Source organism: Chenopodium quinoa, unplaced genomic scaffold, assembly GCF_001683475.1.
Source record: "Chenopodium quinoa cultivar QQ74 unplaced genomic scaffold, ASM168347v1, whole genome shotgun sequence".
NCBI lineage: Eukaryota > Viridiplantae > Streptophyta > Magnoliopsida > Caryophyllales > Amaranthaceae > Chenopodium > Chenopodium quinoa.
The window spans coordinates 7,049,921-7,194,099 of record NW_018742418.1 but is presented as its reverse complement, the minus strand read 5'-3'; the positions used below and the strand labels follow the sequence as shown (position 1 = coordinate 7,194,099).

Sequence of the window (144,179 nt, the reverse complement as noted above, 5' to 3'; positions counted from 1 at the left end):
ACTAGGAATCGGACTACCATGTGTCGTCCTTCCCCTTTTTCGCCCAGGCGGACGGGTAGATCAACTCGTCCCAGTGGGTGGACGACTCCTCCTCCAAACCCTATTAAAGGGTGGGAGGCCGGATGTATGCAGTCCGTCTGATATTTCAGTTTTGACAGACATTTGCTGCTGATGAGATCCGAAGAGCTCCCAGTATCTATGAGGATTCGACCAACTCTCTGGTTGGCCACTTTACATTCAATAACGAGAGGGTCGTCATGCGGCCCCCTTATTCCTCCTAGATCCTCTTCAGTGATGACAATCTCAGGAAATGTATATTTGGACGGTCGTTCTTGGTGAACGGAATTTACATCTAACCGCCTTATATTATCTTTGTTGCCCCTAATAGTGGGGCCGCCTCCTGAGAAGCCGCCTGCAATGGTGTAGACGACTGCATCATCTGTATCGGAACTGTCGGCCTGTTGATTCTTTTTGGCCGACTGCTTTTTTGAGGAAGTATTCCCCGTAGATTTCTTGACATAAGTGTCAAGATCACCTTGATCAGCCAAGCGGTCTAGGTACCGCATGAGACTAATGCAGTCGTTGGTGTGATGACCAATGTCATCATGATAAGCACAGATTTTGTCTTGGTTCCGGTTGCTCGCAGAACCCTTCATGGGGAGCGGTTTCTCAATTGAGAGCCGTCCCTTTATTTCTTTTAGGATAAACTGGTTATCCTTGTTAAACACATACTTTGGGGAGTATGGTTTGAATTCCTTTTTCTTCTTGGCCGGCTGTTTAGAGGAATCAGCCGCCCAGACCCCTTTTCTTTTTTCATCTTTGTTGGACGACTGTTTCTGTCGTCCTTCTCTATTGTCGAACCTCTTCCCGTCCGACTGTTTCATTGTACACAGATCAGTCGCCTGTATATAGGCTTCTGCTTCAATCAAGGCCTCTTGAAGAGTCGCCACCCTTTTTCGAACTAAATCAAATTTGAAGGTAGACCCGTCTTTGAGACCTCTAAAAAAGTCAGTATAAGCTACCTCATCCGGTAACCCTTGAATCTGTATTCTCATCAGGTTGAACCGCCTGATGTAGGAACGAAGCCCCTCCTTTTCACCCTGCTGAATTGTTCCCAAATCAAGGGTCGTTTTCTTCGCAGGGATGTTCATTGCAAAGTTGGAGGCAAATAAGTAAGCAAGCGTCCTGAAACTGTTTACACAACCAGTCGGCAGGTTGCCGAACCATTGCTGTGCAATTCCCTTGAGAGTTGCTGGGAAACACTTGCACCAAGTGGGATCATCCAACCCTTGAAGGTACATCAGGTTGGTGAATGCCATCAGATGGTCTTCCGGGTTAGTAGTGCCATCATAGGCGCCTACTAAAACATTTTTTACTTTGGCCGGCTGAGCGGCTTCAGTAATTTCCTTGGAGAAGGCCGACGGCTGTTCACCAAGTCTAAGCAGCCGTAGCTGCCAGTCCATAGGTTGGACGTTTTTTGCTGCAGGTCCACCAAATGGAGGTGGCTGCATAAAATATTGTTGTTGCGGCACAAATGGTAAATTTGGTACCGCCTGCGCACTATGAAAGCCAGACTGACGGGAGATGTCGCCTGGCTGACTCTCATGGTACGACTGAGTTGGCCTCATCGAGGCATTTCGCAAACTGTCCTGAAAATTTGAAGTAGAAGCCGACTCTGATAATCGGTCACTCTTCTTCTGCTCTAGCAGGTGCCGAGCATCTGTGAACGTTTGCCTTGACCCGTCCGCCTGAATATGACGAACCGGTTTCCTATTTCCCGTAGGATAACGGAGTTTTGTGAAATCAAGAGCAGACGGCTCCCGCTTCTTAGATTTAGGATGGGGAGTCGCCTCTCGCCCTTGAACTGGCTTCCTCTTCAGTGAAGTGGAAGGTTTTTTGGCCGCCTGCTCTTTGACTGAAGCAGGCGGTTTTTTGTTGATCAACTCTTGGATCTCCCCCTTGAATCCCCTCATGAAGGTCATGAGTTCGTTCCTTGTGATGGGAGCAGACCCATCAGTCGGCTGTTGCCGAGCAAGCGGTGCGCCTGCTGGCTCGCTTCCTGTTTGAAGATACTCCCGTTCCCTTATTTCAGTATGACGGGTACGGCGGGCCCTTAGGGTCCCGTCTGGAGCTGTATGAGTTTCAACTTCAAATTCACTTTCGGTATCATGGTCCGACTGAACTTGAGGGTCGTCTAGGGGACGCCTCTCTTCTGGGGTCGGTACAGACTTGGATGCCATCTCTGAAGTACTCTCCCCACAGACGGCGCCAAATGTTTCGGGGTTTTCTGATGTCCTGCGGGAGAGTTACAATTCCGAGACTGGAACCGGACGCCTGTACCTGCAAAATAACGGAGACTCCTGAGAGCTCCGCCTCCAACGGTCAAGTTAGTACCTGATTAAGGAGTAATTAATACAGAAATTAAAGTAATAAGGTCTCTCTAGGTGAGAGTATTTAATGTAGGTAATCTGCTTTGCTAGCGAGATCAGCCGGTTATTAGTGTGTTCTGTAAATTATTCGGTCCCCTGATTAATGAGGATTAATCGAGTATTTATAGCCTTGGGAAGCGTGCAACTCTCTAGGTTTAAGGTAAACCTAGGGCCGATCGGGCTTCTAGACTGAAATGGGCCTTGATGGCCGGTTGTCCCATTTGGCATGGGTGGACACGTGGCGTGTCTTAAGTGGTCCGTGGAGGACGCGTGGCGGAACCTGGTTGGTCCACTTGTCAAACGGCGCTTGGTGGATAAAAATCCCCTAATCAAGTACTATATCTCTAGATCTCTGTAATGCCATGAATACCTACTATTATTAGCAACAGATCAAGTGGAACGTGTGAACATGTTTAAAAATCCATGGACAAAAGTGGTATACTACGTATATAAATTTAGTTATAGGTTATTAGTTAAATTTACTTGTAATTGTCGTAGTCCACTTACGAGTTACGAGGGTACACATTAGAGAAGTAGGAGAGATAACACCACAGTCCACAGTAAAAGTCTATAAGATAGAGCTACTAGTAGTCTTAATTCTATTGCATTATTGTTTTTTCTCTTAAATCATTATTGTTCCTATTAACTAAGTTGAAATTTTTTTTTTAATTTTTTTCTTAAGATTGGGAAACTAATACTTCCTCCGTTCATTTTTTATTGCATCATAAGGGTTTTGAAGGAAAAATTTGGTAATGGAAAAAAGTAAGAGAAAGAAACGTAAAAATACAAAATTGTCCATGTAATGTAAAGATAAAATAAAAAGTAAGTGTGAAAAAGTAAGGGTATGTTGGATATTTGCAGTATGTACATAAATATTTTTTATCCTAAAATGAAAGTGATGCAATATTTATGAAATTTTCTTAAAAAGCAAGTGATGCGATATTAAAAAAATAAAGGAAATAATAAGGTTGAGTTGAAATGAAAATAAGTCTAAAAAAACAGGGCCTAATTATGATTTTGATCTTTATCTTTTGATCAGAAGACCATTAGCATTTAATTTACTTGTAAAGAAGACTAAGGCAGGAAAAATAGTTTTCTTCTTGGAAAGAGTTGATTGTTTTTCCTTGTCTTTTACTCTCTTTCCCACTTGTTCGTTAATATTTACTAAAGTCGTTGATATATACAGTTGTACGACTTTGTAATTAATCTTGATTTAGTCATCTTTCTCTCTTCTAATGCTATTTTGTTTTGGTTCAATCTAATCTCAAGAAAATTTGAGATGAGCAAATTGTTGGGGCTCTTCTTCATTAGTGGACTCTTTTAGCTTTTGTCCCACTTCCCGACTTCCGGAATTTCTTATTCTCTCTTGTTTATAGCACTAAAACAATTTTCCCTAAAAAAAAAAAAGCACTTATAACTTTTGGTTTTTTGTATTTTTTATTTTGGTGATCACATGGTTTGGGCGTGTAAGACGGAGACCTGAGGGTACACCGATTCGAAGAGTGAAAGAGTGGGACTATGGAGGGGTTAAACGAGGGAGAAGGAGACCGTAAATGTCTTGGTTGGAAGGAGTTAAGAAGGATATGAAGTATATGGATGTGCATAAGGATGAAGCATTGGATCGTAAGGGATGGATGAGGAAGATTTATGTGGATGACTACACGGAATAATCAAATTTGGTTCATTTAGCCGACCCCACTTATGGGATTAAGACTTTGATTGATTGATTGATTGATTATATTTGTTTTGTATAGGGGTGAAAGTTCGGTTTGCGGTGTGGTTTATAGCTCAAACTGAAACTAAACCACATAAATTCAGTTTTGAGATTTTTCAAACCACACCGCACCATATTACTATTGAAACCGAACCAAACCACACCATTTTAAATTCAGTTTTTCAAAAGAAAACCGAACCACATCGAAAATTTTCATCCTCTTCCTTTTTGCTCCATCTAACTGGTCATTCACTCCAACATTGCCCACATTAGTTGACATTCTAGGACATAAAAAAACATAAGTTTTATTATTTTTTGGCTTTATATATGTAGGGTAGAATTTGATTGGGCTAGGCTATAATTTGGATATGGGCCATAATTCGTTTTGGATTTCGGTTTTTGGTTTTTCAAATCTTAAAACCGAAACCAAACCATATTAATTCGGTTTTGAGATTCCTCAAACCACACCGAACCATATTAGAAAAAAAAAACCGCACCACATTTCTAATTCGGTTCGGTTCGATTTTAAACCGCATTAGTTTTACCCCTACTTTTGTATACCAATCATGTTTGAGCATATTGTTATCTACTGTATAAATATATTACTTACATGAAAAGTCTATATTTTAAAAGTATACTCTATAGATACGAATATATGTATACACAGTATACGCATATTTTTTTTTCCTTACATGTCAATGAAAACTCAATCGGTATTTCGTTCTACTTACTAGTACATACATACCAAAATAAACCTTCAAATTTATATTCAAGAATTAAGAGAATTAAAGAAAATTGATTATAGAGTGCTTTATTTTTAGTTTAATTAACCACATACTTTCTCCGATGATTTTTGTTTTTCTTGTTTATAATCTTTTTATGAGACAGACAGGATGGGAAGAACAAAAAGTTCGGAGGGAGTTTTGAATAGAAATGCAACCTAAATGTACGTAATAATATGAATCATTAGTAAGCATGCATTAAATGTGCAAAATAATCCTTACTCCATATTCCATAAGCTACTGCTTGGCTCGTGGTACGTATGCATCAAGATTGTTTATCTAATTCACTCTTTTCACAGGACTAATAAATGATTACTCCTGGTTTGAAGGCGTTCTCCTTGTTTTGGTATTGGTAGTGTTTACAAGGGTTGGATTGACGAGCAAGATCCCGCGGCCTCTCCATTATTGAAACCTCAAACTAGCCGAATGGTTGTTGCTATTATTAATTAAGGAGATTTCAATTCAATGTTTGATGGTTTATCGTCTCTGTAGAAGATTCCCTTCAACTTGTGTCATCACCTGCCTTACTTAATACGATTATACGAATTAAGTTTATTTTCTTGATTTAGCTAGAGTAATGAAGTGTTACATTTTATATTCTACTCTTAATTTTTGTATCTATAAAATGTACCAATTATTAAGGAGCTTAAGAGTTACAATGTTTTCTTACAGTATATTCTTAATTTTACTTCAGATACAAAATAAATAATCTGTTAGTTTTACGTGTTAACTCATGTATTCCTCAGGTCAGAGGCTCATATGATGAATGCGCTAACTCTATAGATTCTCTAGTTGGCATAACTAAGAAACTAGTTAAGCAACATCTTTTCGCGTCTCTTTGCTTCTAGGCCTAGTTAAGATACTACTTACTCTCTCTGTTCCTATTTATTTGCCCCATAGGCAAAATGTGTTTTTATTAATGATTGAACCAAAGTTTGTAAGTGGGTTGGGGGTATCCTTGTCTTTTACAGTTTTATGAGTGTGTGCAAGTGGGGTTGATGGTGGGGACATATTACCAAATAAGGAAATGGAACAATCTTCAAGGGTCATCCTAATATGGAATATGCGGCAAACAAATAGGAAAAGAGGGTGTATTACTTAATACTCCTCATATGACTAAGCTTAGCATCAACAATTAACTGTATGTATGTAGGTACTTATTATGTTGAATTCTAATTACACATTATGTTAATGAGACTTTTCATTCTATGTATGTGTACTTATTAGGTCTAATTATGCATATATAGGACACTTTGATCATCATTTGGACCAAAAATATAGGTGATTTTCACAAAATAGTCGAGTGACTCGAGTCTGACACTTAGACACGCGTTTGTCCAAAAAATTGTTGTTACACATGTTTGTCCATAAAGTTGTTGTTACATCCAATTCTAATTATGAAATTATGAGCATCTTTGAGTTGGAATAATGGGGAGTATAACTTTAATGATGGCTTTCAAGCTTGGACTTTTGGTAATGTTTTTCAAATAAAGTGTTTAACAAGTCCAACACCACAAAGTCCATAATGTTTGCAAGGACTCGTAACCGTAATTGCAGTAGTATGAAAGCAAAATTGAACAAGAACGTTGATCATATTTACAACATTTGTATTGATTTGCAACATGTTTAGCGGCAATGCTACATGGGTGACATGTGTCAGTTTGTGGTAGGAACTTAGGGATCATTTCAAACCCCCATAAAAAAGAATTTTTTTAATTTTTATTTTCTAACACATATCGAGTTTTTGCATGTTTATATATTTTTATTTTCTCTCTCTCTCTTTTAACTATATATACATATATATATTTTGGTTGGTAAGGAGAAGGGTCTTAGTGCCTCTAGTAGAGTGTGGAGTTTGATCCCACAAACTCTTGATTGTAATACACAAGTGTTCCGCATTACGATAGCTTATAATATTAAATGATGAAAATCGATCCCAAAATCCCCTAAAATCGGGAGGAAAGCTCTAACCACTTGAGCTACTTCTCACTTTTCACGTTAGCTAATAATATGAAATTTTGATCATTAATATTTAAAATAACTTGACCATTACATGAAAGGATACTTAAATACTAACTCCATTTTTATTACGCTTGTCAACGCACTATTTTAACGATTAATATATCTAATTATCGACATTTTAAAATTATAAAAAGTGGATATTAATGAAATATACATTGAGACGATTCAAATAAAATCTCACTTTTTTTTTTATATATTTTAAAATAAGATCCCACTTAACTACGTATTATTATAGATATAAATCACAAAAGTTAGTCAAAGTGTAATTTGTTAATAGTGTAAAAGTCAAATGGTATAACTAAAAAATCGAAGGAAGTAGTAAAGAGTGTTATTACTTCTTATTAGTAGACAAAGACTTGTAAAAATACCTTTTATTTGGACCAATTCTCTCACACTTTTTCACAAGTCAAAACTCGTGCATTATTTGACACATAAATAAAGTGCACGTACAACAAACGAGTCGAATAATTAAGAATTAGGAGACATTTTCTCCTTTATTTTTTCCAGTTAAACTATGCCAAAAATAAAGAACAAGTGCACGTACAAGTCAAAACTCGTGCATTATTTGACATATAAATAAAGTGCACGTACAACAAACGAGTCGAATAATTAAGAATTAGGAGACATTTTCTCCTTTTATTTTTCTAGTTAAACTATGCCAAAAATAAAGAGCAAGTCAAGTTAATATACCAGTAAAAGATTAAAAGGACTGTGAAATGGACGAATGTATGGTACATAGTTACTCGGTAAAGTCTCCGATTAAAAAAAGTATAGTGTTTCGATTGTCATAGTTTGACTTGTTAGATGTAAACCCAGGTCAAAATTTCAAATTATGTAGTAACTTATTATGTTTTGAGGCTTAATTACAAATTACTTTGCTAGTATCAACAAAAAATTAGCGTTTATTGTAGGTGCAAGTTAATGATATGCATTAATATAACTCGTTTGGTAATCGATTATAATCCATAGTAATGAAAATTGGAGTCTCGTTTGAGCAAAAGAACAAGATTTTGGATTGTATTTAAATTTAGAAATAATTTTTTTTTTCTTTTCAATGATTATATACAAGATCGATAACTCCCAGTTTGTTTATTTTTCTTCATAAATTTTCATTCCTACGTAATACCACCTCCCAATTGATAATGGATGGTAATGGAAAACTCAAAGAAAAACACAAGCTTGTTGGAGGATGAGATTATTTTCTCATGAAGGATATATATTTATAGGTTGTTTTCCACACTAAATTACACTGAAAATTCATTTAAGCTAGCCATCACACAATTTATAATCAACTACCAAATAGGTGTAATAATAACATGTTCTATTCACTTGATTTTAATGTATCAAAACTATTTTAAAGCTATATGGATTTATTAGTGTTTATATTATTAATAAATTTAGTCGTTATCAACTAAATAAATTTTCTTGATCATTTTGAATTTGATCTAACATATTAGCTCCAATTTGAGCTTATTATTGTTGAAATAGATGGAATGTGTAATCTCTTTCTAATTCTAATCATCCCATTTGAAATACGTAGTATATCACTTAAAAAGTCAAAATTTTAACTATGATTATTCAATGATTTTTGATAAACATAGGTGTTATCTTAAACTTAAAAGTATGAGATTTAGAAACCAAGAAGGATTATGTAGGACTCACATCAAACATCATATATTAAATAAAAGATATAGATACAACTAGAATCAAATACATATTATAAAAAATTAGTTCCCAAAATCATACTTATTACTTTGATTTTATTCATAAGTTCAACTCATACTATTCTGCAAACCAAATGCCTCGTAAGTGACATCAAGGTAATGGAAAATTTTTAGAAGTAGAATGATTTGAAAACTAATATACCTTTATGGAAATAAAGGTAATCAAAATAACCCTATTGAATTAACAAATCTCAAAGTTGAATTCAATTTAGCATTTTAGGTCAAATTCGTAAAGAGTTTTTTTGGGGTGGGGGATAAGAAAATTTCAACTACCAAAAAGCCCTAGCTTATTGAGACTAAATTTCTATAACTTTCAAATCATGATGTCAAATCTTTACCTCAAGGATAAGCCTAATTTGCCAGCTTGGTAATGAATACTACTTCTTATGATAGATGGTAAAATACCAAAAAGGTAATAAAGGGAAACTCTTAGAGGAATAACCTGTTACGGAGTACTCCGTACTAACTACTCGAAAAGTTGTAACTCATGACTAGTACTTAAAAATATCTTTTTGAACATACACGAGCTATTTTTAGCTACTCTGTTTTAAACTATACTTAAAATTACGTATACTGAAGATAGAAATTTTAGTGTCTCAAATACCTTTAAACATTATGGCATGACGTAAAAGTGGAACATATGTATCATTTATGTATACTAAATCTTCGCACTCACTAAATTTAATCCCACCTACATTTCCTCTCATGGACTGTAGGGAAAACAAAAGAAAATATCCCTAGATCTAGGTAGATAAAAGATGCAAACAAAACCATTGTTTCAAATTGACTGCAATCTAGGAAGACATAATATCTAAGACTAGTAAAACAAAGCATCTTTTCAACACATAGGAGGGCCAGAGGGTGCGGTACACACGGAAGTACCTAATCCAATTCGATGAAATGTTTCTCGTGTGAATGACTACGTGACTATCTCTATGTGTGATGGTGTGAACAGACACTAGAAAACACAAACATTAACTAATTATTAATTAAATAACCTAAAATCCGAACAACTCATTGGGTGATTTAAGTGATTTGGATCGTGTGGTATGAGAATTGTTTCACCTTAACTAATTTGTTTTGTGTTCAAGCATGCAAACTACACCAACTTTTATCGAAGGATGAGAGTTGTTTCACCTTAAACAAATGGTTTCGTGCTCAAGCATCTAGAATACAACAATGTTTATGAGACGATGAAAATTGTTTTGGTTTAATCAAATGTTTCGTGCTCAAGCATCTAGTACGTGTACAACAAAATTTATCAGTAAATACTACTTTCGTTAAATATGAGTTGTAACTTTGGAGGGTAATATAAAAACTTTCACTCAAAATAAAGCTTAATTTCGCCTTAGATTAGAATTAATCAGAGTGTAACAGTCTAACAAACTTTTGATTATCTGGTAACATACCCCATAAAGTGACTTTTTGATAGAAGAGAGTTGCAGGGCGACTTCCAGGCACCCTCTAAAGACCTTCCTCTTTCTTTGTAATCGTTTGAATTTGTTTTTAAAATTCCTCTCGTTATTTTTTTGCTTTCTCTTTCTTCTTCCTCTTTCTTCACTTTCTAGGAAACTTGTCAATTTCCCATGTGTTAATACTATAATTTTTTTATCAATTCCTTTCATACTTAATTGGGTTTTATTGTTTAATTTTGTTCTTGCTATAACTAGTAGCTCTGTGATCTTGGTTCAATTTCCTCTGCTTTTTTTTTTTTTTTTTTTTTTTGTTGCTGATTTGGTGCAAAACTCAGATGGGTAATTGCTTTGGTTCTTCTGCACAAGTGGATAATTTCAACTCTAATCCTACTTCTGGTATGCTTTAATTTTGTGCTGTTAATTGCATTTCTATTTATGGGTTTTTGATTAAATTTAGAATCTTGTTCACTTACTATGTATGGTAAATTAGTTTCTGATATTAATTAATTGCTGATTATAATCTTGCTTTTTTCTTTATTGCTCTATTAAATGTTTGAAGATTTTTATTTAGGGTGTGGAATTTTCATGTTTGATGTTGATGGTGTATTTTGCTTTGAAAATTGGTGCCTTTAAATTTTAGGGATAGAATTCAATAACCCAGATTTTGTCATTAAATTGGTACCTTCCTGATATTTTTTCCAGAAAAATTGTTAAGTCTTTTGCTGTTGATGTCCTCCTAGTTGGAGCAGGCATTTAATCCGAACCAAAGACGGGTTTTTGGGGTTAGCTCACCCTTGCGGGATCGTGACGCTTAGTTACCAACTTGATATTATTCCACCCTTATTTACCATTATTATTGTTCACTTTGTGATGAATCATGATTGATTGTTGAGAGGGTGGTTAATTGTTTCGGGACTCGTTGACTATATGTTATGGTGTTGTTCTTGAACTTTAAGCAATCTATATCTTAATAGTTGTTGAAATTTGGAGCATTGTTTTTCATATCAAATCATTTAGTCAAAAGTTAGTAAGAGTAGCGGCAAATAAGTAATGATTGTGCAATAAGTATGATTTTACTATCGAGTGTAGAATAATGGCTAAGGGTTAAATCTCATTACTTAGTTAGGGTATGTTCGTCGTTTTCCTCAAAGGCAATGGCCTGGCTTTGCATCCAAGTATTGGTTGGTTTATTTTGCTTCTTTGACCTTTTTATTGGCCATATAAAGTAGCTGATGTCATCAGATTTTTTTTAAGATGTTTGGTAAATTCAGGCATTGTTTGGGTAGTTTAATGATGCTTTGATGCTAAAAGATCAATTGCAGAACTATTTTCCTATTATATACTTGCTGCTTGACCTTGTTAATGGATTTAAAACTAAGAAAAAAAGCTGGAAATAATTAATGTACCAATTAAGGTCAATGATGATCAACTGTATAGCTTGATGTTTAGATGTTGTCACTGCAATGCTCATTCCCGCTGATAAGGTGTTAACTGGTTTAAATTCTGGTTTGTTGCCTAACTTTCATCCAGGAATATGTAGTTTTCAGAAATTTGTTCGTCGTAAATCTCATGCTTTGTATCCAAGCTTCTGAGTTCTGACCAAGGCTTTTTATGTTTTCTTCTATTGTTGTTCTGAGTTCTGACCAAGCCTAAATGCCTAATGCAAACCGTTATCTGAGTTTAGGGACTGTGATACAAACATATACATAAATCTTCAGGCATCATTATGAAATTATCTCTCTGTTTAGATATAGTTGTCATGTTGTCCAATCCTATCATGATTAAGGATCTAACATAATTTCATTCAGATACCTAACTTATATTAGTTCCTTTATTTCAAAAGGGGTGTACGGGTGTCATAGAATATTCAGTGTTTGTTCATTGCTATTAGAAACACACGAAAAGTTTAGGCAAAATCTTGTGTTAAATTTCATTCATCTATATATGGTACAAAGAGACTCTCGATGCCCTAATGTAAAGCAGAAGCTACTTTTTTTAACGAATTGTGCTTTGCCTAGAGCCTTCTTAAAAATTTCTGCTCACTGGAATCCATTGAACATAACAATGAGAGACTACAAAGCCCTAATCTGAAGCAGAATCTACTTGTTAACAAATTAGGAAACACAATCAATTTTATATCGTGACAAAACATGACAACGTCTCATTCATCCCATGATAACATATTTGACTATTTAATTATATGGAAGGAGTAAATGTCTTTAGAAAGGATGGATTTTGATACCAACAACCATTACTTTGATGAGTAATGAAGCTTATTTTGAAAGTTTGCATCAAATGTGTATAAATTATCCTAGAGCTTTTAATTTTGCTTCTCTCTCTTTTTCCCCATCTTTCTACTTTAAAATTTTGATGCAAGTCTGTTTTCAGCCTCAGGAGCCTCAAAAGTTGGTAGTGGTGGAGGGATAAGCCACTCCTCGAACTTGTCTAGTTCGGTTGTCTCAGCACCAAGTGTCAAAAGTATCAATCAAAGTCTTCCGACTCCAAGATCCGAAGATGAAATATTGTCGTCTCCTGGTTTGAAGGCCTTCTCCTTCAATGACCTTAAAACCGCCACCAAAAATTTCCGTCCTGATAGCCTAATTGGAGAAGGTGGTTTTGGTTATGTTTTCAAGGGGTGGATTGATGAGCATACTCTCTGTCCTTCAAGACCTGGATCTGGAATGGTTGTTGCAGTCAAGAAGCTTAAACCTGAAGGTTTCCAGGGTCACAAAGAGTGGTTGGTAAGTTTCTGCATCTTTTAACATTTGTTCACTTCTCACTGGAACTCCTTAGCCTGTTTCCTTATAGCTGATTTTATGCAGACAGAAGTAAATTATCTTGGCCAACTACATCATGCTAATCTGGTGAAACTTATTGGGTATTGCGTTGAAGGTGAAAATCGACTCTTGGTATACGAATTTTTGCCCAAGGGAAGCCTAGAAAATCATCTGTTCAGACGTAAGTAACTCTAGTCGGGTGTTAGTTTTTTTTTTTTTTTTTTATTAAAGATACGCATACAAATTTTCAAGAATTATTTCTGTAAATGTCCTTGGTAATTTACCGAATTTACTAAATAAACAACTCCAGAATGCATATTTTGTAATCCCTTGAGATCAACGAGGAATTGAGGTTTTTTCTTTGGTGTGTTTGGATTACTCTTTTACATTTATCTGACATGCATGTGCAGATTTTAATACCAATATGGCTATATTCAATGTTCTTAGCCTATCATAGTTCCCATTGGATTTATGATCAACTTTGCAACTGCTATTTTTGCTCTGCATTTCATTTAGCATTGTCTTTTGAGCCAATTCTTTTGGTTGGTTGTTGGTTCAGTAATATTTTGCATTAGGTTACTTCATGTTTCAGTTGCTCCACTTGCATGTTGGTTCTAGATGTGTTGTCATATAATTATTCTTATCAAAGTAAATCCCTATAAAATTGTAGTGTTATACGGAGTATTTGCTATATTGAAGTCTTGGTAATCTGACAGAAAATAATTTTCTGCAGGGGGGCCTCAGCCAGTCTCCTGGGGAACAAGGATTAAAGTGGCAATCGGTGCTGCTGAAGGACTCTCTTTCCTTCATGATGCTGAATCACAAGTCATTTATCGTGATTTCAAGGCATCAAATATCTTGCTAGATGCTGTATGTTCAGACTTTGGCATTTATATTGTGTTATCTGACTCATCTCCTTGCATATAATGAGCAGTTTTCTGATATCACTTTTCACGTTTGCAGGAGTTTAATGCGAAGCTATCAGATTTTGGGTTGGCAAAAGCTGGGCCCACAGGAGATCGTACTCATGTGTCAACTCAGGTCATGGGAACTCAGGGTTATGCAGCGCCAGAATATGTAGCTACAGGTTCGGCAGTTACCTATTTGATCTCAAGATTGTCTTTCCTTATTGTCTGAAAATCATTAAAAGTAACTTATACAGACCATTCCTTGTTTATGCCACTTTGCATTAAACCACCCCTTATTTTGGCTTTTCATTTGAGAGTTTTGACCGGCCACATTATTTTTATTATTATTATTTTTTTTATTACAACTTGCCAATCATCAGCCCTTAGGTGTTTAAAAACTGGCTGGATAACCAAGTGTGTCCAAGTCTCCTTTTACCCCCAATAAGAATTACAGAAAAAACTGAGGTCTGTGTGGAAAAGAACTTAGATCGATGCTGGAGTATGTTTGGATATCCTACTGTTGCCAAAATAGTGTAAATACTCATCTGGTTAAAGGGGATGTCATAAGATACCTCTTTGACTAATTGGCTGTTAAATAACTCTTAATAGACGAAAGGCCCTGTATCATCAAGTGAAAGTTGGGAAAGAGGGATGTATATGTCATTTTCAGCAAAAGGAGTTGGTGTGAGCTACATAGTCAAACTCAAATTTCTTATTTTATTTTATTATTTGAATAATTTTAAAAATTAATTAGCTGTTGGCTAATCCTTGCCATGTAACTGTTTATATTGACAGTTTTGCATAACTTAATACTAATCATCTGGCGTCTTTCACCAGGTCGCCTTTCAGCAAAGAGCGATGTCTATAGTTATGGGGTTGTGTTGCTTGAACTATTAACTGGACGACGTGCACTTGACAAATCAAGAGTTGGTGCAGAGCAGAGTCTGGTAGATTGGGCAAAGCCATATTTAGGGGACCGAAGAAAGTTATTTCGAGTCATGGATACCAAACTGGAAGGCCAATATCCCCAAAAAGCCGCTTACACTGTTGCTTCACTTGCTTTACGATGTCTAAATCCTGAACCAAGATCAAGGCCTAAAATGTCAGAGGTCTTAGAGGAACTCAAGAAGCTGCAGGACTTAAAAAATGCAAGTAAAAGCTCCCTTGGTGGCAAAAACATTTCCAGCCCCATGAGGTCTCCAATGAAAAACCATCATTCTCCCATGCATTATACCCCCTCGGCATCCCCACTGTCATCTCATCGACAATCTCCCCGTGTTCGCTGATTATGGAGAGATAGCACTTCAGTGTTTGTTGGTATATCTTTACCTTAAAATGTATGTAAATATTGGTGGTACATCCTTGTAGAAGGCGGCCTAAAGCTTAGGTAATGTTTTACTGTCACCTGCCCTTTTTTCTGACTTGGTCTAGAAAGAAAAGTTTTGTATTTTTTTTAAAATATCTTAATATTTTTGGGGTGTGGTGCCAGTTCTCTGTTGTATGTATTTATGAAATTCGCTATGTAGTTAGGAGCTTAAAATGCTTCTAGAATGCATCTATTGTATTGATAATTTAATATCTATATTGAGTGAAATGCTAGATTTCCAATTTTATCCATGTATCTTTGTACTCATTTATGTGCAGCAAAAGATAGAAATCTTACAAACTTTGTTGGTGAGGTCTGAGGTGAATAAATGTAAACGATCATTATATAAGTACACATATTAAATAACTTTCTCTTAAGCAATAATTGATTATCGTTGAAACGATTTAGTTCACAAGGTATCATCAGTAAAACCCGGGAGAACCATGGGCATGTATAGTTGCATGCAGAGAAATAATCACTATATGACTGTGCTACAGCGAGTGGTGATTATGACAGTCTATTTGTTCCTCTGCTGCTCTTGTGCTTTTCTTCTTTTATCCCATCGTTTATTTTCTGCTGCTCAGTGAAAACTCAGATTTACTTTGCTAGCTGTGCTACTGACAATGTATGGATACTTCTGCTTCTGTTTATGCAAATGTTAGTTTTCTGTAAATTACTCACGCCTTGAACATTGAAGATTGATCTTTTGCTAGGTTTCTAATGTTGTACTTAGATTGATCTGTTACCTTAATCTCTTGATACTAGTACTTTTACCCAAAAGATGCAAGTTGTAAATTCAATTGTTACTGATATCAGTGACATGTTAGCTTTTCCAAATTTTACCTGATAACAAGCTGATTTATTCTAATTTTGCTTATAGTGATGTATAGACTGATAGACAATATATCTTTGTGCTTGTGATGAAACAGGGAGCTCAGTGTTTATTCTCGTTCCCCACGTGTTTATAGAGTGATAGTTCTTACTTTGCCTGTAGCTGCTTCTGATTATATGCAGTATAGCTTGAAGCTAATGTCTATCCGACCTCATTTGTCATTGCAGGGGTTAAGATTGTACGTATCTGACCCCCTCCCCCGCTCCCTGCTCTCTGTGATTGCAAATAACACAAATTGTGTTCTTACTGTCCCTATCAGCCTAATTATAAGCATTTAAAATTGCATCCATAACGCATCGCGGAGTATTGTATTATGTAAGTCAATTCATGCTATGTAGTATCCAGTTTCATTTCCTTGCAAATTGGATAAGATTATAAGGTAAATGATCCAACATCACATTTTAATTGTCGCTAACTGACATGAAGAGGTTTTTTCCGGTTTTCCCTCCCCCCTTTCTCTGTAGGATGTTTTTGCAGTCACTACCCTCGGAACAGGACAGGGTAAATATCTTACTGTTGAAGGTTGATGCCAAACCGTACCCTCACATTATCAAGTAGGTTTTATAGCAATAAATAGTGGTTAACCAAAAGAAAAAGGTTATTCTATGGAGTCTTTCACACCATTATAGCGGTATTTCCTTAGGCTAGATTAGAGAATCCTGAACCTAGCCGCAACTGTAGGCTAGATTAGAGAGGCATTTCAGGAAAGGGTACTGTTAAGCTGCAGAGTGCAGATCAGACGTGAGTGTTGAATATCCCATTCTGTCACTTCAGTTTTCCTGCTTTCTGTCTGTCATTTTCTCTTCAGAGTGAGCAAGATATTTGCTGTAAAGGTCCGTTTTCTGAAGTACTGCAGCTAAGATTTGCGATTTGGCAGTACTAAATTTCTGTATCAGTAGTATGCCAAAGTAACCTTCACTGAGGAAGCAATTTTGGAAGATACTCTACCAAATTCCAGTACCTTTTATGTACATTATCACGTCAATAACGGCTGCAAAGTTTCTGTTGCACTCAACGATGAACAAAGAAACTATTCTGAAGTATTTGATGGTCACAAAACCTTACTATGCACTCCTATAGCTGACATGATCTCTGATAGATCAACTGCTGGCGACGCTTGCCCTGGCTGTGAACTGATATTAAGGCCTAAACTGTCGGATTTCTTAGAGGAACCCGAGAAGCTTAAAGTGAACTCAGTTATGTTAAGTCTAGTTACAAGTTTTTCTCAGGCAATGTTGAGGTTGGAAGGAAACAAGACCAATCCACCTTAAAATCTTAATCAGCAGTATGACATTGGCAAGTACCATCATCTTAAAACCTTGAACACGAACGGTTAGGATTTAGACTGGAAGTCGTGGACCGGGCTAGAAAATAAGCATAGGCTATGCTAAAATTTGCTGTAAAGTCCTTCGGGACCAGGACACACGCACCCTATAATTTGGCATCGATCACTTTGTGCCATCCGCAGTCCAAACTACTTGGCTTAAACCAGCCCAAATCAGAACAAGCAGCACATATCTGATTTCTTGCAGTGCATTTCACTAATAATGTATCAAATCTACAACTAATTAACACTTCTTGAAGTAAATTCAACAAATAGTATGTCATTTCTACAACTAATTAGAGGTAAGATTTGGTAAAACGCATTAAAATTGCATCCAATTCAGTTTCTTTTTTGGGCTTGTCTACTCATTTTTGGAATATCCCCATCAACAATTTTATCTCTAAAAACAAAATCTTGAATTGTTTTGAACCTGGTCATGTCCTTGTGCCAGGTTAGACTCGTTTAGAGGGCCTAGAGGCAGATTCTGCATTTAGTGCCTGACTTAACCATTCTTTTTTTATCTTCTAACTTTCTGCCTTTTCTTATTCAAACTTCATAAAATTTTGCCTTTTTTTTTTTCCCTTGGATTGTTAGCTTATATTACATGGTCACATAAAAAAAAATGTTTTTTTGCTTTTCATTATTGCTGTTATTTTAAAGAGTTGCATGATTTCCTTTCATTTATATGACATTTTGAAGATAACTTTTAAAATGTTATTATCATATATCCGAAAATTGAGGAGTTGTTTTTAAACCTTATAACTACCACAACTCTTTAAATTAATACATAAAAGAAACTTTCCAATTTCCATACATCTTATTAAGGATGCATTTAATCATAATATAGTTTATAAAGATAACTTCTACTAGTATTTTTGTTGATAAGATATATCCAGTGCATTAGCATATCACGTAAGACTCTAGAAAAATAGCAGATCGTAACTTCTCTCAGACAGTAGCATCATTGTTTAAGCACTTTAAGAGTATCTGGTTAGCCAATAAACTTGCCTGGTTAAAAGCTTTGATGATTTTATTCATTATTAATATGTATATATATATATATATATATATATATATATATATATATATATATATATATATATATATATATATATATATATATATATATATTTATTTATTTATTTAACAATGGATTACAATGATGCTAGGAATAAATGCATGATTAGTTAATAGTCTAGTAGAAGTGCTTTACTACTTTCTTTAATGCAAAATATAAGGGAAAATGAGATGCCCATGCATGCAAAATATAGTGTTTTTGATATGTATTCTCAAGGTTTTAGGATGATGGCCTTGCTGGTTAGCAATTGCTCTGTTTTGACTCTGCCTTTGGACTTTGGTTGTTACTGATTTTACATTTATTTTTCGAAACTTTTTCGGGTTTGTGCTCGGTTTAAAGTGTTGTATAGAATTACATTCATCCATTACGATCTTGTGTAGTTGTGTTCCTAACATGTTTTACTTGTATACTATGGCCGTTAAGATTATGACAATTATTTCATAACAAAGGGAAGACTGAAATATAGCTTAAGATTTTTCTAGTTAGTTTCTTAGGAGTCTTGCATGCTAACCAATAACTAAATATGTTGTTGCCTGACAAAGAAAATAATTACTGTTGTAATCTGAAATTTGTAAGTAATTCATTATATGATGTTACCTAACAAAATTTTCTTAAGATGTTACCTTCTGTTTTGTAGGCCCTATTTGCAAGTGGTATACAAAAATTAAGTAGGAACCCGAAGAACGCGATAGCAGAAGAAACGGATCCAGAAGGATATGAGTAAACCTGCATTGGCTTATGGATGCAGAATGCAGGTACCCATGTAGTTAATATTGTGACATGCAACAAAAAAAGAACAAAACTTAGCTGCCGAAATTTGTTTCATCTCTGTAGTTAAACTACAATGCACATTATTTCACCTCACGTCGATTTTAACCTGAATGTTTATGAAATGAAAAATAAATAATCGGAAATCAAATGAACCCGGGAGTTCCCCCAAACGCTTCAGTAGGGATTCGAAAAATCGTTTCCCTAATGAAGTGTTCAGAGGAACTCTAGGGAACATCTAATGTGTTAGTTGAATTTAACAATATGATACTTAACATAGTCATGCTATTTATAGCAAGTTGGTAAGAAATATATTCTGATTGTCACATTATAAGGCTTTTTAGAGAAGTAATAGAACCTAGTCGTGTTCTTGGGCTAAGTTAGACGTATCATCATAAAGAACAACTAACAGATCTATCTATACTTCTCTTGATCATGTAAGGGGTCAATATTCCATCTTTAACTTTTTTTTTTTTTTTTTTTTTTTTTTTTTTTGGATTATTTATGCTTCTGATTTTTTTTTTTAATACTTCTTTCTATATCTTTTGCATTTTCTAACACATGCTTATGTCTCCCACATGTCTATATCTAATACTGAGTATGAGTAATGATCTTACTTTTTGTTTGTTAATCATATATAGATTCATAGGTGTATCAAAATATTTTACTCCCGTTTATGAAAATTTGACTTGGTTTTTGGACGGTATTTTATGTGCATATTAATATACATGGATAAAATCTTGAAAAAATTTCGTGAAAAACAAAAAAATTTAAAAAATATAACTAGTTAATGTTCGAGCCATGCTCACATTTATATATTAATATATAGGTGAATAAATTGAAATTAGGTCAATATATATTGGTCATCTATTGACCTATTTTTCTTAACAATCCAGCTTCCAAAATTACTTTAATTTATATTTCATCTACTAAAACCTTTCCGTTCACTTTCAGCTACTACAATATTTGCAATTTAGCACTATTAAAATGCTTACATTATTTGATCGCCTTTGGTGATTTACATATATGGAGATATATAATACATTTGTCTTGACTCTTGATTTATATTTTCATAATATCACATTTTAATAATTTATACTCCTTCCGTTCCTTTTTGTTTGTTATGTTTTGATTTTTGGTATTGTTCATAAGATGAGAGAATCTTCTAATTTATTCCCAATATATAAAAGACATAATATATAGTCTCTTGTTTAATTAGTCTCAATGAGTATTTTATTAATATTCAATTGTTATAATTTTTTTTATCAGTATGCAATAAAAAAAATAAATGGTTAAACAAGTGCATTGACAAATGTGTAAAGTCAAAACGTAACAAATGAAAAGGAATAGAGGGAGTATTAATCTATGATCAAAGATATGAAAAGGTTTAAATTTTACATTGATAAGCGTGAAAGTCAAAGTGTTGCAACTAAAAGTAAACAGAGGTAATTTTTTTGTTTTTTAATTTAAAAAAAAAAAATACAATAATAAGGAGAGATATTATTGTACTTGGAAACAAAAATACTTTGCTATTTAATGTATTCAATTATTTTTTTTTTACAAGAATGTATACATTATTGAGGTGTAATAGATATATATAGAAAAATAATAATAAAATATTAACATTTTAGTTCATACAAGTAGGATACAGTGTTGTCGTAAATGATTTTAAGAGTTACTCCATATTATTTAATTTGTAATTTAAATTATTCCCTCAAAAAATTTGAATTACTAATTAAAACTTAGTAAAAAAAAAAAAAAGTGAAATTAGGAGGGAAATATTCCTCACTTTAGTATTAGGTTATAAATTGTTAACACGCGTTATCAATGACACTTGTAACGTTAAACCATCATGAAATTTTACTTCTCCCGTTTCAAAATAATTTCAACATTTAACTTATTAAAGTTATAATATCTATTTTTCGACCTTATGTTTGATAAATTAAGTACAATATAAACATCGTCAAATGCGCTTTTTCATGGATTTTCTTTGATGTAAAGCATATTAATAAATAATGTTTTAAAATTTATATTTATACAGAATTAAAGATATTAATAGTCACATGTATGTCTTGTAAATGTAAACTGCGCAAATTAAAATGTTAAAATAATCACGATTGCCTATTATGTTTGCTCCACTTACTTTTAGCTGGAGTACTCTATAATAGATCAGAATTACTACTCCCTTTGCTTCTTTTCTAAAGTTAAGTTGGTTTTATTTTTGCTAGTATTAAAAAAAGTGCTTTGAAAGTAAGTAAAATGAGAAGGTTTGATTTGGGAAAATTTTTGGTAAAACAGAAATATATGATTTGGGAGTAGGTAAATATTTTGGTAAATAAGAATAGTTTCTTAATTTGTAATTATTTAGATATTATGGTAAATGGGGTAATATAGTTGCATTGTAAATTTGTAAGGGTAGAGAGTAAGTGTGTAAAAGTATTATTGAATGTAGATTCTTAGCCAAATATAGGATACGATATACATAAATTCATGATTAAGCCGGACTTTCATTAAGTTATTGTTAGATGTGTTAATGTTACCCTAAAAATATTTAAAACTAGATTGAAGCCGTGCGATGCACGGTTTTTTCATCTAGTAGTATTGAATTAATAAATTTATCTTTTCCTATATTTTAACTTTATTTTTTTATTAAAATAATTTAATTCGTGGATTATAATCTACGTGGCATTAAAATTTTAAATATATCAAATCTAATTTGTTACTTTTATCTAGGTGGCGACATAATTTTTTAATTCAAAAATACAATCTTTCTTCTTATTGGTCGAAATAAGTATATTTCTTACGTGGCGCTCCGAATAAGTATCCTAAATAAATACAATGTAACTAATAATTACAAATATAAATTTAAACATAAGATTTTAAAAATCACCCGGACATTCTAAAACTAACACAAAATTACTAACACAAAATTCGCTTGATGGGGTTTTGTATTGATACGAAATTTTATTTATGTTTAGTATATTTTTTTTGGATTTCTTATACTCGTAGTATTGAATTAATAAATTTATTTTTTCCTATATTTTTACTTTATTTTTTTATAAAATAATTTAATTCGTGGATTATAAACTACGTGGCATTAAAATTTATATGAAATTTTATTTGTGTTTAGTATATTTTATTTGGATTTCTTATACTCGTAGTATTGAATTAATAAATTTATTTTTTTCTATATTTTTACTTTGTTTTTTTCATTAAAAAAATTTAATTCGTAGATTATAATCTACATGTCAAATCTAATGCACGGTTTTTTCATCTAAGATTTTTAATTATTTGATTTATTGTATTTAATAATTTCAGAAAAAATTACAAAATTTTAATATTTATTTTTACTATAATTTATAATGAATTTATTAAATATAAATAAATTGTAAATATGATATTTTTTCCGTTATATAAAATCTTTAATGTGAAATGATAAATTTTTAATAATTTAAATCCTAAATCATTATTCATTATTTTACCATCAAACTGAAATAGATATAAATTAAATCTTTAGATTTATATAAAATAAATCAATATATTTACCAATAAATGAAAATTTGTTGCAATATAAAATCAAATCTATGCATTGGAATTTTTTCATCATCTCCCAAAATAACCAAAGCCATCCATATATTAAGTATACAACATCTAATCGTATGTCATTACATAAACAAATAATCGTTAAGTATCCTAAATAAATACAATGTAACTAATAATTACAAATATAAATTATAACATAAGATTTTAAAAATTACCCGGACATTGATGACCTAAAACTAACACAAAAACAATCCCTGGAGAGATAGTTCACGAATACCGAGGGATAAGTAATTCGACTCATTCACATCCAAATCATGAATGTTTGGAATCCATATTATGCAAGGAGACATTGCTTTTGCTAATTCGAATTGAAGGGTGATAGAAAATTGGTACTTACACAAAATTCGCTTGATGGGGTTTTGTATTAATACGAAATTTTATTTATGTCATATGACGTGTTAGATCTGCATGTAAAAAAACATTTAGTAAATAAAACATAAACATATAATCGTTGAGTATCCCAAATTAATATAATGTAAATAATAATTAGAAATACTAATTTAAACATAGGACTTTAAAAATTAAGCTAAAAATTACCCGGCCATTGATGACAAAAAATTAACACAAAATTACTAACAAAAAATTCGCTTGATCCGGTTTTTTATTGATACAAAATTTCGTTTGTGTCGTATGATGTATCAATTTATAATGGTAGGTATCAAAAATTTTAATTTAATTATAATTAACGAACAATTTGTATTTCTTATCATAAATACTATCAAAATTTATTTTATAATGATAGGTATTAAACTTTATTATAAGTGTTTATCATTTAAATATTTCTTAGTATATTTTTTTTTTGGATTTCTTATACTTGTAGTATTGAATTAATAAATTTATCTTTTCCTATATTTTTACTTTATTTTTTTTCATTACAATAATTTAATTCGTGGATTATAATCTGTGTGGCATTAAAATTTTAGATACATCAAATCTAATTCGTTACTTTTATCTAGGTGGCGACATAATTTTTTAATTCAAAAATAAAATACAATCTTTCTTCTTGTTAGTCGAAATAAGTATATTTCTTACGTGGCGCTCCGAATGCTCTCCAAAAATGCCTATTTTATTTATATATATAAGATTAGATTACCCTTTTATACTACAAAAATTTTACCCTTAAAATATATTTATAATGTATTAGATTAATCATATTAGCCTTCATAGCATGTATTTATTATTAGAAATTACACATTAAAATACAATCAAACTTATAAAAATTTAAAAGTTACCCTTAACGGGGTTTAAGTTAACATAAAAATTGTTAAAGTAACCCTTAAATTGACCGTCTTACAATAAAATTAACGTAAACCCGCCTTACACAAGACTTATTACACGCTAAAAATAGAAACACCATACTGCCAAACCAGCCGAAGTTTGATCAAGCATTAATACATTGCGTTACACAAAACCAATCTTTTGCGTGCTCAAAGTATAATGATAATGAATTAATGATAGATAATGTATGTAATCTTACATGGATCAAATGAACCTGGGAGTTCTCCCAAACACTTCAGTAAGAGTTGATTAATTGCCAGCAAAATCCGACCCCTTAATGAAGTGTTCGGAGGAATTCTAAGGAACACTTGATAAGTTACCAACTTAAGGCTTGTTCATTCACATATTATGTTGATTTTTCTTAGCTCAATAGCTCATCGTATCATGTCTAGCTATTTATAATAAGCTAAGCAATTTTCTCCTACGCCTTTAGAAGAGATGAAAGATTATTTTCGACATCAATATGGTATCCGGCTAATCGGCTATGCATCAAGCCAAGAGGCTCTCAGTAGTATAGTTGAACCTAGCCGCAACTGTTGGCAAGGTTATGTATTTATTTGGTGCAATTTGTCCTAGTTCAATCTCTTTTTGTTGTGTCATTTTCGCTTCTATTTCAAGATTTGCTTCTTTATGTCTTCAATTCTTCATGCATGTTGAACTTCACTTTGGGTTTAGAGACATGCATGGGACGCTTTCTCCTAATATAAATAAAACTTTTGCCTTTTCTAGTATTTCGATATATTATTCAATTTGTCTCCATGAGTAATTTTAGATTTGTCTCGATAAGTAATTAATCTACCAAGAGGAATGAGAATGAAAGGGGATCAGAGTGTTGATGCAAGCTAGGGAGATGATTTCATGACCTATTCGATGTACACAAATTGGCTAATTAAAGGGAAACTTATATCACATGGCCTATTTACATTAAAATCATATCAAGATTAGAGTTACCTCAAAAGAAGGTTAAACATTATCACAAATTAGTTAAAATTTTCCCTTAAAATATCCGATGTACACTAATATTATTGTAACCTGAGTGTACATAAAAATTTTAGTTTAATAAGTTCAATTAAGTTGAGATAATTTCTAATAAGATTAGAAATTGATAGTTAAATGGTGAATGGATATGATGAAACACACCCCAAGTTTACATTAGTTCAAAAAAGTGTTAATAATTAATAAGTACAGTGTGGATAAATTCAGAAAAAATAAGCACAAAAAATAAATTAAGTCAAGATATATGGAGTATTAATTAGGAATAGTGCCACTAACCATAATATCATCCTAGTTAAGATACAAAAGTAGGCTCTAATAAATTCATTTAGTTTCAAATGAGTTGAAATTAATAAAATCAAGTGAAAAAAATACAACTTAGCGTTATGCATATGGTATCACCTTAAGGGTATGGTATCAAAGAAAGTACATATAAGATCACAGTTTCAGTAGATAAAGAAGTGAAATTACTTTTGATTCTTGTTAAACTTTCCTCTTTATAAAAAAACTAACACATATCAATGTGTAGAATGAACCTGGTCAGATCCAAGGCAAGGTTAATTGAAAGCGCACCAGGCTGAAGACCATCTAGCTCGCTGCATTGTCAGTTTTAATTTGTCAATTGTCACAAACATTAACATTGTAAACTAAGGTACAAATAATAAACTTTACTCGATATATCTTGTAAGAATTAGAATTGGTTTAGAGGCAAATTGCAACAAATTGATTTGTGACATAATGTACTAATTTTAATATGTACATCAATAACAATATACTAAAAGACACACCAGTAATGACACGTGTCATCTTCTGGTGTGTCCTTAGTTTGTTTTGTTTTTTTTTTTTTTTTTTTTTTTTTTTTTGCTGAATGAAATTCAATTAAAGAAACAAATCTTATACAAAAATAATTCCCTAATCTTGCACAATATAATTAAAATAAAAAAAATTGACATATGTTTAACACAAATATTTATATAGCTATAAAAAAATTATTAACATAATTTTAATCGTTCTACATCATTTTATATCTAACATATCTTTTGTAGTCCTTTATTATCATCAAAATTTGTCAACTATATATTTAGAATGTTTATAAAAAAAGCTAATTATAATCGTAGTTTAATAATGGTTATTGAAAATTACCGTGCATGGCACGGGATATTTGTAAGTCAATATGTCATGTTAAAATTTGTTTAATATTACGTACAAGTCATTCTACACGTGAATGGAATTTGACTCCGAAAAACTTCACTTAAGTAGGCTTTATTAGTTAGTTAGCTTGTACATACCAAGTTTGATTTCATTTAATATTTTTTTGTTTTTAAAAGCTTTTCATTAATAAATTATGTGGCAATATGTGTGGAAATAAAATTAAATCAATTTAAACTCGACTCAATAAAACCAACACAACAATGATATACAAGTATATTACAACCATAATGTGTAAAGTCATACTGTAATGAGTTTTGGTTTATAAATTTCAACAAAAACTTCGAATTGTCACCAAACTTTGAAGGTTCATAGCATTTCACCAAGTTAAATTTTCTTCAATTCTCTGGATAGAATCGAGAACCCTTTGAAGAAGGTACCGAGTCACATTTAGTGACTTTTTTTTTTTTTTTTGACTGAAGTTGCATTGTTTGTGATCAAATTACAAGGCCATTACAACCAACTCGTGATGTTACTACCATTTCGTATCTTTGCCTCTCAAGTTCCGCAGCTTTTCGGGGGATCATCCCTGTGTCTGTTGCCTAAGCAAAAGCCCAATTGGTAGGAATTATGGAATGCATATGTTTTGCATACTTTGGCACACTAAATTTATTCCATTATTGTTGCGTTAAAAGTTGTTTCCAATGATCAAGGGTCATTAAGGAGAGAGTTGGCTTTTAATGTTACGCGTTTACATTTTGTAAGACCTAGCTAGTAAAGTTTGTGTTGGTATGTAGTATCAGTGTGCAAGGGTTTTGATATGATTTTTCCTACTATGTTGTGCTAACTTGTAGAACTTCTGTGAACAGTTTTAATTAATGTAATATTGCATTAAGCTTAGGTAAAAAAAAAAAAAAAAATATATGTATTTGCTATTCATCACTACAAGTCTACAAGTACTCAAACATGTACAAGAACAACAATACTAGATCAATACACGCTAGTTAGTCCATAATCGATAGACCTCGACTAGTTAAGTATAACTTAGTCATGACTCATAAGATGAACCGAGCATGCTTAAACTCTACCTTAACTCATCATATTGTCACCCTTTAATGTCATTGACCAATAATTGTCGCCTTCTAACAAAAGAGATATAATGTACGAAGTACTATCTAATTATTAAGCTTTCGACGAATTAGGGTAAATGCAAGCTAAGGTCTTTTTCATTCTACATTGAACAAAGTAAAGTTTGAAAAAGGCAATATGAAGAGGATTTTATACGTGCATAAAGCTAAGATTATAAAATGTGGCATGTATATTAGCCACTCATTAGCAAGTGAACCCTGATTCCGAATTACTGTCATGTTATTCTTTGTTGCATTGTATCCCAAATTAACCTACCCTATTATGATGGCTAGGTTCATATATCTGACCTTTTTACTTAGCTTTCGTGTAAATGATTTTCTCTTTAACAACAAATTGGAATTTACCATGATAAAATGTTGCTATAAATAATTGAATTGGTGGCTCTTGCTTCTATAGCAAAATTATGAATTTAGGGTTCAGTAAATGGAGTTCGTAAACGTCTATCATCACTTGTTTCCTAGAGTTCCCTCCAAACACTTCTTAAGGGTAACGGATCGAGCTATAGGCAGTAGAAATTTTGCCCTAATTGAAGTGTTTGGGGGAACTCTTGGATTCACTTGATTTATTGATGGAAACCTTCTAAAATCTTTTGAAATAGGTACTTTAATTTGTGTTTTATTTCCATTATTATTGTCTTTGTCTCTTATATTAATTTTACTTGGATCAATGGCTAGCTTTTTTTTTTTTTTTTTTTTTGAAGAAAGATCAATGGCTAGCTTAGTATAATATATGTAATAATAGTGATATACTAGCTTAAGTCCCGTGTTATGCAAGTCATAATTAAATTTAATTTTACAACAAATAAATTATAAATAATGGTGTTAATTCAACAATAACTTATCCAAAAAAATTATTTGTAACAAAATAACTTGAATTTTAGTTTATACCAATACCAAATATGTAAAGGTTATTGAATTGGGTTGTATAAAAAATAAAAAATAAATATAGTAATAGAAATTTAGAAGCTATAAGGCAGTTTTATATAAGAAAATTAAAATATTAGCTTAGGTTAGTACCCATACGAACTCATATACATTTATCCTTATATTGTTGACACACTTTGACCGGCATAATATGAAAATTTAATTGATTTTATTTTAATTTAGGATAATTAGTATTCCGTAATCAACTTTTTTAAATATATTTTAATGAGTAGTAGAGATTTTTATTTTTTTAAAAAATTACATAAATATTTAGAGTAATTAGATTTAATTTTCCAATATATATTATGTATACTATAATAAAATGATTTTCTTCTTATAAACGTTATGTAATTTTAAGATTTATACAAAGTATGCCACCAAAATAATTTTTCTTTTTTAATTAAAATTAATTTTATTGTCAAATGATAAAAGTTGGAGGTAAAAAAAAATTGATATTGATAATATTATATTCGGTTTTTCTAACGTGTGCCAAGGACATGTGTTAACACAACATATTCCTTAATATTATTATTTATCTTCAAATAAACAAATCTTTTCTAATTATTTTCATTGTTACCATCTTTTTCAAATTTGAGATTTTGAGCCCAATAATTTTGTTAACAAAATAAATCATAAGTGATATAGTTATATTAAAAAAGGCAAGCAATTATATTCACCTTTAAAATTCATCATAATCAAATTTTCAATGAGGAATTTGTTGTGTTAAAATGTGCCCTTGGCCACACGTTAGAAAAACCGAATTACAATACCTTATTTTTAATATATGTTAGTATTTTTGTAACTAAAAGTTTCCTAGTATATAAAATATATGTACAAAAATAATTGAGTATAATTGGATTATATATGTTGTCATAATGGAAATAACTATTATTGTAGGTTATAAAATGAATGTCATAAAAAAATGACAAATAAAAAAAAAAAAGGAAAGTAAAAAAAGGCGAGAAAAATACCGGGATTTGTTAAACATCGCCCGCGTTTTTCTACATAAAGCCCACATTTTTTAAAAATGTTGACATTATTGCCCTTGTTTTAATTTTTACCGAAAATAAAATTTTTCACTCATAAAAAATGTGGAGCAGGACTGGATCGCCGAGTGAAACCGAAGAGCCCTCAACGTCGGGTAGATGCACCGGAGAGACGCCGTTGACGCCGGAAAAGGAGGTACGAAGCCATCTAAAACCACGAATTGGCGGCTGGCGTCCTGCCGGGACGCCGTGACCGTAGTGGTGGCGCCTAGCCAGGACGCCGCCACCGTGGCTCTGGCGCCTGGCCAGGACGCCGCCACCGTGGCCGTGGCGTCTGGCCAAGACGCCGCCGCCACGGTGGCGGCGTCCTGGCCAGGCGCCACCGCCACGGTGGCGGCGTCCTGGCTAGACGCCACCGCCACGGTGGCGGCGTCCTGGCTAGGCGCCACCACTATTTTTTTTTTTTTTTTTTTAATTTAATTTAAAATTTGTTTATTTTTTTTTTTTTGTGTTACAATTTTTTTCTTTTTTTTTTGGTTTTTTTTTTGTTTTGTTTTTAATTGTTTTAATTTGTTTTTGTTTTTAATTTATTTATTTTTTATTTTTTTTTTTACAATTTTTTTCGTTTTATGTTTTTTTTTTGTTTTTATTTTTTTGGTTTATTTTTATTTATTTAATCTAAAGTTTTGTTTATGTTTTTTATTTTTGTGTTTTGTTTTTTTTTTTTTTTTTGAATACTTTTTGTTTATTTCTTTGTTTGTTGTTTATAATTTATTATTGTTTTTGCTTTTGTGCTAATGTTGTGTCAAATGTATTAATTTAATCTACTCTTATGTGATTATATTTATATGTTATTGTTGCAGGATTATGGTGGAGACGGAAATGATTATAGTGGGATTTTTGTACACGATGGTCTGTTCGAAGATGCTCAACAAGCGGTTGATTGGGCGAAACAGGTTGCAATTAGATCAGGTTTTTGTTTAGTAGTAGCAACTCATAAATCTCAACGGGATGGTAGAATGGATCGCATTTTGAGATGCGACCGTTATCGCAAAAGGGAGGAACGAGATTTCAGTCAAGCGATTCGGTTTGATACAAAGCGGAAAGGTTGTGGGTGTCAGTTCAGAGTAAAGGTTCGACAACAGCAAAGGGGTGACGGTTGGGAAGTGAAGAGTTACGGTAAATGGGGGTATCACAACCATGAGATGATCGCATATGAAGTGGGTCATCGACAGTTAAGTGGCCTAAGTCCTGCTGCGAAACTAATTGTAAAAGAAATGAGTGATGCTCAAGTGAAGCCTGCTAAAATATTAGCATCTGCGTTGGAGAAATTTCCTGAAGACCAGCCAAACCGAAGACACATCTACAACGTCAGACATAAATTGAGGTTTGAACGGTCAGAGGGAAGGAACCCTATACAGCAGCAGTGGAACAATCTAGTGGCCTTTTCTATGTGACCTAATATTGCTATTGCTATGTTTTTCCCATTTATTTAATTTTCGGATTCTAATTTTCGTATTTAGTTTTCCCATTTAAATGTGAACCTGTATTTAGTTTTCGTATGCCCACTAATTACAACTTAAAATAAAAGTTATAAAAACTAAAAATATAATGTCAAATTCTAAGAACTTAAAATAATAATTATAAGAACAGATAATGTTAACTTTTACAAACAACTAGGAAAATGTTTTATAAATGCACTGCCGACATATCAATAATCTCTCTGTGACGCCCACTGCCACTGCTCAAGGGCCCGTTCCAGTTCATCAATAACAGCTCTGCCTGTTGCAGTCGTCATGTTGTCCCTCTCCTCAAAAAGTCTGTGTCCCAACTGCGTCATCTTTCCCATCCACTACACATAACAAAACACATAAAATTCAATAACGACGTATTATGAGACGTATTATATGAAAAAAAACACAACTACAAATGTTTTATGAGACGTACCGCATCCACGGCAGTGGGCGGTGGCACATCATCATCATCGGCGTCGTCGCCGTGGTGGACGTCTCTGATCAACCTCGGGTGCGAGTGCCGGTTGTACCACTCCATGTAGTGCTGGTCACACATGGCAGCCACCCCAGTTGGCGGCCGCTGCAACTGCTCAATCCATATGCGGGCAACCATCGGAAACTGCTCCCACGTGCCAATCATGCTTGCCGGCCATTGGACGACGTACTCCTTCAACGACGCAGATCGGACGGCCTTACTGGGCCATGCTGGTGGAGGAGGAACAACTTGGACATATCCAAGCTGGCGAAGACAGCGCTGCGGCATGTACGCCTCTACGATCTCACGATACTGAATCAGTCCCGTGTAGAGGGTCCTGGGTACCCTATTACTAGGGTTCTGGCCGAAAGGCATCCAGTTCACCTGCACATTTTTTAAAATTAGTAAGATTCATACAATAAACACATCAAACTATAAAAGTAGAAATAATTTAAACACTTTACCTCTAATGGGGACATCCTGTCAAGCAATAACCGTATCGATCGCAGGCGGTCAATGGACTTCTTCTCGACACGCGGACTCCACGCACAGGCACGTGGCTGGCCATCCCCAATAGGAACCGGGTCGCGGTGTGGTCGAAACGCCGGGAAATACTCGTATATCCACGTCTGTAACAACGTCATACATCCAGTGATACCTGCCGCATCAGCCCGGCTCGAGAATCCTAACTGGCGATACATGTACGCTAATGTAGCCGACCCCCAAGAAAACTGGCCTACTCTGTCGGGCTCACACGCGTCAACTATGTCGCGTGGCCTGAGCTTGTTTCCGCTCTTATCCGGAAACAAGGTACACCCGAGAAGAAGAAAAACATATGCAGCCAGCTGTGTGTCCTGCGTCCTACGTGAAGTGGGGTGCAAACATCGCTGCAAAACTGCTGCGATCTTAACACCGCCGTGATCCCACACACCAAGTGCCGCTGTGTACAGCGCAGCCCTATCCACCGCCAACAGCTCCGCCAATAAATCTGCCTGATCCGCATCTGTGACAACAGATGCTCGGTTTCCCTCTACGGGAATCCCAAGGATGGCCTCGACGTCATGCAACATGATCGTCATCTCACCGAACGGAAGGTGGAAAGAGTTCGTGTCCGGCTGCCATCGCTCAACGAAAGCCGTGATCAGCGTCGAGTCAATCCTCTCATGCATGGTGGCAGGAAGGTGGCTCACTCTAGTGGCCCTCAATCGGCCGACCATCTCGCTCTCCTCCGGCCAAGCCTCAGCCCAACTACACAAGAAGTTACAAGTCCTCTCCCGGGTTTGGCATTTCAAAATGCCGCTATCCAAAGCCCGCTCTTGGTCCTCCCAAATACGGGTAGCGATGTGTCCTAGAAAGCTAGGAATCACACTCCCGTCTATAGGTCCCCCAGCCACCTCGCCCCTCACCACCCAAGAATCATTAACGGCCCTCGACCGTTTTCTGCTAACCGCAGACACAGTGGACGCAGATGATGTGCCAGATCTACTAACAAATCTACCATCTCTACCCTTACGCACGTCTACCCTACGTGTCTCATACACATCATCAAGCCTCTGACTGAATGGACCGTAATCATCATATGGTCCACTCTGATCGTCCACATCCTCATCTGCATCCTCCTCCTCCTCCTCCTCATCACCATCATCATCTTCATCATCCTCAGAATAGTGCACCCGTTCTCTACGAGCCGAGGCCGAAATACCACGGGATCTAACGTGTCTGGGCCCCGAGCTCTCCATTGAGTTCATCGTACTTCTCATAATGTCCATACTCTTCCCAGCCCCAGAACGAAAATACGATGCCTAACACAAAATAACAAAACATGTAATATGCAATATAAACATGTAATATAAACATAAAAAAAGTAATTAAAATAAATAAATAAAACAATATACATATGATGGAAAATAAATTAAAAACATTACAAAATATTAACAACCTAAAAATAAAAAAATTAATAACCTAATAAATAAATAAATAAAAAATTGGAAAAAACAAAGCAAAAAAAAAAATTACCCAAAAAAAACAAATTGGAAAAAACAAAGTGAAAAATATAAAATTATAAAAACTTAAAAAAAGAAGAACATCAAAATTTTAAAAAAAATTTATAACAAAAAAAAGGGAACATAAAATTTTTTTTAAGTAAAAAAACTAATTCAAAAAAAAAAAAAACAAGAACAATAAACAAGAACATAAAATTAAAAATTAAAAAAAAAAAAAAGAGGAACATAAAATTTTTTTAAAAAAAACCAACAAAATTTAAAACAAAATAAAAAAAAAATCAGAAACATAAAATTTAAAATTAAAAAAAAGAAAAACAAATTTAAAAAAAAATCAAAAAAAAAATAATTATTTTCGAAAATTAAATTTCAAATTTAAAACCAAAAAAAAATTAAAAAAAAAAATAAAAAGGCGGCGGCGCCTAGGCCAGACGCCGTGACGGTGGCGGCGGCGTCTAGCCCAGACGCCACTACCACGGCGGCGGCGCCTAGGCCAGACGCCGGTGCCGTGGTTCTGGCGCCTGGGCCAGACGCCACCGCCACCGTCACGGCGTCTGGCCTAGGCGCCGCCGCCGTGGTAGTGGCGTCTGGGCTAGACGCCGCCGCCGTGGTGGTGGCGTCTGGCCTAGGCGCCGCCACCGCCTCCGACCTTTTTTTTTTTAATTTTTAAACACAAAATTAATAAAAAATACCTTCTCGCCGGAAAACCGCTGTCCACCCGCCGCCTGTGCCGCCACTTCCTTGCCGGGCCGCCTCGACATCGCTCGGAAAGTTTTTTAGAGAGAGAAAGTGGAAGTAGAGAATTGAGAGAAGAAATTGTGTTTTTTACTTTGAGGGCAAAAGTGACAATTCACTCTAATTTTGTGGGCTTTATGTGGAGATTCGCGGGCGATGTTTAGCAATTGAGAAAATTTTTAACCATGAAATGACAAGTGTCATTCCAAGTTTCGCCTTTAGTATATAACTAGATGGAACCCCGTGCGATGCACGGTTTTTTCATCTGAGATTTTTAATTATTTGATTTATTGTATTTAATGATTTCAGACAAAATTACAAAAGTTTAATATTTTTTTTTAATATAAGTTATAATGAATTTATTAAATATAAATAAATTGTAAATATGATATTTTTTTCGTTATATAAAATCTTTAATGTGAAATGATAAATTTTTAATAATTTAAATCCTAAATCATTATTCATTGTTTTACCATATATTTTATTTCGATAGAATCACCAACCTCGTCCACAACTAACCTACTACATCAATGGATAAATTGAACCGTGAAATGTTAGCCAAACTGAAATTGATATAAATTAAATCTTTACATTTATATAAAATAAATCAATATATTTACCAATAAATAAAAAATTGTTGCGATATAAAATCAAATCTATGCATTGGAATTTTTTCATCATCTCCAAAAATAACCAAAGTCATCCATATATTAAGTATACAACATCTAATCGTATGCCATTACATAAACAAATAATCGTTAAGTATCCTAAATAAATACAATATAACTTATAATTACAAATATAAATTTAAACATAAGATTTTAAAAATTACCCGGACATTGATGACCTAAAACTAACACAAAATTCGCTGGATGGGGCTTTGTATTGATACGGAATTTTATTTGTGTCGTATGATGTGTTAGATTTGCATGTAAAAAAATATTTAGTAAATAAAACATAAACATATAATCGTTGAGTATCCCAATTTAATACAATGTAAGGAATAATTAAAAATATTAATTTAAACATAGGATTTTAAAAATTAAGCTAAAAATTACCCGGCCATTGATGACCAAAAATTAACACAAAATTCGCTTGATGGGGTTTTTTATTGATACGAAATTTTATTTGTGTCATATGATGTGTCAATTTATAATAGTAGGTATCACAAATTTTAATTTAATTATAATTAACGAACATTTGTATTTCTTATCATAAATACTATCAAAATTTATCTTATAATGATAGGTATCAAACTTTATTATAATAGTTTATTATTTAAATATTTCTTAGTATATTTTTTTTTTGGATTTCTTATACTCGTAGTATTGATCTTTTCCTTTATTTTTACTTTTTTTTCATTAAAAAAAATTAATTTGTGGATTATAATCTACGTGGCATTAAAAATTTAGATATATCAAATCTAATTCGTTACTTTTATCTAGGTGGCGACATAATTTTTTAATTCAAAAATAAAATATAACAAATGATTTTCAAAATTTTTTTGGCATCGTTTTTTTTAACAAAAAACCAAAAACAAGAAACAAGAAAAAGGTGTTTCCACTTTTCTGTTGTCAGTTTAGTTTTCAAAATTATCATGATTTTAATTAGTTTGACTAATTTTTTATTCATTATATGATATATATCATATGATTTTGAAAACAAAAAACCAAAATACAGAAAACCACAGCAATGCCAAACAATAAAGCTGATAAATCATGATCGACGAGCCAACCAACAATCAAAATTTGGGGATTGGACTGCATTGTTTACATTAATCTTTAAAGATATATAAATATAAATCCAAGTCCATTTAAACGATGGCTAAAATTAGATATCTAAAATAAACGGTTTATATTAAAATATTATAGGAGCTATATTTTTATTATAGCCATTGCAGAACTATCCTAATATCCATAATTTAAATGTAACATTTTCTTACAAAGTCAGTTTTTTTAATGCAACACCCAGCACCTGATTTTTTTTACAACTTATAACTATAAGTAGTTTAACAAATTAAATCGCATTAATATGTTTTTTTAAAAAATCTTAATAAGTTATGGTAGTAAGGAGGAGAGAAAGAAAACAGTACTTTTTATTTGAGGCTAATAAGTAATTATCAATAATCACACTAGCTTCTCATTAATTAGTAAGAACATGACATCATAGCTGATAGCTAAACACGCCAAATTTTTTTAATTATGAGAAAATACAAGTTTATAAATTTGTTTATCAAATGCAAAAATGTAAATAAATCAACAACTTTTTGTTAGATATGATCCCACAATTGTTAATTTATTTACAAAAATTAAATGTCATGGTGATTGAACAAAATTGTTGATTTATTTACAATTTTGCCAATTGATCAACAAATTAGACATATATTGGGGCTTAGAATATCACTATATGTAAAAATGGAATATCATTCATTATTTTTCCTATATTATACTCCTTCCGTATCATATTGTTAGTCCCATTTAGAATCTTTTGACTATAAAAAATTAGAGGAAATCTTCTATATTTTTCTCTATATATAACAACAAATATAATCATATGAGATCTAGTTTTATTTGTCTCGATGAGTACATTATTAATATCTAATTTTTATAATTTTTACTAGTGTGAGATTAAAAATATTTGTGATCAAAGATTTATATCGATATACGTAAATGAGACTAACATTAAAAAAAACTAAGGGAGTACCATAAGATGTATATGGAAACATATTGTAATGATATTTTAGTGTCTGACTTGGACATTACTTCGGGTGTTTGCTTTGGACGATACAACTTTTAGTGTTATGCGTGGTGATTTTTATTTAGCATAAGGGATAATTATATGATTTAGGCTCAAAAGAGGTTTCATATCACATTAAGATTAATTTAATAATATTTGTTGTTTATATATGTCAATATAAATGAGATCAAAGTAAACACATGATGGAATGACATTGAAAGTAAAAAGGAAAATAAGAAAAAAATTGAATTCCCAAGAAGAAAGAAACAACACTCTGACTTTTTCAAGTAACATATACTTGTCAAAAAAAAAAAAAAAAAAAAAAAAAAGTAACATATATATAACTGTAAGATTTCCGCAATTCACTCACAAGAGCACCACATTTTCACCTATTTCAGTGTTCTTAATAATTCCTAAGTTTACTCTTAAGCCCCAAAATTTCACCTACATTGTAATAATTTTAGAGAAAAATTACAAATTTACACTCCATAACACTTAATAAAGCATATATATAAATACCATCCACTATTAGTCACAATTATGTTACTTAAGCTAACAAAAAACTTCGACAAAAAAACCAAGATTAAAGATTACAATAAGGCATGGAAAAGAGTTTGTTGAAACCAGCATTTTGGGCTCTAGTATTGGCGTTACTATTGCTAGTGTTTGGGTCCAATTTAGTCCAATTGGGCCTGGTCACTGAATGATCCAATTAAAAGCCCAAGGCAAAGGTTCAACTCTCCAAATATGCTAAAGTCAAAAATCAACATCCTCAAAGCCATGTCAAGGTCAGTCAACGGCCCAATCAGCTTGGCCCAGCCCAACTGATTTCCGGGCCCAATCCGCCTCCTTCATTAGCCAAGGTATAAAAGCCAACAATTTGGTCAATTCTTGGGGAGGGTAAGACAAAGAAAAAAGACAAAGACAAAGACAATAAGCCTCAAGCAACTAAACTCTTGCACAGCTTTCTCTCTCTAATATACTGACTTAAGCATCGGAGGGGCCTTCCTCGGCGTCCCCCCCGAGGCTAGTTTACGTGTATTTGTTGTGCAGGAAACCCTCGGCTCCGGCGTCGTTCGGACCGAGACCAAGTTCCCTCAAGATAAAAGGATCTTCCGAGATTCGATTGTTTTCATCCGAAACAATTTGGCGCCGTCTGTGGGGAACGCTACTAAATTTCGCGTCAGTCATCAAACACTCCGGCAGTCGCCATGACTAAGAGTGGAAAGAGTTCCAAGAAGGCTAAGAAGGGAGGAGGCCGGATTACGGTGAGGGAACGCCAGCCGGTTTATCCCTCCCCGGAGCAAGCCTCTTCCGAATCGGAGGCCCCCATTTCTCCGGAAAGGGAAGCCTCAAGAGGTCCTAGCCTCCAGGAGGAGAACACCTCGCACCACACTCGGCAGCCGGGGCCATCCCCGAGACCGAGTGGCTCAGGTGCGAGGAACTCCCCGCCGCGCCATAGCGTGCAATCCAGGTCACATCCGCAGGAGACTCCTCCCTCCGGACCCTCCACCGAGGAAGTGGCCAGAGCAGTGGCCATCTGCATGGAGTTCCTTAAAGCTCAAGGGGCTCCAATCCAGATGCCTGATGATCACCAGCCGAGAAACCTGAAAAGGAGGATCGGTCAGGATGATGGTGGACAAGTTCCACCACATAGACAGCTCGGCCAGAGGTGGCGAGGGGACACCCGAAACTCCAGTAAGGAGAGGAGGAGGAACCCTCAACCCTCTGACCACTCTGAGGCTCAGAATTCTATGGGGCCCTCCAAGGACCCGGAATTCGCCCGCCGAAGCATTCACGAACGCTTGGGTTCGAGGGAGGTGAGTGTGCATAGCCGCCTCACCTTCCCAGAGGATACCGGACCCCACCCAACCTTGTCTCAGCCGGGGACGAAAACCACTTCCACCTCTGAGAGAGGAGGGAGCGAGGTCCCTGAGGCTGGGTACAAGGAGAAGGCGGTCATGGTTCCATCGAACTCGCCCTTCCAGAAGTGGATTCTGGAAGAGCATGTGCCAACGGTCAAAATCCCGGCACATATTACTTACGATGGTACCTCAGATCCTAAGGATCACATTGCCTCTTACGAGGGGCACATGTATCTGAACCCGAGGTCTGAGGCTACCTGGTGTAAATACTTTCCTACGACCCTCAAAGGTGTTGCCCAATCCTGGATCACCAAAGGGCTCAAGGAAGGCTCCATAACCGGTTGGAACGACCTCTCCAACAAGTTCAAGAGCAAATTCTCTACGGCCAACCGCCGAGAGAAGACCACTGCAGAGCTAATGAGTCTGCAGCAGGCGGAGGACGAGAGCCTCCGCGACTATCTGACTCGCTTCAGCAACGAGTCATCCGGAATCACAAGCCTGGATCAAGGCCTGGCCGTGTTCGCGCTACGGAACGGCCTCCAAGCTGGAAAGTTCCTGGACTTCATGGTCATGCATCCCCCGCAGACCCTGGAGGAAGCCTTGGAAGCATCGGATAGGTTCATCCGAGCCGAGGAGTGGAACAGATCCAGGTCTCAGTCTCGTCCGAGAATTGAGAAGCCGAAAGGGCAGCAGCCCGAAGTCTCGGCGCAGAGGAAAGGGAAGGCTAAGGCCTCAGAACCGTCCTCTGCTGCCGAGCCGAAGAAGGAAAGACACTTTCCCTACACGGGAAGGTACGATTCATACACTCCACTCTCCCTTCCCCGTGCTAAGATTTTCAGCACGACGAAGGACGAGGGGAGATTCAAAAAACCTCGTCCATTGCCTCCCTGGCATCAGACGAGGGGAAAGGACCAGTGGTGCGAGTTCCATGACTCACCCGGACATCGCACCGAGGACTGCGTCCAGCTGAAGGACCAGATTGAGGATCTGGTCCGCAAGGGGTACCTGAGCCGATACCTCGCGGACAGGCGCGAGGAGAAAAAAGCTGAAAAAGATTCTCGGCAGGACCTCGACTTCGCTCGGAAGAAGGATAAGGGACCTCAGGGCAAGGAGTCCCTCGACATCCTGGTTATTTCCGGGGGAATCTCGCGAGGCACAGCCAAACGCCAACTGAGGGGTCTAACCCATCAGATTCATCAGGCTGAGCTTCGGCAGTCCCAGTCACCGGCGCCGAACATCCTGTTCACAGCCGAAGACTGTGAGGGGGTGGTATACCCCCACGATGACCCACTAGTAATCATTCTGGGCATCGCCAACCGCAACGTCTGGCGGACCCTCGTCGACGGCGGTAGCGGGGCGAACATCCTCTTCCGAGGAGCGTTCGACCAGCTGAGGATGGGAGCCGAGCACCTGGACCCCGCACCCTACCCGGTGTCTGGATTCAACGGCTCTTCATCGTATCCTGACGGGAAGATTACACTTCCTGTCACCATCGGCGAAGGCCGAGCAGCTAGGAATATCATGGCCGAATTTTTGGTCGTAGATGCTCCATCTGCATACAACGTGATCATGGGGAGACCCCTCATTCACGGCATTCAAGGAGTCGTCTCCACGTATCATCAAATCATGATATACGTTTCAGACGAGGGACGCTCCGAGAAAATAAAGGGCAGTCAAAAAGAAGCCCGCCGATGCAATCACCTCAAGCCATCCACGTCTCGCCGAGGCGACCGTGGCGATGGGGAGGAAAAGCACCGGGACCGAAACGCCAAAAAGCCGAGAGGCTCAGACGTTTCGGCTAATGAAGCCCCAGACAACGAGAAATCTGATGGGGGCCAAAAGGCTGACTCCGCCTCAGAGCCGAACGACTCTGATGGCCAGCCGCGGTCAGGAAAGTCTGCTAATATTGATAGCAGGCCGGAATTTGAGGAATCCAACTCTAAGAGCATGGAGACGGATGACCTGACCGAGTCAATAGAACTGACCGTAGGAGATCCGAACAGATGTGTTAGCATCGGGTCGTCACTGGAGCCAAACACCCGTGCGGCACTCGTCCAACTCCTACGGGCCAGTGGAGACGTGTTCGCCTTCTCAGCCGCAGAAATGCCCGGGATTGATCCGGACTTCGTCTCCCATAGGCTTAATGTCGACCCCTCCAGTCGACCCATTAAGCAGAAAAAGCGGAACTACTCCGCCGAAAAGAACCAGAACATCGCAGCTGAGGTCGATAAGCTCCTAGATGCTGGGTTCATTGAACCCTGTCAGTATCCGGAGTGGCTGGCCAATGTTGTAATGGTTCAGAAGGCAAATGGTAACTGGAGGATGTGCGTTGACTTCACGGACCTGAATAGGGCATGTCCCAAGGACTCCTATCCGCTGCCGAGGATCGACCAACTGGTCGACTCGACAAGCGGGCATGCTCTGCTCAGTTTCATGGACGCATTCTCGGGATACCATCAGATCTTCATGCACCCCGAGGACCGAGCTAAAACAGCGTTCATAACAAGTTCCGGGTTGTACAATTACAGAATGATGCCCTTCGGATTGAAAAATGCGGGGGCAACATATCAGAGGTTGGTTGATCAGGTTTTCGCCGAGCAAAAAGGCCGAAACATGGAGGTTTATGTTGACGACTCAATCGTCAAAAGCATAAAAGAAAAAGATCATGTCACGGACCTAGCCGAAACCTTCGCCACCCTCAGAAAATACAAAATGAAGCTGAATCCGAAGAAATGTGTCTTCGGCGTGAAGTCAGGCAAGTTCCTCGGCTTCATGGTCAGCAAGAGGGGGATTGATGCAAACCCCGCCAAAGTACAAGCTGCTTTAGACCTCCCCGAGCCGAAGACAAAAAGGGATATTCAGCGTCTAGCCGGGAGAATGGCTGCCTTGTCCAGGTTCATCTCACGAGCCTCAGACAAAGGGCTCCCTTTCTTCAAGGCGCTGAAGCTCCAAAATTCAAAAGGCATTGAATGGGGAGACGAACAAAAGTCAGCCTTTCAGCAGCTCCGTGAACACCTGGCTCAACTCCCAACACTGGCAAGGCCAGTCGTAGGAGACATCCTATACTTATACGTGGCGGTCAGTCCAGCCACGGTAAGCGCGGTGCTGCTAAGGGAAGAAGAAAAAGTTCAACAGCCGATCTATTTCGTCAGCCACACCCTGACGGATGCCGAGACGCGCTACCCATTGTTAGAAAAAGTGGCTTATGCAGTGGTGGTGGCTGCTCGGAAGTTGCGACCCTATTTTGATTCTCATCAAATAGCGGTTCTAACTGATCAGCCGTTAGAGAAAGTCCTCGGCAAGGTTGAAAAATCCGGTAGACTAGCAAAGTGGGCTTTCGAGCTCACCGAGTTCAGTATCGGATATCAGCCGAGAACAGCCATCAAGGCGCAAGCCTTGGCAGACTTCTTGGCCGAGTGCTCCTATCAGGAGACTCTGGATGCAAGGAGGAAAATCTGGACCGTCTTCACGGATGGGTCCTCCACCGTGAACGGTTCGGGGGCAGGGGTCGTCATTACCTCTCCCGAAGGCAAAACCTTCGAGTATGCACTAAAATTTTCATTCAAAGCCTCTAACAACGAGGCCGAATATGAAGCAGCCATTGCTGGCTTAGACCTGTGCATATCGTTGGAAGCCGAGCATGTCTACCTCAAGACAGATTCTCAGCTGGTCGCCAATCAGATCCGGGGGGAGTATGAGGCTAAAGAGCCTTCAATGGCAGCTTACCTCACAAGGATCAAATCGACAATTGCGAAGCTGAGATCTTTCGAAGTAGAGCTGATCCCAAGGGGTCAAAATGCTCAAGCAGACGCACTCTCCAAACTTGCAAGCTCAACTCTGACTGAGTTAAGCCGTTCTGTCTATGTGGAGGTGCGCCGAGAAAAGAGTGTAGCCGAAGCAATATCAATCTGCTGCGCTGCACTCGAGCCGAGCTGGATGGATGACATCCTGGCTTATAAACTCAGGGACGAGCTCCCCGAGGATAGGAATTCGGCCTCCAAGATAAAGCGGATCAGTTCACGATTCCTCGTCTTCGGCGGCCAACTCCTCAGAAAATCCTTCTCCGCTCCATTATTGAAATGCGTGGGTCCAACGGATGCCGACTATATTCTCCGAGAGATTCACCTCGGCATCTGCGGAAACCACATAGGAGGGAGAACCTTAGCCCACAAAGCTCTCAGGGCAGGGTATTTTTGGCCTACAATGATCTCGGATGCAAAGAACATGGTCAGAAAATGCGAGAAATGCCAAAAATTTGCACCGGTAATCCATCGGCCATGCCTAGATCTCCAGCCAATTCTTAATCCTCTTCCATTTGCACAATGGGGGTTGGATATTCTGGGACCCTTTCCCGAGGCCCCATACAGAAGAAAGTGGCTGATAGTCGGAATCGACTATTTCAGCAAATGGATTGAAGCGGAAGCTGCTTCAAGCATATCTGAGCAAACTGTCAGACAGTTCATCTGGCAGAACATAATAACTCGGTTCGGCATCCCAAAAGTTTTTGTGTTCGACCACGGCAGACAGTTTGACAACCTGCCCTTGCGCCGATACACTGATCAATTCGGGATAAAATTGGCTTACTCCGCGGTTTGCCACCCTCAGAGTAATGGCCAAGCCGAAGCCGCAAATAAACAGATCCTTAACGCTCTCAGAAAAAGAGTAGAGGATCAAAAGTCCAAGTGGGTAGAGGAACTTCCGGGAACCCTCTGGTCACTCCGGACAACCGAGAAGGAGGCAACGGGGCATTCACCTTTTCAGCTGGTGTATGGATCCGAAGCAGTGCTTCCAGTGGAAGTGGGCTCAGAAAGCCTACGAGTGAATCTCTTCTCAGCCGAGGAAAATGAGCAGCTCATGAAAGAGTCCCTCGACTTCCTTGACGAGATTAGAGATCTAGCCCGAGAAAGGATGGCTGCACACAAGCTCAGAATGAGTAAGTCCTACAACCGAAGAGTCTATCAACGACCTCTCAGAGTTGGGGATTTAGTTCTGAGGAATGCTGCAGCTGTTCAAAAAAGTCGCATTCATGGCAAACTCTCAGCATCTTGGGAGGGACCTTATGAAATTTATCAAGAGCTTCAGCCCGGTACCTTCAGACTCAAACAAATGGATGGCACCGAGCTGAAAAACCATTGGAATGCCGATGTGCTCAAAAAATACTATGTGTAAATCCTTCGGATAGTACAATCCATGTAAGTACACTGATTTTGTTTGTAAAAAGGCCATCGAGCCAGTATTCATTCAGATTGCGTGTATTCTTTAAGTCTTTATGCTTTCTACGGTTTTTCAAAAATTCAAGGTTTCATTCGGCGCTGTCCGGGGTATTGCATAATGATGCCTTGTACCTCGGCAAGCCGTAAAACCTGCCAAAAAAGGATACAAGCCCGAAGTATTGCATAGTGATGCCTTGTACTTCGGAGAATCTGTTCCTTTGGGCAAAAAGGCCATAGACTTATCCGAAACATAGCCTAAAAAATAGGAACTGATAAAGCCCCGAAGTATTGCATAGTGATGCCTTGTACTTCGGATGAATCAGTTCCGGGTGGTAGTTGCAACTCTGAAGTATTGCATGATGATGCCTCGTACTTCAGATAAACTGCTGCCCCGGCATGGTGTTTCGGATAGTTGTTCCCTTGGATGAATTGAAGAAAGTGTCACAAGAGTACCATCTCTAGAGTGAAAACTCTCAGGTGGGAAATCAGTACTTTAAAAACAGATGTAGAAAATAAAGCAAAGTGTTCAAAGATCCTCGGCTTAGCCGAGAAAAATTATCAGCCATTCCAGAATTCAGAAGACCTCATCTTCAGATTTCTGGGGGGGCAGAGGGAAATAGAGAAATGGCACAACTGATCTAATACCCTTCAGCTCAGCCGAAGTTTGATACTTATGTCAGTTTTTTCACAAGTTGAAAACATCCGAGTACAAACGGCAAAAAGAAGTCTCAGCAGAAATGATTCTCGCTAGCCGAAGTTCTGCACTTAGCAAATATTTGAAAGATCATTCAAAGAAAGCAATAAAGTGCGAAGACTGGTAAAGCGAAGAAAAAAAAAATACACAAGAAAGCTGAGAAAGTGAACTTCTTTGAAATAAAAGTGTTGAATTACAAAAATAGTCGGCAGCCGCCCACAAGCGGAAAATAACAGCTGCCGAAATACGTACATAAGCAAAAAGTAAAACTGCTGTACGAGAAGGCAAGCTGAAGCAAAAAACAAGGCAAAAAACTCAGAAAGCGGCGAGTCTAAAGTTGAGCACATGATGAACCGCAAGATTCTGAAGACGACTGCCCGAGTTCCTATGCTTCAGCCTGAGGATCAGACTGATCAGCTTCATTGGGCCCAATGGTGGTCTCAGCTCCAGCAGCAGAAGAAGCAGGCTTTGCACTCTGCCGAGCCTCCCTTTCCCTCTGCTCAGCCTCCAACTCCATCCTCTCAGCTTCTTCCTCGGCTTCCTCAGCCTTAAGGATTTCAGCTTCGATTGGAGTGGCATACTTCATGTGAGGGTCTTCGGGATCTTGGACCCATTCAGCACATTTGGACCAGTCCAGCTTCGGCTCAGCATGAAGGCAGACCCTTCGGCACACTCTGAACCCGTTTCTAAAACCCATTTCATACTCTTCTTGGGTATAGATACGGACTTTGAGTAGAGCCTCAGCATCGGCCAACTTCTTCTTCGTCTCCTCCAAGTCTTCCTCGGATCTCTTCAGCTCATCGACGAGCTTGGAGGAGGAGCCTTTCAGCTCGGTAAACTCTTGCTGAACCTGGGAAGCCTCGGCCTGAACTTGGACCATTTCTTCCTTCTTGGCAGTGAGCTGATCCTCAGCCTCTTGTAGCTTAGCTCTTTGAGCTTCAGCAGCAGCAGCAGCCCTTGAGAGTTGGACATCCCTAGCTTGGAGCATCTCTTCAGCAGCCATTCTGCTGGCTTCAAGAGATTCTAGCTGATGCTGCACCTCAGCCTGTGCAGCAGCTCCTTGGATTCGGCTCTCGATAGCAGCCTTGAACTTGGAGATGTCCACCCCCAGGTGCTCTTGGAGGAATTTTTCCCCTTCCATCAGTGGGGGAAAAACCTCCATCTCCATAGCATCACAGAAGGTTTTCAGAGCTTCGGCAGCTTTTTTACCGTACTCCTCAACCTCCTGCTGCTTCTCTTCAGCTGCTGCCTGCTTCAGCTTAGCAAGCTTTAGCTCTTCCTCGGCTACCCTTTGATCGTGCTCGGCAGCGTCCACCCTATCTTGTAGGGAATCTATCAGCTCTACAGTGAGAGTCTGATTGTGCACGAACTGAAAACAGGGGCACAAGTTAAAAAAGTAAAAAATAATAGCTGAAAGGTTGAGTTCAGAAAGAAATCAAGGCAAGGAAAATTACCTGCATCATCAGCAGTTGGTTAGACCTGGCTGGGTCAGGAACTGATCTACTGGATTCGCCCATCCCAGCAGTGGCCTTCAGCGACCAGATCCTTGCCCTGTCTACTTCGGACATGCCAGCAAAATTGCCGAAGTAAGCTGCAGCTCCTTCTCGGTTTTGACCCCATATGAGGTCCCAGATGTGATCTGGGATTGGAATTCGGGGGGCCGAGAAACCCATTTCTCCAGAATGCAGAGTCTGGAAAGAAGGGAAGGACGACGATGGAGCTTGATTAGCTTTGGTTGTCTCAGCATCGTCCTTCTCAGAGGAGTCAAGTACTATGACCTCCTCTTCTTCAGGGGTGAGGACGAAAGCCTCAACCTCTCTTGCGATATCTGCCGTGAAGCCTTCAGCACTTGACATCACGGCATCTTTATTTTCGTGCTCAGCAGCACTCTCCTTGATTTCTTCTTGGACCCCTCCCTTAGGTCCGGGAGTTCTCTGATCCACCTCCATCTCAGGAGGTGGCGGAGGGGTCTTTTGAGGAGATTGGGGTGTTGGCCGGGGAACCCTCGGCGATCCATTGCCTTCCTCAGGTTCCCTTATTGCGACGCCGATGGTCATCGGCCTCTGCTGAAAATCATGAGGGCCGATGATGGCCATCCTTCGGCGCCTTTTCAGAAGGGGCTGCTCGTCCATATCTGAGTCTGAAGACTCTTGTATTTGATCTTCGGGACGAACAGGAGCTTTGCCTTCTCTGTGTCTGTTACTCTCTTCAGACTGTAACAGACAGGGGGGAAGAAGAGTGTGAGTAAAAATAAAAAAAAAGAAAAGAAAAGAAAAAAGTTGTCTAAAAACTCACCGAGGTCTTCAGCAAAGCCTCGTCTTCTTCAGCTGCTCTAGCTGCAGCTTCGGCTTCAGCAGCTCTGGAGGACCCTTCTCCTCCTTCACAAGCCTCAAGTACCCGTGCAACCTCTTCGGCTGTGCGGGCAGCTTCAGCTTCTTCTTCCAGCAGCTGAAACAAGGGATCCCTCTTCTTCCACCAAGGCTTCTGCCTCTGATACAGAGCAACAGCCTCAATTTGGAAGTGGGAAGAGTCTAGGTGAACCTCTCGGCGCCTTGGTTCAGTGATAGGGGGAGCCCGATCAGTTACGACTCGTTCTCGGCTGACGCCAAGGCGAGCGTAATCAATGCCGACGTTGGTCTCGTCCCGTTCTGAAAAAGAAAAGGGGAGAAGTCAATTCAGTTAGTTCGGCACATCACAAGAAAGCAAAATGAAAGAAGAAAAGAGATAATTAAAAGGCCTCGGCCCCAGCCGAAGAAGATTACCATCCCTAAACTTTCGGCTGAGGCCGACAGCTGCCAGCATATTCTCTTGGAAAACATAGTGCGTATCGGGGAGCCAAGTCTCCGGGATATGCTGCATTCGGCCGCTGCCTCCCCGGTTCGGCAGCTTGCCGAAGATGTTCTGCTGATTAAGGTTCGGGTCTGGCCCGCTATCTTCGGGAGGACCTAAACTTCCCATATCAGGATCCGGCTCGGCAAGATACCGGGGAGCGCTGAAAACATAAGGATGGCTCGGCTCCGTGGGCGCCCTAACCCAAATCCATTGACCTCTCCAGTCCTTGTCTGAAGAGTCGTTCGGCCACATGGTTAGGAACGGGGGCCGAGACTCAATCCGATACCACCCAGAACCATGGCTTCCGTGCCCACTCTGAATATTTGGCACTAGCCGATGGAGCTTTCTGAAGCAGTGCAGGTTCGGCACGTATCTGAAGAATTTGCAGACCCATAAGTACGTCATTACCCTTCGGATGCTGGTGGGGGTCAGCTGGCACAGGGAGATGTTGTAATGGATCAGCAAGTCTCGGACGAATACGTCCAAAGGGAACCTCAGCCCATACTGAAGCTGTCTCGTGTACACCCCCACATACCCCGGGGGTGGACGATGGATTCTATCGGATGCTGAGGGCATTCGGCACCAATATCCATCAGCTTCAAAAATGCCGTAGTGCAACTCAATTTGCTCAGCAAATCGATATTGATCGGCGTTCTCTACCCACCATGAGTAGGGACGGTTCTTTATCATGGCCGAAGCTACTTCGGCATCCTCCCACTCTGAAAACCCTGGGAGGATATCCCAAAGGACAGCGGGAACTTCATCATCCCGTCCTGAAGCTCTCACCCCCTCAGCCCTCTGAGGAGGAGCCGAAGAAATGGGAGTCGCCCTAACCCCTTCAGCAGGGTCAGACTCTGTCCTTCGTCCATTCCAGGTCCCAATCCTGTCCCTGGGATCGGGGATTAGCCTTGCTCTTCTTGGAGCACGGGCTCCACCTCTAACTCCCCTCACCATCGACGAATTTCGAAGGAAAAAGTCGAAAAAGGGGAAAGAGTGCAAAGTCGAGGAAAAATGAAATAAAATCAAAGGAATTTACCTTGATCTGAAGCAAAAGCCGCCGATTTACGAATTGGTAGTGACAAGTCTCAGCTTCTAAGCTTAATGCTCGGGGAATTTGCGAAGTTTTGATGCGGGCTCTTGAGCGTTCTTGAGAATTCTGGGTTTGTGTTGATGAGTGAGTGGGGAGAGAAGACGCACCTCTATTTATATCTCCAGAAATGGGAATTCAAGGAGTCTGCGTTTCAACTTCTCTCAAGCACCCCGCTAAGTAACCGTTAAACACACAACCTTGCAGTTAAATCGCCCACTACCCGTCCAACTTCCGCAATCATCCACATTAACTGTTGTTATCTCATTAATCATGGGTTAATTACGGTTTAAATTCACATTTTTGGATCAGCAAATCATTCACTTCCCTCCTTTTCTGGTTAAATCAAACCCGACCCGTCATCCTTCCAAATCGGGTCTGGGGGGCAAGTTGTTTGGGTCCAATTTAGTCCAATTGGGCCTGGTCACTGAATGATCCAATTAAAAGCCCAAGGCAAAGGTTCAACTCTCCAAATATGCTAAAGTCAAAAATCAACATCCTCAAAGCCATGTCAAGGTCAGTCAACGGCCCAATCAGCTTGGCCCAGCCCAACTGATTTCCGGGCCCAATCCGCCTCCTTCATTAGCCAAGGTATAAAAGCCAACAATTTGGTCAATTCTTGGGGAGGGTAAGACAAAGAAAAAAGACAAAGACAAAGACAATAAGCCTCAAGCAACTAAACTCTTGCACAGCTTTCTCTCTCTAATATACTGACTTAAGCATCGGAGGGGCCTTCCTCGGCGTCCCCCCCGAGGCTAGTTTACGTGTATTTGTTGTGCAGGAAACCCTCGGCTCCGGCGTCGTTCGGACCGAGACCAAGTTCCCTCAAGATAAAAGGATCTTCCGAGATTCGATTGTTTTCATCCGAAACAGCTAGTATATTCACCTCTCTTAGTTTTTGCAAGAGGCTTGGCGAATGAATTCAATCATGAATGGCGTCGAGGCGGTTGGCGTGAGCCTGTATTGCCTTGTAAATCAGAACATGACTGCAGATTTGCTGGTTGTCTTGCGCCTAATTGTGTTTATCATGTCTGCAAATGCCCCCCTCATAATCCTGGAAACAATTGATATTAGTTGATCATAGATGATTAACCTTAACCGGCTTGATTTGTTTGAGTTTGTTGTTTGAATCAAGGTGTAACGACTTATTATTCAGGAGATCAAACAATTATGTTAATATTGTTAATGGAGTGTTAATACTATGTATTGCTATTACTGCAATATGTACGAGAGATGTACTAAAAAGCAATATCTACTCAACAATTTTAGTTTTTTTATGGAAATATTTGCTTTATTCATTTTTCAATTTGTTTATATGACTTTTAATAAATATGATTTATTAAAAAAAATCTTGAAATAAATATCTAATCTCATATGATAACTATATAGTCTGTCATTGTATATTTCAATATGCATTATGTTCGTATGATGTGATTGTTAGGAGTCTTAGGACGAATTTATTAAAAATAAATTGCGGAATTGGAGTATGTGACTACTTTTGTATTCCAAAGGGTGACAATATTTCCTAGAGAATTTCAATTATCTTTTGATAAATTTTCGATTTTTTTTTTTCCTTGTAAAAAAAAACATGCATTATCAATGACCTATTCAGTTGCTTACAAACACCACAAATTCATACTCATGCAAACAATACATTTTGACAAATTAAAGTTACTGATCCCCATAAAAAAACAAATACATCTCTTTGTTGAATTTAAACCAACAAAATATACCCTATATATAACGTAACATCCCTCTAATCTATACCTTGCATCAAGAAATCAAACAAAAACACAAAGATAAATTAGCACGCAGTCTAGCTAGCAGAAATGGGGAAGCAGGCTTCGTCGAAACAAGCAGTCTTGGTGCTGTTATTTGCAACACTGATCATATCAAGCACAGCAACGACATCAGAAGTTCTGAAGTCCGATAATAATCCAAACAAAGATGTGCAAAGGGTACCTTGCTTCAACGAATATGACTGTAGACTTACAGGGTGCAAAGCACCATTGTGTTTACATGGTTATTGCACATGTCCCTCACAACCTCCACCTTCTCCCGGAATTTGAACTGTGTAATTTCACTGTCTACGTACGCCGATATATTATATGTCTGAAAATATAATAAGTCTGTTGCAGCTGACAGTCTGACAATATTATGATTCAATAGCTTGCCTTTATCATTCATAGATCAATCATATTTATACAAGAGGACCTTGAGCCCCAAGGAACAATCTATATCAAACTAGGAAACTAAATAATATCCTTTCCTAAGATAAGATTATATAATATCTAGCAAATATATCAAATATATCTTGCCTAATGATAACATATTGAAGATTCTATCATATCTTCCTAACACCCCCCCTCAAGTTGGAGCACTTGGATCAAAGATGCCCAACTTGCTAAGAAGATAATCAAATTGAGGCTTTCCTAAGGCCTTTGTAAAAATATCCGCTAGCTGCTCATTTGTGCGCACATGATGAGGAATAATGAGGCCATCTTGTATTGCATCACGGAAAAAGTGACAATCGACTTCGATATGTTTTGTACGCTCGTGGAAAACCGGGTTTTGAGCAATATGTATGGCCGCTTGACTATCACAAAAAATTGGTATGGCTCGAGGATGTTGCACGCCCAAGCTTAAGAGTAGCCCTTTTAGCCACTTCATTTCCATAGTGATGGCACACATGGACCTATATTCGGACTCTCCAGAAGAAGTGGCGACCGTTAGTTGTTTCTTGCATTTCCACGCTATAGGAGAGTGACCCAAGAAGACCAGCCATCCCGAGACAGATCGGCGTGTGATGGGGCACGCTGCTCAATCCGCATCACACCACCCCTCAAGGGTGAGATCACCATCAGCCCGTAGCAAGATTCCTTGCCCTGGAGTACTTTTCAAGTACCTTACAACACGAATTGCAGCGTCCCAGTGGACTTGTTGCGGTGCCTGCATAAACTGAGAGAGCACATGAACCGCATATGTCAAGTCGGGCCGTGTAACAGCCAAGTAAACTAACCGACCAACCAACCTTCGATATGGCTCTGGGTCAGCAAGAGTAGGGCCGGAAGCACGCCCCAAATTGTGATTTTGTTCGATGGGTGTCATGACCGGTTTTGACCCCAATAGGCCGGTTTCTGAGATGATATCAAGAGCATATTTGCGTTGACATAAAAATAAACCGGTTCTACTCCTTGCCACCTCAATCCCAAGGAAGTACTTGAGAACACCTAAGTCCTTCATATGAAAACAATTGCTCAAATAATTTTTAAACAATTGCAACGCCATAGAATTGTTCCCTGCAACAATTAGATCATCCACATAAACAAGAACATTAAGTTGCACAGACCCCTTTGTATAAGTGAATAGGGAGTAATCTGAGTATGATTGTGTAAAACCATACTTTTTCAAGGCCGAAGTTAATTTAGCAAACCAACATCTAGGAGCTTGCTTAAGACCATATAAAGATTTCCGAAGACGACAAATAAGACCCGGCTCATCAGTTGTGAAACCCGGGGGAAGTTTCATGTAGACTGCCTCATTTAAATCACCATGAAGGAATGCATTGTGAACATCCATTTGATGCAATTCTCAATTCTTAGAGGCGGCAATAGCAAGGAATGCACGAACCGTGGTCATCTTGACCACCGGAGCAAAAGTTTCATCATAATCTATGCCTTCGGTTTGATGATTTCCAAAGACAACTAATCTTGCTTTTAATCTTTCAATACTACCATCAAAGTTGTACTTAATTTTGTACAACCATTGACTCCCGAGTGCCTTCTTCCCGGGAGGTAATTTTTCCAAGGTCCACGTGCCATTGGACTCTAATGCACGCATTTCTTCTTTCATGGCCATCTTCCAACCATGGTCTTGCATTGCTTCTTTAAAGGATCGTGGCTCCTTCCCACCTGTTAAAGCTGCAACAAAATTTCGGTGTTTTGCAGAAAACTTATCACAACTAACATAATGTGCTATAGGATACGACATACCTGAGGGAGGAGTAGTAATTGGGTTGAGTGATGCTTCGTATGGACTATTTCGAGCTACATGAGTATGAGTGACAAAATCTTTATATTTGGAGTTTGCATACTTCGGACGGTGACCACGCCCCATTGGCTCGGGTGCCGTGGAGTCCTCACCACCTGCTGTCCGTACAGCTGACGTGTCAGGGGTAGCCGTGGCTGGGCTATGTGGCTGGGTGGTGGGCGGCGGCAGTGAGTGAGGGGTGTGGGCAGTCGGTGGCTGCTGCATAGAGTCCCCCTCATCACTGTCGAAAATAGGGGTAAAAAAATCCAAATTCTCCTCCATATTTATTGTAGCATTCATACCATCCGTAGCTACATCAATATTGGTGCTTTCGGCATCCAAATAAGGGTACACATCCTCAAAAAAACGCACATCACGAGAAATAAAAAATTCCTTTTTATCCAAGTCAAATAAATACCATCCTTTCTTCCCAAAAGGGTACCCCACAAATATACATTTACGACTACGACTTGCAAATTTATCCCCTTTTGCCCTTTGGTTATGAGCAAAACACAAAGAGCCAAATACTCGTAATTCATTAAATAAAGGTGGGGTGCCAAACAACATTTCATACGGTGTTTTATTGCCTAATAGGACTGAAGGAGTGCGATTTATTATATGAGCGGCCGCAAGAGCACACTCCCCCAAAAAATATATTGGTAACCCCCCCTGAAATCGAAGGGCATGAGCAAAATTGAGAATGTGTTGGTGTTTTCTCTCTACCCTCCCATTTTGTTGAGGTGTGCCAATACACGAGGTTTGAAACAGGATACCTTGTGCTAGGAAATAATTTTTCAAGCAAAAGAATTCGGTTCCATTATCACTACGCACAATTTTTATTTTCTGTGAAAATTGTCTATCAATCATGGCAATAAAGGACATAAATATTTTAAAGACCTCAGTTTTATCAACCAATAAATATATCCATACAGCACGGGAATAATCATCTACCAAAGTTAGAAAATAATGTGCACCACAAGAAGAAGGTTCGGTATAAGGGCCCCATAAATCACAATGCACTATTTCAAAATTACGGGAAGCTTTATTATCACTCATAGGAAATTTGTCTCTAGTGTGTTTAGAACGATGACACACTTCACAATCTTTATTTAAATGAGCACTAGAATTACTAAGAAAAGGAAGTAATTTTACAACTTTTTCAGAAGGGTGACCCAACCGTTTGTGCCACAGTTTCAAGGTGTCTTCAACCGAAATAGCCGCAATAGAAGCTTCTTCCCAAAGATAATATAGTCCATCCTTGAGATCACCCGTTCCAATCACCTCCCTCGTGCGTTGGTCCTGTATAGTACATGTATTAGAGTTAGTTATGACTTCACAATTATTAGTAGAGCACAATTGTGAAACCGAAATTAAGTTACAATTTAATTTAGGAACAAAAAGCACATTGTGAAGAAATATTTTGTCTGTTATTTTCACAACTCCTTCTTTCATAGCAATCACACTAGTACCATCCGGAAGGCCCACATTGCATGAAGGAACATAACGAACATCCACTAAACAAGAGAAATCACCGGTGACGTGGTGAGAACAACCGGTGTCAATAATCCACTTACCATTCAAGCGGTGAGAAGGAGGTGGCGCGTTACCCATAACAGCCATGACGGCGTGCCACTGCTTGGGAGTGAGTTGCGGAAGCGGAGAAGAGGCCGAGGCAGTGGTGGATGATGGCGCAGCAGCTGGTGGAGTTATGAAGTCACCAGGACGATCTTGGGGTCCTAGATAATACGGGGAGTTCGGTTCAATTTTAGGTGGTGGTGGCGGTGGATTGTCATCGCCGGGCGGCATTGTATACGGTGGTTAAAAAAATAAATTTATGAAGAACCTCCTGGCTCCGATACCATGACAATATTATGATTCAATAGCTTGCCTTTATCATTCATAGATCAATCATATTTATACAAGAGGACCTTGAGCCCCAAGGAACAATCTATATCAAACTAGGAAACTAAATAATATCCTTTCCTAAGATAAGATTATATAATATCTAGCAAATATATCAAATATATCTTGCCTAATGATAACATATTGAAGATTCTATCATATCTTTCTAACACAGTCCATAGTACTATAAACTACTATACATTCTTAGATGATTATGTTATAGTGCATCATGTATGTATAAAATGATCAAATAAAAGGAAATAAATTGTATAAGAGAATAAAGGGGTGAGACGTAGTAATAGCCTCAGATTGTCCATGTCAATTCGATCAATACAATCATGTGAAAGAAAATAAACTGTGTTATTGCCTTTGACAGACACTCAGAGAAGCAAAGATTGTACGTACGTACTGATGTATGCAATAATTAATGCTTTTTCATAGCAAATTTATAATACCAGTACAATGCTAAATGAAAGAAAAGCATGCATTTACATGCAACTTTTCCACCTTATAAATTTCTAGTCCCTTTCGTATTTTTGTTATGGTCGCTTAATGTACCACCCTAATCACAACCACAAAATAATTATACTTATTGTGAAATTAGAGTGACTTTACTCTTTCGAAAGGTGACATTGGTTGGAGAGTAATAACTTTTAATGTTTTTATGAAATTAGTGTGGAACTATACCGAACGTCTTTTTTTCTTAAATTAATTACTCCGTACAAAAAATTTACATTATATTACATACTTTGTTGTCAAAAACTACTTTTAAAAGCAATTTTTTGTGAGAAACTACCTAATAAAAAAAATGTTGTAAAAAACTACCAATTAAAATAAATATGTTGTAAGAAACTACCTATTAAAACAAATAATGTTGTAAAAAACTATTATTCGTCGGATTTTCGTCTTTGACTAATTTCTCCGGCGTTGGCACATGATAGGTGGCATTGTTGGTGGGGCATGGAAAAAAAAGGGTTTTAAAAGTTCACGTGATTGGCAAGTGGGTGGTCAACGGTGGAAAAATTAGTCAACGGTGAAAATCTGGTGAAAGAGTAGTGTTTTACAACATTTTCATTTTAATAGGTAGTTTCTTACGACATTTTTTTTATTAGGTAGTTTCTCACAAAAAATGGCTTTTAATAAATAGTTTCTGACAAAAAGCCCTAATTTTTTTTGGTAATACCACCTTTAATTGATATAATTAGAGATATATTATGGATTTATAGTTGTGCAGCAACAAATGTGATAATTAAGTATGAAAAAATAAATTAATAACCTTAATTGGGGCAGCATAGCCAGAGGTTTTCAAATTTGGAGTGTCAATACGTGTGAATTTGTCAAAAAACGGGCATCATACCCTTTACAATCTTTTCCCTATAATAAGCCTAACAAAAGAAACTATTAAGTGTCGTTGTTTCTGTTGAAAAAATTTGATTGTACAAATACTGGTCTTGTATGCTTTATTTGAAACAGAATAATGTTTGGTGGCGTATAAGATCAATATGAAGTTGTTTAGAAGAAACTCCAACTATATTTCATGCAAACAAAGGGACCAATTTGAAGTTGCTCACGAGAAACACCAACAATGTTTTGTCTATAAATGAAACTCCTCACATCAATACCTTATACAATCACTCTAAAAAATCAAAATTAAACAACACAAAACAAAAACACAAGTGTAAAGATTGATATTAATTAGCAAACACGGTGAAGACTTCGCATAAGTGTATTAACACATCTGCAATGACGGTGCTGTTGGCAACATTGAAATTATTCTACATGAATATTAGCAATATTCCTGGAAAAAAAAAAGGACTTTTTGGGAGAAACTACCTAGTAAAACCTAAATTTTGCAAGAAACTACCGAATAAAAAAAATGTTGTAAGAAACTACCTAATAAAAGGTAAAATGTTGTAAGATACTACCTTTGACCGAATTCCCACCGTTGACTTAATTTCACGATGTTGATCCACCTCAAAACACCCCCCAAAACCATCGTGAAGGTTGGTTTTCAAGGTGGTAAGGTTATTTTCGGGGTGGTTGGAGGATATTCCGAGTTGATGAGGGTAGATTAGTGCTTAGGGATGGTGGTTTTGGGGGTTAGAGGTGGTGATTTTGGGGTTGGAAGGTGGTTTAAGCGTGGTGGAGGCGATTTCAAGCAAGTTGTGTTGGTTTTGGGAATGAAAGCGGCGGTTTCGAGAGTGTTTTGAGGTCGGTCAATGATGGAAATCTGGTATAGGTAGTATTTTACAACATTTATCTTTTCTTAGGTAGTTTTTTACAACATTTTACCTTTATTAGGTAGTTTCTTACATCAATTTTTTTCATTAGATAGTTTCTCACAAAATTTGGGTTTTATTAGGTAGTTCCTAACGAAAAGTCTAAAAAAAAATAATAATTAAAAATTTGTAAACTTGGTACTTTTCTGATCAATAATACATAACTTTAACCATTAACACCTTTAATTTTGTATTAGTATATATACTACATAGATTTATGTCACAACTCCACACCCATGTCCAACTTTGGCGATGCCTTACCGCCATTTGTATCGCATTCTCTTTTCACAACCTCCACCTCAAGTCGATAGCCTTTTAGATTTTGACTGCAACAACTATCACATACGATGCCTAGTTATAAAAATTAAAGTTCAAGCAATAGGCATTATGCTTAACGAAAGCTCGCCACAACACACATTATCATTCGACACACTATCAAGCAAACCATATTTTCAAGGTAAGTAATATCTTATATTCTTATTTCTTACTACACACATAGTGTAGCATACTTCAATAAAGTTGTTATTGTTTCATGTTAAACGCACCAATTCATATAATTTTCCTACAACTCCACATAAAAGATAGTATGTCATTTATAAAAAAAAAAAAAAAATTAAAAAAAAAAAAAAAAACGAAAGGAGTAGATAGTTGCTCTGCCCTCAAAATTGTCACTCTACAATATCAAGTACCTCCAAGAGTTCCCCCAAACACTTCAGTAGAGAAAAGCTTCATTTCGAGAAGCCATATGTATCCCCATTGAAGTGTTCCGAGGGAACTCCTGAGGACACCTGACCTCTTTTGTTTGAGAATACCAAATGCATTTCAATGTACTACATATTTTTTTAAGGCAAAGTTTCATGGTAAATCTTTGAAAGTTGCTTAATACTACAGCAGAACAGATACCTGCTCTTCCCCAAAAATCAAAATGTTACCTTACATTGTCAAGTACCACCTAGAGTTCCCCCAAACACTTCAGTAGAGAAAAGCTTCCTTTCGAAAAGCCATTTATGTCTCCATAGAAGTGTTCCGAGGGAACTCCAGAGGATACCTGACTCCATTGGTTGCTGATACCAAAAGCATCGCAACAACAAATTTATAAGGCAAAAGACTTCACTATGTTTTAGCTCATTGATCATTGTTTCTTCTGAATTGCGAAAGACAGCAAAATAGAACCGATATTCAGGCCAAGTGCAACATAACAAACTGCATCTAGTCCTTAATACGGCTTTGGTAAAAGGTAAAGAACAGAAAGTTAAATGTAGAGAATCATGTACATAAAACTTTTCCACCTTGTATATCTCCTGTCCTTTTCTTCATCTTTATTCCACTAATACTTGAATCAATGCAGTTTCTATAAAACCAGAATTGAAGGGAAATATCTTAGGTAGTCATACACTAAGAATATCCATCAAGAAAAAGCATGATTTTGTTCCATGCTATGTGAAAGCTCGTCCAAACAAAAACAGAATAATATTCTAGGAAAGTTGATTGTGTTTCTCATATAACCCACAGTTCTGACTAAATACCAAGATACATAGAGAAAGAAATTCAATAAAAGAGGTTACAAGGTGAAGGGCTAAAGGAACTTTATTTGTCCATGTTGCCAGGCAGCTTCTCGGCTCATCTAACATGTATTTTCTAACAAGATTCATACAAATTCTATCCAAAAATCAACTTCACACACCCTTTCAGCTTGTCCCGAAAGACAAAAGTTAACACTTCCGTTATACTCTTCCTTGTCCTTTCCTCTCTCTAAACCAACACTTTTTATTACTTTGTTGTTTTTTCCACAATTTGCCATTTCAATTTTTGTTTACTACAAATGACTACTATTCCTAATCCCTCCGAGCTGATTTCCAACAGTGGAATCAAATTTTGTGACGGAGGGAATAAACCATAGGTTCCAAGTTGAAAGCAAGAGCAGTCTGAATTGTGAGAAGAGATAAACATATTTTTGGCAATCCTTTACTTTTTATGAATCAATTGCCCCCTAGAGCTCCCCAAAGGTCCATATACATGCATTTAAACTAAAACATGGAATATCATTATCCAGTAGAAGCATTAGGCAGAACTCGAGAGACCACTACAATGAAACAATGAATCATACAAAGTTGTAGCTGCAATTATCTCCCATTAGACTATAATATGTAGATTGAATTCAGTTGTTAGTCAGAGTTGGGATTTCTAACACTTGGCTAGCGCCTCAACTTCCCCTATTTGGCAGTTTACCAATGCACACTATCCTATCATGAAACATATTTAAAGTAGCTTAAGAGATCAAGCGCATTCAACCTTAGGAAGTTCATTTTAAACATTTATTGTACTGGTCTGTACACAAACATAATGTCACTCCTTAACATCTAACTGCCTAAGTGAATACCTTCTCTAATTTTCCTACAAAGAAAAGGATAATGAGATATATAGAAGCATACAGGACATTCAAATCTGGATTTGCATTATGATTTCCCGGTAACCAATTTGCACATCCTTGCAAGAACACCACACCTTACGTAATAGAGCAACTCACCAGAATTTATAATCCCTGCAAGGACCAATTTAATCTTGCTCATAGATACTCTTCTCTCACCCATAGAAAATACTCCATATGATATTCCTTGCACCCTGCAATTGTAGCAAACAGAAAAATAAAATTTGGTAAACATGGAGAAGATGGATTCACCGAAACTAGCTAACATAATTTGATAATACTCTCAGGTAAAGCACAAAGAAAAGATACAGTTGTCCCGGCATATAAGCATCATATAAACATAAATTTGCTGCAGATCCTTTGACATCTGCATATGACTGCAGACTTACAGAGCGCAAAGCACCTATGTGCATTCAGGGTTACTGCACTTCACTGTCCAATCCTTCTGAAAAATTCCCATGGTAATCTTTTTGTATGAGATGTCCAGAATACTAAAAAATACATCAATACTATAAGTTTCAGCTGTTGGGCTGCTGCTAATGAACCATAATCTGAATAAATTATGTCCAATGAATTTCTGCTTGCTCAAGTTGTGATCAGTACTAGGTTTCAAGATGTTGCTTGTATTTCTTAGTAAAGGTTTTTTTGTTCATCTATGTTATCAAGCATTCAGGTAAAACATGGACTGATCAAGATACTGAAAGCAATTATTTTACTAATTAGAAAGGACAATTTGATAACAAAAATTGAACACTGATATTGTGCATACATGGGATAACAGCTTGGTAAAAAAAAGTCCTGGAGTTACTAATTAGCTCCTTTTCTCATAGAACGGTTTCTCCCACGCCTTATTTTCCCTATACTTTTCCTACTTAGCAGTTATTATCAGCTTCGTCATCATCAAATTTTTGATCAGAAAAATAATTCTCTATAGAAGAACTGCAATTTATTTAACAGAATGTACCAAGTGATACTTCTATTGCAGCATCTTCTTAAAAAAGAAAGGCACTAACCAAAGACAAAATAATACTCCGTATGGAATTTATTAAAGGCGTTATTGGCTTCAAATAGGTTCGAAAAATTACTGAATGTCACTTTTCTGCTATTATGTTGACTATACAAGTAAAAAAATTTGCACTCGCAAACAGGAAAAAGACATACCAAGTAATAGATTAACATAACGGAAAGTACTTATAAGGAAAATTAACCGCGCAACTTTAATATCACAACGACATTGTTCAACAAATTATAGAAAAAAAATGCAACAATACAATTTATTAAGAGTCCCTGTCAAAAAAAAAATTATTAAGAGTCGCGTATTTTTAGAAAAACAGAAAGGTAAAGACTGTCATTACTGTCATATAAGCATGTATAAGAAAATTAGAGACAGAACTATAAAATAACATGAATCAAGTTATTAAGCATAAAACGCAAAACAAAACCAAAACCACAAAAAAAAAAAAAAAAAAAAAAAAAAAAAAGAGAAGCATATTGACCACTCAATACTGTAAGTCTGTTGTTCTGCTCATGTATGTGAGTATGTCTAACTTGGCCCAGGAAAACGGCTAGGTTCTGTTTGGATCGTCAAATAAGAATATAAAGTTTACTGACCAAAATATCAAACAAGTTGCTATAAATAGCAAGACCAACAAATTCTCATGCATCAAACATTAGCAGTTGAATACATCAGGTGTTCCCTAGAGTTCCTCTGAGCACTTCATTAGGTAAAATTTCCTTTATTCCTACTGAAGCGTTTGGGGGAACTCCCGGGTTCATCTGATTACACTTATATTATTCGAAAGTATTTGGCTTGAATATCAAGGCTTGGTGAAGTATCTAGCATTCAGCTCACTCGGAGGTAGGTAAAGCTAAGGCATCACAGTAAAGTGCAGAGATGAATATCAGCAGCTTAATCTTTATTTTTCATTTTTTTCATGTTTGGCTTGCATTATAAGAAGATCAATCACAGGGACTCTGCATCATTCTACTGAAGAAGAAGGAAGATAATTTGCAACACCAGAAGCCGATGCGTCTTTATTCACAATCTCCAGCTTTTATACCTGAACATTTGCAGTGCAACAGCCAATGTGATGTGAGCCACCAGACAAAGATTACATCTTAAGAAGATTTTGTCAGCTAACTCCATATTATGAATAGAATTGGCTTAGTTGTTTCACATTGTAACCTTCCCTTACTGAACACGAAAGGCGACATTAGATCAAGAAATTGATACGCGTTAGACATCAATATTCACATTGAGCAATGAGTGTCAACAGTAATAGGAAATGGACATGTACTCACATTGTTGTAAAATATTCTGTGGTTCATATTTACTACTCTGGCATTAAGTATTGTTTAGGCAGACGATAAAGATGATAAAAAACACAAATTGGACCAAATTTTGGCCAAGTGTAATTTCATAACTTCATTCTAGAATGAGGCTTTACTGAACCAAGGGTATGGTGCATTGCTTACTTAACCTGAATACCTTTCTTCTTGTTTTTCTCATCGACATTAATCCATACATCGCTGAGTGCAGTTCAAAACTCTTAAAGCCTGTCATTTCATAAAAGAAAGTCTTAAAAGAGGGAAATAGATGAATAGCAGGATTTAAGTCCTCTGTCTCACCTAAAAACAATGGTAAATTTTCTGGATTTTAAACTTTTTCCACATTTGAATAATAGTCTGACTATAGATCCTAAGGCGATAGCTTACAGCACAGAAGCAGATGTAACATGTAAGCTAGAATGTATATATACATATAAGAGTGATAGACCATCTGTCTGTCTGAAACTCTGAATAACCTTATGCTTTTGTTGTTTAACTTCAGTGATCTCTGTGGTATCAGAAGACATGGGAAAGATTGTTATATCAGTATATTTTTGCAAAAATTAACCTTAAACATCAATTTCCCAAACAAGATACGGTTTTTTAAAAAATAAAGACATCATAAATTCATCTCAAACTTGTAAAGTATTTCTTAGTGATCACTCATGATGGTCAAAATTAACAAGGTTCAATCTTTTTCTGTTGTGTGTTATTTTTTTTTTTGGACATAGGCTTAATCATACATTAATTAAAACAGTTCACAAATTACAAAAATGACAACACTACTTAAGCTTTGAGGGTTATACAGATCCCTCACACATATGAAGCTACTGAGATGAGCTCTACTAGCTCATACAAACCACATCGAGTTAGAAAAAACTTTCTTTAATTTGTTGACCCTTAATCGTTGCAGCGGCCTAGCACACCCACAATCTCGGTCCCTCTTGGATTGAAGCTCCAAATAAGGCTAAGGAGAGCACTTGAAAACCCATGGTACTTTTTCTGTTGTGCTATAATGGGACAAAGGGTTAAAATTTAAAATCGAACAACTCTAGTTTACAGGGAAAGATAGTAAGAGAATCAAGGAGGAGCTCCATGACAGAGTTTTCTCCGAGGTTCAGTCTTTCTCTGTTGCGTTACTATGGGACAAAGGGTTAAAAGTGAAGAACTCTAGTTAGCAAGAAACGACAGTAAGAGAATTCTCCATTGTTCAGGGTTCGATTCTCATCACTCATAGTAGGGATGTTGTGGTGGTTATATCTTCTACTGACAACGAAAGCCGGTAGCTTAGTCTAGAAAGTAGGATTAAAGTCCAACCTGCACAGGACACATATGACCTCTCAAGTCTTTATACTTCACGTTCTTCTCACTTCCTAACAGAATTCTGAAGACATGAGTTGAAAAAGTAAAAGCAACTTTTCCAATTGATGTTCATCACCAAACAGCTCTTCTGTACAAAACGAGAAGTTCCCATCTCCCTAAACCAACATAACATACCAGAAAGTTCTATTTACCAATGTAATTACTTACAAGCCTAAATTTAAAGATACGTGAAAGAGTGCTCTAACACGTTCCGAGTGCTTTTCAAACCTCTATAAATAGAAGACAAACAGATCCTCAGAAACAACAAAGCAAAATAAATTTCCACCAACTCGAGTCCGAATAGCTTCCTAAGTATCCAAAGACATGGAAAAGACTGTCAAATCAGCACTGTTGGTGCTCCTCTTTGTTATTGCAATTGGTAAACAAAACTATCTGCTAACATTTCTATTTTACCTTGACTTTTCTATAAAGCATTTTTAGTTGCACAATTTAACTGCTTTGTTTGTTTAAGCAGGTTTACCAGTGGGTCAATCGTGTTCCAGCTCATACGACTGCAGAATAACAGGCTGTCCCTGTGTTAATCATGAGTGTAAATGCTCGTACCAAACAACAAATATAAACTCACAAGTGCCACCAAAGCCACCAACAGCAAATATAAACTCACGAGTGCCACCAAAGCCACCAACATCCTATCGAAAGGTGCAGAGTCCCCAACTGCCATGATGGAGCCGACATATCTGATACACCCCTACAATAATGTTAAGAAATACTATGAAAATTCCCTTTAGAATCAGATTAGTGAGAATAAAAAATATATATGAATAATACAAATAAAATGAACAAATAGTTGTATCTCTAATTATGCTGCAAAATTTATTGAAAAAATAAATAATATACAAGTGTTCACAACACTTATTATAACTCACAACCATATGCACCCCAATCACACCCGAGAATTTTCTCTAAAAAATTCTCTTAAAGCTTCTCTCTCTTCTTTATGTTTTCTTTTGTTTTTGGGATGAATATAACAAATCATAACTTATGTTTATATAGATCCTATATTTCTATATATGGCTTCTTAAATTAAGAAAACTATTTTCTCCTTCACATTTCGTAGGAAACATTCACGTATTGCTAAGAAATTCTAAGGCTTATATTTGTTTTCCTTTTTTAAATTGTGGTGATCTTAACAATCTCCCACTTGAAGACTAATTTTAATTTGTCTTCACACCTAATGCAGCTCAACTTGCTCGTATGTTACTTATGTAGGCCAACTAAAGTTGAACACAACTTCAGTTTGTCAATAGTCACCGTCTTTGTTAACATATCTGCCGGATTCTCAGTTCCTGTAATTTTCTCCGGTTTTAACACTTCATCTTCTAATAGAGATCTTATGAAATGATAGCGAAGTCCAATATGCTTAGTTTTAGAATGAAATGCTGAATTCTTTGCCAGGTGTATTGCACTTTGATTGTCACTGTACAATACATTATTCTTTTGCTTGAATCCCAACTCAGTTAACAAACCTTGAAGCCATATCATCTCCTTACTAGCTTTGGCTACCGCTACATATTCAGCCTCTGTAGTGGAAAAAGCGACAATCTTTTGTAGTTGCAACAACCGTGAATATATAACCTGTGGTGCTTTTTACGACGATCGACTTCTCCTCCAAAGTTTGCATCGACATAACCTTGTAGTGTTAAATTACCTTTACCAAAGTACAAGCACTTTTCTGTAGTACCTCGTAGATACCTCAAAATCCACTTCACTGCTTCCCAATGAATTTTTCCTGGATTTGACATAAACCTGCTAACAACTCCTATGGCATGTCCAATATCCGGTCTAATACAAACCATTGTGTACATCAAACTACCAATGGTTGAGGCATATGGAACCTTAGCCATATAATCTTTATCTTCCTCCGTTTGAGGCGATTGATCCCTAGATAATCGAAAGTGACTTGCCAAGGGTGTAGGCTTGGCATCACTCATATTAAATCTCTGTAAAAACACGTTTGATGTATTCTGATTGAGATAATTGCAAAGTACCTTTATGGTTATCCCTTGTAATTTGCATTCCAAGAATTTTCTTTGCTGGACCCAAGTCCTTCATGTCAAATTCCTTTGACAATTGCTCCTTTAGCCTTCTTATATCATCCATATTTGAACCTGCTACTAACATATCATCGACATAAAGTAGTATAATGATATAACTGGATTGATATCTCTTGATATAGCAGCAGTGATCAGCATTGCATTTCTGGAAATCTTCCTTGTGCATAAAGTTATCAAACTTTTTGTACCACTGTCTCGGGGCTTGTTTTTAGCCATACAAACTTTTCTTAAGTTTGCACACCATATTTTCTTTCCCATTTTCTAAGAAACCTTCTGGTTGATGCATGTAAATCTCCTCATCTAGATCTCCATGAAGAAATGCAGTCTTCACATCTAATTGCTCGAGATGAAGATTTTCAATGGCAACAATACTCAATACTGTTCTAATGGTATTAAGTTTCATAACAGGTGCAAAAATCTCATTGTAGTCAACTCCTTTTTGTTGGAATCCTTTAACTAGTAATCGAGATTTGTATCTCTTGGAACCATCATGCTCCTTTTACGGTAGAAGTAACATTTGCCTCTACCTTTACTTCTTGGTTTTTCGGTGCACTGATTTTTATAATGCCTCCCACAATTCCAACACTCAATTATTGGGAGTCCTTGATTTTGATCTCCTGTCTCTGGAATTACCTCGATAACTTGATCTTCCACGTTCGTTTCTTTTGGTTGAATTTCTTCCTCTTAACTCTGTATGTAAGACTGAAGAGGTTGATATATGATTCACCCGACTTTCTCCGTCTGATCTCTTCACTGAGAACCAGGTCACGAACATCATCAAATTTCAATTTATTGCTTCCAGAGCAGCTACTCGCAGCTGTGACTGTAGCATTCCAGCTATCTGGTAATGAAGACAAAAGTATCAATGGTCGAACTTCATCTTCAAAATCAATTTTGACTGAACTCAATTGGGTTGTGATTGAATTGAGTTCATTAAGATGTTGAGCTACCGACCCGCCATCTGTCATCCGCAAATTGAATAACCGCCTCATTAAATGAACTTTATTAGAAGCCGATGGCTTCTCATACATACTAGAGAGAGCTATCATCAGACGTGCCGTGGTTTTTTCCTTTGCTATATTAAAAGCAACATTGCGTGATAAAGTTAGCCGTATAACTCCAATGGCTTGTCTATCTAGAAGATTCCAATCTTCATCATTCATACCCTCTAGCTTTTTTTTTCCGAAAGAGGTTCATAAAGCTTTTTCTGGTATAAATAATCTTCGATCTACATCTTCCAAAACCCAAAATCTGCACCATCGAATTTTTCAAGTCTTACCTTTCCTTCGTCTGCAGCCATTGCTCCCACTCAAATCTGACTTCTTAGGATCGTTTCTGACGATTTCTATCTGAATGTCGATAGAATATCAACTCGGGGCTGATACCAGTTGTTTGGAAATACTATGCAAATTCCCTTTAGAATCGGATTAGTGGGAATAAAAAAATATATATGAATAATACAAATAAATGAACAAATATTTGTATCTCTAATTATGCTGCAAAATTTATTGAAAAACATAAGTAATACACAAGTGTTCACAACACTTATTATAACTCACAACCATATGCACCCCAATCACACCCGAGAATTTTCTCTAAAAAATTCTCTTAAAGCTTCTCTCTCTGCTTTATGTTTTCTTTTATTTTTGTGATGATATAACAAATCATAACTTAAGTTTATATAGATCCTATATTTCTAAATATGACTTCTTAAATTTAGAAAACTATTTTCTCCTTCACATTTCGTAGGAAATCATTCACGTATTGCTAAGAAATTCTAAGGCTTATATTTGTTTTCCTTTTTTAAATTGTGGTGATCTTAACAAATAAGACGTTCCCTTTAGAATAAACGTGACTACAATAAGACGCTCCCTTTAGAATAAACATGACTACAATAAGACAGGAACAGAAATTGATATGTAGAATCATGGCAGTATATTAAGAATTATTACTCTCTGTATGTTAAAAATTATGTAAGCTGGAGGGCTTATATCTTCTGCAGAATTAATGGCAATTTATGCTCAGCCATGCAAATTTATATTTGCATGTTAAAAGTGCAGTGTAAGATGAAGTAACAACTAACTTTCTTTGTAAATTCATCATCAGTGCGTCCAGAAATGGCAAAATTTTCAAAAGCTAATCCATACTAATCCTAATTCTGCATTGCGTTTTCAAAGAAAGGAAATATTTGGAAGGTAAGCAGTCCATTAAATTAAATATATGCAACCTGGAAGTCTGGAGTTCCCTCAAGACTCTTCAATTCTATAGGACTCTTGAAGAGTTGGGGGATCACTGCTACAATCCAAAGAAACCAAACATATCGTCGTATACCTGCATATACTTATTATTCACACTATTAAGTGTATTTAAGATATCATTGATATATAGGAATCCAACCTTGGTTTAGCATGTTTTATTTTATGTTAGTATACAGACACTTCGATTTGTTCTGTCATTCCTAATTGATGATTTTCACCTTTCTCAGCAAGATTGTAGCAAGGATATGGATTTGCCATCATTTACCATTTATAAATTAAGAAGTTTATAAACCTAAAATCGTTGTTCATAAACTAACACATCTGGATCACTTAAATGATCCTGATAACTTTCTAAAATAACATCCTGGTTCATCTGTAAGGCAGTTTTTGCTAAACAGTTCTGTCCAATGTCCTTAAATCTCACTGATAATTGCACTGCATGAGTGTATACAGTTCAACACAGTTCTAAGTCTTTTCTACAAGGTTTGAGGCCCCTGCTTATGCCTTCCTAACAAACACAACAGAGTTCTTCTACATCTGTTAAACTTAAGTTTCGTCACATCATCCGTTGTGCCATCAAAAAGCATATGACCTGGCAATCTGGCATATAAGATTATGCTTTGGGGGTTCTGACCTCTGCTGCAAATCACATTGGATCTAATACAATATAGGATTCTGTATATTAGTTCCTGTAAATTTTCCCTTGAACAGGGAAATTATGCTTTGCAACCAGTAAACAAATAGAAACCTCAAAGAATAAATTAATGCAGGGACTTAACCTATTGTTTGCAGAAATTAAAAGTCCAAAACTTAATTCAAGATATATTGATTGTACAACCAAAAAAGCATTTCCTAAGAGAGTAACCTTTGACAATTAAACATACTTTTCACAAGAGAAGTCGGGCTCATAATTCATTCCCCGCATTAACAATGACAAGTTTAGGTTAGGGATATAACTTTTTTTTAGGCGGGAAATAGGACAATATATAAATCAGCTAACTTTATAAAGGCAAGGTACCAACTTAGCCTAGAAAGAAAACTCCAGCTCCACATGGAATGACACCTTAAATACCTATGTCAAATGCTCTTATCACTTGCTAAAATAATGAAGCAAAGTTCTGCTGAACTCTGCATGCATTTATGTGAATTGTGACAACATGTCTACAAACTGAAGGCAAATAAAGGGAAATCAAAAGCAACTACTTGCGTATATTTTTCTTGGCATTTGACAAGAAAGAAATTGTGCTAGGTAGCTGAGAAAATGGACTCACTAAGGCCTCATTAGGTTCCAAAGTCAGCATTATTTAATACTTGTATGTTTTGCCTTTAAAATCCAACCAATTTCTGAACTCCAATGATATTTTCTATAGCATTTGAAACCCACATGAGCCAAATTCAGCAAGCAGTATACCAGTTAATAATAGTAAATCAAATTTGGGTCCATAAATGTACCCTCAAATCCTCTGAACTCCCTTCATCCAAGCCCATGATCATTAGCCAAAAGATTGAGTCAGATAGAATAGATAGTGGACCTAAACCAAAGAGCTTATATGTCAACATGAAATTAAGTGACAAGGATTATACTATCTTGAACCTTATCCCGGAAAAAGCTCTGCTAATATCCAAGCTCATTGGCTATTTTGATATAAGAATATTTCTAATTCAAACATGTGTAGAGATCATCAGGTTACTTTTGAAAGAGCCTTATGCCCTTAGCCCTCCCCAACGAAACATAACTTGCCAGAACTTGTGGAGTAGTGATCTGTGATGGACCAAGAGAGGCCACCTGTGCCCTGTGGTCCTCACTTAAGGCGAATGGAAACTAAGAGCAGAAGTAGGAACAGAAAATCAGTCGCCACCTGGGAATAAGAGACGAATCAAGTCATGAAGACTAGGATCAACCTAGGGAATGGGAGTTGTAATATAAAAGGGAAAGGTGGGAATTAGAGAGAGGTAGGTAGATTGTGAGATAGACTTGCGACCTAAAGTCACTATTATAGAGAGTTGTAGCCTCAAGCTACTAGCTTTGTAAGCCATTTGTTAAAATTAAATCAAAGCTTCAACAGTTCAACCTTGTTCCTTCTCTAGTCTGTATTATTGTGTGTGAGTGAGTCTGGCAGGTTTGCAATCTAGTACATAATCAGCAATGACCTCATGTCAGATGAAAGCAAATATAATTTAAACTGATTTAGGACGAAGCTAATAATTGTAAATCTTAGGCCATTCCTAACTTCACACAGCAAACAGTAATGACAATCGTCCTAGACTGTAGTACTTAAATAATGCATGATGTGAAAAATTAAAAATAAAAAATACATCCCTTAGTGACGATGTAGATCATGTTATTTCCAGCATGTATGTCATCCATAATTAGCAATAATAAAAAAATAAAAAAAGTACACTATCTTAAAGACTATGAAGAGGCAACCATGTAGCAAGGGGAAATTTAGACAAAAATTTTATAATATATGGAGTACTTTTTAGCCAAATCAGAGCTAGTTCACCATATATGTAAATGAGGTATGTAACAGAATAATTCACACATGTCTCAATGTCTGTATAAATAAGAGAAAAAAAAATACCCTCAGGAAGTGGAAATAAAAGAAAATCAAACAAGCGACATCCAATAACTTGTGAGAAGCACGTAGCATGGGAAAGACTCTTAAGTTTATTCTTTTGGCAGTCTTCTTCTCTGTCTCATTTGGTAAAGCAAATACACACCTCCCCCTTCAAAGTAAATTTGTATATTCTTCTTTTTATGAACCTTTTCATGTACATATGCGACTATGCAGTTAACCATTGAGAGTCTTACCAGGTTTAGCACTCTCAAGAGAAGCAGGAACTGATTCAAAGCGACTAACTCCAGCATAAATGAATGCAAATTAGAAGGATGCCCGTGTGTGAATGGAATTTGCAGGTATGGTGAAACCAGTGTGGCAGAAGAAACTTATTCAAGGATACCAGCACAACTAACAGACAAGGCCAGTGAATGCGAAGGAACCAAAGTTGAAGCAGAAGCCCATCTTCCATAATGTGGCATGCATATAGCTCCTGAAATTATTTCAAAAATTAGAACACTCTATTCAGAAGTTTCTGATTACCAGTGAATTAGTAAGGATGATTGAATAAGGTGAAGTATTTTCAGCTCAATTTTCACTACAATAAAACAAAGATCATTATATGAGATGTAAGGTAATATGGTGATCATATAAAGAATTAAAGATACCATTGATTTTGTATATTTATAAATAAAAGTCTAACACCATGGTTTATTAGTGAATAAACAGAAATTTATGTTATAGTACTTGAAATTTAAGAATATAAAGTATAAAAAGACGAGACAAACTATGATCTCTGCTCATATACACAACAACGTGATAACCAATTAAACACTATAATAATCGAAGAGTATATAACAAAGATTGCACTACATATTGTTTCCTCATCACTGCATCATTGGGCAAATCACTCAGCACTAGTCCTTCTCAAGCTACTCAGGATGCAATCTCTCACCAGACAGATGACAGCCCTCTTAATTGTCTGAACCCTTTCTAATCCACACACAAGGAGTGCTAACGGGAATGTAGTCTGTCCCATGTAGAGCAGCTGAAGTATATAAAGCAGGCCTCTTATAAATATAATCAGCCTTAAACAGTATTATATCTTTTCGAAACCCTTCAACTTCCTATGACAAAGAGGAATGACCCAACCCTGAACCATCCTATGTACAAAGGAGATGGACTCCGGTTGTAGACTTGTGGGTAACAATCTGGCCAACAACATAATATTTATCCACAATTTAATTATCCACTCCCAGTTCAGAATAGAGAATGAAAAGATTGTCAGGAGTATAGTATCCGGTAAATTTTACAGTTTTCCAATACAAATCCTCACACTGTCCAATCATACAGTGTGACAAAGACAAAGAAAATGAATTGCAATTGTGCAGATCATTGAAGTATGATTCTGAAAGAGGGAAGCCAGTATCAGTATTCATCAGCTGACCCAAAAAGTTGCTTAAATAATGCCTTGATATTGAGTCAATCACAATGTACATTGTAACTGTTGCAATCCTAGGAAGCAGTATAGACAAGGCTTATTGCTTATTACATTTCAGAATAAACAGCAACAGCTCTCAAAATCCTAAGATCACCAGCACAAATGAGGCAAACGTTTAAAGTTCCAACTCAGATGTTTGTTCGGTTTTTTTTATGATTTTGATCTATATAATGGCTTTTCCCGGTAGTACATTGCATACAAAGAAATCAGAATTGCTTAGTTCTTTAATGGATTTCCAAATTTTTACATGGTAAGTGAAGGTGAGTGGACTTAAAACCTGCTATTCTAAAACCCAATTGTGATCACTAGGACATCATATATATCATCTAATTTATCTTATCATCAGAGAGAATACTACATAAACACTAAAAACATACGACAGTCACTATCGTCTTAGAAAAACAGTACACAATCGCCCTTGCTCCTCCCATTCACCCCCATTCCTCGATTTCTACCTACAATGTCCTTACACCAATAACCAATATCCAATATCAACAACAACAACAATAATCGTCGCCTTGATCCCAAAGAAGGGGTCGGCTACATAAACCAAGGTTTTATCTCCTGTGTTCGCCAACCATGATCCTCTCCCTCCATTCCCTTCTATCCAAATATCATGTTTTTTGACAAATCAGCTCCCATCGTTGTTATGCACCATATCCTATAGAAACAACTTTGCCACGAACGCTTACATTGCATTGCTACACCTACAATTCCGCTAACATAGTTAAATTTTAGGGGCATCATCCTCTATTTTTGCACACTAGAATATCTGATTTCAAAGTTTTAATTAATTAAGTGTAACCCAAATATCAAAGAATTACGAAGTATGAGTATAATATTATTTCATAACAAAATGCTTGAGCATAATCAAGAATTCATCTTGTTCAGCATCATAATTTCTAAACAAAATTAACATGAGAATTTTTTATTGATAACATCATATTGAAAGGCTGAAAGCTACATAATTAAAAATTTAAGGCAACTGTAAAAGTGCATAAAAAACTTTATTTAAAAAAAAAAAATACTATCAAATTAATGTACCCAAAAAGGAAGAAATCAATCAGCTAATGTCCAGGTTACTCACCAGATATTGCTACTACGATTCATTTGCAATGAGGAATTTTTCATGTTTGATTGCTAATTGCCTAATTGAGTATTTCTGTACCCAAAAAAAAAAACAGTGTTGTTAGAGCATCTTCAATGGTAAGCTACAAGGGCTTGTTGCTTACCTTGATATATCAAAATTTTGAGCTAGTTTATTATTAAGCTACAAGGTACTTCAATGGTGAGCAATAGAAAGTTGTAGCTTGAAAAAATAAATAAATAAATTAAGTAGTTTTAATTATATACATGTCATAATATAAGTGGATGAAGTGTTCATTAAAAAATCAAGCAACGTAGCTTGTTTGAGTAATGTTCTTGATATAGCTGCATTAATATTGTCACTCCAATGGTAAACTACTGCTTACAATTTAAGTTTGATTTTAAGAAAATGTAAATTTCATTCAAAAAAATGTAAATTAGAGGTAGTATGGTCGTTTCGACTAATAATTATTTTCACACAAATTACGACTAAAATAAGTTAAAACAAGGTCTAATAAGTTCAGTAAAGTTCAGATAATTAAAATCAGGTGGATAGAATACACTCCAAATAGGTCTAAGTGAGTGAATCAATACTCTATACCATGATAGAATGTTGGAAATTAAAGCTAATACATGAAAAACACAATTATTTATAATGTTATAAGAGTTCAACCTAATTAATCTCTCTGATTCACTAAAGATACAAATGAATCAATAATATACAAAATTAATGATTAAAGATTATATCAAAAAAATTAACAAAGCATGATATCATATCTCTTGATAATAAGATATTTACATAAATAATAAAATAAGATAATAACATTAATTGGTGATATATCATATCTCTTGATACCTAAATATGTTTGTCATGCATGATAGATGTATAAAAAAGAAAATAATGTTTAAAAGCTTAATTGTATTGATAAAAGGACAACTAATTATAGTATGCAATAAGAAGAGTTCAGCCGTAAGTCTGAAGATACAAACGAATCAAATAATATAATCAATGATTATTATTACATATAATATCAAATAAATATATTTACATAACATAATAATATAATATCCTAATATACCAAAGATAATAGGATATGATATTAACATTGATTATTTTATTTTATTTTTTGGTAATATGATACGAGTAATAAATAACATTGATACCAGAGCTATATCATATCTTTTGATTTCTCTATTTCAATCCTCTATAAAAGTATAAATAGTAGGCAGACATATCCTCATAAACCACAAGGAAAAATAGATTTCTACTGGCTTGAGTCCGAATAGCTTCCTAAATATACAAAGACATGGAGAAGAATGTTAAATCAACACTATTGGTGCTCCTCTTTGCTATGGCAATTGGTAAGCATAACGATCTACTATCATTTCTATTTTAGTATTAAGTAAAGTATTTATATCTCACAATAACACACGTTGTTTGTTTAACCAGGTTTACCAATGGGCCAACCAACAGCGGATATAAATTCAAGAGTGCCACCAAAGCCACCAACAACGGATATAAACTCACGAGTGCCACCAACAGTTGATACAAACTCACAAGTGCCACCAGTAACAGACATTGATTCGCGAGTGCCACCAAAGCCACCACCAGCAGATTTAAACTCGCGAGTGCCACCAAAGCCACCAACAGCAGCAGATATTAACTCACGAGTACCACCAGTAGTAGACATTGATTCACGAGTGCCACCAAAGCCACCAGCAGCAGATTTAAACTCACGAGTGCCACCAACAGCAGCAGATATTAACTCGCGAGTACCAGTAGTAGACATTGATTCACGAGTGCCACCAAAGCCACCAGCAGCAGATTTAAACTCGCGAGTGCCACCAAAGCCACCAACAGCAGCAGATATTAACTCGCGAGTACCACCAGTAGTAGACATTGATTCACGAGTGCCACCAAAGCCACCACCAGCAGATTTAAACTCGCGAGTGCCACCAAAGCCACCAACAGCAGCAGATATTAACTCACGAGTACCACCAGTAGTAGACATTGATTCACGAGTGCCACTAAAGCCACCACCAGCAGATTTAAACTCGCGAGTGCCACCAAAGCCGCCAACAGCAGCAGATATTAACTTGCGAGTACCACCAGTAGTAGACATTGATTCACGAGTGCCACCAAAGCCACCACCAGTAGATTTAAACTCGCGAGTGCCACCAAAGCCACCAACAGCAGCAGATATTAACTCGGGAGTACCACCAGTAGTAGACATTGATTCACGAGTGCCACCAAAGCCACCACCAGCAGATTTAAACTCGCGAGTGCCACCAAAGCCACCAACAGCAGCAGATATTAACTCGCGAGTACCACCAGTAGTAGACATTGATTCACGAGTACCACCAAAGCCACCAGCAGCAGATTTAAACTCGCGAGTGCCACCAACAGCAGCAGATATTAACTCACGAGTACCACCAGTAGTAGACATTAATTCACGAGTGCCACCAAAGCCACCACCAGCAGATTTAAACTCGCGAGTGCCACCAAAGCCACCAACATTAGCAGATATTAACTCGCGAGTACCACCAGTAGTAGACATTGATTCACGAGTGCCACCAAAGCCACCAGCAGCAGATTTAAACTCGCGAGTGCCACCAAAGTCACCAACAGCTGCAGATATTAACTCACGAGTACCACCAGTAGTAGACATTGATTCACGAGTGCCACCAAAGCCACCAGCAGCAGATTAAAACTCGCGAGTGCCACCAAAGCCACTAATAACAGCAGATATTAACTCGCGAGTACCACCAGTAGTAGACATTGATTCACGAGTGCCACCAAAGCCACCAGCAGCAGATTTAAACTCGCGAGTGCCACCAACAGCAGCAGATATTAACTCACGAGTACCACCAGTAGTAGACATTGATTCACGAGTGCCACCAAAGCCACCAGCAGCAGATTTAAACTCGCGAGTGCCACCAAAGCCACTAATAACAGCAGATATTAACTCGCGAGTACCACCAGTAGTAGACATTGATTCACGAGTGCCACCAAAGCCACCAGCAGCAGATTTAAACTCGCGAGTGCCACCAACAGCAGCAGATATTAACTCACGAGTACCACCAGTAGTAGACATTGATTCACGAGTGCCACCAAAGCCACCACCAGCAGATTTAAACTCGCGAGTGCCACCAAAGCCACCAACAGCAGCAGATATTTAATCGCGAGCACCACCAGTAGTAGACATTGATTCACGAGTACCACCAAAGCCACCAGCAGCAGATTTAAACTCGCGAGTGCCACCAACAGCAGCAGATATTAACTCACGAGTACCACCAGTAGTAGACATTGATTCACGAGTGCCACCAAAGCCACCACCAGCAGATTTAAACTCGCGAGTGCCACCAAAGCCACCAACAGCAGCAGATATTAACTCGCGAGTACCACCAGTAGTAGACATTGATTCACGAGTACCACCAAAGCCACCAGCAGCAGATTTAAACTCGCGAGTGCCACCAACAGCAGCAGATATTAACTCACGAGTACCACTAGTAGTAGACATTGATTCACGAGTGCCACCAAAGCCACCACCAGCAGATTTAAACTCGCGAGTGCCACCAAAGCCACCAACAGCAGCAGATATTAACTCGCGAGTACCACCAGTAGTAGACATTGATTCACGAGTGCCACCAAAGCCACCAGCAGCAGATTTAAACTCGCGAGTGCAACCAAAGCCACCAACAGCAGCAGATATTAACTCACGAGTACCACCAGTAGTAGACATTGATTCACGAGTGCCACCAAAGCCACCAGCAGCAGATTAAAACTCGCGAGTGCCACCAAAGCCACCAACAGCAGCAGATATTAACTCGCGAGTACCACCAGTAGTAGACATTGATTCACGAGTACCACCAAAGCCACCAGCAGCAGATTTAAACTCGCGAGTGCCACCAACAGCAGCAGATATTAACTCACGAGTACCACCAGTAGTAGACATTGATTCACGAGTGCCACCAAAGCCACCAGCAGCAGATTTAAACTCGCGAGTGCCACCAAAGCCACCAACAGCAGCAGATATTAACTCGCGAGTACCACCAGTAGTAGACATTGATTCACGAGTGCCACCAAAGCCACTAACAGCAGATTTAAACTCGCGAGTGCCACCAAAGCCACCAACAGCAGCAGATATTAACTCGCGAGTACCACCAGTAGTAGACATTGATTCACGAGTGCCACCAAAGCCACCACCAGCAGATTTAAACTTGCGAGTGCCACCAAAGCCACCAACAGCAGCAGATATTTAATCGCGAGCACCACCAGTAGTAGACATTGATTCACGAGTGCCACCAAAGCCACCAGCAGCAGATTTGAACTCGCGAGTGCCACCAAAGCCACCAACAGCAGCAGATATTAACTCGCGAGTACCACCAGTAGTAGACATTGATTCACGAGTGCCACCAAAGCAACCAACAGCAGATTTAAACTCGCGAGTGCCACCAAAGCCACCAACAGCAGCAGATATTAACTCGCGAGTACCACCAGTAGTAGACATTGATTCACGAGTGCCACCAAAGCAACCAACAGCAGATTTAAACTCGCGAGTGCCACCAAAGCCACCAACAGCAGCAGATATTAACTCGCGAGTACCACCAGTAGTAGACATTGATTCACGAGTGCCACCAAAGCCACCACCAGCAGATTTAAACTCGCGAGTGCCACCAACAGCAGCAGATATTAACTCACGAGTACCACCAGTAGTAGACATTGATTCACGAGTGCCACCAAAGCCACCACCAGTAGATTTAAACTCGCGAGTGCCACCAAAGCTAGCAACAGCAGCAGATATTAACTCGCGAGCACCACCAGTAGTAGACATTGATTCACGAATGCCACCAAAGCCACCAGCAGCAGATTTAAACTCGCGAGTGCCACCAAAGCCACCAACAGCAGCAGATATTAACTCGCGAGTACCACCAGTAGTAGACATTGATTCACGAGTGCCACCAAAGCCACCAACAGCAGATTTAAACTCGCGAGTGCCACCAAAGCCACCAACAGCAGCAGATATTAACTCGCGAGTGCCACCGAAGCCACCAACAGTAGATATAAACTCACGAGTGCCACCCACATCCATCATAGACTCACGAGTGCCACCAAAGCCACCAACATTCCATTGGAAGGTTCAGAGTCACCGTACTCCATGATGGAGCAGACATATCTGATACACCCCTCCAATAACAAGCTCCCTTAACTCCTTTAGAATAAATAATGTTACTACAATAAGACAGGTTTAGATATTGAAATGTAGAATCATGGCAGTTTAAGAATGATTACTGTTTGTTTATTAAGGAGTAATGTCAGCTGGAGGGCTTAAATGTTCAACAGAATTAATGGCAATCTATGCTCAACCTTAAATTCGCATGTTAAAAATAGCCTAAGATGAAGTAACAAATAAGTTTCTGTGTGAATTCATCATCATTGCGTTCTGAAATGACTAATACCAAAAGCTAATCCATACTGTCGTTAATTTCTAATTTAGCAATGCGTTTACAAAGAAAGAAAATATTTGGCAAGTAAAATTGCAGTCCGATATATTCATGAAGGAGCCCCGGTTTCTCTTCTTGACAAACATAATTTTTCTATCAATGGATTTAAATTGTAATATCATAGACAAACCCGTTACTTAAAGTAGCGTAATACCTATGAACAGTGGGGAAAAGATGGAATTTTTTACAAATTTACCAATTAAGAAACATATTTCGCGTCGTTTCTCAGTAAGAGAAACTTAGACATACTACCTCCACTTCTTTTTGTTGCATAAAGAAATTTTTTATATATCACATATATTACCCCGCTGTTGCAACTAAAAAGAAACAGAAGTAGTATATATTTCCTCTGTTTTTTTATAGTTGCAACACTTCTCTTTTCATGTTTACCGATACATGTTTTCAATCATTAATATTTTTAATTACTAATATGTAAACATTATAAAAATTTGATATTAAAATAGTATAAATTGAGACGAATTTAACAAGATCTCACATGACTATATTTTTGCTTAAGTATACATATAAATCATCAAAGCTAGTTAAAGTGAAAAATAGGAATAGTGTAAAACTCAAATTGTTGCAACTATTAAAAAAAAACCAGAGGAAGTATGTTATACTCCATAACCACCTAAAAAACAAACAATAGGCAAAAAACAACCAAAAAAAAAATAATAATAATAATTGGACTTTCCACCGATAAAATCCGATGGAAGCCAAAAGGAGAGAGGTTAGGGTTTAGTAATTTCAGATTTTAATATTATCTATAATATTTAATTAAGTCCAAACAAATCTGGACTCAGATCAGCCCAAAGTTTTTTGTTATTATTTTCAATCAAATTGGTTGTCCAAGTCCACCTTATTTTATTTAATGGGCCATGCTAAGGAGTTGTGTTGTGCTTCCCTTTGGTGTACTGTTGGACTGATAGTGTTAGGTTATTACGTATGCACATTAGTTGCACATTAGAGTTATGCATGTACATTAATACATTATTATGATGATCAATCAATTTCTCCCTCAATTAATCGCCTTATCAATTAGCCAATTTCTTAACATAGTTTCAAGCTATTCAAATCATTTGAGCATATCAATTTTATTTGTACAATCGGTTTACCTTGTGTATGGTACAGTATATAACCAAGACATTTATTTTGAGCATAATTTTGTCGTCCTAGATTTCCTTAAATGTGAAAGCTTAATAAATGTTAATTTAAGATTCATAAAAATGATTCAGCCCTTTGATTCTTTTGATTATAATTAAGGGCATGCTTGGATTGGGGATAATGTATTAATAGAATTTTTTTTTTTTTTTTTTAATTTGTTTTTTTTTTTTTGTAAGATGAAGGACCTTACTAATTAACTGGCACTTCTCACAGGTTAAACCTGCAAATAATAAAAGTGAACTAAAGAAATTAAGGGCATGCTTAGATTGGTGATAATGTATTGCTAGGATGGTCGATGGGTATTAAAATAAAGATGAACTAAAGATAATGAAAGTGAATTTAAGTAATGTAAGAAATAATGAGATAGTGATAGTGTAATTATTATAAGAGATATTATGTAGTGATGGTGTGATAATAGGTAAATGAAAATGAAACTATTTTTTTACTAACGGTATAAATCATCAAATTAATCAAAATAAAGTACATAAATAGTGTATAAGTCAAAATGTATTGCAAATAAAAGAAATGGAGAAAGTATAACTTTTTATGCTTACTATAAGTATGTGTCGAAATAATCTTACTCGGACATTTCTCGACTTTACTCAATACCAAAAAAAGGCCTACAAAAAAGCTCTCGAATCAACGTTCATAACCAGCAAGCGCATTCAAACAAGCTCATACTTAGGCATAGTTACATATGCCATGGAGGCAGCGCCGCCGTCGCCTCGAAGGCACATTCTCGGTCGTTATCTTGGCTAACAAAACCCACTTTCAATGCTTGGATCCTAGCAACCCAATAATATACGGAGTAATAAACCTTGTTATATCTCATATAACAACCCTTTATTTACTCAAACATTATTTCTTTTTCTAGTATAATACTTTGTCTTTTTTATGGTTTGAGAAAATTGTATGTAAACTCCCTATCATATAATATAACGTAATTTTATTTAGATTCTCTGTATTTATTTTATCTATGACTTTCGTATAATACTTCCTCCGTTTCACAATGATGTTCCTTTTTGGAATCTTTGACTTTTAAAAAATAAGAGAGAATTTTCTAAATTTCTCTCAATCTATATGAACAAATTTAGTCATGTGGGATCTAGTTTAATTTATCATTGTGAGTACATTATTAATATCTAACTTTTATAAATTTTTGCTAGTGTGAGATTAAATATATTTACGGTCAAAAATAGGTAAAAACTTGCATCAATTTACGTAAACAGGAACATCATTCTGAAACAAAGGGAGTATTAGATATAGATGCGCCAGTTAGTGAGTTTACGTCAACCATGTGATATATTCGTTGGCTTAGTATCTTACGAAAAGGTGATCGAGTCCATGCTTATATACTTATTTTATACTTCTATGCACACTAATCTTGCTGTCAAAGCCTTCAAAAGTTTTGACTTATAGGTTTATTATCACTAAAAGTTAATACTAAATTCTACTTAGTTCTACTTTTAGTTAATTTAGGATTATTAATTAGTAATATGACTTTCTAATTCTATTTGTTTTGATGAATTACATCCACTTTGAAAACTTTAAAAAGTAGTTATTAATTGCATTCCTTTATTAGGAGGAATGTGGATATAATATAATAATAATCTGGTTTCCTATTTCTCTAAGTTAGTTCCATAAGAAATTTGCAAAGGAAGAAGTTAGTTCATGTGGTAATTTTCAAGGATACCAAATGGAGTTTGTTATAGATATATTTGGTTGTGCACCAATCGCACCAAAAGCAAAGTTACTTAATAAATTAATTACCTATTAACAATGGAATTTAATTAAAATCATGAAAGAATATAAAAATCTCTGCCCCAAGATCAAATCACGATTTATAGGGATTGAACTCATAAAGATCGTGACCTAAAGAATATAAGGTAATACTCCTACCAATTACACCTATTACTACTATCTTAGTGAATTTAGCACAATATATTTGAATTTAATGTACAGGTTTTGCAATTTTATAGTCAAAAACAAAATTTTAATCCCAAAATAATTTGCAATTTTATAGTCATTTACTCTAAAACTACAAAAATAAAAAAAACTAGCAATTTTGCGATTTTATAGTCATTAGATAGATATGTAGGCTATGTAGGGTAAAGTTCCAAATTAAAACAAGATAGATGACTTGTAAAGTTGTAAGACCATTATCAGCAGTAAGGAGAAAACAAATCCCTCAATCTCTCTCTACCCACTTTCTTTCTCTTCCCATCCAATTCCTCTCATGAGAGGTTTTTTTTACTACACCAATGCTCTAAAAAAAAACTCCTCATCACTTTATCCTCCACTATTACTATACCCCACCATAAATACACATCACCTTTTTTTTATCCTTTTTTTTTAATAATGTTTATACTACATATTTAACTTTTCAATACAATTAAAAATATGTAATATTTTTTTTTTATAATTACATTTTAATTATAATGTAATAATTTTTTAATTATTTTGGTAATTTTTTTTTTGTTATTTTATTTATTTATTTAATGACGGTTAAAATTAATAAATAGAACATTTTCAATATAATTTTGCAAAGAACGTTCTTATTAGAATATAATAATTAAAAAAAATTACAGCAATTATAGATTCTACGAAAGATGTTTTCTTAAACTTAAACGATTAAATAAGAAGCACATTTTTGAAATGAACACATAAACGGCAATACAAATACATCGGATATTAAATAACAGTACGATTACAAACTTAATATAAGCGGTTTGAAATAAAATAATACACGAGGACGAGTATTAAAACTTAAAAATGATACGATTACATTCTACAACTTTGCTTATTCGGCCGTATTATGACGAAAGTTCTGCCATATGTGCTTTACTAGATCTTGTTTGAGAGACGAATGAATTTCTCTATCACGAAGGGCAATCCTCCTCTGAAAATACGCGTTGAAATCAATGTTGGGTGGTCGCCCGTCGTTGAATTCAAATGGCTCGTTGTTATTCACCGTGGCACTTGTGCTCAGTCCCGCCCGCGTTGCTGTACATTGTGGTCGATCTTCTTCGTAGTATCGTCTCAAAACATCTGCACGTGTGTAGTTGTGTCGTTCATCCTCGACGATCATGTTGTACATTATTATACAGGCTTTCATAATGTCACAAAGAATATCTTCGTCGAAGGCCAGTGCTGGTTATCGTAGTATAGCAAACCTAGCTTGTAAAACACCGAAAGCCCGTTCAACGTCTTTCCGAACTGCTGCTTGTTGATCAGCAAACAACTTGTCTTTTTGAACTTGAGGATGTGTAATACCTTGTATAAAAGTTAGCCATTTTGGATAAATCCCATCTGCCAAGTAGTAGGCCAACTCATATTGATGTCCGTTTACCCAAAAATTTATTGGTGGTGCACGGCCTTGTAAAACATCATCAAACACCGGTGAACGGTAAAGGACATTAAGATCATTACATGAGCCAGGCATTCCAAAGAACGCATGCCAAATCCATAAATCCTGACCAGCAACGGCTTCAAGAATGAGGGTTACAGTCTTGCTACGACCAGCATATTGTGCTTTCCAAGCCGTAGGACAATTCTTCCACTCCCAATGCATGCAGTCTATACTACCAATCATGCCTGGAAACCCACGCAATTCATTTTGATGAAGGATTCTCCTTAAATCTTCATCTGTAGGTTTACGTAGATATTCACTTTCAAATTGTGAAATAACCCCCTGACAAAAATGTTGTAATGCATTCCTTGAGGTTGTTTGGCCGATACGTAGATATTCATCCACGACATCGGGGGCTACGCCATACGCTAACATTCTTATTGCAGCGGTGCATTTCTGCAACGGTGATAAACCAAGCTTTCCAGCTGCATTCTGACGTTGTTGGAAGAATTGATCCCCTTCAACCACCTTATTCATAATGCGACAGAACAAAGATCTTCTCATACGAAATCTACGACGGAATTGGTTGTCGTTATACACTGCATTACTCGCAAAGTAATCGTTATATAGTTGCACATGCCCTTTTTCTCTTTCCCTATCCATTTTAGGCTCCGGGACATTTGTTATTTCATTATTAAGCTGGGATTCTTGTGATGAGTGTTGGGGAATTAAAATATGAGGTAGGTGGTTAGCAGCATAATCATCAACTAACCGATCAAATTCAACGTTATTTGAGAAATCAGAAGAACTAGAGCTTGAGGTGGATGAAATGAAAGACATGTTTTGGTTATGGTTTGATAGTTGGTTTGTTTGGGATTCTTTCCGTTCAGAATAACATATGCATGTATATATAGTCCAAGTGACTATCAATGCATGTGAGTTGCTCTGATTTTGCATGTGAGTAACTCTGAATTGAAATTCATGTATCATTGCAATCTCTGCAATGAAATTGATGTGTCATGCATGTATATATAGTCCATATGACACTTCAATGCAATCTCTGCAATGAAATTGATGTGTCATTGCACTCTGAATTGCAATTGAATTATTGATGCATGTGATCTATGACACTTGAACAAATGATTTGACTCTTCAGTAATCTATATCATTATCATTACTTGAGTTCAGTTGATATGACTCTTCAACATAAAACTATGAAGATTTTATTGGGAGTTGTATATTTGTCATTAACCAGTACATGTGATTATTATTAAAAACAAATTTCATAAAGTAAATAATTTACTGCATAATTAATGTTATCAAAAACATAATTCATTTCACATTAATGTAAATAAAAAGGAGTACATCTTAACATTAATTAAAATAAAAAGGACTACATTGAACATTAATTAAATAAAACAGTAGCAAACACATTAACCTGATCATTATTACATGTTCCTTCTACCATAGAGTAGTGCACGTAATTCTTCCTTGTAAGCCTCTTCATCAGGAGTTAGGTCCGGTCCCTTTGCCATTAGATCTTGCAGCATTTCATAGTTGAGCCTTATCTCTTGAATTTCGACTTGTTTTTGGTGAATCTCTACTTGTTTTTGCTTCCTTCTTTCCTTTTCCATGTCGAAATCCAACTTCTTCAACCGCATTTGTGCCTCAATTTCCCTACTTGCATTATTCTGCTGCATTTGCTCACTAATGTTTGAGACTTCAAAAGCCACTCCTTTTCCCTTATTACGCCTAGACTTTGCCTTTTTAACGCCATCAGGTCGAGGAAGACCCCCAGAAATGAAACCGGTAACGGGAACAACATCTTCATCTTCAGTTCTACATCGCTTTTCACTTCCACTACTGTCATCTTTGACAGCATCACCTCAAGCTAATCTTTCCTCTCTTGACAACGCCCATCTCAGTTTTGTCCTCCACTTCGGGTCATTTTTAACCATTTCCCAACCATGGTGACAATTAAAATTATGTGGAGTAGGCTTGGAGGAAATATAGAATAATTTACTCGCATTATTAATTCGGTCTGCTTCGCTGTAACCACTTCCAGTTGCCCTTCCAGCTTCGTTATAGCAACTACTCCATTGTATTAAATCAGTTGCCCTCCTTCTCCAACGACTTTCCAAACTCCTCAAAGGTCTTGGCGTTAGGATGTGGGGTTTCTCAGCCTGCGCTTGATCATATGCTGTAGATATTTTTCGCCATAGCGCAGCTGCTTTTTGGTTTGTACTAACAATTGCATCTTCACTGAATTGAAGATACAAACCAATTAGAGCTTCATCCTCCGCAACAGACCACATTTGACTTCCTTTTATAAGTGGTTGGTTTTGATTCACAGACACTCTTGGAGGAGGTGGAGAGTATTGAGGAGTGTCTGGAATAGTTTCTTCCATTTCATCATCAAATTCAGAATTGGTCCCTTGATAAACAAGAGGTGAATGTGGTGCATAGGTAGTGTTTTCGAAAGGAGTTCGATGAGGTGTTCGTTGTGGTGAATTTTGCAAAGAAGTGTTTCCAAGGCTTTGTAGGAAAAGCCGAAATCGAGGATTTCTACTACTACTACTACTACTACTACTACTACTACTACTACTACTACTTGTCGTTTTGGATGCTTTCTCAGCAAATAAAATGGGCATGCGTCAGATTTTGGTGGGTCCCACATTTTTACTGTTCATTCTCATTTCTCCTCAACTCTTGTGCGTTTTTGGTTCTCCTCAACCGTGAGAGCTATTTTCCTCACTGATGTGGTGTTCGGTTTTTTTTTTAACACCTTAATTTTCACTCGTGAGGGCTTTTTCACTCAGTGCTGGGAGTGCTCTAATGTGTCATATAAGTATTCCAATACCTAAACTTCAACTCTATACTCTATAGCACTTTCATTATTATTGTGAACATAATTCATAAAAGAGAATTTCTAAAATTAATGATTTTCGGAAAAGTTTTTAATAAGCAAGCCCCAATTTATAACCTTGATAAACAAATTATATTTATTAAATGGCATTTCCGTAAATAAGTTTCATTGAAAATTGTGTTTTTTAATTAAAAAATATATTTTTATTGTTTGTGGGCCACTATGACAAGTTGGACAAATTTTTGGAGTTAACACCGTTAACTCACCGTTTGCTACTATTCATCTTCTTCTTCCTCCCACCTTCTTCTTCTTCATGTTCATCTTCTTCCTTTTGTTCATATTTTTTTCTTCCCACCCACCTTAATCTTCTTCCTCCAATCTCTGCTCACTTTCACCTCCTCTTCCAAGTCCGTTTGACACCATTTTCGCCGGCCTTGCCGACGAAATTAAACGAAAACCCTATTAACAAAAGGATAAATTAAATTAATGGCATGGTTAACCCTAAAGGATAGCTGAGTTTTCCTTCCTCCATTTAATTCGACTTCGTACCACCATAACGAAAACCCAAATAACAAAGTGAAAATAACAAACATGGTTACCCCTAGAGGGTAGGTAAGCTTTTCTTCCTCCATAGATGTCACTTCTTCGAGTCATAGTGAGAAGGGGTATTTTCCACCATTGAAATTGAAAGTTGAAGGAGGAGAGAGAAAACAACAAAAGGTTAAAGAAGGAGAGAGAAAATCAGAAAATACCAAAAGGTTGAAGGATGAGAGAGAAAATAACAGTTAACCAAAAGTTAGATGTAGTTTACATATACACCCTTTGATAAACAATTTTTGTTTATCAAAGTTATAAACTTGTATTTTCCGCACATGAAAACTTTTGTGAACATTATCCGAAATCTTGTTCTAGTAATTGTTACTCATCGCCTCATGTTTCGATCAGGAATTGTTTGTTTCCAAATATTAGCTTGTGTTTTAGCTAGGTTTTAATTTTGTTTGAGACAACGCATAAAGGGGCTTTAAATGGATGATTTATTCATCAAAACATACGGAGAAATCTCACAAGGATAATGTATGATTTTTCCAAATCTGTTCAACACGGCAAGCTAATTTATGAGCAAAACATTCCCATCCCGCTTAATATGGCTCCAATTAACGGAATTAATAGAAGATCGAGAAGCTTAAATATCATCTGAAACAACATCTAAAAGGCGTTTTGGCTAGATTTGACAACACTAACTAAAATTAAAAACTAAATAAAATTAGGAAAATATAGCATCTAAAATTAGAAAATTAATTAACTGAAATTGAAAAGATAGTAGCCGAAACATTTAAAATAAATTTTAAAATGCTCAAAGTATTACGGAGTAAAAAAAATAAAGTGAATGATTTCGATTTTTTATGATTTCTAAATTAAAATGAATGGTTATTTATTTAAATTACTACTTTCTCTGTTCTTTTATATTTGACCTATTTCTTTTATCACGCTTGGCAATGTAAAACTTTAACGATCAATAACTAATTCTACATAAGTAAAAAATATAAAAGTTATATATTATGATAGTACTTATTTAGACGAATTCAAAAAGATCCAATATGAATGTTTTTCCTTATATATTATTCACAAAACACGATTAAAAGAGGGGTGGTGAATAGTGCAAAAGTCAAAGCATGTCAAGTAAAAAAGAACGGAGGAAGTATATTTTAATTGTATTTTTCTAAAATATTGCACTATTTGTACAAATATTACTCCGTAGTAAAGTACATATATAGGCATATGTAGGCCAAATCACAGATTGTATTATTTTGCATATTTTAGCAATAATATTGGTTTTATCCTATTTTGTTTTTGTTTTAATTTTGTTGTGTACGTATAATATACCAAAATATTCAAGTTCCAATACTCTGGTATTATTTCCTTCAATAAAAAATACTTTGCATGTTATAAGTGAAGAGAATACTAAGGCCACCAATTTAAATATAGACAAAAATTATTTGGTCTTAGGTTTTACTCACTATTTATTTTTCATTTACCTTTGCTCAAAAACACCCCTCTTTTCTGTACTTATTTCAGTTCATATATATATATTTATCATTTCATGAGCTCCACAACATTAATTATAAAATCTGCAACAACATATCTGTCAGAAGTTGTAGTGTGCCCTCTTTCTTAAGCTAGCTTATTGGAGAATTATGCTTGTCCTTTTCATTAAAAATCTTATTTACTAATAACTACAAATGTATGTGAAGATGCCAAAACAAAATACTAAAGAATAAAGATAAGAGTAGTTTAAAAAGCAGAAATTCACCAAGGAAATTGTGTAATAAATATTGTATATTTGGAGTAAAGTTATCTTAAAATTGGTCAAGTCATTTCAGGCCAATTTATATTGAAAGTTACGATTTTCTATTTATAAGTGTTTTGGCAAAACTAGCTGTTATAGGCTTATAGTGACTGATAGTTGTGTAACAAAATATTCTCTTAAATGTCATATGTAATGTACTAAAACAATTAATTCAGGTTAAATGTAACCCTAAATTGGTTAATACTTAATACTTACTCTAAAACTAATGTTGTTGTAAGTTAATTACTTAATACACTAAGGTCTTGTTGTAAAAAGTAGTACGGAGTAACAAAATTTTTATATATAAAAAAAAATAAAATAAAAAAAAAAAAATAGTGATATTACTATTAGGCTATCAGCAAATCATGATTAAACCATGTTAGAGACAAAAAGTTACCGTTTCTTTATTCATGGAAAGCTTGTAAATTACTGAGCCACTAACTACGATTTAAAACAAAAATGAAGTGAAGAGTAAAAATAATACTTGTAGCACACCACCGACACAGCACTATTTCCCACACTAACTGTCTATCCATTATTATCAAATGTGAAATGACATTCTTTGTACTACATGCCAATTATTTGAGTTATGTCCTAATCCCATTTTTTCCAAATCCCATCATCTTTCACATTATTGTTACATGTCCATTATCGTTTGGGATGTCCATAAACAATTCTCAATAATTTTTATATATTGTGAAATACAATACCCCTTATGAATAACATCGAACTCATGAATACTTGTATAAGAAATGTAATATATGAGTTTATACTCCGTAATAGTTGGACAGATTATCTCTATTCTTCACGGAGTAGTTTCCACATGTAATATGTATGAAAAGAAAATTAAAAAAACTAAAAAATTAAAATTAAAAAAAAAAAAAATGAAAAATCCATTAGTAAAGATATTATGAATTATATATATATGGCAAGTACAAACCTTAGCCAGTTATCCCTTGATAAATTGACAATATAAGGTGGTACTGGTCACCACCATTGCTAATAGGTCATTAATACACAGACTACACATAAAAGGACATTTTCTTTAAGACATGTCCACTTTATTAATTTTTCTCTTTAATTAAAGATTTCAGTAGACAATTCACATTATTAGATCAGATGAATAATTTGAGTAAAGTACAATCTTTGGAGTATTTACTGTGCAAGAATATATGTTGGAGAATACAAAAATAAGAGATTTTTTTTTTTTTTTTTTTTTGGTGGAATGCTACTAAAATATTACGGAGTACTATTATCAATTTATCATTCAATATTAAGCTAAGCATCTTCCTTTTCTTTTTTAATAAATAATTTAAGTCCTTATTTAATTATTTTCAACATTTAATTTTGTACTAAGTAAATATAATTTGAAATGTCCTAATCGAAAATTTCCAAATGTTGTTCCACCATCATTATGAATTTACGAGACTAATGAATAAACATACTTGATAATGAATGCACAATCAATGATGATCATCTTATCAAAATAAGTGTATCAGAAAGACAATCAAAGATAATTCAACTTGAACCAACTAAAATCAAAATTAACTTAAATTATATATTGTTCACCAAATATGAACCGACTTGAACTAATTCATTTTGAAACGATCTAATTGTCACCTCTGAACAATGAGTATTTTGTTGATATGCTCTTTCAAGTCTAATTAGTCAACACACTAAATCATTAACAATAACGTTAATATGTACTACTACTACAACTATCATTATTATATTTTACTTTCATGATATATCCATGATCATATCACGTGCTTCGAGATACCACCACCTCCAAGATCAACCAATAGTAATATTAGTCAAACCCCTTGAGATCTCACTTGACTAAACCCAATGTTTGACTACCTTAAATCAAACGGTGATGAGCAGACGAATCCATATTAATTATAATAGGCTGCGTTACAGAGGATCAAAGCTAGTCTGCTCCACTGCCTTCTTAGTGCATTGACAGATTGGCAAAAATAACTCACAATTCTACTCTTATTTTTTATTATAAAATAATTATAAATAATTCCACTGAATAAATAATAATTCCTCTGTTTTTGCTCTGTTTAGATTTTTGTGCTATCTAATTTTCTCCATATTTTAATTGCAATTTGTACATTTAATTTTTTAAAATTTTTATTTTTCCGAAGGAAACAAACAAACTGGGTTAGTTGGTTCTTAAACTTGTTTATAATAAATGTTCATATATGTACATCTTCTTTAGTTAGTTGGCTCATTTACTTCTTAGCTATCACATTTTGTGCCAAAATTTTGATCAAAAAATCTTAGGTGGGAATTTTTGAGGCAATACCCAGATAAACAAATTTTCAAGATTTTTCATTTCTTTTGAAGGTGACATTTTTACTTCTTTTTTCAACAATTTCCTCTGTTTTCCTCTGGTTTTAGGCCAATTTATATGGCCAGTTTTTGAGTTGCTTTCAGTTGTAACTCACAAATTTGTAAAAAATACGACTACCCAGAAATTGGAAATGATGGAAAAGAATTTCAATTTCTGGGTTTGTCTTAGATTATGCTTTCTCGGTTCGGTTCTTGTTGGATTCATCTCGATATCAGAAGCACAGGTTAATCCTGCAGAAGCAAGAATCCTGCTACAACTTCAGAAGTATCTAGAATACCCAGATTCTCTAAAATCATGGCAACAATGGACTGATTTCTGCTTCTTACAACCATCACCTTCAGTTACTGTTGTATGTTCAAATGGGCTTATAACAGAATTAACTGTCATTGGAAACAGAACATCTCCATCTCACTCTTCAATCCCACTAAAATCAGGCAAATTTGCTGTTTCTGATCAAACTTTGTCACAAAAATTTTCCCTTGATTCATTATTCACTATTGTCACAAAACTCAGAAGCTTAAGAAAACTTTGCTTAGTTTCATTAGGAATTTGGGGAAGTTTACCTTCAAAGATCAGCAGATTTCATACCCTTGAAGTCCTTAACATGAGCTCGAATTTCGTCTACGGCGAAATCCCACCACAAATTTCCTTAATGGAAAGCATACAAAGTATTGTATTGGCTGATAATTTGTTAGATGGAAATATTCCAGATTTAAGTACCTTACAATCTCTTCAAGAGCTCGACTTGAGCAACAACCAATTAGGACCAGATTTCCCTTCATTAGGAAGCAATGTAGTAAGCATCATATTAAGAAATAACACATTGCGATCACAAATTCCATCCCGAATTAAGAGCTTTAATCAGCTTCAAAGATTTGATGCATCCTCAAACAACCTCATTGGCCCGATACCGCCTTCTGTTCTATCTCTTCCTGCATTATGGTACCTTAATCTGGCAGAAAATCAGCTCACTGGTGAGCTCCCTAAGAGTACTACCTGTGGTAAACGACTATGGTTCGTCGATATTTCACGTAATTTGTTAGTCGGACAGCTTCCGAGCTGCGTTAGCTCGGAAGCTGGCAAGTATAGGAAAGTTTTGAGTGTGTGGAACTGTCTTTCGGGTTCGAAGTTTCAGCACCCTGCTAAATTTTGCCAGAGACAAGCTCTAGCTGTGATCCCACCTCCTAAGAAAAGTAGTAGCGGTAGGTTACATGATGATCAGAAGAATTCAGGGATTAAATTTGGGCTGATATTTGGTATAATTGGTGGGACTATTTTGTTTGCTGGTACTGTTGTTTCTTTAATGTGGTTGATTTGTAAGAGGAAATCAAAAGATGTTGAATATCAGCACAAATATGATAAATCTGTTGGTGGGAAGTTGGCGAATCGCCCTTCGCCTATTGTTGATGCAAGTAAGATCTCTTTCTCTCTTTGCAAAATCATCATTTATTTTTTGCATTTGGATCATGTTTTTGTAATCTATGAATATCACAATTTGTCTCATTTTTTTTAATTTTGTGTCCGAAATTCAAATTTTGTACTATATAGTTTTTGAACAGTCTAAAATAATTAGTGGAGTACTATGATTTATTGTCTTGAATCTCTCGAATTTGAAAATTTCTTCAAGAATATGATCATGGATCAATGATAACATAGACCTCACAGAAAAAAAAAAAAAAAAAAAAAAAAAAAAAAAAAACAGTTAAGGAACCCAAACATTAGTAGATTACTAAAATGGGAGCTTTCTTGCATAATCAGAATTTTCTTCCTATTAAGAATACATGTAAATTACTAAATTACTAATTTTAGTGCCTCAAGTTTTGGTTGGATTGATAAATGATAATTATCGCAGAATTGATGTACTTTAATTGTGTTGCACAGAGTATGGGCCAAAATCGATGAGAATGCCAGCCCTTGGTCTTCCATCTTATCAGTCATTTACCTTACAAGAACTAGAAGAAGCAACAAACAACTTCGACCGAGTAAACTTGGTTGCAGAAGGATCTCAGGGACAGGTATAATCACACTCTAGGTTCGATTTTTTGCAAAAAATCAGAATGATTAACTAATTGTTGAAACCATTGTGGTTACAGCTTTACAGAGGTTTGCTTCAAAGTGGTACCGCGATTTTGGTCAGATGTATAAAAGTGAAAGAGAAGCTTTCATCCAAGACATTGAACCAGCAGTTAGAAGTAATAGCACAGTTAAGACATCAGAATCTGGTTTGTGTTCTTGGACACTGTGTTGTTGCATACAAGGATCGCCATCAGGGTAGCACGATCTTTGTTGTTTTCGAGCATGTAACAAATGGTTCATTGAGGGAACATTTGACAGGTAAATTCATACAAGAATTCATTCAAAATTTTACACCAACATTTATTTTTCTCCAGGAAATGGTATAACATACAGTAATACTTTTTTTTCCCGGGTAGATTGGAGAAGAAAAGATCGTCTAAAGTGGCCGCAGAGAATGACAATCTCAGTGGGAATTGCAAAAGGAGTTCACTTCCTTCACACAGGAATGGTACCTGGAGTTTTTGGAAATGAATTGAGTATTAAGAATATCTTGTTGGATGAAAGCCTTACCCCAAAAGTCAGCAACTACAGGATTCCCTTACCTTTCAAGGTAATTATTCTGAACAATTTATGCTATTGAATATTGTAGTTTGTCTGATTAGCCTCATTTTATTTAACTTCATTTATTCTTTTGGTTAATTGGTTTAAACTGCTTGAAATTTGCAGGTAGAGACACCAAATGGCCAAAATGCAGCTATTTCGATACACCCGGATAAGGATGACATATACAAAGTTGGTGTGATCTTGCTTGAGTTACTAACTGGTAGACAGATCACATCAGAAAGCCAAGTAGATGAACTAAAGCAAGAGGTATATTTTAAGACCCACCACCCCACCGCCTCCCCTTCTACATACCCAGAACTTTCCATACAGATGCTCTTTTATGTCAAAAGTCGATTCAATCATAACCCACTTGTTTTTTTTCTTGTTGGGCATCTTTGATATTGCAGCTGGAAAGGAGCTTAGCAGAATCTGCATCAGCACTTCAGCGCGCTGTTGACCTGTCAATGAAGGGTACTTATGCTTATCAGTCCATCAAAACTGCTGTTGAACTCGCTGCCAACTGCCTATGCAGTGATCCCAGTAGACGGCCTCCCATGGAGGATGTTGTATGGCATTTGCAGTACTCGATTCAGGCACAACAAACATGGACTAGCAGTGGGAATCTTGCTCTCAACAGCGGAAATCTTGGGTTGCAAAAGTGATGTATGTCAAATACCGTAAATATGGTGACTCCTGCTCCTACACAGATCCTTGTAAAATAGTTTCCCCTACCCCTCCCCCCCCCCCCCCCCACCCCACCCCTCCAAAAAAAAAAAAGAAAAAAAGAAGCCTTGTTCAAAGAGTTAATAATACACCTATACTTCTAGAGTTCTAGTTATTAATTACTGTCAAATTGTCAATCATAATAAAGTGGGCATCAAACCTGTGTTAATTCTTCTTGAAATCGTCGTGATAGAGCATTGTAGTCAAATTCAAGCAATTCAATTTGAGCATTGTAGTCCAATTCAAGCAATTCAATTTACTAATACATCAATCATCAATGAATTTTGTGGTTTTAATAATCAAAATTTGCAGCAATGAGACATTTGAAGAAATTGTCTGTTTCAGTGATAAGTCATCATTGCTGTTACAAACTCATTGACGCTGTCTTGTACTTGTGAATTGTGATGAATATATGCCGGTTAGGGTTTGGGTCAACCCCAACTGAACCTGATATTTTCGGGTTTGGGTCAACCCGAAAGTTACCTGATTTGACCTGATTTTTTTTATCTGGGTTTAAATCAAGTTATTTTGACCTGAAAATGACCTAATATTAGCCGGGTTCGGGTCAACCCGAATGTAACCTGATTTGACTCGATTTTTAAATTACATTATCTAGCAAGTCTAATTAAAGATTAGATACCAAAATATAGTATACTAAATAAATTACAAACCAGAATTCAAAAGCAATCAATGTTTTTTATTTTTTGTACAGACTTTAAAACCAAGGATAGGATGAAGGGGTGGCAATCTAAGCTCTTAAATATGGTCGGAAGATGCATCAGCTATTGGCGCCCAATTCAAGAAAATAGTGGTTGAAACGGATGCTATTGCACTACAAGACACGATTGAGGAAGTGGAGAATTATGGAACAAATGAGATGGCTGTAATCTTGAAAGACTTAGAGGAGACGATGAAAATGGATTGTGAGATAGAATTCAGCTACATCCCAAGAGAAGCAAATTTCGTGGCTCATTTCTTAGCTAAGCTGGGCATGGAAATGGAGGACCCGGAAGCAATTCACAACAGCGTTCCAACCTGTGCAAGAATTGCGTATGAGGAGGATTTATTTGTTAGTAACTACTAAGATGATGTCCTTCCTTTTGGCTGCTGTTAGGTTCACTACGAAGGAGAAATTTTTCACTAGTCTGTTGCCTTTATTTATTTAGTACTATGCCTGGTTGTACTTCTAATTTAGCTGCTTTAGCTATTTTGATTTGGGCTGGTTTAGCCATGTACTAGGATATTTTAGTTTAATTAATATATCTCCCCTTCTATTCTAAAAAAAATAAAAAAGAATACATACTACCTACCAGGCTACCATAGTACCAAAAATTCATGACAGTAGAGGTGGCAAACATACTTGGTTTAGTTCAGATTGCATACGTTCAACATCAGTAGGGCCATATTTATGTCTATATAGGTCATTGACGTATACACTACAGAGTTGTAAACTTCAGTCCAAATTTTTTGGTCGCATAGCACGTTGGGTCACTTTCGGGTTGTCTAGTTTAAAGAGTACATTAAATTTGGATCAGTTCTACTAAGTCATAACAATCACTGTAAAGCCTGTTATGTACCTTCTAACAAATTACTGTAAAAAGGTCTTAGCACACACTTCTTTTTACCCTCCTAATTCGTATTTTGCCAAAATTATACTACGCTACTCCGTCATCCTATGAACATCATTAAATTACAGATGTCATAGGATATAACACCTGTATAGTTCTCAAACCTAAAGATCCCAAGAGTCAGGCTTTTGTTCCAAGTACAGTAAGGCTAACACCTTTTTTCATGAAAATACAGGATGTCAGAAGCAACCACATAACAGGATTCTGCTCAATACTTCATTCACATATACTGATATACAAGACAAAAACTAAAAACTCAGATTGAAACCTAAAACATGAACAATCAAACACAATCTAAAGCAGAACTTACATAACTTGCAATGTTCAACAGACACATCCACAAGGATCTAGCATTCCTTTCTGAACAAGTACTTCAGAAGTCCAGATATTATAAGATAAATCAGATAGTTTCACAACAAATTGTTTTTTGTTTTCCATTTCACCCTTTTGTTCTAGTCTCCTGAAGTCACTTATCTCAGACAGGACACCGAACTTTCTTCACAGGTTGTATATTTCAAACACAGGATTAATCAGCAGTCCAACTCTGCTCAACAATCTCACGCACTCTCCTATTATATTCACGCTTGTTCTCACTGAACATCCGTGCAGCTTCTGAATTTGCAGGAGAGTTTGGGTTTGGATCACACAGCAAAGACTACAAGATTTCAAAACAGGTGTGTGAGAGGAAGACATATAATTCATATTGCTTAAGGAATTGTATCAATAATAAACATGTGACATACAAAAGAAGAAACAAATTTTTTTACTTTTCACATATCATTTATTTAAAAAAGGCATTAAACCACATGTGAACTAAAAATGCTAGGAAGTAGGAACCACCCATTAAGCTCAAACTACACACACACACACACACAAAAAAAAAAAAAAAAAAAAAAAAAAAAAAAAAAAAAAAAAAAACCTACAAACAAGCTTTCTGCAATTGCTGCCAAAATGGGGCAACAAAAAAGGACGACCAGACCCTGGTTTTCCCAGGGAATAGCATAAAAGGTGTAGTTAGTGATCCAAATCAGTTTTACCTGGGATGGTGGATGCACCAAAACTAGGCAATCTTATTGATCTCAAAATAATGTGTATTAAACCCTTCAAATCAGAATAAAAAAAATAAAATAAAAACCTTGGCTTCCTGGTCCTACATTCTCGAAAATGTAAACATGTATTACTTCTATCTCAGATAAGCATCAATATTTACACTGACCATGAAACACTGAAATAAATCACAAGGAAAAGAGAGCAGAATTTCAAAATTCCACCACCTCATATACATTATTAAACAATTCCATTGATCTAGCAAATGCCCTATTTAAAAGAAGTTCCAGAACAGTTTGATGCTCAGTAATTAATGTTAAAATGCTCTGAATTGTCTGCAATTACTTTTCTTGACCTTTAGTACTCATTTATTCTTTAGTCCATCCTACAAAAATAGATACCCAGTCAATCTACGGGTAGCATTTACAAGGAATAACCACAGTGAGTTGCACCTTCATTTACTATTGCAAATTTGTGCAAACCTCCATCATCAATGAGTTAATTCCTTCACAAAACTTCTATTAATTCTAGCTGCTCAAAGAATTCATTTGATTATCTAGTCTTTCTCTTATCAGGATCATGGCGACTACCAAAGCAGCATGCATAAATACTTTATCTCCTGAACCCAAAACAATCCCTACCTTTCACAGCTCAAAATCCTTGCACCTAAGACCAGCCGCCATCAATAGCTCAACTCATCCCCCGAGCAACATTTAATTGAAAACTATACTGGATAATTCACTAGGGCTTTTCCTATTACTCAAGGGAAACAAAAGATTAATACGCAAATTCTAAAGTTTCAGATGTCAGGCAAGCATTAAATCTCACAGCAACTCCAATAAAATAACTTCCTACCCTTTATTTAAAAAATAAATAAATAATCCAAAACACTACAATTTCAGCATGCAATTGCACTAACCAAAACCACCACTCTCCTTTGTTCCATAGGCTTTACTAAAAACCCACTTAATAATAGGTCACTTCATCAAATTGTTTAGAACACTAACCAAAAATGCAATTGCACTAACCAAAACCACCACATCTCCTTTAATCCATAATCTTCACTATTAACCTATCACAAAATAGGCTACTTCATCCAATTGTCTAAGAACACTACCAACATTTAACTGCCTTTATCAATGGAACAACAAATGCTAAGGCAGGCAGCATTTGTCACCTGATCTGAATACATTCCTTCCACCAGGAAACACCTCCTTCATCAGTAGCAATCATTAGAAACTTGAATTCACAGGATACAACTGATCATGCCTATAGAAAGATGGATTTAATTACTATATAAAGGTGTGTGATTATTACACTTATACATTGTAGATGAGAAGGGCATTTGCTTTTGAGAAGCATTTCAAGGAAGTTGATTACGGGAAATTGGATGATGAGATTCTTAAATATTTGCTGGAATCAGAAATGTACTGCAGTACTACCATGGTGTTTATGCTACTTACCATTTTTCTTAAAAAAATATATATATAAAAGTATAATAAGCATACTTCTTTCTCATATTTTTAAGAAATAAGCAAACACCCTTCTCATTAACAGAACTCTTCAAAACACTAAATAAAATGAGGATTCAAAACATGTATGATTCTAATCTCTGACCCAACAATCTTGTTACATGAACCTAGGGAGGATCTCATAAATCATAATTGAGGCCAATACTACAAGACCGAGCTCATATGAGACTCGAATCATCAAACTTCCTACCTAAAAAGATGGAAACTTCTTCACTCTTTCTCTTTAATTATCTCTCTTTAACTCTTTCTCATTAGAAACTAGAATGGGCATATATCAGGTAGTATGACATCCCCCAGAGCAAGGAATCAAAACAAAATGCAACTACACAAAATACATATAGAGCACAGCTGAAAATAATGTGGCATCAAAATATTTCAGCACACATGGTATTGTGGCATCAAAATAATGAAATTCTACAGCAACAATGTTTCAAAAGAAGAGGTTGTATTGCCTCCCAAAATGGTATAAACTTTTTACTCAACATGGAAGAAGATATAATCTTAAGTAGATCACAAGCATTAGCAAGAAGAAAATGATCACCACTATCAAAAAATGAAATTAAAAAAAAAAAAAAAATATATATATATATATAGAGAGAGAGAGAAATAAAGAAATATAAACTAGTTACAAATGTTCAGGGAAACTCATTACCTGAATTGAGGTTAGGATCGCAGCAACATCATATATAGGACTCCACTGGTTTTGTAGTATATCAAGACAGATGCTTCCATCTGCATAAACTAATAAAATCCCACCCAAAAAAAAAAAAAAAAAAAAAAAGGCAAACATACACATTGCAAGGTTAGAACAAACAAAAACAAGTTTATTACCGTATATAAAAATTGCAGTAGCAGACAAATAGATACATGCAGAAAATAGTCAAAATCTGTTGAAGAAGAAATCATCTTTTATGGCATGATTGTACTAAAAGAAAAAAGTGACCAGACAAACATTAGGCACAGTATCTAATTGGATAAGAACAATAAGCAAATTGCAGCATAAAACTTAAAGTGCATAATCTTTTAGTAAGCCTCTTTTTCTTTTTTTTTTTTTTTTTTTTTTTTTTTGAAGATTAATCTTTGAGTAAGCTGAGCCACACCCAGCAAACCAAAGTTATATACTCCCTTTTTAAGATTGTATTACATTGACCTTGGCCCTATTCACGTGTATCACTTTGACCACGTAATATATAAAAATAAATGTTATCAGTTATCACGTAATATATTACAGGATATGTATCATATGTCTAAATTTATGTTTTTCAAAAATTTTAATAGCTTTTAATTCAACATAATTAAAGATATAAGGACAAAGTAGTGCATTGGCAAATGTGAAAGTCAATATAGAACAAATACAAAATTGGAGGGAGTATTTAAGCATCTAGCTCGCATCCTCCACATATAAGAATGGCTTGCCAGTGTTGCTTTGCAAATACGCAACTAAGGATAAAAAAAGAAATTAATTATTACTTGCTCCATGCAAGATCATCTTAAGCTAGCCATTATAAAACAAGCTAGCCAAAGTACAATGAAACTATACTGTGGTATCAAGTCTTTCATGATTAATGATACAAGGCTAAAATCCCTGTTTGCAATGACATTGTTCACAATTTAATTTTTAAGATCTATGCGTCTTCTTAATCATTCCAAAATATTATCCTTCCACTGAAATACTGATCGAGCCAAAGATAAATTGTAATATATAGATTCGATTGATCAAATGGCATTTTAAAACACAAATGACAACAATACAATTATGCATCAAAAAGCCTCTAGATAAAACGCTCAGCACCAGAACTGGGATTTAACAGTAACAAGCAGAACATAATACACTGCAAGAAGACAAGCATTCTTCTTGAATATAAAAATTTAATAATTAGCACTTACTATTTGGATGAAACATCCGAGAGACAAAGCGAACTGTAGGAGGCTTATTTGGGTAGTCCTCAGTAAACTGAAGTGTCAATTTGAACGTTCCTGACATACTCAAAACAAATTACAGAAAATAAGTAGGAATAGAATTCATGAAGTTAAGCAAATGAGCAAAAGAACACAGATAAGACAGATTAGGAAGAAAAAAAAACATGGTCAAACTCAAACAAAAACTCCTGCTCTATGTTGCACACTCAGATTTGGTGTCAGTCGGACACGTAGTCGGATCCTTCGACACTCCAGATTTTATAAAATCTTGTATAAGGGCATTATATATTTGGGTGTCATACGTGTCGAAGTGTCAAGAGGATCCGACACTCGATGTACATCAGGGTGTCAGAGTAACATAGCTTCCGCTAAACACTTCAGCAGTTTTTTGAAGTACCACACTAATACATACATCTTGAAGAATGAAAAAGTAATATCTGTGAATAACAAGATACTCCTTAGATCCTCTCCTCACTAGAACACGTGTACAATCTACCATATACTAGACGTTGTAAATGACCAGCAGAAAACAGCCATCAATACACGAACATTAACAGTTATAATAAAACGGTATTGAATGAGCACAGCATCACGTGTCCCACGAGTAAATCATGCATTCAATATGAGAAAGCTGCAGTTTAGGAACTATATCGAACCTAATCAATATTGTGAACTAGAAGAGAGAAGAAAAATCAGGTTCAGAAGATCTTTCTCATGAAATAGGAGTTCCATAAACCGATGTCCATCTGTGTTCAAAGATGAATGTGGTGGTGATGTGAAGGTTAATGAGAGTTATTTGAGGAAGAAACAAAGAACAGATTGATATGGTTCAGGGCTTCAGGCATATCCAACGCCAACATCAGCATGCAGAAGTCTGGAATACGGAGATGTCAAAGTGTTTGGCGATAGAAAAAAAAAAGTTGAGATAGACCAAGGATGGCTAGGACGGAAAGGGTAAAAAACAGTAAATGAAGAATCACATTGCATCGGATTGGAGTGAATGATGGAGAAGGATCTGTTATTTGGGTTTGAGTAGCTGACCCCATCTCTTTAGATTAAGGCTTTAATAATGCTATTGTGGTTCAGAAGTGAAAAAAATAACATAACATAACAGAAGATTAACAAATGGCATAATAGTTGTGAACAACATAATCAGCACGTTTGATTTTACGTCGAACAAACCATAACTATACTATGACATGAATAAACCATATTAAATAGATTGCTCCAGAGTTCCTCCTTACCTCCATCCCAAGGGGTGTCATCAGGACTGCAATCAAATTGAAAAAGAGAAAACCATTAGACAATATTTGTGTTTCTCTCTTGCAAAGTTGCAAATTAAAAAACCTGCTAAAAACTTTGATAACATTTTATGCCTACCCAAATATAACTGCATTCCAGAGCATGATGTTATTATCTTGAGGAGCACCACTAATCCCAGCTGGTGGGTCTTGCTGCAGACGCTTGAAATCCCTCATCAACCTCTTTCTTGCTGGAGTAGACATCCTCACCGCCTAAAACATTAACCAAGGGAATAGCTTTAGCACAGAAGAAAAAAAAAAAAAAAAAAAAAAAAACTCAAAATACGTAAAGAGGCACTTCAATTTAACAAGAACTATTTCCTAGGGTTTAACCAATTCTAACCTAATAGCATTAAATATTTTCCCATGATGAACAATCACAATATGCCAACAAGAAAACCCTCAAAACAAGCTGAAAAGTTAACTAATCAGAGAATTTCGGGCCTCAGTTCGTGATAAGCTAATCAAGATCACTATTTAGTCATACCAAAAATCCTCTTTTCCAATGAAAATGAACCATTTATTACTTTAAAATGACCTCTTTTCCAAAGAAATTCGATCATTTACTACTTTAAAATGATTACTGAAATGGAAAATCACAATCTTCCAACAAGTTATAAATTCTTCTTGCAAACAAAAGCTGGAAAAAAGTAATAACTAGTTAGGTTTTCATCATTCAAATAGAAAACCTTCTTGTAAACAAAAATTTGCTTACTTTTCAACAACTAATTAATCACCCCAAAATTTACTTATTCTGTATATTTATCATCAAAAACAAACAATCAGATCTACGACATACTTCAATTTTTAATTCACAACAACATAACACCCGTTACAAAAAAAGTGGAAAATGATTCTTTGAAAAAATATCAAATTAGGGTTGAACAAGAAAAAACAAAAACCTAATCAAAACTAAACTTTACTAAAACCAAGACTAACTTTCATCAAAAACAAATTAACAATTTACTCATAAAAGAGCCAAGAACAAGCATTAATTCGACCAAAATTAAAAAAAGATTAAAAAAAAAAAGGCGATAAAATTCGATTATACCTGAGAATCAAACGCGGCGATAAAAGTGAGAAGAAATCACGAAAGGAGCTCAGAATTGGGGGATATAGCTGAGAAATTAGGGATTTTAGAGAGATAAAAAGAAGAACAAGAAGAAGATGATGAAGGGAGGTGAGAAAACGCGGTGTTAGAAATGAAAATACATTGATCGATTAGAAAGAAAGAGAAAAGAGGAGAGAGAATATTGGAATTATATATGGGAATGAGATCACCAAACCAAGCTGTAACCGAGAGTGCTCGTAGTGGAAATACGAATTTTGTTTATTCATTTTCTAAATACTCGCAATATTTTAACATAATTTTTTTAAAAAAAATTTGCGGATAATATGTGAAAATTAATAAGAGTATGTTTTTTTGGGGCAAAAATTAATAAAGCATGTGAAAGTAAATCAAGTAGAGGGAGTTGGGATGAACCAACCCCTCGAAAAGCCATGAATACCCTTTTCTGGAATGTTCGAGGACTAGACAATCCTCAAGTTGTAGGCGCACTTCGCAATTGGTGTGCTTCTCTAGCCCCTAATCTTGTTTTTCTTACTGAGACTATGATTAATGAGGTCGCTTCAGAAAATGTTTAGCATAGATTAGGCTTGATTGTGCTTTTGGTGTGAGTAGTGCGGGTCTCTCCAGAGGCTTATGTTTGTACTGGAATAGTAGTATTATTGATTTTGAACTTATTTCTTTCTTTGATCACCACATTTGTGGTAAAGTAATACAAGCATATTTAATTTGGTATTTTGTTGGCATTTATGGTTGGTCGGCTGCTGCTGAAAAATTTAAGACCTGGCTTCTTGTTCAATCTCTTTGTGAGAAGATTAATGGTCCAATTTTATTTGGGGGTGATTTTAATGAAATCCTCATCATGAATGAGAAAGACGGGGGCACTGATAATGAGCGTAGAACTATAGAAGACTTCCGTGCTATTCTTGATGAGTGTAATTTGCGTGATCTGGGTTTCGAAGGCCAATGGTATACGTGGGAAAGAGGTCGCACTTCTTCTACTCTTGTCCGTGAGCGGCTAGAACGTTTTTGTGGAAATGATGAATGGTTATCTTTGTTTCTGGACTCTTATGTGGAACACCTTGTTAGGTTCAAGTCTGATCATATCCCTATTCTGATAAGACAGAAGTGGCCTAAGCGAAAATGCAAAAGAGGGAAGAAATCCTTCAAATTCGAGACAGCTTGGCTCCTTGATACTGAGTATGATCAGGTTGTTAGGCAAACATGGAAGGATTCTAAGGGATGTCTTATGTTGGATTGGTTGGGAAGGCTAGGTTCCTTGAGAAGCTGGAGTGGTAAAAGATTTGTTAATTTTAATAAACAAATCGATGACCTGGAGCAACAGCTCAAAGCCGTGCAAGAGGAGCAATGTCAGGTCTAATATCCGGCTAGGGGCAAAATTTGAAAAAAAAGCTCGATGCAGTGTATGAACAATAGGAGGCTTACTGGTATTTGAGATCGGGGTCGGCTGAGATAAAAGACGGAGACAAAAACACGAAGTATTTTCATCATAAGGCTTCCCAACGGAGAAAGAAAAATGAAATTCTGGAATTACACAATGTGAGGGGGGAGTGGTGTACAGAAGAAGAGGAAATTGAGGGTATAGTTCAAGACTACTACTCCAAACTTTTTGCCTCAGGCCCGTAATTAGAAGCTTTCTGTGATGAAGTTCTTTATACCATTACTCCTTATATTACTAATGATGATAATGCTCAACTTCTCCGACCTTTCAAAAAGAAAGACATTTACTCCGCAATTTGTGAGATGCACCCCTGCAAAGCTCCGGGACCCGACGGACTTCACACAATTTTCTACCAAAAATTCTGGCATATTATCGGGGATGACATTGCTACGATCATGTGCAACATTCTTCATGGTTGTGTCTCTCCCGCAGAATTTAATTGCACAAATTAAATATTGTCTTGATTCCCAAGGTAAAAGATCCTCGTAATATGACTGAATTTAGGCCGATTGTTCTTTGTAATGTACTATATAAAATAGCCTCTAAGGCTATTGTGATGCGCTTGAAGTCTATTCTTCCTGATATTATTTCTGAAAATCAAAGTGCCATTGTTCCGGGGAGATTGATTGCTAAAAAATGCCCTTATAGCCCTGGAATTATTTCATTCTATGAAAAAAAGGAGCAAAGGTAAGAAAGGGACGATAGCTTTGAAGCTGGACATGAGCAAGGCTTATGACTGGGTGGAATGGTCTTTTTCGGAGAAATTGTTGTTAAAAATGGAATTTGCAGATTTCTGGGTGAAGATAGTTATGAGTTGTGTTTCGACGGTCTCCTACTCTTTTGTTATTAATGGTGCTGATTGTGGTAGGGGTGTTAAAAAAAAAAACCCGACCCGCTTGACCCGACCGGACTACCCGACTACCCGGAAGATACCCGACGAGTATTTTAGAAAATTTTCCCATTTTTTTCGGGTTGGGTACCTGACCCATGAAATACTTCGGGTCATGGGCCAGAACTACTGAACTAGGGTTTACTGATTGCATTTGCAGCCACCCCCTTGCTTTTCCTAGTTCAACTTTCTCTCTCTTTTATTTTTCCTCACTCCCTCGCTATTTCACAGCAGCCTCACCCCTTTTCTTAGACCATCACTATCTCACAGCTCCACGACGGCAACAGCTACTCCGACGAGGCGCGAGCATTGTCTTCTCCACGATGAGGCGCGGGAATCGTCTTCTCCGAACGAAAGAGGAGACATTATCATGCTTGAAATAGCAAGGAAGTAAATTGCGAGTGAAAACGGTAGGATTCAGTTAGTTTTTGTTCTTAGATCTTATCTCATCTCTTCTCCGGCGACCGCTCGCTTGATGTCCAACAGATTTGCACCTATACGGCCTTTAGGGTTCAGTTGGACAATTATAATTATAATTATCAATTTGAGTTGATTTCATTAGTTTTTTATTAATTAATTGTGGTTTTGTCATTCATTGGGGTGTAAAAGTTTGAGATTTATGCTCGATTTTGATTGTGGTTGATTTTTTGGCTTTTTTTGTAATTATAATTAATTTATTATTGTATTATTGTTATAATAATTAGAAAATTACCAAACATACGATAGTGATTCTAATGACATGATTTCAATCAGCTTGTGATTTTTAGAAGTTGGAAGAAAAGGCTATATTAAAATATTTGTAAAAACATAATATTTTCTTAAAAAATATAATCGGGTACCCTATGACCCGACCCGAGAAAACCGAGTACCCGAAACCTGGGTACCCGATCTTCTTGGTTCGGGTCATGGGCCAAGTTTCTAACTACCCAAGATCCGGGTACTTGCCTTTTTGGGTACCCGAAAACCTCGGTACCCGGATCTGAACATCCCTAGTTTGTGGGGATGTCAAGCCGTCGAGGGGCTTGAGGCAAGGCGATCCGCTCTCTCCGTATTTATTTATTATGATCGCAGATGCTTTTTCTCGCCTCATTACCAAGGTCGTATCGTAGGGTGATATTCATGGTGCTCGAGCTAGCCAAAATAGTCCCGAAATTTCCCATCTTTTTTTTGCTGACGATAGTTTGCTTGTTTCTAGAGCCAACCTAAGAGAATGTTCCAAGATAGTTGATATACTCAACAAATATGAAGCAGCTTCCGGACAAAAAATTAATTATGAAAAATCGGAGGTCTCTTTTAGTAAGGTGTATGTGAGTCAGTGCAAAAAGATCTTATGGATTTCTTGGGAATGAGACTTGTAGATGAACATGGGAAGTATCTTTGCATTCCGACAATCATTGGGAGGTCTAAGAAAGCGGTGTTTAGTGCCCTCAAGGATAGAATCTGGAAGAAACTGCAAGGGTGGAAGAGAAACTTTTGTCTCAAGCCGGAAAGGAGACCCTCATAAAATCTGTCATCCAAGAGATTCCATCTTACATTATGGGGGTCTATAGAGTTTCAACTACCATCATTGATGATATCAGATCCTTGACTGCGAAATTTTGGTGGGGTCACTCTAATAATCGCCGGAAAGTTCACTGGGTGAATTGGGATTCCCTTTGCAATCCGAAGATGCTAGGAGGTCTAGGCTTCCGAGATATGGCGGTTTTCAATGAGGCGATGCTTGGGAAGCAAGCTTGGATTGGAGGCTTATTTCAAGTCCGGATTCACTTTTAAGTAGAGTTTTGGGTAAAAAATATTTTCCTCATAGTGATTTCCTGAACTCCTCTCTGGGTCTCTCTTGTAGCTATTCATGGAGAAGCATTTGGGGTGCCAAGGATTTGGTTAAAGAAGGTCTTATTAGGCGAGTTGGGAATGGCAGTCGCATTAATGTCTGGGATGATTTATGGGTTGCTGATGAGAGTGGTTCGAGAATTCTGTCTCCACGATCTGATTTGGTCAATTATGTAAGTGATCTTATAGACTTTGATGTCATGGATTGGAACCATGAGCTGCTGGCTAATAACATTTTTAATGAGCGTGACATCAAGTGTATTCTCTCGATCCCCCTATGCTTGAGAAATCCGGATGACAATCTTACTTGGGCCTACTCCAACAATGGTTTGTACTATGTTAAAACCGCATATATGTTGGGAAAATCTTGCAATCTGGATCTTTTTCATCATGCTTGGGTTAATTTGTGGCAGCTTGAAACTACCCCCAAGGTTAGACACCTACTATGGCGGGTTTGCACCAGCTCACTTCCCGTTCGTTCTCTCTTGAAGCACAAGCATATGACAGATGAAGATCACTGCCCCTGGTGCTTGACTGAAAGCGAGACCCTGCACCATGCTTTCTTTACTCGCGCTGCTGTCCGTGATCTATGGAGTGAAGCCAATTGTGAAAAGCTTGTTAAGTTGGATGAGTTTCCTGACTTCAAAGACCTGTTTGAAGCTTGGGGCTGTGAGAATTAAAAGACTTAGCAAAGGGGAGCAGCACTTCTATGGTTAATATGGGAAAGCTAAGGCGCAACAACAAAGTTTTTAACAATAAGGAGACTTCCCACAACACTGTTCTTATGCGCATGACTAACCTGGTAGAAGACTATGACAAGTACAACGCAAAGATATATGGTTGCAAAGGCCCGAAAACCACCCAAGAGCTCGAAGATCTAGAAGCCCCCCCCCCCCCCCCCCACATGGCTGCATCAAAGTAACCTGTGATGCAGTTCTGAATGTTGAAGGTTAGGTTGGACTTGGTGTGGTTGATCGCAATCACCTGGGAGAAGTTATCTTTGCCGGTGTTCAAAGATACAAGACATTCTGGTCCCCTGAGCTAGCCGAATGCAAAGCTGCTATCTTTGCTGTTCAGTTGGCGAGGTAGCATACATCATCCTCGAGTCAGATAACAACACAATTATTTCCAGGCTTTCGAAAACTTCCACTTACCTTTCGAATTTAGACTCCTTACTTAATGATGTCTGAGATACTTGCACCTTTTTTGATTATATTTCTTGGTCTCATGTAAAGCTGGAAGGGAACTTTGTTGCTCACCATCTAGCTCGTATTATTCCTTATAGTGTTGAGCAAATTTGGTCTAATTGTTGTCCTAGTGACATTGCTCCATATGTACTTATGGACAATTTGTCCTTAAATAAATGAATATGATTCCCTCGCTTTTCCTAAAAAAAAATAAAAAAAAAATAAAAAAAAAAAACATTACTTCGTATTAGTTTTTTTTTTGAAAGATATACTTCGTATTACTTAATTGAACTTATTTTTGCTGAATTTAACTTATTTCACTGAACAAAAACTTAGAAATTTTGTGCTTAACATATTTTTTTTTGAAAAATACTTAGCTAGTTTTTAATATGTATTTAACTTAAATTATTTTTACAATATTATCTAAAGTAATATTTGAAGAGAAGAGGGTTTTTGGGTGATTAGTTTGACTTTCCCAAATTACACTTATTTATTTATTTTTTATTTTTTTAATACCATCCTATCCTATTTTTTAATTACTCAATAAAAAAAAATATAATCCATGACTTCATCATCAACGGTATTTTTTAGACAATTTTTATCTTTTTAAATTTTTTTTAGTAATATTTATTGTTTTTAATCAACAATTCAAAATTGCACTACTAATTAATCTATTATCATATCACTAATAAATAAAACCAGATCTAGCAGCTAGGACACTAGACAGTGACACTTGACATTCTAGTATCATATCACTAATAAATAAAGCCGGTCTCGCAGCGAGGCCACAAGACAACGACACTTGGCATTCCAGTTTCGCCAAGTGTCAAGCGTAGACGACAAATAGATACTATTGTGATTAGATTGGATAGATTTGTTAACACACCACATATTATAATTAATATTTTTTTAAGGTAAGGAAAATAACATTAGGAAGACCTCCTCACAAGGGGAAAAATATTATAATTAATATGAATATCCAATTAACAATAGAATTATATTCCTGTACGAATAACCACGCAATTATAATTATAAATATGGCCATGTATCATTAATTTTTTTTTAGTATACCATTGATTTACATTTAAAGCTTTTAAATCAGGTATTCTTCATATTCGGTTGTAATATTTTTGTGTATGTTTATGATTTTTGTTGACGAAATTAAAGAAATAAAAAACTACTAAAATTAGGACACAACAGAAACTGTACAATACAATGGAATCTTGAAGTGAATTCAGATCCATGTTAGCAAGGTCTTAGAACTTTACGGGTTTTTCACTTAAAAAGCGTTACAATAATTTATTTATTTTTATTTCAGCTTATTTTAAGAACAATGGAAGCAATAAACGGTAAATGGTACTACTATTTTGCATTATCAAAAGGGTTTATTTGACCATATTTAACATTCAAACCAAAAGGTTTATCCTAAAATTTTATCAACAATTCGAGCATCGCCCGAGAATAAAACTAGTTATATACATAAAGTAGGCATTTTTCGAGAGCATTTGGCGCGCCACATAAGCAAAGGTATTATTATTTTTTTGTTTGAAATCATTAAATAGTAAAATAAATCAAATAATTAAAAAAAACTTATAGTCTATCTAACTAAGAAAAATATATTTTCTTGCGATTTATGTATGAAATAACCGTGCATCCCACGGGTTTTCATTTAGTATATATTGTTTTAAAACAAATGGTAACATAAAATATAAGACTACAAGAGTAATTTTAACCGGGCTTACAATAAAAAATGAAAATTCGCCTTATTCAAGATTTTTTGTTTTTTTAGATTAACTTTAATTATTAAAATTAAAATATTAAATTAGAAGTAGAAATAGAATTAAAATTAAAATCTTTTTCAAATTAAGAATCGAAGAAATTTAAACCAATAAGGAAGTGACAATTAGATTTGCACCGGTTACAATGGGTTGGTAACTTGTTACGAGTAATTGGGTATCAAATGTTGGATTATTTTGAACAGCTTGTTTTGTGTGCAGCTAGTCTCACCATGTGACCGCTTGTAAAATAACAAAATAACCTCTATAACACTGATAGAGTAACAATGTAATATTGACCGATTAACCCCCATAACACTAACGAAATTACCCCTATAATACAAATTGAGTAACCCTTGAGGAAATACATGTTCATGAGCCTGATTTATCAAATAAGACATTTCACTTATTTTATTTGGGGGCAAGTTTGTACATTCTTCCCTTTCTTCCTCCTCCATTATAGCTCACTGCACTTTCTTCCTCTCTTCTTCCTCCTCCATCAATCATCACATACATCACCACCTAAGGTGGTTAAAATTGCTTCCACGAATAAGATGCTACTCCTAAGGGATTGATGTGGCCCTAATTTACACCCTTTTGCTACTAGGGTGTCTTTTTGTCACCGTCGCAAAGCGGGAGGAAGGAGGAAGAAGGGAAGAAGAAGAGGGACGCGATGACTAATAATGACCGACGAGATGACAGGGGGTAAACGAAGATGGTGGTGGTTCATCACTGTGAATCGTGATGCTAGATCTAAGTTTTTTTTTAAATTAAAAAGTACTTCGTATATTATATTGCAAAGTTGGCCCACAAAAAGAGACTAATTTACAATATTTCATCAATCAGCCTCATTGACTGGGATGACCTCGTAACCCTTATACTTATAACATCAACGAGCCTAATGGTTTTCTCAGCCACATATAAAAATTGGTGTATTATGAAATAATCATCGAATTTAAAATTAGAAAAATAAAAATAAAAAAGTAAGTTACCGTGTAGTTTAAAAAAAACTTCAATCTGGAGCTGCAGTTTAAGAACTCAGCAGTAAGCAGAAACATCAAATTTGATGGCTCAGAGCTTTTTCAGTGTTGCATATGAGTCATAATATAGCAAAGTTTGTCACAAATGGTTATTACAAACAAGCTTTACATTTATATTCACACCTTCGTTCTTCTTCTTTACCCATCAACCATTTCTCCTACCCATGTCTTCTTAAATCATGTGCCAAGCTCAATTATCCTCTTCAAGGCCAAATCATTCATACCCATCTCATTAAATCTGGGTTTTACTGCGATACATACGCTGCAACTGGACTTACTCATATGTACATGAAATTTCGACAAGTGAAATATGCACTCAAGGTGTTTGATGAAATGCCTCAACGAAATGAGGCCTCTTTTAATGCTATGATTTCTGGGTTTGCTCAGAATGGGTATTTTGGAGAAGCTCTTGTGGTTTTTAGAGAGGTTGGGTTGAAGAGGTGTAGGCCTAATTCGGTTATGATTGCTAGTGTTTTGTCAGCTTGTGATGTTGTTGAGAATGGTAGTCAAGTTCATTGTTGGGCTGTAAAGATTGGTGTTGAAAGGGATGTTTATGTCGCGACTGGGGTTGTGACAATGTATATGATTTGTTCCGAAGTTGTCTCGGCCACGAAAGCGTTTGGAATGATGAACTACAAGAATGTGGTTAGCTATAATGCTTTTATGTCTGGATTAGTTCAGAATGGTGTTTATCGCGTTGTTTTGAAGGTGTTTAAGGGTATGTTTGAGACTTCCAGTGAGGGACCTAATGCAGTTACTCTGGTTACAGTTTTGGGTGCTTGTTCCAATGTCACTAATCTTCGATTTGGAAGACAAGTTCATGGGGTTGCTGTTAAAGTTGGATTACAGTTTGACATTATGGTAGGAACTGCACTTGTAGACATGTATACTAAATGTGGCTCTTGCTCTGGTTACCATGTATTCAGAGAAATGAAGGGTAATAGGAATCTGATTACGTGGAACTCAATCATTGCCGGTATGTTCTTGACTGGTAATTGTGATGCTGCCCTTAAATTGTTCTCTGAATTGGAATCTGAAGGATTGGTACCAGATTCGGCCACTTGGAATACAATGATCAGTGGATTTTCAAAACAAGGAAAATATGAGAGCGCATTGCAGTTCTTCACTGTGATGGTATCAGAAGGAATTGCTCCAAGTTTGAAGTCTCTTACTAGCCTTTTGGATGCATGTTCCATGATCTCATCTCTGCAGTTGGGAAATCAGATTCACGCAGCTGCCATAAGAGCTGATATCAGTAACGATGAGTTCTTCACTACTGCTCTCATCGACATGCACATGAAGTGTGGGCAATCTTCTTGGGCGCGCAAGATTTTTGACCACTACAAAAATAAGCCTGACGACCCGGCTTTTTGGAATGCAATGATTTCAGGATATGGAAGAAATAGCGAAGAAGATTCTGCATTTGAAATTTTCAATCTAATGCAGAAAGAGAATGTCGGGCCTAATAGCAGCACTTTTGCTAACCTGCTGACTGTCTGCAGTCATGCAGGTCAACTTGACAAAGGGTTACAGGTATTTGAGATGATGACTACAGAGTATGGCCTGATACCAACTCAGCAGCATTTTGCTTGTATCATTGACCTGTTGGGTCGATCTGGACACCTTCAGAAAGCTCATGAATTAATACAAGAAATCCCTGAGATTTCTAGTTCTGTGTATTCTTCATTGCTTGGTGCTGCAGGGCACCATTTGGATCCAAAACTTGGTGAAGATATGGCAAAAGAACTTTCTGAGTTGGAGCCTGGAAATCGAGCTACATTCGTGGTTTTGTCTAATGTATATGCAGCAATGGGTAGGTGGGAGGATGTTGAGAGAATCAGGAAGATGATTGATGTGAAGGGACTGGAGAAATATCCTGGCTATAGTGTACAAATAACCTGAAATGATCCTCATATTTACCCTGACAGGCAACCAGAGACGCCACAATTACCAAAAGGCTATCAGCCTATTCTGCTATAGCAGGAAGATGAAGAATCCAATTAACAGAAAGACGTTGCAGTTCGTGAAGAGTTCTTGAAAACTTTCGACAGTCAACTGAACTAGGGGAAGCAAATGCCACTGAAAATGGAAATTTCACTGCTTAATGTGCACAAGATTTAAGGTCCACTGTAAATGGTTTTTCTGCTATTCTTTGAAATGCCACAAGATTTTGAACGGTTGAAGGTAAATATTCTTAGGAGAATTGCAGTACAATGCTCCTATGTGTTCGATAACATTGATTTTGCTTACGAAGCATTTGGATGTTTAACATGCTTTGCTCTGTTATGCCTATTTTTATATTTTCGAGTAAGGCAACAAGTGACAGAACATTCTGATGTACTTCAAAATGAAATTTCTTCTGTGCCGGTATGTTGGATTGAAATATACTCCTCAAAGTACTACAAAAGAAACTTACTGGATGCGCCAAGCGACGTTGAATAACTAGGTATGTAAAAACTTCTTGTATCAACTAATAGTATATTGATAAGACAATGTGTAACTTGAGCAATTGCAAGGCTTGCAACTCAAAATTCTACAAGGCAAAAATATAGGCATTTAATTTAATCAAAAACAAAAAAGAGATTTCACTTCTCGAGCAACTCCTCTGCAGAATAACCCAAGTATTCATCATAGTAGTTTGGAGGTTCATAGATGAAGCAAGAAATAACATCTCTAAGTGTAATAACACCAACAACTTCATCTTCCTCAGCTGTCACATAAATCCTGTGAACTGACTTGGAAGCCAAGCTGTGGATAACATCGCCAAGGGTGGTGTTCGTCTTGCATGCTATCGGTTGGGTAACTTTCCCTTCCTCTTGGCTCATCAAGGAAACTGTCTTCATGAAGTCATTTACTGTAAGATGCCTGAAATGACAAGAGATTGTGAGAACTAACCACATATCCAATTTGCAGCTGAGATCATAGAAAAGAAATATACAGGAAATGAGCTGATCAAGAATAAATAATTCACTCATATTTTTCTTTATACAAAACCTTGGTGTTTGACTAGCTAATTTTAAGGTTATTATAATTGTGAAATTACTAACTAATTAAAGATTTGGTCAGCTTCTTAATCTAGTGATAATTCATTTTGCTTCTAATTTATCCCAGACTTTTAAGGTTAAAATTTTATAACATACGAAGTATCTTATCTTTTTTCCTGCGCTGCAAAACTTTTTTTCTTTTCCTTTTCCACTCCTTGGCTGATTCCATTTCCCGTACAGTATATATCCATTTGTTTGACTCTTACTACTTTATGATGATTTTTCATGTTTTCTAATACGGGGTACTTATGGACTTATGGATAATAACAGCCAAGGACATGAAATATGCTGTGGATCCAATTGAACTTTTCGCTAAACAAAATACCTAAAGGTGGAGAAAAGATTGGGCTGGAGTAACAAGTATCTGATATCTCTCATGCTCAAATTACCAATGATCTTCTTCTTTGGTCCCTCCACAACTGGAAGGCCACCAATGTGGTGGTCCTTCATCCGCTTAAACGCCTCCAAAATCAGATCACTGCTGTTTATGCTTACAACCTGCCAACAGGAGGTATTCTTTAAAACATATTACAGTACTAAACCGCTATTCCACTATGTATCTAGTATTTAACAGCCATAATAAGTGAGAGAGGGTGACTTCAAGACAGCAAAAGAAAACACCTGATCGCGTGACATAAAAGGAAGGCCCAATTCAGAAATGGGATGGGCAGCAATGCAATCAAACCAATCTCGTCCACCACATCCCTCAAGGCCTCTCACAACAGCAGATTGAGTGATGAAGTTCTTCATAAAAGCCTTCCCTGGTTCAATTACTGGTACATTTCTCATTCTATACTTCGATAAAAGCAATAAAACTGTTAACATATTGCTTTCAGTTGAAACTGGAAGGAATGGTGTGGATCTGAATGACTTAACAATTTCCCTGACCTGCAAAGCCAAAGATATGTACAGGACACAAGGCTTTATATGAAGGATAAATGGAAATGCAAGCAGATGTCAACAGAATTTCCCAGATATAGACATTTTTTGGGTGCCAATAACTCTTTAAGAATGTGTAAAGCTTAGTTAAAAGTATGTTAACACAAATAAATATATGATAACTCTGTCATAAATGTATCAATACCAGATTTTGGCAGCTATAAAAAGTCATCCAGAATGAACCTTAATAAACATACCTTGGTTGACTTGAATGGTTCTTCTTGTAGAATCACTTTGTAGAAATCATCACCTAACTGATCAGCAGCTGTCGGAGCATCCTTTCCCATCCCTTTGTCCACTGCAAAGCCACCTGCCATGGCTGCCCCAACTGCTGCAACTGTTAACCCAGCAATCGCGGCTGGGCCTGTAGCACCTAGTGCCACTGCTCCTAGAGCCCCTGCTGCACCTGCCCCTACTCCAGCAGCTGTAGCTGAACTAGCAGATAAAGCTACAGCAGCAAGCTCAGCACCTTCTAGTACCCACAATATGATCGCTGAATAGTCTATGATCCCAAGATACCTCTCCTTCCAATCACTGCTGTCAGCTTTATCCGGATTCGTTACTGGAGCTGAGAGTATGTTGCATTCAGAAAGTATCTTTACAGCATCAGATATGGATGTTTCCGCTGAGATTTCTATCACTGCAAAATAAAAGCAATGCAATTTATGTTACTCGGACTTTTCATTTCATCACAAGTACCCGTATTGGATCTTGGGTATGACCGCTTTGACACTTCATTTTGGGTAAAAATCTCAGGAAATTTTCACAAAATAGTCAAGTCAGCCACTTGGACACATACCCACGTCCGACACAAGTACCCGAGTCTCAGTAATGTAAAATTTAGCTGTGTTATGAATAACCTGTTACCTTTGCCACCAGGAACTTGTGGGAAGGATGAAACAGGAATGCTGGCAAATGCAGCAGTGAAAGTCTCTTGTAAGGAAGCGGACAGTTTTTTCCTACTCTGAATCGTCTCAAAGTAAGCATCATAACTCACTGTTGTTGCAGTTTCCATCGTTTTCTCATCTGATTTATCCATGTCTAAAACAACAACCAATATCTCATCTCAATTTTTACAGTTGGTGATAATAACTCATTCACTTGGCTTATACAATAGTATCAGATTTATAGTTTCTGCAGTTTGTAAAATTGGAACAAAATCATTCAGAAAACATCATAAATAAAACCATAGTACTATAAAATATAAATTTGATTATGTTTATTTCATAACATCCGACTGATAACTTTCTTTTTGGCACAATTATTATTATTACCGTATCATGATTATGATAAAGGATTTTATTTTGTTCCTACATATAACTCATGATTCATTGAACTGAACATGCATCATATATCATACAAGTAGCAAAGTTTAGGCAGGCTGCACGGAAACGGATACGAAAATGAGGACAAATACGGCAATATTATAGGCAATCTCTCAAAATACTATCTAATTTCAAATTATAAGATCAAACAGACACATCTAATGATATATAACACTAATAATTTAATAAGAAATAGTTTTAGAGATTGATGATACCTGTTGCAGAAATAATTGCCAGCAATATTAAGAAAGAAGATGATAAAAATTTATAGATTAAAATAAAATAAAATGGAAGAAACTGAAAGATAATTTTTTTTTTATTCACTGTCCTCCAAAATTAGCAGTTTGTTCTGAATTCTGACTAATAGTTTGTTACCACCCACAGGATTGCCTGTTTTCCACGTGTCTCTTTGTACAAGTGTCAATTACCTAGATATTTTGGGTTTTCACTAGAGAGGCCCAATGGGCCTTCGGTAATCCATCATAAACTGGACTTTGAGACAGGCACAGCCCATATTGCATCGGTAAAAGTCATGACTCTCATGAAGTCATGAGACATGCTAATCTGTTCCCCGTATGGAAAAAAAAAATACTAGTTAAAAAATCCTTTTACAGTACATAATTTTTTTTTTTTTTTTTTTTTTTTCCGAAAGAGCCCTAATGGATGGAATAAGGATGATATAAATTACAAATGGGGGATGGGGGGATTTGAACCTGTAGTCTATCATATACATGCCCTTAGTTTTAACTTAGTAACTATTACTTTGGCGAAGATTGTCATGTGGGATTCTTACTTTGGTCTTTTTTCAAACGTTTGTGTCTCTCTTCTTCCAAATGTTATGGAGTATATCATTAGTAAATCACATAGACAAAGAGTATCCCGTATCCTTGTGTTGCCCTACACATACCCAAGTGTAGTAATAAATTTACTCCGTGTTATTTTTTTTTTTTTTTTTTTTTTTTTTTTTTTTTTTTTTGAGGGCTACTCTGTGTTATTTATTGAAGACTTATGTGACCCAATATTCATCTAATCTATATTGAACCAATTCAAAATAAACTAATACTCATGATTAACATTCAAACAAGATTGACCTTTGAATCGAAAAAATCAATATCCTGGTTCCATTCAAATTTGGAGTAACCCAAACTATACAAATTGGACTCGATAACTACAAGGGCTAAAGGGATTAGTCTAAAATCTTATGTGGCATAAAAACTTGTGATTGGAGTTGCACTTAGTTCTATTTAATAATACGAAGTACAGAGTAATATACATAAATACTTATAATTACTTTTGATGACAAACCAGAAAAATATTATCTGTTGGGATTTTTTTATTTTATTTTATTTTTTTCATATACATAAATTTTAATCGTCACTGTCTTGCACAAGGTCGGAGATAACAAAACTTGACAAACTGAAGTCCATCATTATCATACATATATAATTACAATTTACAAGTGTCCTTGATACCCTGGCATTGACTACAAATGGATTGGCTCACTTAGTCTGTTGATAGGTCTAAAATTCTATGGTCCAATCTATCCTTCGCGATGTTATTGATTGGCATTTATTTTATTTGGTTGCAATATAATAATTTAACTTTTGCCCTATTACATATTTCATTTTGATCTTCCTTAATGATTTTTATTAAAATATACATAGTTATATAGGGTTTTGTTAGATTCATCTCAATTTATTTTTACTTAATTTTGAAATACACATGCAGTGACAAATGTAAAATGGAAAACGCTGCAAGTAATAAGAAATAGAGAAAAAATTGTCTATGGATTAAAAAAATACAGATAAAGTTACTCTATAGTCCATACTAGAGTATATATGTGACTGATTAACTTTACGTCCCAAATGGCATGGAGGGAATATTATTCTTCTCTAACAGCTTTGGTATTGCACGTTACCTGACCAATTATGTATTTATGTGATAGGAAACTTAATTTTCATAACAAAATACTGGTCAATGTTTTGCAAAGCCGCAATGTCATCGTTTGAAAAGTTCCTGATGTAAGTTGAAGGGTATATACACCAACTAAATAAGATATACTTATCAACAGTTTTGTCCTTATCAAGGTATTAATCTTGTTTCTATATGAGGATTCAATTCATGATTATGTATATTTAGGGGCTTTTTTTTTAAGCTTCAGACATAATGGAGTAAAGTAGGGCAAATTTCAGCATAGTAGAAATACAGCTCAAAAGAGCCTGTAGAGTCTTAGACATGTCAATTTTTTGCCCGATCACCTACAAATCTGACCTAAGCTAGACCCATTTTATTATCATTTTGATTAGTTAGGAATTAGATGCGTTTTGATGACAATTTAGAATATACATATGTATTAGAATGTGATGGCTAAAATTAATATTAGTGATAATGCCCGAAAAACAAAATTGAAAGAGAAAGCTTGAAAAATAAAATACTTTAATTAGCCAATAATAAATTAAATACTTTTTTTTAACTTGTTGTATTGAGCATTTTCCGACCCAAGACCTGAAGTTACCTTACCTAAATTGACCCATGACATGAAATGGTGAGGTTTTAGTGAGAAACACCCCTAAATTAGGTCAGAACTTCTTGGGGTGATAACCACATCGTCATATATACTACGTTCTTTCACATATTTATGTGTTAAAACTTTTAAAACATACGGAGTATTATGTAGTCAAACTTTCTAAAATTCAGCATAAGATTTTTTTGAGATACTGACAATTTTTATGCATAGTAAATATGCCAAAATAGTGAAGATATCATCTAAATAAAGTGAAACATAATTGTACAAAAGGAAGTATGTTTATGTACTTGGAAGTTTTGTATCACAAAAAAAAAAAAAAAAAAAAAGGTCTACACAAAAAATAAAAAAAAGTAAAGGGGAAACAACTAAATGCTAAAATGCACACCAATTAAGCATATAATTAACTATGGAACTCAATCCCAACCTTCACCCAATATGATCTCTTGCATCTGCACCTACAGAAGCATTGCTCTTCGACGTCGATAAGGGCAATGAATTAGGGAACAATGTCAAGCTCCGGCCACTTTCCGTGGATTGAAAGGCACCACTTGAAGGGAACGATGCCATTTTCTGGTCATTGTTAGCCTTATTTCCAACATAGGATGAGATTGCTGCTGCCAAAACTGACTGGAAATTAGGGTTTGATGCAATTGCCTTAGTAGCTACGGCAGCTATTGTCTCATTTAAAGACTGTTGAGCATTATTATTATTATTATTATTACTAGGGTTTTGGAAAATATTATCATTTCTTGTATTATTATTAGTGTTGTTACTATTATTAGTGTAGGGTAACAAATAGCCATTAGCCCAAGTAGTACTGGTTGGTAAGGAAGTAGTAAAGTCTAATGAAGGGAGTGATGATGAAGCTGGTGACGACGAAAAGTTAAGGAAGCTAGAGTTTCTAGCTGAGGTAGAAGAAGAATATGATGAGGATGAGGATAACCAATCAAAGGAGGAGAAGCCGGAGTTCGGGACAGTGAGGTCTAAGGTAACTGTAGGGTGTGAGTTGTGACATGAGGCTGAGATTAAGGAAGGATTATTGTTGAAAGTGGTCATGAAATTTGTGGAATGTAGTCCTAGAGATGAAGTGGTTAGGCTAGGGTTTGTGAGGGTTGGAGTTTGAGAGGTTAAGGAGCTGGACTTTATCATGGAGGCTGCAGCCGAGGTGGCTGAAGCCATGGCGGTGGCGGAGAGAGGGAGTGGGTGGTTGTGAGTTCCTTCATAGGTTGTGATCAAGATTGACATGTCATGTGGACATCTTTGTACCTACATAAGAAATTGAAAAATCAATTAGCATAACATTTAAAAAGCAAAAGTTATAGGATTATTTTTTATGAGTGTTTTTCTTTGCTTAATATATCATTTTTGTTCCTTTAAATTTCTCCAAATGAACTAAACTGATATAATGTACACATAACTCTTAGGTTATTAATTATCGTTAGCCTAAACTATAAATGAGGTTCGTCTTCCAAGGGATCTACTACCTCTGTTTCATATTTTTTACAACTTTGGAATATTTTATATCTCACAAATAATACTCCAAAGTTGCAAAAAAATATGAAATGGAGGTAGTAAAGTAAACTCAAAGGAAAGCGTGCAATAACATTATATAAGCAATTTTTCAAAATCAAAACAATATGGATCATACATGCTGCTTGATTTCATAGCCATTGTAATGTATTAGGATATTTCTTAATCAAAATTGTATAGTGATGATATTGGCCTCACTACTTTTTTTTTTAATTATTTTTTTTATTTTTACAAAAGGTTGTTCAATAATTAATTTATTGTAAATCTAGATTTAATAGTCATCTCATCGCATATACAACTAGTCAACTAATACAAGTATTCCGTATTTTGTTAGAAATGATTTCATCTAAAAGAGAATTGCATTTTCTAATGTAGTAAAAACTAGTAATGGTGCTAGCACAATTTATGTATGTAAATGTTATATAGTGATTAAAATTTTCAATATACTACTATAAAAATTAAGTGACAAATGACCAACTATTATAAAGTATCACATACTCCATAAATGTTTTCTGAAGGATTGAGATAGGGTGACAATTAATTCTAGACAAATTAAGTAAAGGGCGAGGTAGCATATGAAAAGCTCTTCATTTTAGACTAGCTCACAACTATTTCAAAGCCAATCTCCTCGATAGTCATATGATGTTTATAAAATGTTTACTCCTTCAAAAAGTTTGACCAATAGATAAATGGAAGTCTAAACAATAAAATTTTATCAGTGATTATTAAATAGTATTCATTCATATTGGATCAATCAAACGTATAAAAAAAATCATGTTGAGTTAGAATTAAGTATTATAAAGTATAAATTAGCATGCATTATTTAAGAGACCTTAAGACCACATCCAAGTTGTTATTCAGTTTGTAATAATAAAATTCAATTATATAACTAACAAGTTGTAATTAAATAAAACTTGATTTCTTGGAGGTATGGGGGGAAGGTCAAAGGCTTCATTGACGCCTGATAAAGTGGATCATGGACTTTGTTGATCAAGCTAAGGTGAATAAGACTAATTACCTGTTTTCTAACTGGGCAATTCGGAGAAACTGTGCATCGATAGTATGCTCGAGGACAAGGATTTCCTTTCGCGATTTTCTGTCCATACTTCCTCCAGTGGCATCCATCATGAATCTAAATTCGTCATAAAACAAACATGTTTAGGGGGGTGATTTTCAAATTTAGTCAAAGTCTTAGCGTCTTAGGAGTTCATAATAAACTTTACTTCAATTCACCAATTCAATTCAATTCCTCCGTTCTTTATCAATTGTATGCGTAACATAATGTTTTCAATGTATCATATTGCGAAAGATAAGGTATAAAGGAAGTATGTCATGGAAAAAAAAAATCATTTTGACATAGTGTAAATTTTTAGATGGCTGTCGAAATTTAAGGCTCGAGAATTTAAATTGTTGTACTAACCGTGGGAGAGTCACATCTTGATCTAATGCAAACCCTAGTTTTCTTCACTTGTGGTTGATGCAAGCTCTCTTGATCATCCACTTCTTTAGAACTGATGTTCTCTTTTGCCTTAAGATCTTGATGACTAGACGCCCATGTATCGACGTTTTCATCTTCCTTAGACTCTTTGTTCGAGTTCTCCAAGCTCGAATACTTGATCGAATCAGTAGCACTAGCCGTAGAGTTATGCTGAATCTTACGATAATCTAGACCTAGCTCTAACCCTCCGGCTTCTACCTTTCTTCTTTTATTCAAAGAATAATCACTTTCTTGTTTCTTATTGTTGTTATCATGACTATGTTTCTTATTAGAGCTCCAACTACCGAGAGTTAAAGAAACCATCTCAGGCTCTTGGTTTTGATCATCATCTTCACCGTTGTTGTTGTTGCTTGATGACTTTGTTTCTATTGATTGTTTAGATTGATCCATCGACGAAATTTGTTTCTCTAGAGACTGATATTCCTTCACAATTTTCGTTAATAGCCTCTTTAACCTTTCATTTTCCTCCTTTACTTCTCCCATCTTTGCTTTGGCTGATTTCAAAAGCTCCTCCTACATATATAATAAGGTGCATTCATAAATAAAAATCATACGTAAAATTCATATAAAACACATAGTAACATCAAAGCATGACATAATTTCACATATACATATATAATTAAGGATTCTCTCCATTTATTAGATCATCCAGATACGGTGTTTAAGAGAGATAACGGATAATCTAACGAAAAATTACAAGTTACTTACGAAAACTTACTTGATCATTACAGATGATGGAAGAACCACTAAGCTCGGACTCCATTTTCGATCTCTTACTAGTACGTATGAGAAAATAAACTACAATACACACAATTGTGAATTAGGACAACCTAATGTATAAATATATATAGTAATAAGAGGCCAATTAGTATATTAATATAATCTTATATCAACCAAAATGATAAATATATATTAACATATCATATAGTAAATCAACCTTTTGTCGACTACCCATAACAATTTAAGAAGATGTTTAAATTAAAATAAGATGGATTAGAATAGTTCCCAACAAATGAATGATAATTACCTTAGCTAAGCTAGCACATGTGGACTATAGGATAAAATTATTTATATAATTCAACTCAAGGAAGCTAGCTAGATCGGGGAATAAGAGTGGTTAACCAACGAGATAATTATTATTAGTACAAATATTAAATAATAGATTCAATCAGTCTTATTAATTAACATTAATGACAGATGAAGAAATTGGATTAGAACATGATCAGAAGAAAAATTATACGAGTATTAATATAGTATAGCTGTTCTGAAAAGGAATCCATGACCATTTTATGTTGACTTTGTGGGGGCCTCAGATTCATGTCATATTTTAATATAGGTCAGAGGAAATAGTCGGATTTTTTGACAGACTCGTTGATCAATGATATTTTGTATGGAATAAATTAATGATACGTAAATAATACTATTTACAACTAGTATATAATAATTGGAGTAATATATTATTTGCAACTAGTTGAAGTCTAATCTTGTAAACTTGAATTAAAAACATGTATTTCCTGATCCAAGATGCGTGTGATGAATTATTAAATCTCACATATATAGGTATGATCTAGGTGTGCTGAGAGGCTGAGTAAGACTCGCTAAGGGAGAGTTTCTTTCTCTATCTCTCTCTCTTTTTTTTTTTTTTTTTTTTTTTAATAAACACTAGTTGATCCATATATTTTAACCGTATTCGGCCTGGTAAATAAAAATATGGATATATAGTTTTCTCTGATGTATTGTATAATATACTGAATTAATGGTACATAAAGTAATTGTGTAGTGAAATGATCTTAGTGAAGAATTCGAGATGTGTGGATCGTGGATCTAGCTAGTAGTTCTAAAAATCTCATATTATTGTTTCTCTAGGGAGTACATTTCAACAATCAATAAGAGAGGTTCTAGGTGTTATTACGTACTAAGTATATTCTACTAGCTTCATCATCCAAATTAGGAGGAAAAAATCGAAGTGAAAACTTATATCACTATATGTTTACCTAATCCATATGATATAAAGCATGATTTAAATTCATGTAGGATCTGTTAACCCATCTCTTTTCACCTAAGAATAATTTAACCTTAGTATATACATCATTTTAAGCTGTAAATATCATTATAAATCAATTGAAGTATACAAAATACATGCAACTTAAATAACCATATATAGTCACCATTCACTTACAAAATCTAGATTTTTATTTCATGCGTAGATAAAATAATGTTCATCAAGATAGAGTAGTTCGTTGACCATATACTGCCAATATAAATATAACAGCTGCTACTTATCTTGACATCATTGATTACTTATTAACATAAACTGGTCTTAAGATGTAACAAAAAAACTATGTAAATTTTTATCTATACTAGTCAGATCCTCCAAAAAGAAAATCTCCCAAACAATAAAACTTGCGTTTTTTATTTAATTAAAATAAATAAATAAAAACCAAAGCAAAAAAAACTTGCGTTACATCAAAATCTTCAAAATTTTAAGGATATGCATAATCCGATTTAATTAGACTAGACTAGATCATCATACCGGTACCAAAAAGAATAAGTTAAAAGCAGGATATCAAATTCTAAAATTCTTACCTTAATCTTTCGAGAGGTTGAAGTACGTTATCTCGCTTCATAATATGTTCCAATTGGAAATTAATTTGCATATATATAGACTCAAATGTACGGAACATAGTCAAATAATTATTTTTAAACACTATTCTTAAGGGGAGTTTTCATTTATTTTTGACTTTTATACAAAACCAAATAAATCAAATTACTTGCCGGTGTTAGACCTTATCTTTTTCGTTTGACATGGAAACAAAGAAATGTAAACTATAACCATCTAGTACATTTCACTCTCACAAGCAAAATGAAGCATAATATTGACTTATTATTTGAAAAAAATTTTAATGATAATATAGATAGTATTTTATATCTCAACATTGAAATATATACTTGTATATATTTAATTTGCATGTTGAGGTAAGATAGATAAATTGGATAATTTTGGGTTGCCAACTTTATATACATAGCTAATTGCTTGGCACCATGAAAAGCTATTGATGCTTGTGTAAACTATATATTTTTAATATGATAGAGTATTCCCTTCATTTTTTTTTAAATGCCTCGTTAATTGAGACTTTTTGCACTATTCACTTGATCTATTAGACCAATGTTTATAATTTATACTTTAAAGAAAAAGAATCTTGTGGATACTTGTTGAAAAGGCCTCAGTGAATAGATTATTAATATTCAATTGTTATATTTTATATTTATAGATATCTAAAAATGTAATTGGTTAAAAGTCTACATCGACATATGTATTAAGTCGGACATTTAAAAAAACGGAGAAACTACTTATTAATAAAAATTAAATTATACTACGTATTAATTTATTGTATAAAAAAATAGAATAATGTCAACGTCAACAATTGCTTCTAAGGAGAGAGTGAGGAGAAATAGTGGGGCACCCAATTTCTGCATGCACAACTCACCGATGTTTGAATTATCAATGAAAAGGTCAAATAAATTTTCTAAATTTTATTTATCATTATTACTACCAGTATTATTTATTTATCATTATTACTACTCCGTATAGTTATTTTAATAAAAAAATTAAAAGGTTAGATATGTAAAATTATGTAGAAAAAAAACAAAGAATTGGACCAACTAATTAACATGGTCAAAAGTTTAAGCCTCCGAAAGTTTTTAGTTGTTCATAAATTATCAATGTTTGAATTTGAATTTGTGGAGAGACCTTGTGGGTCCCAATTACTGTCCAATAAAGTGAAGTCATGTCAGCATACTTTTATATTTGGAGGGTGACATGGCGACCTTTCATTGGACGCATGGTGGACGGAAAGGTCTAATAAGTGAATAATTTGTAATTTAGGGTTAGTTGCTCAATAATATTCATGCGATGCATGCCTTAGACTAGGTTCGAATGCATAAAATTGAATCAAATCTTATTCTTCCTCCCTCTTTTGACGAGTCAGCTGACCCAATGTTTTCTAGCCATACTCTACTCAATCTTTTTGCCACTCGATCCTTTTACTTCATACTAAGTCCTCCCTTTGCATACCATATATATACTCCTTATTTTATGTATTGTCCGTTCCACAAAGATCCCCTTCAATACTTTAATTAATTATATAAATTTTTTTGGAAAATACATCATTCACTTGTATCGATCTTATTATTCTCATATTCTACCACATCTATTATATTTTTTTGGTTGGTAAGGAAAAGGGCCCTATCGGGCCAAAACCTTTCACAAGTCCTCCCGATCCGGGTTAGCGAACTAGGCACTTTGAGAGTTGGGGAGGGGGAGGGGGGAAGGTAAGGGAATCCTTATCCCAAAGTGTCTCTGGTGGGGTTTGATCCCTCAACCTCTTGGTTGTTAGATGCAAACTTTGCACATCTACTAGTGGAGTGGTATATCTACATTTGAATCATATTTTAATTAGCAACTTCAAATATACCTCCATTTAAACATAAGGAGTTCTAATCATTAATTTTTTATTTTACATAATCATAAAACGATGGTAAACAACAACTACTGCGAATAAGGGAGAAAAGTTAGTGTTGACACATTGATTCGTGCTTGAACATAAGCAATTTGATACCCTATCCAAATAAACTTATATATAACCTACACTTCCCTCAAATAAACATTAATAAATAGCTTTATTAATTAAAATCAAATAAATCAAGTTTAATTTACTCCAGAATTTTGACAAACTCTTTCTTACAGGCTGCTATTCATAAGACTAGAGGTCAGAGCTAACACATTTTTTTAATACCAGACGTTATTTTCTTACTACAGTACTTCGTATAAATTATGAGTACATTATTATTGGACTACAACAATATATAATAATATACAAATAGGACAAAACATGTACGTTACAACTTACAACCCAATTGTATAGTTGACATAACAACCAGGGATTGCTAAAATCAGACATCTAAAAGCTAGATATCATGTGCTTCATTGACCTTTAGAATAATTAATTAATGATTTAAGACTTGTTAAGTCGCAAATGTGCAACAATACATCATTAATCTACAAAAAAATATAGACCTTAAATTTTAATTGAACAAGTAGTACATATGGGATAATGGGATAAATTGAATTTAAATTATTTTGTCATCTTGACACGGTATATCTATCCTTTATAAGACATTGTTTATCTATTTTTTCTCCATGATTTTGAATGTGTTTAGAAACTATACTACAAATTTTCTTTTCCCAAAAAGTGATATGATTTGATATTGCATTACAAAATCAAGTGTGGTTTGAAAGTTTGATTATTTTTGTAAGGATTGTTTGATATAACTTAATTTTTTCACTTTTATCTTCTTATTATGTAGTTATATGCAACCCTTAACGTTGTATACTTGTATGTACCAATTTCCTTTTTTAACAAATTGTTCACCATGTTAATTGGCAAATTGATAAGCCTAGTCAAAGAATTTAGCTGGTTGGTGAATTTGATTGAACGCTATAGTCACACAAATTTGGAGTCTAGCAATATTACATTTACAAATAGCTAATTACATGACATACTTTGCAAAATAAATAAATTATTAAGGATGATCAAGTAAACTTTATGATGTTAAAGTGTTGATAACTGAATATTTTGATGTAAGACCTTAACCTAATGGTGACAAAAACCATATCTAACTTTCAAAGGATATTATTAACTTATTAATGCATACTTTAAATTTAAGTCCAACTTCTTGCCGCCATTTAGCTATCATACTGTGTCATTAAATTGAAAATATAAAAATCTTCAAATTATATGAGTTGATTATTGTATATACTTTTTCAAGTAATTTAATCTAATTTACGTCATTATTAATTGCTTGTATACATAAGCTAAGTTTGTACATATCCAATTTTAAAATTAGTCTATGTAACAAAGTGACTAGATCTTTTTTTGCGATTATCTACTCAAATAAATATGATTACTTTGAATAAGATCTTTTTAGTTTTTCTAGGTAGCCATTGTCCCATTGCATAAGGTGGATAAATTTTCAATTAAGTGAACAATATGTGGTCATTAAAAAAGCAATATTCATTTATTCCATGAAACTAAGCTATGATAGTATACAGTTTTGTACTTGATTCAAAGTAGTACTAGTAATTTAATTGAAACGAATGACTCATATTACGAAATCACTCTATCTCAATCAAGAATTTTGCTTTCATTAATCTCCCAATAAAAAGTTATAAAGGTTATATACTTATTGTTAAAGGACCAACTCAACCAAAAGGTTAAGCTAATGGTTGAGGTCCAGGAATATGTTTTATACTTTATCACACCCCCTCATACGAGAGCTCTTTGGGCTTGAAGTGTGGATACAACATAGTCCCTCCTCATACCCTACACTTAATATTCCACTTGAAAGTGAGGGGTGGATGAGATTCGAACCCGTGACCTTTGTGTTGCCCTGGCTCTGATACCATGTTAAAGGTACAATTCAACCAAAAGTTTAAGCTGATGGTTGAGACCTAGGAATATGTTTTATATTTTATCACTTATATACTCCGTATTATCTTTGAATATTCTTATTTTTATGGGATATCTATGTAGGTTTCTCATATAGATGGTGTAGACCGTTTGGTAAATGAACCACATGAACTAATATTAAAACACTAAGTGTTGCATAGGAAGCCAGGATAATGAGGTAGACAAGATATGATGATCTCAATTTATCGATGTCAATCATATCACCTTCTATGACTTTACCAAATAATTTAGTTGATGACAACCATTGTAATTTCTTGTTTCTTGAACCTTTTGATGTATAAATAAGACTAATCGGATTTATCGGAGTAGATAGAAGAAAAAAAATTATTTATTAATGTAAGGATTTTCTTTCATATCACTAACTAATTTTGGCATGCACTCGGTATAAGCTAATATAAAGTTTTAAATCCATTAAAACACCACGTAAGCGCTTAAGCTGCCCTAATTTAATTTTCATTTAAATAGGGTTGTATTAAGTTTTAGTACGAGAAGTAACAAGAATAGATGCCGATGTACAGCCAAAGAACTGAGATTATACGTACTAGGGCAATCATTGGAGCTTTAAGTCGCATAAAAGTAGTTGGACGTACAATATTGTACTGGCATGATTTACATCTATAGTCAAAAACTAATTAAAACAAATACGGAGTACATAATTTATGGTAGTTCCATTACTTCCATTGACATCTACTTCGTATGTACTTAGCTCTCTAAGTTCGAAATATGGAATAATTATTACATTGTTCAAATCTCAAATAATCTAGGATACAACTTATCATATCATATTATATTATATCACTAATAAATAAAGTCGGTCTCGCAGCCAGGCCACGAGACGACGACACTTGGCGAAACATGTAGGCGACAAATAGGTTTTATTATGACACATAATTTTTTAAGATAAAATTGTTGTATGGAGTTTTATTATCGATATATTTCTAATATTTCATATATACAAAATTAATCATAAATTTTAATAAATATCCTATAACTCAGTTCTATTTCAATCATAAAATTCGTTTTAAAAAATTCTTTAAAATAAGATCCATTTATAATATATTTATTTTATAAAATTAATAGAGAATTAGTAAAATCAGTTTTAATTTGTAAAAATAATTTTTGTTTGATAAAAATACTTTCGTTTCAGTAAAATAATTTAAGTTCAATAAAAATAATTTCGATTCTATAATGACATAGATATCTTATTTCATACTATTTGAATAAACCTTTTTGATAAATTAAATATCATATCATATCATATATATCACTAATAAATAAAGCCAGTCTCCCAGTCAGGCCACGAGAAAGCGACATTTGGCATTCCAGTTTTTCGCCAAGTGTCGCACCACATAGGAGATAAATAGGTATTATTAAGACACATATGATGCTAAGTAAGCGATTTTTGGATAGATTTTTTAAGATAAAATTGTTACATAGAGTTTTATTATCGATAAACTTCTAATATTTCATATATACAAATTTAATCATAACTTTTAATAAATATCATATAACTCAATTCTATTGCCATCATCAAATTCGTTTTAAAAAGTTCTTTAAAATAAGATCCATTTATAATATATTTAATCACAAAATTTTATACGTAGCTGGCCAAACCGTGTCACCAATTATTACCAGAGTTACTTCGTTAGTGCTATAGGGGTTACTTGGTCAATGTTGTAGTGGTTACTCAATCAGTGTTATAGATAAGGTTACTTAGTCAATGTTAGAGGTTACTCAGTTAGTATTACAGGAGTTACTCGGTCAATTTTATAGGGGTTACTTTGTCTGGCTAGATGGTGTGGCTAGCCACATACAAAATGCATTGTTATTTAATTTATTTAAAAAAATATTAGAAAATCAGTAAAATTAATTTTAGTTTGGTAAAAATACTTTCAGTTCAGTAAAAATAATTTAAGTTCAATAAAAATAATTTAAATAATAACATATATCTATTTACAAACAAAACTATAAAAAAGTATTATTAAAATAATATAAGTCATATGATATTGTATGTCTAAATATCCTACATTATTATAACGATTTTTTTTTTGACGGGTTCAAAAGGAATTATTTGACCGTATTTTAGAATTTTATCAACCATCTGAGCATCACCCTGGCACAAAACTAGTCACTAATAAATAAAGTCGGTCTTGCAGCAAGGGCATGAGACTGCGACACTTGGCATTCCATTTTTTCGTCATATGTCGCGCCACGTAGGCGACAAATAGGTATTATTGTGATTAGATTAGATACCATGTTGGATTAGATTAATAGATTTTGTTTAGGATAAAAAAATAAAAGTATACATAAAATAATTTATAATTCTTTTGAAAAAAATTTATCTTTTTAATGATAATATATATCTAGATTATAGGTTGACATCATATTCAATTGACAATAGAATTTTACTTATAGCAACACACCACATATTATAATTAATATAAATATCCAATTAACAATAATAGAATTTTAATCATATACGAATAACCACGTAATTATAACTATAAATATGGCCATGTATCATATAAGTGTAACTTTAACTTTAAACCGTTTTACAATAACTTAATGAAAGTCCGCCTTAATCAAGAATTAGTATGGAGTAATTTATCACCAATTAAAAATTTATTTTCTTAATAAAATTTAGTTATTTCATTAGCAACTCTACAATTAAATTCAAGTACTTTAGAAGTGGATAAATATAATAATTGTGGGATATCGAATGGATAAAAGGAAAATTATCAAATAATTTTATATAAGGGATGTACGAAATACAATTTTTTCTTATCAACTAACCATTAAAATAAATTTTTATAGCACATAGTTATGGAGTGTAAATTTTCACGGGGGCGGATAGTGGATGTAGTTGGCCCATCGGCTATAGTAATAAGAAATAGATGTGGCACATGATCATTGTTTGGGATTAAAGGACCGGTAGTGTTTAAAATCTACGTGGGCGACAAATAGATAAATTTATGGCACATATGATGCTAGGTAAGTGAATTTTAGATAGTTGTAAGATATAATTGTTGTATAGTTTTTGTAAGATATAATTGTTGATGTTCTTCTAGTATTTAATACATACAAAATTAGTTATAATTTTTAATTAATATATCCTATAACTCAGTTTTATTTCCATCGTAAAATTCATTTAAAAAAGTTCTTTAAAATAAGATTCATTTATAATATATTTAATCACACACTTTTATATGTAGCTGGCCACACCGTACGTGTGGCCAACTATTATGAGGGTTACTTCGTTAGTGCTATAGGAGTTAATCAATTAGTGTTATAGGGGTTACTCAATCAGTGTTATAGGAGTTATTCAATCAATGTTAGGGGTTACTCGGTTAGTATTACAATGATTGCTCGGTCATTTTTATAGCGGTTACTTTGTCCGCCGCATACAAAGCAAGTTAATATTCAATTTATATAAAACAAAAATAATTGTGAATCAGTAGAAATAAGTTTTAATTAATCAGTAAAAATAATTTTAGTTTGGTAAAAATACTTTCAGTTCAGTGAAAATAATTTATTTCAAGTCAATAATAACATAGATATCTATTTACAAACAAAACTACAAAAATACACTATTATATGAATATAAGCGATATGATATTGTATAACTAAATATCCCGCGTTATCAAAATGAATTATACGACCGTATTTAACATTCAAGTCAAAAAATTTATCCTAAAATTTTGGATAGATTTTTTTAAGATAAAAATGTTGTATAGTGTTTTATTATCGATATACTTTTAATATTTCATACATACAAAATTAATAATAGCTTTTAATAGTAAAAAATACTTTCATTTCATTAGAAATAATTTAAGTGCAATAAAAAAATATCAAGTTAATAATAACATAGATATCTATTTACTGATAAAACTACAAAAAGTACACTATTGTACAAATAAGCGATATGATATCGTATGTCTAAATATTTTACATTATCAAAAGGGGTTATATGATCGTATTTAACATTCAAGCTAAAAAGTTTAGGACAATCCAGGCACCGCCCGCGCACAAAACTAATCACTAATAAATAAAGCCGGTCTCGCACGCAGGCCACGAGACAGCGACACTTGGCATTCCAGTGTCGAGCCATGTAGCGACATATTAATATTATTGTGACACATATAACATATTATGATAAGTAAGCAAATTTTGGATAATTTTTTTAAGATAAAAATATTGCGTAAAGTTTTATTATGGATATACTTCTAAAGTTCTAATATTTCATATAAACAAAATTAATCATAACTTTTAATAATAGGGTAATGATATATGTAGCCCTTATGGCTATATACAAGCATTGAATATACTTCCTAAAATGAATTTAAGTTGGGAATTCATGACAAAATCACGCGCAAATTGGTGTAATTAATGTTAATTAATCTTCAATATTTCCTTTTTTAGCTTCTTATACATAGCCCTTAGGGTTATGTTTATCATTTTCCTAATAAATATACTAACTCGATTCTATTTCCATCATAAAATTCGTTTTAAAAAGTTCATTAAAATAGGATCCACTTATAATATATCTAATTTATTTGAAAAATACAAAGTAATATAGAATCAATAAAAATAAGTATTAATCAATTAAAATAATTTTAGTTTGGTAAAAATATTTAAGTTCAGTAAAAATAATTTGAGTTCATAAAAATAATTTCAAGTTAATAATAACATGAGTAGATATCTATTTACAAACAAAACTACAAAAAGTACACTACTATATAAAAAAGCAATATGATATCATATGTCTAAATATTTTTCATTTTCAAAAGGGATTATATGACCGTATTTAACATTCTAGCTAAAAAGTTTACCGGAAATTTTTTCAAAAAAATCGGGCATTGCCCGGGCACAAAACTAGTCACTAATTGATAAAGTCGGTCTCGCAGTCAGGCCACGAAACAGCGACACTTGGCATTCCAGTTTTTTGCTAAGTGTCTCGCCACGTAGACGATAAATAGGTATTATTGTGACACGTATGATGCTAAGTAAGCAATTTTTGGATAGATTTTTTAAGATAAAATTGTTGTATAGAGTTTTATTATCGATAGAATTCTAATATTTCATATATATAACATTAATCTTAACTGTTGATAAATATCGTATAACTCAATTCTATTTCCATCATTAAATTCGTTTTAAAAAGTTCTTTAAAATAAGATCCATTTATAACATATTTAATCACAAACTTTTATATGTGGCTGGTCAAACCGTGTCACCAACTATTATGAGAGTTACTTCATGAGTGCTACAGGGGTTACTTGGTCAGTGTTATAGTGGTTACTCAATTAGTGTTATAGATAGGGGTTACTTAGTTAGTGTTAGAGGTTACTCAGTTAGTATTACAAAGGTTACTCGGTCAGTTTTATAGGGGTTACTTTGTCCGGCCGGATGGTTTGGCTAGCCGCATACAAAATGCATTGTTATTTAATTTATTTTAAAAAAATAATAGAGAATCAGTAAAAATAAGTTTTAATTTGTAAAAATACTTTTAGTTTGATAAAAATACTGTAAGTTCAGTGAAAATAATTTAAGCTCAATATAAGTAATTTCAAGTCAATAATAACATATAGATATCTATTTACAAACAAAACTACAAAATTATACTATTATATAAATATAAGCATATGATATCGTATGTCTAAATATCCTACATTATCATAACGGATTATATGACCGTATTTATTAACATTCAAGTAAAAATGTTATCTTAAAATTTTATCAACCATCTGGGCATCGCTCGGGCACAAAACTAGTTATGTTATATATACTAAGTACTTTTCATAGTACTAATTATCAAATTTTAATCATCATTATAAAATTTCACCTCTACTCTCTTATGAACTTATTAGACCTATAAGTTATATTATTAGATTATTAATTAGTTTTCATTTTATGTAATATTATTTTATTTAATCTAATATATATAAATAAAGTAGGCATTTTTGGAGAGCATTAGGAGCGTCACGTACGAAATATACTTATTTCGACCGATAAGAAGAAAGTTTTGTATTTTATTTTTGAATTAAAAAATTATGTCGCCACCTAGGTAAAAGTAACAAATTAGATTTAATATATATAAAATTTTAGTGCCACGTAGATTAAAAACCAAGAATAAAATTATTTTATAAATTAATGGTAAAAAATGTAGGAAAAGAGAAATTTATTAAATCATTACTACGAGTATAACAAATCCAAAAAAAAAATATAAAAAGATAAAGCTCAAAAAAGATATTTATTAATTAATTAAAATCATATCAGAAATAATATTAGATTTAAATAATAAACGACTACAATAAATTTTGATACCTATCATTATAAGATAAATTTTGGTAGTGTTTATGATAATAAAGTAAAATTTATTCCTTGTTTTCAAAAAAAAAAAAGTAAAATTTATTCCTTAATTATAATGAAATTAAAATTTGTGATACGTACCATTATAAATTGATGCATCATATGACACCAACAAAACTTCGTGTCAAAATACAAACCAAATGTTAGCTTAATTTTTTGTTAGTAATTTTGTGTCAGTTTTAGGTCATCAATGGATGGGTAATTCTTAGCTTAATTTTTAAAATCCATGTTTAAATTTATATTTGTAACTATTGCTTACATTGTGTTTATTTGGGATAGTTAACGATTATATATTTATGTTTTGTTTACTAAATATTGTTTATGCAGATCTAATTTAATTAGAGAATTAAATTCGAGCAAAAATGATTGAAAAATCAAAATACGGGTTTCTCGCTTGGCTGTTTGACATACTTACCTTTTGCAAACAAGATAGCTTAATAAGTTTGGATATGGTCCTATTGAACGATGAGGTATTATATCTTTATAATTTGTTTACATTTATTAAATTTACCTTTTTAGTTTTTATTAATTAATTTTATGATTAAAACAAAATTTTTGTGATTGAGGTAGCTTAATCAAGTCATTCAATTAACTTAATAAATAAATAAATAATAGTTTGAATGCATTTCCATTTTGTAGATACAATCAGCCCAAATATGTAAAATTGTTAAAATTTCATGCTTGAAAGATCAATTTATACACCGTATGAGCTTATATAAGTAATAAGTTTATCAAAAACAGTGTTTTTGTCAACTCCTTGCGTCCTACCCTACTCTTGTAATGAGTATATATGATATGATTTTCTTTTTGATTATTTCGAAATAAAATCGATCGTATTTCAATTGTTCATTATTTTTCCTTTTAGGTGTTCCATAATGGAATCAATCTTATCTCAATTGTCGATAGGGTCGGGCTTGCTTCACTTGAGATCCATAGGCCGATCTTAAAGATAGGAGGACCTAAATTCGCTAGGTCCAAAATTTATTGAACGAAAAGTTTACTCCTTAAAAAAACTTTCAATGCATAGATTTGATTTTGTACCATTACAATTTTTAGATCAATTTCGCAACAATTTTTCACTTCTGGGTAAATATATTGATTTATTTTATAAAATTGTAAAGGTTAATTTTATATCAATTTTATTTTTGCTAATATTTCTGTGTTCAATTTATCCACTTTTATTAGATGGAGTAGATATGGTTGTGAATGAAGTTGGTGATTCAATCGAAATAGAAGATAAATAATGGAATACATGTTTTTATTATTTTTTAATAATGATTCTTATCTATATTTATGTGTATCTTATATTTTTTTGTTATTTTTTTTAATGTTCTTATCAAAATATTTATTATGGGGAATAAATTACAAAAATTAATAAAAAAATTATCCTTAACTAACAATAGAAAATTAATCAAAATGTTATGAGTATGATCTAATTACAAAAACTATTTTTTTTGTGTGATTTTAATATTTTATGTATAATAAAACCGTGCATAAACGCTTATAAAGTAAAAAAATAGGAAATAATTTATTAATTCAATACTACGAGTATAAGAAATCCAAAAAAAATATACTAAAAAATATTTAAATGATAAACGCTTATAATAAAGTTTGATACCTATCATTATAAGATAAATTTTGATAGTATTTATGATAAGAAATACAAATTGTTCGTTAATTATAATTAAATTAAAATTGTGATACCTACCATTATAAATTGACACATCATACGACACAAACAAAATTTCGTATCAATAAAAAACCCCATCAAACGAATTTTGTGTTAGTAATTTTGTGTTAATTTTTTGTCATCAATGGCCGGGTAATTTTTAGCTTAATTTTTAAAATCCTATGTTTAAATTAGCATTTCTAATTATTACTTACATTGTATTAATTTGGGATACTCAACGATTATATGTTTATGTTTTATTTACTAAATGTTATTTTACATGCAGATCTAACACATCATACGACACAAATAAAATTTCGTATCAATACAAAATCCCATCAAGTGAATTTTGTGTTAGTTTTAAAGTAGGCATTTTTGGAGAGCATTCGGAGCGCCACGTAAGAAATATACTTATTCCAACTAATAAGAAGAAAGATTTGTATTTTATTTTTGAACTAAAAAAATATGTCGCCACCTAGATAATTAATATGAGAAATTCTTCCAAAATCCAGATTTAAAATTCAATCAAAACCAATTTGAATGGCTACAACCAAATGGTAGCCAATGCAATTGATGAATCTCATTCGTTCATTTGTATCTGATTAATTATGGCCCTTCGATGAGATGACTTTGTAATTTCACCAAAAAAAAAAAAAAAAAAATCTTACCAAGAAAAATTAAGAAATCCCCCCACGTTTGTTTCAGTTTCCTTCTCCTTTAATTATTTTTGGGAAAAAAGAAAACCCTAAATTCAACCTAAGGAAGAGAAGAAGGGATCAAAAATCGATTTCATATAATTAGATGAACATAACAATCAATTGAAGAAGGATTTGCAAAGGAGAAGGGGTGAAAGAGAGAGAGAAAAGAATAGCAGACTACGAAGTACGGTACATCAGAAAAGAAGAAAATTGAAAAAAAAATTAGGGGGAATATTTTTTTTTTTTTGTCAAAGTTGTTTTTTTTTTTTTTATAAAACTACCAAGTCATCTCCACGAACGGCCTGATTAGCCAAATAAAAATTAACGGCTGTGATTTTATTTTAGTATAGTGGCTACCATTTTATTGTAGCCATTGTAAAACTGTCCTAAATTAACAATAAACCAAACATAATAGAGTACATGAATTCAAAAAATAACCTGAAATTCTTCGAAAACCCAGATTTAAAAGTCAATCAAAATTAAACAAACCCATAACATAATCTCTTTGATAAACAAATTACTACATACGCTGATCATAACTAATAAATAAATTTAAATTAGAAAAATAGTAAGTAAAGTTGCCACACCTAAGGACTGGATCGGAGGACGCACCACCCATGCTATGTTCCTGTATTGTCCATCTTGGTTGCCTACAATAAGTTTACAAATCTTCCTCATACATTTGAAGTAGAATTCATTAAATAGTGATGATTTGATGACAATTCCCCCATATAATACAATCTAACAATTTGATGCATCAATGGAGCAAAAAAAAAAAAAAAAATAAATAAAAAATAAAATAAAGATAAATAAGCAGAAATATATCGTGTATTTTGTCAATGTTAACCTTGTATTTCTCTAATTATCTCCATCGCATTACTTAAATGTCGGGTAAGCATACCCCATAATATCATATTGCATTCACCAAAATACCAAACTCAATTTTTTTATGAGAAGAAAATAACCAAGGTTCAACTAAATTAATATTCCCCCATCCCATAATATTTTTCTTTTTTTCATTTCGGATGTTTCAAAATGATTTCTCATTTTCTTTAATGGTGTTCCAAAGCTTTCAAAAAAAAAAAAAAAAAATTTTAATGGTGTTCCAAAATATTTTTTTTTATCCTCATTTTTTCCAGAAATTTGTGTCCACATTAAATAATTAATGCATGGAAAAATATATTTTTTGTTTTTAATGCATTGATTGTGTACTTTCAAATAAAAATAATATATTTCCAATATTAATTGTGTACTTTCCAAAAAAATTCAATTACAAATGTAAAATAATAATTGCAAATCAAATCTTACATTTTTCAAATTCTTTAATTCTTGTGAAAATTTCACAATGGAAAATACATTATGGGACGGAATAAATAGTTGATAATTCGAATATCAAATAAAGATGATAAGTCGAGTATACACGACAAAGCGGTGGCAAGATGTTTGCTATATAGTTAATGGCAATTGAGTTTTATAGGCCCCACCTACCAATTCTTCCAAACTAAACTTTGACGGCTCGTTTCAACACAATTCAGCAGCAGCGGGTATCATCATTCGAGACAGCATCGGCAACCTTCAATGCGCATGCACGTTCAACCTCGGCAACACTAAAGCTTTCATAACTGAAGCATTTTCTCTCCACAAGGGCATCCTGCTTGCGATTGAACAAGGCATCAAATCCATATATTGAAGGCGACAATGTCATGGTTATTAACTCAATTAAAGGTTTATAGGCGGCCCCGTGGCAGATTAATCATATCATTGCAGACATGCGTCTTCTTCTCAACAACTTCGACAGTTGGAGCATTCGACACGTATATCGTGAAGCAAATCGAGCAACTAACTGGATAGCTAATGTTAGTCATTTAGTTAGTGATAGTATGGATATTATACCTTGCAATAACGATGCGATGCACAATTTTTTCATCTAAGATTTTTAATTATTTGATTTATTGTATTTAATAATTTCAGACAAAATTACAAAAGTTTAATATTTATTCATTTTACTATAATTTATAATGAATTTATTAAATATAAATAAATTGTAAATATGGTATTTTTCCGTTATATAAAATCTTTAATGTGAAATGATAAGTTTTTAATAATTTAAATCCTAAATCATTATTCATTGTTTTACCATATATTTTATTTCGAGATATATCTAAAATTTTAATGCCACGTAGATTATAATCCACGAATTAAATTATTTTAATGAAAAGAATAAAGTAAAAATATAGGAAAAGATAAATTTATTAATTCAATACTATGAGTATAAGAAATCCAAAAAAAAATATACTAAAAAATATTTAAATGATAAACACTTATAATAAAGTTTAATACCTATCATTATAAGATAAATTTTGATAGTATTTATGATAAGAAATACAAATTGTTTGTTAATTATAATTAAATTAAAATTTGTGATACCTACCATTATAAATTGACACATCATACGATAGAAACAAAATAAATATTAAACTTTTGTAATTTAGTCTGAAATTAATAAATACAACAAATCAAATAATTAAAAATCTTAGATGAAAAAACCGTGCATCGCACGGGCTTCCATCTAGTTAAATCTAAAATTGTCTAAATTTATAAGCCCGAAACAAATCTTACTTCAACTTTAATCTTATTCATCTTATTAAACTTTAAATAATTGAAAATAAGACATGGAGAATAAAGTTGTAAACTTAGTAATCCTGAACATTATTTCGAACTAATTAGCTTTGAATTCATCATTTTAAACTTATATAATTCAAACTTATTAAATCTAAAATAAAATATATATATTCTTTCAAAAAAAAAAAATTAACGTAAAATATACCAAAACTAGGATATTTTAGGACACTTATCTAAGAAGTAACAATATATTCTAGACATCTAAAAATGTACATATCGCCGAGTGCGGAAAGTGGAAAAATAATCACCTTTGAAAAAATGTATTACCCCCTAAAGAAATTTCTCTTCCTCGATGAAAACCTTGGTAGAAAATTTTGCTATTCCTATAACTGTTAAATATGGAAGAGAAATAAAGAGAGATATGAGAGAAATTGGGGAGAGAATAAATCAGTCTATCTTATTCCATAAATTGGTATATATATATATATATATATATATATATATATATATATATATATATATATATATATATAACAAGGGTTTGCTTAGATAACAATAAACTCTAAATCTAGAATATTCCAAAATGATAGAAGGAGGATAATGGATATCCACACAATATTTCATAACACTCCCCCTTGGATGTCCATTATCGAAGAGTGTGCCTCGTTAAAACCTTATTAGAAAAACCCAGTGGGATAAAAACCTAATGAAGGAAAAAGAGTACAACATTCTTCGTAATACGCTTGAGATGCCGCCTCATTAAAAACCTTACCAGGAAAACCCAATGTGGGACAAAACCATGGTTAAGGGAAAAAGAGTGCAGCGCGTATTTTCTCCCCCTAGTAAATACATAACTTGAGATATTCTAATGCCACAACAATGAATCCAATATGGTTGGATATCTTCTCATATGTAGTAAAATATCATTCGTTGATCTTCGATCCTCCTAAACTGAAATTGCATCTTCAAGTCTTCACGTGAACATGTGAAGTGTCTTCATTTCACCATACCTATAACAATAATACATGTGTTTTTCCACATTTCATTCGAAATCTCTGTTTAAAGTTGCCTTAACCATTATACTTATACCTTCTTCCGGAGGTCGTGAATAATAGAAATTGATGATCAATATTTGATCAATCATTCTTTAATAATTGTATGGCAACACATGATATTATTAATGTTGTTCTTCAATCTCATATGAATTATAATATTTAAAATATAAAATTTGTAGGGCTATAAATACATTGCATATAAGTTCTTCGGAAACTTTTCTTACATGATTCATAAATAATATCAAATCAACATCATATATAATTTCATCATAATTATAAACCCATTGGAATATAAATATCTCCTTTTAGTTTTCCATCAAAGCTGTAAATATGTCTTACTATTCTTTGAATGAACATTCACATACACCACAATTATTGTATAGAAGCTAATGCATGCAATATGAGATATATAAAACATGATAACATATTAAGCAAAATATACAATAAGTAATGCATCTAACAACTACTGACATATCCAATGAACAATCCATTAATCTATGACTCATACATGCATATGAACATGCATAAGACTCAAAATAATGCAAGACACTGTACAGTGTGGATTTAAAAATCCATATTTCATTGGACTTTTGGTCCATGATAAACTTTTAATTATTATCATTATGTCGACATTAAAATAGAAATATATATCCCAGATCCCTTATTCACTAGTCCATTCTATCATGCATATGCATATTATTTATCGGTTCCATAGTATACCGGTATTAAAAAAATTCCTTTAACGTACATTTTGCATACTATTTTACTATGATATCTGGATACATTTCTTATTGGTACCACATAATTTTCTTACATCATAAGCCATCTATTGTAATAATTCAGATATCTATACCACTTTTAGGGTATTTCATACACTATGGTGTTTATATACTATTACGCTATTAGTGTTAACTGCACTATCTTGCCATGTATCATATCTGTTAGACATATCTTTATTTTGGAACCGATCATACAACCTACACTTCAGGTGTAGTGATTCAAGTATAATTGGCAAAATTTTATCTCAATGTATACACATAATATGACCAAAATGAATCTTCAACGCTATGCAACATGAGTCATAACTGAATACAAATCAAATCATATATGTGCAACATATCTTGATAGTATATAGACAAAAGTTGGCATATAATATATTTCAAACTACCATTATAGGGATCATTAAAAAAAAAAAAATTCTTTTTATTCGATTTTTTCCAACTTTTGTTGTTTCTTCTCCCCCTAAGTTGGCAAAATATCTCTTTTATAGGGACGTCTAATTCTATACCAACTTAGTATATAAATTTGCATTAAAATTCATTTCATTGGGAGGATCACAATCAAAATTTATCTCTCAGAAGATTTGTAGTAAACAAGATTTATCACTTCTGGAGAACAATTTCAATGAATAATCAATTATTCATTAACTTTACATATCACGTGTATTTATTATTACATTTTCCATAATATTTACTCTTCTGGAGATCAATGTCAATGGGGAGACATGTGTTGTGAAGTTGTACGTTTTTCCTTCCTTTCCAATTTCTTATGTGCTGACATATAATGGCCCCAATCACAAAAGAATTAGTATACAAGCGTGAATCACTTGCTTGTAATTCTACTAGGTGTTGATCTTCTAGATCTTTGAAGACTTAAATAGTGTATTTGGTGAGCTTCTGGTCACCTAATACCCTAATACTTAACAATAATATATAAGTTATTCTGGTGAACTTCTGGTCACCTATTGCTCTTTCATATGTATGAAAATCAAAACCTATTAACTCTTGAAATTTTCATCAACACAAATTATTATAGCTCAATTTCAATGTTATGTCTTGCCATTCAATTCATTTCATATATCTAATATTGAGAGAGTGTCAGCACATTATCAAATGAAACTTCTGGTTTCCATAACGGGTATTTATTGAACCCGAATGGCCTAATTTAATTATCACATCCAATCACATCTCTGAAATTGAACTCTAGTCAGTTTTCCAACACTAGTGATCACTTTATTAAACTTACTTTATGCATGGCCATGAATATGATGTGATATTAGAACACCAACATGTGTTTCATTATATAATTGGCAAGACAATCAACTAATACTTGATCCAAAATTTTATACTCTGCTGGAACTTTGACTATAATCTTGATACATGCAAAGCTTGTTGGACATTTTGTACTCTTCTAGAGTACTCTATATAATCATGGTACATATCCATTTTACTAAATACAATCTCTTATAAAGGTTTATCAAAATAAATCACTTCCTCAAATTTGCTATTGTCAATAATTGCTCTTTTCCTGTTTGAATATTCTATCTTTGGAATCTATTTGGCTCGGCTACGGCTATCGTGCTTCAGGCGTGCTTTGGGTTCATTAGCAACTAATGTTGTCTTTTTGGGACATCAATTTTATTAGAGCATTTACAATTGGTATATAGCTAATGACATTATTGACATCTATTCATATCCATCTTCATTGGTATCATTTTGAAATATATTAAATAACATGTGGCAACTTTTATTAAATAAAATGTTAATATTTAAGTTAAGGTATGTACCAAACTGACCATCAATATATTTTGTTATTTATGTGCAAGGATTACATAAAATAATAAAATAAATACAATCTCCCCCTAATCCTTGCATGTGGGGCATGAAATGAATCCAACAACCTTTAAATCTCTTTCACCTTTAAGGCATAAATTCTTTTAGCAATGCATGTATCAAGCATAATAAAATTATCCTTATAAACTCTAACCCGTAACTCTTGCCCAATTATATAATCTCTATAAGAATGGGAATAATAAATATATTTTTACAAGTTTTCCACAATGCCATCTATCTCTTGCTCAAATAAATATTGTGCAATCATGTTTACTTTGTAGATTGTATAATTTTGCATGAATTATATTCATCACGAAAACGTGCATGTATCATCTTAATCAAGAATCTAGTAATCTATGAATCATTAATACTCAGTCTACTTTTCTAAACTTTTGTATTATTCTTAAGGGTTTTGGGCTTTACAAGTTCAAGAAACTTTAAATCTACGTGTGTGAGTACTCTTTATAAATCTAGGGAACTTCATGTCCGCACATCTTGTTTTTGCACTTCTTATTTAATCAATCATAATTAAGAAAACGTCATGCAAACATGTTTGTTATCCTTTCAATCCCAATTTCTCATTTGCTTCAAGGAGTGAGTAAATCTAGTAATTTATGATTTACCAACTCACATCCACCCAGGGTTCGGTGTCGTCTAGAATATTATTCAATGTCTAGCCTTTCATATATTCTTTCTCATGGCGTTAAGGAGAGAATAAACTAATTATAATAATAGTCTTGCTCATATGTAACAAATATTAAACGTGCTCATATGTATAGACTCTCATCTCATTTATAAAATCAAACCAAATGAATGTATGAGCATTAAACAAGTTATGTCGATAGCATTTAAATAACAAGTAACGAGAAGGTTAAACAGGTTTCATGCAATCTTAAACGTGTTAAATATCACAGTAATATGGTGGTCATACATCTCCTTTAGATTACTCCAAATGACTTGTGAGTCTTTAATAGTCAAATACTTAGTCTTAAGGCCTTTATAAAGGTGATGGCGAAATAATATCATAGCTTAGCCTTGTCTTGGTTTGTTGCTTTATTATTTTCTTTGATAGTATCACCAAGTCCTTTTGCATCTAAATGTATTTCAGCATTTAATACCCAAGATAAATAGTTGTTTCTAGTAATATCAAGAGCAGCAAATTTGAGTTTTACAAGGTTTGACATGATTCAATAATATAAAAACAATATTAAAAATTAGGATTTAAAAGAAGTTAATGTACACATATCATTTTGTGGTGCATTAGTTGAGTTCGAATGATTTATAATTAGTATTATTGTTGTACCAACTAAATATGAACGCATAGACAAGAAAAAACACGTAATATTTGGCAAGTGATATAAGGATTAACACATGTGATGTAAGGTTGCAAGAGTCGGAGAAACGAAGGTAGTCTACGCACTAACACATGCATGTGGATGACACGGTCAACACACACAACAATTTATTTTCGAAACAAATTCCTTTTACTGTCGACATTATAATTTGTAAACTGAGGGTAAGGCTGAAGACATGTATCCTCTCCGTTATATGTCTTATAAATAAAAATATATAATGAACCTATAGTTGATTATCGAGAGAGAGAGTACACAACTACCTATCCTCTAGATATAGCTAGATATAGAAGCATATTTGCTCTATAATATACTTCCTCTACTTCTAATTTAATGACACCTTTTAATTTTTGACACTATTCACAATGTAACTTTAACAAGCCTTTTGTGATTTATAGATAAGAAATAACAGTCACGTGGGATCTTGTTACAGTCCTCTTAATGTGTACTTTCAAATATCAATTTTTTTTATTTTTTTATTTTTTTATTTTTAGATATTCCAATACAAAGCCACATGCATAGCAAACAAGGCATAATAAAATTTAAGCAATCATATCAGATAC

The 144,179-nt window shown here is 34.8% G+C and overlaps 13 protein-coding genes and 1 long non-coding RNA gene across 17 annotated transcripts; 4 read left to right on the top strand and 10 right to left on the bottom strand.

Moving 5' to 3' along the window:
- The first annotated feature begins 10,017 nt into the window (after window positions 1–10,017).
- LOC110712146 (probable serine/threonine-protein kinase PBL3) lies at window positions 10,018–15,388 on the top strand. 2 transcript variants are annotated; one of them, XM_021890590.1, is made up of 7 exons: window positions 10,018–10,157; window positions 10,422–10,482; window positions 12,475–12,827; window positions 12,909–13,044; window positions 13,597–13,733; window positions 13,827–13,950; window positions 14,609–15,388. In XM_021890590.1, exons 2-7 carry the CDS (start codon window positions 10,422–10,424, stop codon window positions 15,055–15,057), a joined length of 1,260 nt encoding a protein of 419 aa, XP_021746282.1. In that variant the 5' UTR covers window positions 10,018–10,157; the 3' UTR covers window positions 15,058–15,388. The 2 variants fall into 2 exon arrangements, with proteins under 2 accessions (XP_021746282.1, XP_021746275.1); XM_021890583.1 differs by having other exon boundaries at window positions 10,020–10,482.
- A 15,396-nt stretch (window positions 15,389–30,784) lies between these two features.
- On the bottom strand, window positions 30,785–32,653 carry LOC110712138 (protein MAIN-LIKE 1-like). The gene is made up of 3 exons (XM_021890569.1): window positions 31,734–32,653; window positions 31,228–31,653; window positions 30,785–31,132 (listed from the first exon to the last, which is right to left on the bottom strand). Exons 1-3 carry the CDS (start codon window positions 32,484–32,486, stop codon window positions 30,992–30,994), a joined length of 1,320 nt encoding a protein of 439 aa, XP_021746261.1. The 5' UTR covers window positions 32,487–32,653; the 3' UTR covers window positions 30,785–30,991.
- Window positions 32,654–53,447: 20,794 nt separating this feature from the next.
- On the bottom strand, window positions 53,448–54,521 carry LOC110707270 (mediator of RNA polymerase II transcription subunit 15-like). Its single transcript, XM_021885288.1, has 2 exons — window positions 54,035–54,521; window positions 53,448–53,759 (listed from the first exon to the last, which is right to left on the bottom strand). Exons 1-2 carry the CDS (start codon window positions 54,264–54,266, stop codon window positions 53,725–53,727), a joined length of 267 nt encoding a protein of 88 aa, XP_021740980.1. The 5' UTR covers window positions 54,267–54,521; the 3' UTR covers window positions 53,448–53,724.
- Window positions 54,522–62,914: 8,393 nt separating this feature from the next.
- LOC110712132 lies at window positions 62,915–64,779 on the top strand. Its single transcript, XR_002509509.1, has 2 exons — window positions 62,915–63,138; window positions 63,235–64,779. It is a non-coding gene; the product is annotated as an uncharacterized LOC110712132 (long non-coding RNA).
- Window positions 64,780–73,679: 8,900 nt separating this feature from the next.
- On the bottom strand, window positions 73,680–74,906 carry LOC110714164 (WAG22 antigen-like). Its single transcript, XM_021892641.1, has one exon. The coding sequence runs from the start codon at window positions 74,904–74,906 to the stop codon at window positions 73,680–73,682; it is 1,227 nt and encodes a 408-aa protein (XP_021748333.1).
- Window positions 74,907–75,413: 507 nt separating this feature from the next.
- On the bottom strand, window positions 75,414–75,980 carry LOC110714153 (keratin, type II cytoskeletal 2 epidermal-like). The gene has a single exon (XM_021892628.1). It carries the CDS (start codon window positions 75,978–75,980, stop codon window positions 75,414–75,416), a length of 567 nt encoding a protein of 188 aa, XP_021748320.1.
- A 516-nt stretch (window positions 75,981–76,496) lies between these two features.
- Window positions 76,497–77,330, bottom strand: LOC110714143 (uncharacterized PE-PGRS family protein PE_PGRS46-like). Its single transcript, XM_021892618.1, has one exon. It carries the CDS (start codon window positions 77,328–77,330, stop codon window positions 76,497–76,499), a length of 834 nt encoding a protein of 277 aa, XP_021748310.1.
- Window positions 77,331–82,060: 4,730 nt separating this feature from the next.
- LOC110714134 lies at window positions 82,061–83,095 on the bottom strand. The gene has a single exon (XM_021892610.1). The coding sequence runs from the start codon at window positions 83,093–83,095 to the stop codon at window positions 82,061–82,063; it is 1,035 nt and encodes a 344-aa protein (XP_021748302.1).
- Window positions 83,096–83,703: 608 nt separating this feature from the next.
- LOC110714124 lies at window positions 83,704–84,663 on the bottom strand. Its single transcript, XM_021892599.1, has 2 exons — window positions 84,279–84,663; window positions 83,704–84,125 (listed from the first exon to the last, which is right to left on the bottom strand). Exons 1-2 carry the CDS (start codon window positions 84,661–84,663, stop codon window positions 83,704–83,706), a joined length of 807 nt encoding a protein of 268 aa, XP_021748291.1.
- Window positions 84,664–89,516: 4,853 nt separating this feature from the next.
- Window positions 89,517–94,494, top strand: LOC110712114 (probable LRR receptor-like serine/threonine-protein kinase At1g14390). Of its 2 annotated transcripts, XM_021890545.1 has the most exons (7): window positions 89,517–91,239; window positions 91,709–91,842; window positions 91,921–92,161; window positions 92,260–92,453; window positions 92,570–92,713; window positions 92,854–93,109; window positions 93,882–94,494. In XM_021890545.1, exons 1-6 carry the CDS (start codon window positions 89,958–89,960, stop codon window positions 93,106–93,108), a joined length of 2,250 nt encoding a protein of 749 aa, XP_021746237.1. In that variant the 5' UTR covers window positions 89,517–89,957; the 3' UTR covers window position 93,109; window positions 93,882–94,494. The 2 variants fall into 2 exon arrangements, with proteins under 2 accessions (XP_021746237.1, XP_021746229.1); XM_021890537.1 differs by lacking the exon at window positions 93,882–94,494 and having other exon boundaries at window positions 92,854–93,544.
- A 441-nt stretch (window positions 94,495–94,935) lies between these two features.
- LOC110712123 (ubiquitin-conjugating enzyme E2 2) lies at window positions 94,936–101,962 on the bottom strand. Its single transcript, XM_021890557.1, has 6 exons — window positions 101,649–101,962; window positions 100,677–100,810; window positions 100,541–100,566; window positions 99,264–99,353; window positions 98,029–98,117; window positions 94,936–95,452 (listed from the first exon to the last, which is right to left on the bottom strand). Exons 2-6 carry the CDS (start codon window positions 100,799–100,801, stop codon window positions 95,324–95,326), a joined length of 459 nt encoding a protein of 152 aa, XP_021746249.1. The 5' UTR covers window positions 100,802–100,810; window positions 101,649–101,962; the 3' UTR covers window positions 94,936–95,323.
- A 7,259-nt stretch (window positions 101,963–109,221) lies between these two features.
- On the top strand, window positions 109,222–113,243 carry LOC110712095 (pentatricopeptide repeat-containing protein At2g02750-like). Its single transcript, XM_021890515.1, has 2 exons — window positions 109,222–112,292; window positions 113,161–113,243. Exon 1 carries the CDS (start codon window positions 109,901–109,903, stop codon window positions 111,746–111,748), a length of 1,848 nt encoding a protein of 615 aa, XP_021746207.1. The 5' UTR covers window positions 109,222–109,900; the 3' UTR covers window positions 111,749–112,292; window positions 113,161–113,243.
- On the bottom strand, window positions 112,294–115,546 carry LOC110712103 (SNF1-related protein kinase regulatory subunit gamma-1-like). Of its 2 annotated transcripts, none has more exons than XM_021890523.1 (6): window positions 115,370–115,546; window positions 114,697–114,963; window positions 114,027–114,469; window positions 113,512–113,778; window positions 113,216–113,388; window positions 112,294–112,711 (listed from the first exon to the last, which is right to left on the bottom strand). In XM_021890523.1, the coding sequence occupies exons 2-6, from the start codon at window positions 114,866–114,868 to the stop codon at window positions 112,432–112,434; spliced, it is 1,335 nt and encodes a 444-aa protein (XP_021746215.1). In that variant the 5' UTR covers window positions 114,869–114,963; window positions 115,370–115,546; the 3' UTR covers window positions 112,294–112,431. The 2 variants fall into 2 exon arrangements, with proteins under 2 accessions (XP_021746215.1, XP_021746219.1); XM_021890527.1 differs by having other exon boundaries at window positions 114,697–114,870.
- A 2,446-nt stretch (window positions 115,547–117,992) lies between these two features.
- LOC110712087 (probable WRKY transcription factor 72) lies at window positions 117,993–123,371 on the bottom strand. The gene is made up of 5 exons (XM_021890508.1): window positions 123,296–123,371; window positions 121,428–121,507; window positions 120,632–121,222; window positions 120,230–120,343; window positions 117,993–118,947 (listed from the first exon to the last, which is right to left on the bottom strand). Exons 2-5 carry the CDS (start codon window positions 121,470–121,472, stop codon window positions 118,108–118,110), a joined length of 1,590 nt encoding a protein of 529 aa, XP_021746200.1. The 5' UTR covers window positions 121,473–121,507; window positions 123,296–123,371; the 3' UTR covers window positions 117,993–118,107.
- Between the last annotated feature and the right edge of the window lie 20,808 nt (window positions 123,372–144,179).

What these genes read in the sequence shown, in the direction of transcription:
- LOC110712123 (XM_021890557.1), bottom strand. Translation starts at nt 100,801, where the DNA reads ATGTCTACTCCAGCAAGAAAGAGGTTGATGAGGGATTTCAAGCGTCTG. An exon ending in TGACACCCCTTGGGATGGAG is followed by an intron (nt 99,354 to 100,540) that starts GTAAGGAGGAAC and finishes TGAGTATGTCAG; the next exon opens with GAACGTTCAAATTGACACTT. An exon ending in CGATCCTAACCTCAATTCAG is followed by an intron (nt 95,453 to 98,028) that starts GTAATGAGTTTC and finishes GAAATCTTGTAG; the next exon opens with TCTTTGCTGTGTGATCCAAA.
- LOC110712087 (XM_021890508.1), bottom strand. Translation starts at nt 121,472, where the DNA reads ATGGAGTCCGAGCTTAGTGGTTCTTCCATCATCTGTAATGATCAA. An exon ending in CAAGATGTGACTCTCCCACG is followed by an intron (nt 120,344 to 120,631) that starts GTTAGTACAACA and finishes TGACGAATTTAG; the next exon opens with ATTCATGATGGATGCCACTG. An exon ending in ATTGCCCAGTTAGAAAACAG is followed by an intron (nt 118,948 to 120,229) that starts GTAATTAGTCTT and finishes TTTCTTATGTAG; the next exon opens with GTACAAAGATGTCCACATGA.
- LOC110714164 (XM_021892641.1), bottom strand. Translation starts at nt 74,906, where the DNA reads ATGTCTACTACTGGTGGTACTCGTGAGTTAATATCTGCAGCTGTTGGT.
- LOC110714153 (XM_021892628.1), bottom strand. Translation starts at nt 75,980, where the DNA reads ATGTCTACTACTGGTGGTACTCGTGAGTTAATATCTGCTGCTGTTGGT.
- LOC110712114 (XM_021890545.1), top strand. Translation starts at nt 89,958, where the DNA reads ATGATGGAAAAGAATTTCAATTTCTGGGTTTGTCTTAGATTATGCTTT. An exon ending in TTCGCCTATTGTTGATGCAA is followed by an intron (nt 91,240 to 91,708) that starts GTAAGATCTCTT and finishes TGTGTTGCACAG; the next exon opens with AGTATGGGCCAAAATCGATG. An exon ending in TAGATGAACTAAAGCAAGAG is followed by an intron (nt 92,714 to 92,853) that starts GTATATTTTAAG and finishes TTGATATTGCAG; the next exon opens with CTGGAAAGGAGCTTAGCAGA.
- LOC110712146 (XM_021890590.1), top strand. Translation starts at nt 10,422, where the DNA reads ATGGGTAATTGCTTTGGTTCTTCTGCACAAGTGGATAATTTCAACTCT. An exon ending in AGAAAATCATCTGTTCAGAC is followed by an intron (nt 13,045 to 13,596) that starts GTAAGTAACTCT and finishes AATTTTCTGCAG; the next exon opens with GGGGGCCTCAGCCAGTCTCC. An exon ending in CAAATATCTTGCTAGATGCT is followed by an intron (nt 13,734 to 13,826) that starts GTATGTTCAGAC and finishes TCACGTTTGCAG; the next exon opens with GAGTTTAATGCGAAGCTATC.
- LOC110714124 (XM_021892599.1), bottom strand. Translation starts at nt 84,663, where the DNA reads ATGGAAGAAACTATTCCAGACACTCCTCAATACTCTCCACCTCCTCCA. An exon ending in AGACCGAATTAATAATGCGA is followed by an intron (nt 84,126 to 84,278) that starts GTAAATTATTCT and finishes ATGCTGTCAAAG; the next exon opens with ATGACAGTAGTGGAAGTGAA.
- LOC110712095 (XM_021890515.1), top strand. Translation starts at nt 109,901, where the DNA reads ATGAGTCATAATATAGCAAAGTTTGTCACAAATGGTTATTACAAACAA.
- LOC110714143 (XM_021892618.1), bottom strand. Translation starts at nt 77,330, where the DNA reads ATGGATGTGGGTGGCACTCGTGAGTTTATATCTACTGTTGGTGGCTTC.
- LOC110707270 (XM_021885288.1), bottom strand. Translation starts at nt 54,266, where the DNA reads ATGCCGCCCGGCGATGACAATCCACCGCCACCACCACCTAAAATTGAA. An exon ending in TCCTTCTCACCGCTTGAATG is followed by an intron (nt 53,760 to 54,034) that starts GTAAGTGGATTA and finishes TGTACTATACAG; the next exon opens with GACCAACGCACGAGGGAGGT.
- LOC110712138 (XM_021890569.1), bottom strand. Translation starts at nt 32,486, where the DNA reads ATGGTCGGCCGATTGAGGGCCACTAGAGTGAGCCACCTTCCTGCCACC. An exon ending in ACAGGATGTCCCCATTAGAG is followed by an intron (nt 31,654 to 31,733) that starts GTAAAGTGTTTA and finishes AAAAATGTGCAG; the next exon opens with GTGAACTGGATGCCTTTCGG. An exon ending in CGCCCACTGCCGTGGATGCG is followed by an intron (nt 31,133 to 31,227) that starts GTACGTCTCATA and finishes TGTTATGTGTAG; the next exon opens with TGGATGGGAAAGATGACGCA.
- LOC110712103 (XM_021890523.1), bottom strand. Translation starts at nt 114,868, where the DNA reads ATGGATAAATCAGATGAGAAAACGATGGAAACTGCAACAACAGTGAGT. An exon ending in ACAAGTTCCTGGTGGCAAAG is followed by an intron (nt 114,470 to 114,696) that starts GTAACAGGTTAT and finishes TTTATTTTGCAG; the next exon opens with TGATAGAAATCTCAGCGGAA. An exon ending in AACCATTCAAGTCAACCAAG is followed by an intron (nt 113,779 to 114,026) that starts GTATGTTTATTA and finishes TTGGCTTTGCAG; the next exon opens with GTCAGGGAAATTGTTAAGTC.
- LOC110714134 (XM_021892610.1), bottom strand. Translation starts at nt 83,095, where the DNA reads ATGTCTTTCATTTCATCCACCTCAAGCTCTAGTTCTTCTGATTTCTCA.